Source organism: Gobio gobio (genome assembly GCF_949357685.1).
Source record: "Gobio gobio genome assembly, chromosome: 5".
Taxonomy (NCBI): Eukaryota; Metazoa; Chordata; class Actinopteri; order Cypriniformes; family Gobionidae; genus Gobio; species Gobio gobio.
Window position 1 is genome coordinate 19,218,219 of NC_137101.1, and position 144,179 is coordinate 19,362,397.

Below are 144,179 nucleotides of genomic sequence, written 5' to 3' on the forward strand. Positions count from 1 at the left end.
CAAGGCTCTCTCCATTACTCACACAAAAACAAGCGGGTGTTCAGTGTCTATTTAGTTTCTAACTCCAGGAATAAACTCCTCCATAGAGCAGCAAACAGAGAAGTATTCATCTGCCTTAATAGGCAATGCATAAAGCGGGAGCGCACACACACACTTGCAGGCCTGGCTTTCCAATTCATTTGAGTACCACATGAGATTGAGGTTGTATGAAGGTTGAAGCCAAACCAACTGAGATTACATGGACGGAAAGACCTTTTTAAGGAATCCCCAGGGGAAAAGTGACCTTTTTTAGTAGCACCTAGCAAAAGTGATTCATCCTCCAAAAAGTCAGAAGTCGACGTAGAAGTCAAACCATTGTGGAAATAAAAGCATGATACATAGTCTAGCTCCCATTTCAAGTTACAGGATACAAAACATCACACAAAGCAACAGAAGTAGCGACAGATATTTTCTTTCAGTGCAGTCTCATGCGCATTGGGTGGACTCTTTTTGGTTACATATTTTCCTAATAATCATACATTTTTGTGCACTCACATTGTATGAATTCATTCAAAATCGCCACCTTATAACATAGTTGTGTTTTCCTGTGAGACCAGTTTGTTTGTACAATATTGTGATGCAATATTGTAACAAAAAATAGAGAAGCCTGATGTTTCGTTGTAAGGTAAAATCAAGTTATGATATTTCAATATATAAAAAAAAAAAAAAAACATAAAATGGTGGTCAAAAAGTTTTTTTTTTTTTTTTAATAAGTAGGTAAGCATGATTGAGAGTAAGTGTGACAGCATCTGATCATCATTTAACACTACACAAAAAAAAGAGCAGAGTAAATACTCACGAATAAAATGTTTTTAAACTTTAATTTCAGCATTTTATTTCAGATGTCTCGATATACTTCAGCAGCTTCTGACATACACAAGAAATAATCTTATATTTGCTTGATTGAGCATCAGTGTTTCATTTGTGCTAAAGAGGCGGGCCTCCGTCTCTAAGGGCGTGTCTATTACATATCAGGGCGGGCTAGAGTCATAGGGGTGAGGCCTAGCACTACAGAAGAAAAGATTTAGTTTCCTACAATCAGGTGTTTGTCATCCAGCTCTCAATGTTCAAGTCCAAACATCTGAAAAATGTTCTCCAGACGGAAGCTTGTGTTGTGAAGAGCATTAAAACATTCATTTAGAGAAGAAGACGTGAGAGAAAAAATCAAGCAGAACCTCTGGAGAAGGTGTGCAGGCACTTGCTGGCCGCTGAAGAAAGGGAAAACTAAAAGAGAAAAAACAAGGGCAGGGGAGAGAGCAAAGAACATTTTTGCCATTGTACTTCATCATAATATAGGCCCTTCTCTTTTAAAGCATGAATAAGAAAAGCCAACCGAACATAAATTCCCATAAACGCATCTGTTGAGCTGTTTTCCAACATCCATCTCCGTTTTGATTTTTCTTTGTGCAGAAATGCTGGTAATCAGATCAACAATGTGACAAAGCAAAGGCTATACATTCCGAGTTCAAATTAAACACCTGTAAATGACTAATTCATCTCACAGTTGGCAGTCCAAACGTTCATCTAAAAAGACAAACATGGAATGACACTGTGTGTTTAGTTACAAATACTGAACTGATATCTGCAAACTTCAACATGTATGTGCATATAGTGAGAGAAATCAAGTTGTGCAATGCAAATCCTGTAGTGTGTCCGTGAACATAATTCCAAAAACATATTTTGAGAAGCTAAACATAAGAATGAATAGTACAAATTTTGCACTTATTAACAAAAAACATTCTTGTATATCACAATTGCTTTACATAAACACAAATTTATTAGTTGCTAAATGTTTTTTTTGTGTGTTTTTTTGTTGTTATTGTTAAACAAAAGAGTTCAGAAAAGTGCAAATTAACTTTTTAAGACATTCCTCCAAAGATATGACATTCAACATCACACACCCTGACAGTCAGTGTGCAAGATTGTCCTGGGGTTAAAGGTCAAGGGCGGAATGTGCTCCTACACTGTGTATGAATGGTTAGAGATATAAAGAGTGATAAAGGGTGTTTCTCACCCCTTCACACATTCCCATGATAATTGAAGGGGTGCATCTGCAGGCCTCGTCGACACAAAGAAATGAAGTGAAAGAAATAATAAAAACAGGAAGGGAGCAACAAAACATCAAGAGAGAATGTGAAACGCCATAGGCTGTCCGAAGAGTTTTTTCTGATTCTGAAGCTTTGTGTGTACACTATAGTAAGCAGATGCCACTGATTATGAAGTCTGATTCCCGAGTGAGAGCTCCGTCGCGGCACACATACCACTCTCCTCTCGGCTGCAGAATTTGGGGTTTTTATGGCGCCGGGCCCCTCCAAGCACTCTGCTGCCCCCCTGTGGCAATGTCTGTCCTGTATGCACACACACACATGCACTGCCACTAGCTGTTGCTGCCCCCGCTGGTGAGTTTGAGACTCTTCATTTGATGCTGGAGAGAGTCTTTCTCCATCTGGGCTTCCGCTAGCGCCATCTTGGCTTTGGACAGCTCCAGTTTCAAGCATTCATTCTCCTCCGTGAGCAGCTGTGTGGATGGAAAAGATCATTAGCTTGGCGCACAAAGTGTTTATTGTCGATCAGCCTGGATGCTTTGCTTGAATGATAATTTCTTTTGTATAATTGATGTTAAATGGGTCATGTTTTTATCATTTTATTTCATTTTTCCACTTATAAATATTAGTCAGGGTCTTTTGCACCAACAACTTAATAATAATTTAGTTCCTATGTCCATTTTCTACACTCTCTTTGACCCTCAGAATTCAATTTTTTTTAAAAATTGTTTTTGCTGCTGTGCCTTTGAGACTTTATGTGCTGCATAAGTTGTTAAGATCAGACTACAATGATCTGGCACCTTGTTAGAAATAAACATTTAAGTTTTAGTATATTTTAGGGTAATGCTTCATTTCGATGGTCCACTTTAGACATTTTACTACATTTATATGTCTGCTTAAAGGGATAGTTCACCCAAAAATGAAAATTAGCCCATAATTTACTCGCCCTCAAGTCATCCAAGGTGTATATAACATTCTTCTTTCAGACGAATAAAATCGGAGTTATATTACAAAAGTCCAGGCTAATCCAAGCATTAGAATTGGATTCATAGTTGCTCTGTTTTTGAAGTCCATAAAAAGTGCATCTGCCCATCGAATAACGTGCTCCACTCGGCTCTGGGGTGTTAATAAAGGCCTTCTGAAGCAAATCGATGCGTTTGTGTAAGAAAAATATCCATATTTAAAGCTTTATCAAGTAAACTTTCGGCTGACCGCCTTCCCTGTTCAATTTATGGAAAAATTGTTGAAAGTTCCCCTGCCGATCGAAAGACTAACGCGACCAGGTCCGCCTGCATGACGTCACGTACGCATCTTGAGTTTCACTTTCAACATTCAACACTTTTCCATGTAAGGCGGTGGGCCGATAGTTTACTTGATAAAGTTTTAAATATTAATATTTTTCTTACACAAACGCGTCGATTCGCTTCAGAAGGCCTTTATTAACACCCCAGAGCTGCGTGGAGCACGTTATTTGACGGACAGATGCACTTTTTATGGACTTCAAAAACAGAGCAACTATGAATCAAATACTTATGCTTGGATTAGCCTCGACATTTGTAATATAACTCCGATTTTATTCGTCTGAAAGAAGAATGTCATATACACCTAGGATGACTTGAGGCTGAGTAAATTATGAGCTAATTTTCATTTTTGGGTGAACTATCCCTTTAATATCTGTAAACACTTTATTTTGATGGTCCAGCAACAGCCCTTCTACTGACTATAAGTAACTTTTCACCTATATGTCAATTTATAATTCTACTAACCCGAATCCTAAAATCTACCCCCATCCTAACAGTCTACTAATACTCTACTGAGAGTTCGCTGACATGTAGTTGCAAAGTTACTTATAGTTAGTAGAATGTCTAAAGCGGACCATCGAAATAAAGCGTAACCTGTTTTGGTAACGTTGTAGAGCTGTAGGTGCTAAACTTAACCAGGAATAGCACAAGCTTTTTACTCTTACCATTAGTTATTCAACTGTTTTTAATTTGAAAGGGTTTTGCAAATAATTGTATGCATTCTGACTAGGGCTGAGCGATATGGCCCAAAAAAATCATATCTCAGTATTTTTTGGTTGAATGGCGGTACACGATGGTATTTGGATAATTATTTTTTATTTATTTTAATAATAATTCATTTTATTTAACATCCTGCCCAATGATGTCCTAAAAACAATGTTGATATTGAAGGCTATAAACAAATACAGTGAATGTAATGTAGGCTATGCAATATATTATGTGCAAAAAGCCTACATTTGATTACCCCATTATAATAGTCACTTTCATAAAACTATACTTACTTGTAGGTTTAAAATTCCACATATGGCACATTTATTGTCCAACAACAAATCTTTTAGAAATATGTGTATTTTACTCAGAATTATTGCGTTCCAATTCTATTGCGCTCCGTCTGTTTCAAATCACGGAAGCCTGAATTTCACAGATTCACATGCAGAAGGCTCGTCCTCTCTGGACAGCAAAATGGACATATTTGCATGACTTTCTAACATTTACAGAATATACCTGTGAAATGTAAGTTATGTACTGAGGAAAGCACCACATTTCACACGCATTAAACACTGCAAGTATTTATCTCTTAGAGCATCTGACAGGGCAAGCTGATTTAAACTATACGTGTTAACTATATCTTACCAGTTATTTTGAAGCCCTTAATATAAAGCATGTGTCATGTTGAGGACAAGTTGTATCATGCACTTTCCCTGCATCAGCTCACTCTGTGTACTCTGCTATTTTTCAGATGCGATCGTATCAATCTACTGTATATAGATATAAACGGTATTGCCTCATTCCATATCGTTTCAAAAAAATATATCGATATATTGTACAAACTCGATACACCGCCCAGCCCTAATTCTGACTTATTTACAGTGTTAAAGAGTTGGATTCTCATGCTAAATTTCTGTGCCAAATACACTCCTTCAGGATTCGAACAAAATTCGGAAAGATTTTTTCGAGTATGGCCCTCTATGAGGTCATAAAGGGCCGAATTCCTTGTATAGGCACTTCTCCCAGATGAGCGCATCCGCACATCAACCAGAGCAAGAGCACAGGCTTCGTTCAAGTTACGAGAGCCGTCGGCAGCGCTGTTATTTTGTTTTTAGACCACAAAATCAACTATGTCACAAAAGAAGTGTGTTTCTGGTTGTGAGGGAAAGGTAGCCTTGTTAAGCTTCCCAAATAACCCAACGTTAAGGAAACAGTGGATGCGGTTTGTTTTCCTGGAGCAGCAACAGAGTTCTGCAAGTGTGTTTGTTTGTTCCCAGTCATGAGTTGAAACCGCAGGCGGTGAGTGAAACTGCATCAAATGTGTGCTTTGCTGGCAATCGGCGAGTAAGTGCATATAATGTCAACAACACGAACGTATAGTGAATAGAAAGTTATCCAGGGATAATGCCATGACGTATTGTGTGTGTGCGCTGTGCTCAACTCAGCACAGCCCACTGCACTCCTCCACGAGTTCGGCTGTTTTCGGAAAGACTCGGTACAGCGTATGTCTTTTATAAATATGAGTCATGAGTCATGAGTCAAGATGGCGCCGAGGACGGCCGCAACGTCGCAAGCTCTGCTGAAGCATTGTAGTTTTTTGTTTGTTCTGTTTATAGTTTTTGTGTTTTTTGTCTTGGATGTTGTCTGCCTTACTACGTACGACAGACAGACACTTTTGGACATTGGTTCGGCAATCGCACACCGAAAACCGAACTTTAAATTCATCAACGACGACACGCCGTTTACAAACACAGCAGCGGAACCCTTTGTCTGGGTGGCCCGGCCGCGGAGACGCGGCCGGAGAAGGGGCTGTAGAGCTGGCGTACTCGTCAGATTAAGACGCCGCGCAAACCGACCCCCGCTTCCCAGTATTTTACTGGCAAATGTTCAGTCTCTGGACAATAAACTCTGCGAGCTGAGAGCGCGGATCTCTTTCCAACGAGACACGAGGGACTGCTGCATTATCTGCCTTACAGAAACTTGGATGTCCGCTGAGATTCCAGACTCAGCCATCGAAACCACGGGGTTCTCCGTGCATCGGATGGACAGAGAAAAAGATCTCTCCGGGAAAAGCAAAGGCGGGGGTGTGTGTTTTATGATCAACCGATCCTGGTGTGATCAGAGGAACGTACACTCTATCAAGTCTTTCTGCTCTCCTGATCTGGAATTTCTCATGGTTCTGTGCCGACCATTCTGGCTACCGAGGGAATTCACCGCGGTCATCATCACAGCGGTGTATATTCCCCCACAAGCCGACACAGACCGGGCACTAAAGGAACTGTATAGGTCAGTGAGTGAGCAGGAAAGCGCGCATCCTGAGGCTGCGTTTATTGTGACCGGGGACTTTAACAAAGCCAACTTCAAGCGCATCGCACCCAAATACCACCAACATGTTAGCATCAACACGCGAGGGAACCGTGTTTTAGACCACTGCTACTCCCCCTTCAAGGAGGGTTACAAGTCCCTCCCTCGCCCACCATTCGGCAAATCAGATCACGCGTCCATTCTACTTTTGCCCGCTTACAGGCAGAGACTGAAACAGGAAGCACCCGCCCTCAGAACCATCCAGTGCTGGTCAGACCAATCGGACTCTATGCTACAGGACTGTTTTGATCACGCGGACTGGGAGATGTTCCGGTCGGCCTCTGATGACGACATCGAGGTCTACGCTGATAGCGTAACGTGTTTCATCAGGAAGTGCGTAGATGACGTTGTTCCGACCAAAACAATTCGGCTGTACCCAAACCAGAAGCCGTGGATAAATGGGGATGTTCGCGCGGCACTCAATGCGCGGACCTTCACTTTTAACTCTGGTAATGCGGAGGAGCATAAACAAGCAAGTTATGCCCTCCGGAAAACAATCAAAGCAGCAAAACGCCAGTACAGGGACAAGATTGAAGGACAGTTCAACACCACCGACTCCAGAAGCATGTGGAGGGGAATTAACACCATCACAGACTATAAAGGGAACACAAACTCCACCGTGAACACCGCTGCCTCTCTCCCGGACGAGCTCAACACCTTTTATGCTCGCTTTGAGGGAACAAACACCGCCCTCGCGGAGAGAGAGCTCGCGGCTGAAGATACAGAGGTTAGTGCACTCTCCGTATCTGAAGCGGATGTTACCCGATCCTTCCGGCGGGTGAACGTCCGAAAAGCTGCGGGTCCAGACGGGATTCCCGGCCGCGTCATCAGAGCGTGCGCGCGCCAACTGGCTGGAGTTTTCACGGACATTTTTAACCTGTCCCTCTCCCTGTCTGTGGTCCCCACATGCTTCAAAACGTCCACCATTGTTCCTGTACCTAAGCAGTCAAAAACACTCTGCTTAAACGACTGGCGTCCTGTTGCTCTGACCCCCATCATCAGCAAATGCTTTGAGAAACTAGTCAGAAACCACATCTGCTCTGTTCTCCCCCCCTCACTGGACCCACTGCAGTTTGCATACCGCAAAAACCGCTCCACTGATGATGCCATTTCATCAACAATTCACACTGCTCTCTCCCACCTGGAAAAGAGGAACACATATGTGAGAATGCTGTTTGTAGACTACAGCTCAGCATTCAACACCATTGTGCCCTCCATACTTGACATTAAACTCCGGGCTCTCGGCTTAAACAGCTTGTTATGCAGCTGGATCCTGGACTTCCTGTCAAACAGACGCCAGGTGGTCAGAATGGGCAGTAACATCTCCTCACCACTGACTCTCAACACTGGAGCCCCTCAGGGCTGTGTTCTCAGCCCACTCCTGTACTCTTTGTACACACATGACTGTGTGGCAACCCACAGCTCCAACACCATCATCAAGTTTGCTGACGATACGACGGTGGTAGGTCTCATCACTGACAATGATGAAACGGCCTACAGAGAGGAGGTGCACACTCTGACACGGTGGTGTCAGGAGCACAACCTCTCCCTCAACGTCAGCAAGACCAAGGAGCTGGTGGTCGACTTCAGGAGGAATGAGAGAGAACACCGCCCCATCACCATCGATGGAGCACCGGTGGAGAGAGTCAGCAGCTTCAAGTTCCTCGGTGTCCACATCACAGAGGAACTCTCATGGTCCGTCCACTCCGAGGCCGTTGTGAAGAAGGCTCATCAGCGCCTTTTCTTCCTGCGACGGCTGAGGAGGTTTGGAATGAGCCGCCACATCCTCACACGGTTCTACACCTGCACCATAGAGAGCCTGCTGACTGGCTGCATCACCACCTGGTACGGCAACAGTACCGCCCGCAGCCGCAAAGCCCTGCAAAGGGTAGTGCGCACGGCCAGCTGCATCATCGGAGGTGAGCTTCCCTCCCTCCAGGACATTTATGTCAGGCGGTGTGTGAAGAGAGCTCAGAGGATCATCAGAGACTCTAGCCACCCGAACCATGGGCTGCTCTCACTGCTGCCATCAGGCAGACGGTACCGCAGCATCAGATCACGCACCAGCCGACTCCAGAACAGCTTCTTCCCACAAACAATCAGACTCCTTAACTCTTGACCCATCAGGATCATAACACACACTGGACAGAATATCACTCAGCACAACCCACTGTAGATAAACACACATTATATACACATTTATTTATCATACAGCATCTATTGCACTTTGGATTTCAATTTTTCAATCTGTGAATAATATTTTATACTGTACATTGTATATTATTATTACTATTATAGCGTAATGTATATTGTTTAGTGTATGTTTAGTGTATATTGTTTAAAGTATATGTATATTGTAAGTATGTGTATATTGTTTAAAGCTGTGAGAACTACACTCACATTGTGTAAATTATTTATTGTTTATTGTAGAGTTTACTGTGCTGTGAGTAATTGTGGGCGCATCAGTGTAATCTGATGCTGCTTTAAATGTTGTACATGTCATGTCATGACTACCATGTTGCTCGGAACTGCACCTAAGAATTTCACCTACTGTTGCACTTGTGCATATGTAGAGTGACAAATAAAGTGATTTGATTTGATTTTGATTTGATTTGATAAATATAATAAAAACGAAAGAGATTTGGAGATATGAAGGATGCAATACTACTGTATAGGTACTCAAGTTTAACATGAGATTGGCAGAAACTGTATATGCATTTTATGCAAGTAGTCTGTTTCACTGTTATAAAGATCTCATTGACTTCCATTACAAGCTACCATAATTTCATCCTACTTTTTGGTCATGTAAATATTAGCAACTGCACTAAATTGCATATTTTGCTCAGTTTGGGCCTGTGAATTAAAGTCAGAGTGTTATTCTTTTCTCCTTCTTGAGTATGAGCTTCATATTCTCCTCTATATGAACCATAAAAGCCTGATGTATCAAATATGATACTAAAAAAAAAACTGTCTAAAGGTTCAATAAACTGTTCCATTAAAAAATATATATATATTTTTTTCTGACTATGATTTTATATTACAGGCTTTAGAGGGTTAAAAGAGGCAATCAAGACATGGTAAAAGGCTTACAGACATACATTTGTATATCAACGTTCACATAAAACTGCAATTTTACAAGTCCAGCTTTATGTGGACGTACCCTGTGATGCATTACATCATGCAAAACTGTTCAATCATTTACATATCGCAAATTGTACCTGTTCTCTACTTGAGGGGGTGGGGCTTGTGTGTGACAGAGGTGCAGTCTGAGTGGCTTTCGGCTCACTGGCCACACCTACAGGAACTTCAGGGACAGAGCTGAGCCTGCTGTCATTCACAGGCCCCGCCTTCTGAAGCTTTGGGTCCGGAGCACGCTCAGCTGTCCGAGGGGAGAGAGGGGAGGGATGCATTTAGAACGTGCATTCCTGAGCTTTGATCCTATTTCAAAATAGTTCAAAATGGAGGCAAACTTTAAAGTAAAAGAGAGAGTGCATGCATGTGCCAGAGGGATTTAAAGGGGGGGAAATTATGCTACAAGGAGCAATTATAGTTCAGGAGTGAAGAAGGAAGCAGGAAGAGATAAACAGGAATTAAGGGACATGAATAACCTCCTCCAATGCTGAATGAGCCGTCGTCTTGGCGATGGATAAGCAGATTATGAATATGCACGGCGATGGGCGTGGCCTCGGGCTCTGATGCTTTGTCACGGGGACCATCATCCTGATTTAAACACATATATTAGTACATGCATACTGGTTCTGTTTGAAAACCTGAGCTGTCTTTGCTACATTTTTTTTTTCACTGAAGTTAGATGCATTCTGGGATTGCAGCTGACTAGGTTTTGGAACAGATGGGTTGTGTACAATAACAATGTATGGAGGGATTTAAAGTAAGTAAGTACGTCACAAAATATCGGTACAATAAAACTAATACTTCACGTAGAATAATATTGTAAATCATCTAGCGCCACTAGACAAGGCAGACAAAAGCAAGACCTACACTTTTGAGTACATTTCACTGACCAAAAATAGAGAAAACACAAAATAAATAAAGTGAAAGTTGAATTTGACTGATACCGTTATTTTAATTTCTATAGACATTGCGATAATATTGTTACCTTTAATTCGTTTGGCCATAATAATCGTGTTGTGAAATATGACATCTTGAGTGTTCTGTGTCTTAACGTACCTTGAGGTTCACGTGTGTATCTTTGATGGTGATCTCCATAGGCAGAACCTGGGAGGCAGAGTCATCCCCCAGGAAGAGGGCAAGGTTTCGCAGTGATGTCATGAGGAAGTCGGCACTGAAGGCCTGTAGGCGGCACTGCAGGAAGCCGTTCTGTTCGGCGAGAGGAGAGTGAACCGCAGCCCCCGGGCCGCTTTCCAGCCTCACCTGCACCTCTGGATTTAATAACACCGTGGTGGGGTCGGACCCTGACCCAGAGCCTGCGAGAAAGAAATTAAATTATAAATGTAATGTGAGTAATGTGCTGATGTCATCTTTGCCAGACTTGGATTTAAAAAAAAATGTTTTGTTGGTTTAAAGGTTCTCAGTTTTGAGCCATGAAATGCTTCGTTCACACTGACAAATGCGGCCTTCAAGTGAGGTTGGAAATATCACAATAGTGATTTCCAAGCACATGATTGACCGAGCGAAGTCATATTTACAAGTGAGAAACTAGCTTATACAGGCTGCCGAGTAATGGTGGAAAACTGATCTATAATATTGATGATATCTTATATTATACCAGTAATCCATATACACAGATCAGTGAGCAGGATGCAAGCCTGTAGTTAATAACAATGAACATTTTTGCACATTACTTACTAATGTAATTACAAATTTTACATGCTGTATTTCAGGGGTGTCCAAAATCGGTCCTGGAGGGCCACTGTCCTGCAGAGTTTAGCTCTTACTTGCCTCAACACCTGTCTGGAAGTTTCTAGTATGCCTAATAAGACCTTGATTAGCTGTGCTTGATTGGGGTTGGAGCTAAACTTTGCAGGACAGTGGCCCTCCAGGATCAGGATTGGACACCCCTGCTGTATTTCAATAAATTTAAAGGCACAGTGTGTAAGTTTCACCGCTAGAGGTCGCTTATTCAAAACAAAGGCGTAGCTTTATGACGCCATGAATGAGCGTGGAACCATGGGAGTTGTAGTCTTGACTCTTCACCTCCACAGCCGATGGAAAGAAATCCGACGGACTTGGGCAGAAATCATGTTCATAAACGAGCGAATGTATTAAAGTTTTATTAACATTACAGTGGTATGAAACAGGAAATAGGACGCGCCGAGAGCCGTGGGAGTGAATGCGAATAAGAGAGACCTGCGCAAAACACTGGTCTCAGAGCTTTTATTATGCTTATGCTGCAGTCGGCCACTTCCGCTATGTTCGTTGCGTATGTGGGGTAATGCAGCGCTGTTTTACTTGGTTAAAACAATCATACTAAATACATTTGAGTGTGTTGAAAGTTATGTTATATAACGTTACTCTGTGCGTTCACTCTGTGGCTGCTATGAGATCTGTTGCACTTTGCAGTAATCTAGATCAATATTAGAATATCATATTAATAAAAACAGGATATTGACTGTTTCTAAATGACAAGCAATTCATTTCAAAATATATTGTATGATGGAGAAAGCTTGCTCTGATTACCGTAAATCCTCTAATATAGGCCCGGGCCTTTATTTTACTCAAGCGCATCGCGGTCCAGGCCTTTATTGGAAGGAGGCCAGAATTAGAGGCAGGCCTCAATTTCTATTTGAGCAAATCAAACTACCAGTAGAATGACTAAAAATTTGATTTTGCGTCTATTTCAACCTATAAAATACTAGGTTCATTTATTGAAAACGTACAGTTACCATAACATTATGGTATGCATACAGAACATTAACAACAAATACCGGAAATTCAGGCTAAATTCCAGTGTAGAAATATGGTAACAAAAACGTAGCAAACATAGGCTACCGGTAGTGCATTGTAAACACTTAACCATACACGGTGATAATTAGGTTATTGATTCATAACAAAAGGCAACAGACACCTTACCGCTCCAAAGTTTAACCCTTCCGGTCTCGTTTGGTTTGAAGTTATAAAAAAAAAATCCTCCAATTCTGTTTAATCCTCGTCCTCCTCAGTTTCCTCCTCCTTTTCATCTCTCCCTGTAAACTCCTCATCACTCGCGCCAGCCTCTACAACAAGTTAATTATTGTACAGCTCCTCTTCGTCCTCATGTTCCGCTGCGTGTCTGTTCTCATCCTCGCGCCGTAAACGTTAGCCTACCAGACCCGGTGACTGAAGTCTCACGTGCGAGTCAAGAGCGAGGTGATTGACATGACCAGTACCCTGTGGTACTTGCATGTTACTATCACAAGCATAATGTTGAGGCCTGCCCAGAAAAACGTTGGTTCTAATAATAGCCCCGGCCGCTATTAGAGACCGGCCTTTATTTACCTTCGGTGACAGCGAGACCGGCCAATGTTGGAGACCCGGCCGCTAATGGAATACAGGCCAATATTAGAGGATTTACGGTATGCTACGTTAGCCACTTGACAAAATAGTGTTGTCTCTGAGTCATGGTAAAAACATTACTCGTGGTGAATCAAGAAAACAAGCGATTCAAACAATAAGACTAACCGTGTTGCGCTGTATAACAATGATTCGTTTTCTGTTGATAAATGTAAATCCAAACAGTTGCTCGCCTGTCTAATAAAATACATACTAGCGTCTTTGGCGTTTCTATGGTTTCTAGGTAAATCAAGGGTAGAGCGAATATGACCTGTCGCAAGGTGTGTTCTAGTGATTTGTATATATTCGAAATCAAAAATCTTACATATTGTGCCTTTATGCGAGTCTATTGACAGAAATGCAATGTAAAAACTATGTTTTCAGTGGTGTAAAAAGACCTTACATAATGAACCGTTATGTTTTATTATATTAGAATGAGCCATTTCTATCTGCATACACCACGGGTCCCCTTACAGTGAAGTCGCCATTTTGCGCCATCATGTTTCTACAGTAGCCCTAAACGAACAAACTTTTCTACAGAGCGCTAGCTACTCTCTGCGGTCTCAGACAACGACATCTTAGTCCTGTGTCAATTCGCAACCTCACCGCTAGATTCCGTTAAAATTTACACAGTGCACCTTTAAAGCAGCAACGTACAAAACAGCATATACACAAAATATGTATAATTAGTCACTCAAGTTTCAGGGTGTATAAACAACTGATAGAAATTAATAATTTTCATCATTTTGAATTCAGATGTAGTTTTTTGGGTTTATTATTCAAAATTATTTTGTGTTGTTTAGGCTACTTCCGTGTTGTTTCAAACTTGAATGAGTGACTTGTAAGTGATAATGTTTTCCCACTTATTACACTCCTACTTGGATGACAAATAAATAATTGATTTGAGTTGACATATTTTATTAGCTCAATTAACAAAGCTTCTGCGAAGAAAAACGTGCTTTGAGGCTAAACGAAAGAACGAAGTTTAAACAAAATGACCATTTAAGGGATAATAATATACAGTCATACAAATTTATTATATGTTTTTTCAACATATCAAATAATTACAGGGACGTGAAATATAGATTTTTGAGATACAACGGTTATAAAATCTTATTCATATCCATTTATTAAATTAAAATGTATTAATCCATCAAAACGTACACAACAATCATCCTAGCAGGAAGATGAATGCTACAATGATATTACAGGACTCTTATCAATATAATCGATAACTATAACAGAGACGCAAGATTGAACCAGCTCCTTTTGTATGAAACAAGCTAGAGCGAGTCCGTAGTGTGATACGCATGACACACAAAAGAAGCTCTGGCTTCAGATACAGATGAACGGACTGTTATACAGTACAGCATTGCTATTGACAATGGTCATTATTAGGGAATAACAGACCTCGGAATGTTGCGACTGACCAATCGGAAACAAGCATTTCAGAGAGTGTTGTAATAAGCCATAATAATGAAAGTCCAATGAAAGTCCAGGTGCACTTGAAGGCAGCAAGAGATTTTAGGTCGATAGTAAGTGTTCCTGCAGCTGAATAGCCTGACGTGTCACTTCACATTTGCATAAGGTTAAACTTTTCTCAACTACAGTTCCTATTGCCCTCATTAAAAACTAATGATTCCAGGTCTCTTTGTCGCGACAAATCACTGTCAGAGTGAACTACCCTTAATACCTCAGCATAGATGCCATTACAAAAAATGCACGCAATAATGAAGATCCACATATTGACAACACCATCTACTTTGGTTTCTCCATGCAATGCAATAAGCCTTGGAACTACAAGAACACATGAGTGTGTACACAGTCATGCAGGAAACCAAGGGATCACTAATGAGTGGAAGTCAAGGGCCCGCTGCACACGCTGTGAAACCAGACGGGAAAGCAGGACACGGGAGACAACCACTGGTCTAAAAATAGACAAATCCAAAACATTGAAACGCTGCATTTAAATTATGCATTGAATCCAAAATGTCAGCGCAACAATGCCTGTGGTAATGAATAGAAATCTCATTGAAATTCATGGAAATTTCCTACAGCAGAGGGCAGAAAGGAGACATCAAATGATATCGGAGCTGTGCAGTTCAGCGGTCCCAGAGGGTCTCGTGGCAGAGGAGTCCACGGTTTCTGTCTGATCTATATTGAATTCGTGTACCTCCTTTTCGAGAACCGTCAGCTCTGAAACTAAGACTGCATTAACAATCTCACCTCCTCTGCCCAGAATAGGGAGAAATAGCGCTGATGCTTATTCAGCAGAAGTGTTAAATAAGACATAACAGGAATAAGTCATTTACCAAAATAATATTGTGGTGGTATGATAATTAAAGCAGATGTTACTAGCATAATAAATTGGCAATTGTACCACATTTATATACTGTGATATGCGGTACAACAAAGTACTTGAAGGCACACTATGGTACATGTACAAAAACATGGTATTACCATAGTATTATGTCCCTTTGTAAGTCCCAAAATCACAAAAATACATGCATTAAAAAATATGGGATACCATTCTATATTTAAAACATATTTATAATATTTTTCTGAATAAGGAATTTGACTTGATGAACATTAAAATATTTTTTAAAGAATTATTATAGAATTTCAACCTATGAATTTGCATATTGTAAATGTTTTTTGAATTATATTTGTATTTATTCTTTTAATAATTCAAATAACTATAATAGAATGTAAACTATAACATATTTTTATCTCTTTAATTAATGATAAACAACCAAATATTGCGAGCTTGTAAGATCTAATTTAAAGGGTTAGTTCACCCAAAAATGAAATTTCTTCCATTAATGACTCACCCCAATGTTGTTCCACACCCGTTAGACCTCCGTTCATCCTCGGAACACAGTTTAAGATATTTTAGATTTAGTCCGAGGGCTTTCAGTCCTTTGAATGTAAGTGTATGCACACTTTGCTGTCCACGTCCAGAAAGGTAATGAAAACATTATCAAAGTAGTCCATATGTGACATAATTTGGTTAGTTAGACTCTTTTGAAGCGTCGACAATACATTTTGGTCCAAAAATAACAAAAACTAAGACTTTATTAAGCATTGTCTTCTCTTCCGGTTTTGTTTGAATCCGCATTCACTACGCCACAGTGACGCTGCTGACGTAAGACGCTGTGACGTGTTATCTGGTGCGACAGAGCTTCGTTTGTAGTCTGAGGGAGACGCACGCTGTAAACAAGCTGTTCTACATTGTTTGTTTTGCTATATTTTTTTTTAAAATGGTGCGTAAGTGTGCATGTCCCGGATGCCCTAATCGCCAAAAAAGAACACGACGACGTAAGACTGTGACTGACGTCACTGACGTCACTGTGGCGCCGTGAACGCGGATTCAAACAAAACCATAAGAGAAGACAATGCTTAATAAAGTCTTAGTTTTTGTTATTTTTGGACCAAAATGTATTGTCGACGCTTCAAAAGAGTCTAACTAACCAAATTATGTCACATATGGACTACTTTGATGATGTTTTCATTACCTTTCTGGATGTGGACAGCAAAGTGTGCATACACTTACATTCAAAGGACTGAAAGCCCTCGGATTAAATCTAAAATATCTTAAACTGTGTTCCGAGGATGAACGGAGGTCTAACGGGTGTGGAACAACATTGGGGTGAGTCATTAATGGAAGAAATTGTATTTTTGGGCGAACTAACCCTTTAAGTATTGTAAAAAAAATGGGTTGGCTTTTGTGCATGTGCATGTTTTTTTTTTTTTCTCTAGGACAAATGAGAGTTGCATTTTTGTAATATCAAACGTTAATTTCTTCAATGTCCTCTGTGGAAATAGTGCAGGAAGAAAGGCTCAGACCATCATTACATGAGATAGAAGTGATCATTTCCTGTCCTTCCTAGCTGAACATTTGAATTAATCTTTCAACAGTTGTGAATAAAACAAGCAAACGCAGCACTTTCCATCCCGAGATACTGAAGCACAGCAAAAATGCTGCAAGAGGAAAGCGAATGAGTGAAAATAACAGAAAATAGAGAACATGGGAGAAGGTGAGAGAAAGATACAGAGAAAAAGACTGAAAAAACAGAGGCCAGGAGAATCAGTCCAGAGAAACTGAGCATGGAAAAGCCTAAAGATTAATGCTTGGAGAGGAACGAGGCAGTGCTCTGAAACAGCCTAGATAAGATGAGAGAGAGAGAGAGAGAGAGAGAGAGAGAGAGAGAGAGAGAGAGAGAGAGAGAGAGAGAGAGAGAGAGAGAGTATGTGTGTGTTTGTGTGTGTACAAAGTCTCCTGAACCAGCAGTTCTCGGACTGCAGAACCTAGTGGTCTGTGACAGCAGAGAAACGACAACACAAAACCAGAGCAGCTAAAGAGGAGAGCGTGCGAGAGAGAGAGAGAGAGGGGGGGGGGGGGGATTAAAGAGAAGACCTGGGTCCAGTGGGCGAGAAAAATGCTCCATTAGAATTCACACAACACAAACTTACTATACTACTGCAAAAAAGTCTATTTATTTAAGAGTGTTTGTCCACTGACTGAGGGGCCATTTACATAACACTGTTTTCAACTAAAAACGGAAAAACATTTATTTTAATGCATTTTGGCCTTTCATTTAGACGATAACAGTGATTTGGGGGACTGGAAACGCAAATTGTTGAAAACGGGATTCAAAGTGTAAGTTTTTGAAAGCGATACCGATATAGTCTGTGAATTTGTGAAAACATTGACATCATGCGTATTACATGTTCAGTCAATAGGCGTGATATGTTTCGTTTACAAAGTGACATCTACTACTGACCAACTACTGGCCTGGCAGAATAATAGAGCATTTTAGTCGTTTTCGCAGATCTGTGGGAACGGGGATCGTTTTGACAACGTTTTCATCTGTACACGAAAAGCACAAAAGGAAAAACTTTTCAGTTTTTAGTACATCGTTGTTGTGTAAACATACTGCATCTCTAAAACAGCCCTTTAAAGCACTGTTACTAGAAGCACTAAAGCTAAATATTCGATATTAATATTAAAGAAGCTTCAATTTAGCACCATCACTATAAGCTAAATCCAGTGCTCACAGCAATAAAGTAAAAGAGAATTACTGTTGGACTAAATCAAATGTTAGTACTAATATTGTTTTATTACAAATAATCATTAAGGGTAATTTCTATGAGGACTATGATATTTTCTATGACAGATACTTATCCTATTAGCATCTTTCTCCATTAACAAATACCTGTTTTTGCATTCTACAATAAGGTTTCCTTTAGACCAATTATTTAATCAACCAACTAGCCGTTTATGAAAATATGTACAATCAGTACACTACCAGTCAAAAATTTGGGGTCAGGTCAGTCTTTTTTTTTTTTTTTAATTATACTTTTATTCAGCAAGGATGCATTAAATTTATAAAAAAAATGACAGAAATCTTTTTTTACTATTTCAGACTTTAAAAAAAAACTGTTCTTCTGAACTTTCTTTTCATCAAAGAATCGTGAAAAAAAGCTTCACGGATTCCACAAAAATATTAAGAATAAAAAATGACAATAATAATAAATGTTTCTTGGGCACCAAATCAGCATATTAGAATGATTTCTGAAAGATCATGTGACATTGAAGACTGATGCTGAAAATTCAGCTTTGCATCACAGGAATAAATTGCATTTTAAACTATATTAAAATAGTAAAAAGCAGTTTTAAATTGTCATAACATTTGACAGCATGACTGTTTTCCTGCATTTTTCATCAAATAAATGCAGCCTTGGTGAGTATAAGTGACTTCTGTCAAAGACATTAAAAAACCTAACCGACCCCAAACTGTAATGTATGTGTTCAAACCAAACACAAAAAGTGCTGGGAGAGTGATCACACAACACACACAACTCGTGCAAACTCACAGATAGCATCTACACTTACAAGCGTGTCGTGCGCATAAACACACACACTATGTAAACATATGAAGATACACACTTAAAGTACCTTCACCACTCTGAGCGACTGATGCTGAAGACACTAAACCTGAAGAAACGCAAACAGCAAGTGTTTATCAGGTGCAACATTGACACACATGCACACACAAACAAACAGACGTGTCAATCGGTCTTACCCAGGCTGCGGTTGCTAAGATACTCCCGCAAACTGATGTTGCCGAGCTGATTGGGTTGGATCCGCCCCACCTCGAGAGCTACTGCTGTGTCGTCACCCTTCAGATCCAGGGAACAGCAGACCGAGTGAACCTTCAAAACCAGTACCGACACCTGCAAACACATGCAATACAGGTATTATATACATGGCTCTGGATGCATCATCAATCAGAAAATGTACTTACAATCTCGTTATTTTCATTGAGGATAACAAAAAAAGTGAACTTGGGAAAAGAGGAGAGAGGAAATTACAAGGTCTTTTGTGGGTTCGTCTATGCTCTGCGAGGCAGCGCTGATGGCGTCAGGTGACTGGGCCTCATCTGCCTCCTGAGCGAGACTCACATTAGCCCCTTCATTTAGAGCATCCTTAAAGCCAGAGATCGATACATCATCTATAACAAAACACACATATGCATATTATTTGATTAGAGTGAGAGAGTATAACTGCATATAAAGTAAAACATAAAAATAAATGACGTTTAGCTTGTGCTAAATGGTCAATCGGAATTCATTTCTGGTTATGAAGAAATACAGTCATATTGCTCCATCAATGGAACAAAATAGCCCGAAACCTAAAGATGTTATGATACTGCCCCCTGGTGGTCACAAACATAATACGGCTCTGGTATAAACCCCGGGATACACTGCATGATTTTAGCAATTCTATAAGATTAATACAAAACACACTGGATCTATTAAACTTGAGTGACACCTATTGACTCGTAGGCTACGATGCACGTTTCTATAGACGAATAAAACTTCATCAGCATGCGCTAGTGGTAAACAAAAAGACCATGATGAATCACACTTTGGCAGTTGTAGTTTTTATGTGCTGAAAAAAGAGGAAGTGGCGAAAGAGGAACGGGAAAAGAGCTTGAGGTAAGCATTCATGAGATGAATGCTTACATTTTTATTGGTTGGACGAAGGCCGTAGCAGCAAACACACTGTGCGGTGATCATGCTGAATTTCTGACACTGTCAGAAAATTATCGTAGGCTATCTTTAGTCGCAAGACTGTGGCAATGGCCGTCTTGGAACCCCTCTCGTTAAACGACATAGGACCAGCGATTAGGAGCCACGATCACAGAAATCGCCACAAATGTTTCATGATGCCAATCTTTCGTCTGGGACAGCTGAAAATCATGCAGTGTGTCCCGGGCTTACGAGACAATAATACACATCAGTAAAACATGGTGTTCTCGAGTGCATGCATGTACCTCTCTCCAGCAGGCTGTAGCTGTCACAGTCCTCAAGTGAGTAGCTGTCTATGGAAAGATCATCCAGAGACTGTAGTGAAGGGCTTTTCTTCATGTTCTTAAAGGACACGGAGAAACTTGACTGCGACTTGCCCTGCATCAAACGGCCACTGCAGAGTACATGCACAAAAAGTAGGAAAAAGTGAGTACAGCGAGCGCATGTCCGTACTAATATAAAAGATACTAAAAAGAAGAAAGAAAAAAACACCAAGAATGATACAAAAAAAAAAAGAAGTCGTTTTGGCCAAACTCAAAACACCAAGAGTCAGCAAACTCTGCACACGTCCACGGTGCTAGACACAACAGTACAAGGGACAAGCTAGTGTGATATAATGACCACAATCACAATACCAATACCACGGTTTTGTCCACAAACATTCACGCACACACAGATGGGCACAGAGTCCTACAGAGGGTGTCTTACATGTTGGACATGGAATATAAGGAGGTAGACCTGCTGTGCGTGGAGGTTAAGAGGTCAGAGACCACTGATAAACTGCCTTTCCTTCAGAAAAGAGATTAAACACACAAACACACATCCAGAGATAACATTCAGAGCAAGGAAGCAGTTGTGTATTTGGTTTTACTCCCAAATACACACACATACTCTCATAACATTCAATTATATTAGTTCTGCATCAATCACATCTACATTCAGTTATGAAATAAAGCTACAAAACTCATAATCCCGTAATGAAGACCAGATTCAATTCTATGACAATTGCCGAATAGTGAAAAGGTGTCTCAAAGGTTGACGATCTTACACATACCTCTTATCTTAACTTCATTGAGCCATTAAAACTGATTAGCCTGTCAGGCAAATAGCGGGGCACCTTACATACACTCACCTAAAGGATTATTAGGAACACCATACTAATACTGTGTTTGACCCCCTTTCGCCTTCAGAACTGCCTTAATTCTACGTGGCATTGATTCAACAAGGTGCTGAAAGCATTCTTTAGAAATGTTGGCCCATATTGATAGGATAGCATCTTGCAGTTGATAAAGATTTGTGGGATGCACATCCAGGGCACGAAGCTCCAAGTTCCACCACATCCCAAAGATGCTCTATTGGGTTGAGATCTGGTAACTGTCGGGGCCATTTTAGTACAGTGAACTCATTGTCATGTTCAAGAAACCAATTTGAAATGATTCGAGCTTTGTGACATGGTACATTATTCTGCTGGAAGTAGCCATCAGAGGATGGGTACATGGTGGTCATAAAGGGATGGACATGGTCAGAAACAATGCTCAGGTAGGCCGTGGCATTTAAACGATGCCCAATTGGCACTAAGGGGCCTAAAGTGTGCCAAGAAAACATCCCCCACACCATTACACCACCAGCCTGCACAGTGGTAACAAGGCATGATGGATCCATGTTCTCATTCTGTTTACGCCAAATTCTGACTCTACCATCTGAATGTCTCAACAGAAATCGAGACTCATTCTCCTCTGACCTTTAACATCAACAAGGCATTTTCGTCCACAGGACTGCCGCATACTTGATGTTTTTTCCTTTTCACACCATTCTTTGTAAACCCTAGAAATGGTTGTGCGTGAAAGTCCCAGTAACTGAGCAGATTGTGAAACACTCAGACTGGCCCGTCTGGCACCAACAACCATGCCAGGCTCAAAATTGCTTAAATCACCTTTCTTTCCCATTCTGACATTAGTTTGGAGTTCAGGAGATTGTCTTGACCAGGACCACACCACTAAATCCATTGAAGCAATGTGATTGGTTGATTAGATAATTGCATTAATGAGAAATTGAACAGGTGTTCCTAATAATCCTTTAGGTGAGTGTATATTGTACTTGCAGGAGTCCATATTTAGAGTCTGTAAAGGTTAGATCAACTCTGCACCTCAGTGTCCACTTTACTGCAGAGTTTAGATCTGACCCTAGTCAAACACACCTGAAAAATCCAGTGAATGAAATACACAAATCAAGTACTTGAGTAAAAATATGGGAGTGGAATTGGGGAATTAAAGGTGCACTATGTAAAACATTTTTTAGGCCAGTGTTATATATTTTGTTCAGTACTTCCAACTTTACAACTATTTGTAAATCGTGAGAAATAACAGAGTAACGTCATAACTTCATTTTCAACACACTCAGATGTATCTTAATATGATAAACAGAGCTGCGTTACCTCATACTCATGACCAGAAAAGCGGAAGTGGCGCCAGCGACTGTGTCATAATAAAAGTCCCGCTGCTCGCGAGGCGTGTGTTGCCTTCATCTTATTAACAATCGCTCCAGCGGCCTTGCTCAGCCCCACAACACTAAGTACTGCTCTGCTTCATACTACAGTAACGTTAATAATCGTATCCATGAGTCCTATCCCGATTCTTTTCCACCGGCTGTGAGGTGGAGACGACATGTCCCAAGATTCTGCGCTCAAACGTGGCGTCATCAAGCTACGCCTTTGTTTTGAACAGGCAACCTCTAGTGGACGGAAAAGTTACATAGTGCACCTTTAAAATAATGTACTAGAAACACAGATTATAGGTTACAGCTCAGTCTAACATCATTATGAATTATTTTGAATTGTGAAGTACTCAGTTCTAGTCAATAAGGAAGATTATGCAGACACTTAAAATGTATTGTCCACCAAGTAAGAAATGTTTCATTTCATAACTCGCTCTGACCGGATCATTTGAACCAGCTAGTTGTTGACTCGAGAGCAGATGCAATCAGATCAGTCCAATTCATGAATTAAAAATTCAGTTCGATTTGTATGTTAAAACTATTTAACTTGTTAATTGAAAACAATCAGCTTCCACGAATTGGACACTGCTCTCATATCTTGGAGAGGGTGACGATTTCTTCAGTTCGACATAATGAGGAACATAATGTTTTTATCAAATATACTGGAGTAAAAAGTATGATATTATGCTTTGGAATGTAGTGAAGTAAACGTTTCCCAAAAGAAAAATACATATACTTAATAATAATACTTCATTACAGTCTTTAGGATTGCTTAAAAAATACATGCAGGTGTAAAACTCTGCAGGACAGTGGATCTGGACCCCTAGGTTAGATAGTAACACTGATACTGTGCATTTTATCAGGTGTTGCAGGGTTTAGGGCAGAGGTGCCCTGCTCCTACTTTCCAGTCAACTATCCAATAGTCCACAACATTAGCGCAACATTATGTCACCAAAGTGTATACTCCAAGGTGGACTGTACGTCAGCATTTTGGACAGGGGCATGCAGCTCTACTTCAATTATCAATTTTCAAAAACCAAGCAGGAAAGAAAGGGAAGTTGTGTTCTAAATACATAAACACTGTAATACCTGGACATGGATTGTGGCAGCTTGCCTCCCTGACTCTTTTCGTTCCACTCCCTAGAAGAAGTGTCTGCGATGGGATCTATTATTGCATTTCCACCTTGTGAAGTTTCACTCTGTTGCCCTTTGGTTTCAGTTCTGCTGCCCTCTCCATCAGGAGATCCTTCTCTCAATTCCTTCTCCTCAGACAGCACCCTCCCTCCAGATGCCACACTACTCCTCTCATCCATAGATGCCTTTCTCAGAGCAGGAGACGGGGATGATGAAGGAAGGAGAGGCGATACGTTGATGCCATGCGTGCCTGTAAAGAGGAGCTGATCTACATTTGTTCCCTCTCCTGCAGCCGAGGGTATCTCGTGTCCATCGCCAACCTCACTCCCGGCTTCAAGAGTGGTCCTGCTTTCTGAGGGGGAGACATCAGAGTCCAGGGGGCTGGTGCTTATATCCGGTTGGGGAATAGGCTTTAAGAGTAGTGCAACTTCTGCACTTTTCATGAGCACACCCACACAGGCACTGAAGGGTTGTGTAGGACCCTGGAGCTTGGAGCCGTACTGCTCCAGATCTTGCTGTAAAGTGCGCTGCAGAGATTTCACAGCATGTTGCAGTCTGAGCAGGAACATATACTGCCCATGGCTCACCTGAGCACTCAGGTGCTTCTGAACGTGCACTAGCACCTGCAAGTCTACTTCACTGGACGAGGAATCAAGGGAAAGAGACGAAGAGTCGCCACTGAATAGGCCATCAAGAGAGTGTGGTTTGTGGAGACCATTGCTTGGCATGTTGCTTGGACATGCATCAGTGCTGTAATACTCCTTAAGAAGCTTCTTCCTCTGCAGACGATTGGCAATCTCTCCTGACTCACTGCGAGGCAACCGGCCAGACCCTACGCCTGCCCTGAGCCTCTCGTTGTGCTGTGTATATCGGGCAGGGTGGCATACCCAAAGTGTCAGAGGGAAAGAGTCCACGCAAGGTGTCGGACGACCTCGCCCACTGCGTGAGCCTTCATAGTCCACCCAGAACTGAGAGAAGTGCACGGCCCACAAGTCCGTGGCTGCTGGTGTTTTGAGGGCATTGGTGGAGAGAGATGGTGGAGCGAGGCCCCGATACACATCATGAACACGCGTATCCTGCTCATGAGCATGCCGCTGGAAGGCTGCATGCAGCACAGAGGAGGAGTTTTGGGCATGAGGAAAGGAGGAAGAGAGGGAGGTGAAGAAGGGTTGCTCCTGGAAGGCCTGCAAAAGAGCTTCCAGACTGGACCGAGTGCATCCGGTAGAGTGACGTGTGTTAGTGGCTACCATCTCAGAGGTCTGCACTGACACAGAGCGAGGCTGGCCAAGCTGAGACTTCTCCTGGTCTGCAGGGATCACCAGCTACAAACATTAAAACACAGAGATATATATTAAAATACAAAAAAAGATGGTACAAGACATGAACAGCAAATGTAGGCCTCCTGATCAAACTCACCAACATGTAATTTTGAAAACTACAATAGGGGCTAATTGATCTCAAAACTACAGGGGCTTTCGCACCGGGTAGTTCTAGGAACTTAGTTCTAGGAACTAGCCACCATGGTGGTTGCCTGAGAACTAAATGTTCCCCAGCCAGTAGGAACTCAACTTGTTGTGACTTCTGTTTTGACAGAGTGGTGGACATTTTTTTTGACGCGGCTGAGAGCACACAGCGGTCTTCATTAGTTTACGATCTGTTTAACAGTCCTGTCTAATATGTTATACAAAGAAAGTAGACAGTATATGAAGGCTGAGAGGTCCATCTACCACTGTTTTCCATGTTCATAAAGTTAGTTTGTAGAGTAAATATATAAGCTATAAATCTGTGCGTGTACACAGCACTTTTAAAAATGGTGTTTCACGTGCATTCGGCCAATCAGCGTCCTTTTACGTCACTGGTAGTTCCTATTGTGCTGGGTTAGACCCTACTCTGAAGTAGGAGCTAACTTAGTTCCCCCAAAAGGCGCTCCTATAACTAAAATCGTTCCCATTTCCTGTGGTAATGGGGTAATTCCGCCATTAGTTCTAGGAACTATGAAAAGGTTCCTCCAGTGCGAAAGCCCTTTAAGAAGAAAAGAAAACCTCTTAAATGCCTCTAGGTAATATATAGCATCTAGGAAAGATAGTAGTGATGTTACCTTAAATTTGGGCCAAAATGAGGTACCTTAGCTACCCACAATTTGAGACAGACACTGCAAACCACATTTCACTGGAAGTATGCAAACGTAATTTAATTTCTACCTTCAGCATGAGTCCGTCCACTCTGATATCTACATGTTCCTCAGGTTTCTGCGAGTCATTGAGTTTGTACAGCTCCATGAATTGTTCTAAGCTCTGACGAAGGTCCAGCGCAAACAGATTGAGCCAAACCAGACTGCGTGAGTCAAGCACCAGCTGTAGCGCGTTACACTGCACGTACAGGTTGGGACAAGGGACTGCAGGGAGAAAGTTTATTCATGTCAATTCAGAGAATGCTTGAGTTGAACTGAAAAGTGAATATTTTGTCAGTGTTAATGATGGATGTGGTCACTTTTGTCTTACTGGGATAGTCTTTGCCATCCGGGAAGTAGTACTCTGTGAATTCGGCATGGATGGCCGGCATCTCTTGGGGGAGATAGAGGGTTTTCTTATTGCAGGATATCATGCTTTGAGGACTGGACCGTGGCTGGTCTGCTGTAGACACCTTAAACATATCAGAACAAAAAACTTTAAAAAGGTTTTTCACATTTTGAGCATTCAAGCCGTGTTGCATCTGGTTTGATGTCAATGATGACATCATATTTGAATTAGATTTTAACAAATGGCGTTAAACAGCTTTTGCAGAAGAGAAGATTTTCAGTTTTTTGTTATCTGACTTGGACTATAGCAAGCATATGTGCTCTTGTTTTTTTTACGAATGAGTATGTAGATTGCAGAAAATTGTGTTGTATGTGTGTTTAAGGGATGGACGATTTCAAAATATATCTCGATACTTTCTGGTATTTACTGCAATAGCGATATCAATGACGATATAAATTTAGTACCATTCCCCATGTTTTTGGCTAGAAGTGAGAGCTGCATGCATTCTTGAGAGCCTCAGAAAAACAAACAATGATCTAAAGTAAAATGTACCCATCATCAAATAGACTCCTATAATAAACAAATTACATAAAAGAATACATAAATTCCAAACACCAGCCTTTTCAGAAATGGAAAAATTGCAGATATACATTTCTTCTGTAAAAGTGCAAGTGTTTAAATAGTGCAACTGTGCTGAAAAATATCACATAATACAAATAAAAATAATTCTAATAATAATTCAAATCAATGACAAGTTTGAAATGTAAACACAGATTCTGTATTTATTCATATTCATAACTTTGACTTCCGGGTGACTGGGTACACTGGCGCGTTTGGCTGCCGCTCTGCTCTACGATTTCTTTTATTATTTTAATCCACTTTTAATGAGCGTTTTATATTACTTCGCTGTTTTTCACTACTCCGCATTGTTTTAAGTTTTTGTTGTTGTGATGTGGTGGCATCTATTTATCTACGCAGGATTTTTGGCTTGACTGGTGTTGGCCTGGAGGTTTTCCATATGTTCTTCGGATTTAAATCTTCCTGGGGTCGCTGTGGCTGTGCCTTTATCAAACATAGCTTTACGGTACACCTTCCGTCAGCTTCTGTCGCTAAAGCAAAACTACCATCTGGCTTTAGACGCATATGACTGCTGTGGCAATGCTGGCTTGCTGAGGCCTAAACGTTATTTACATCGGAGCTCAGGTCGCAGCTATGTCTCTTCTTCGTCTCCCTCTGTTTCGATTACTTATTACCGCCGGAAGAACACAAGACTACATCATACTGGTGTTGACACTGGAAATATAACATCACTGCACTCGAATAGTAGCAAAAGCAATAATCCTAACCATGTCTTCAGATTACAAAAAAAAATGCAAATAATGATTTAATGATAGAAGTTAAGTAATTTGAACTAAATCTTGGTAATCATGTGCTAATGAAAATGTATGAATGCATATATGTATATATATATATATATATATAAATATATTTGTCATTTTAACTGAATTGTGGTGGTGCTTAAGAAGTAGATCAAACGTAGTGGTGCTTGTTGGTCATTCATTGTTTTAGTAAAAAAAAAACTAAAAAAAAAAACTAACATTAACCCATAAGAACCCGGACCAATTTATCCTTATAGGAAAATGATGGGGCATATAAAACAGGCTTAATGGACCACTTGTAACATGTTTCTGCAGTTCTGCAGAAGATCTGTAATGTTACACATATGTGACATTGGGCGTTTATGATACATTTTTCTATGTTACATATATGCCACATTGGGCATTTATTTCTCAGTTTAAAAAAAAAAACATTTAATATTTTTTTTGCTAAATAGCAGTTTTTTTTGTTTCTTTTCTTTTCCACAACATTTATCAAAATTATGCATATTATTAAAAAATTATTAACAAAACATATCAAGCCATAGACGGATCTTCCAACACTTATCCCCTGCTTGCTGATTTTAAGAATCATTGTTGTCAGGGAAATGTAGACATGCTAGTAGAGTCTGAAAACAGTTGCGTAACATTTTATCAGCCACCATGGTATGTCATTTTGTCATTTTCCCAAGTAGGCATGATTTCCTGACATTTGGTGCAGATCATGCGCAGATCAATACCAATCAATATTTCAATTAAATTAAACAGTGCTGTTAAAATTTTTCTGAGTCCTAGATTTTATATAAAACATAGAGAAAATATATAACACTAAAAAAATTATTGAATAACATCAAAATTCCACCAACTGTTGTAAGGTTAACAGCCCGATGTGACATATATGTCACCACTGTTTTAAGGTTAACAGCCCGATGTGAACTATATGTCACCACAATATTTTCGTAACTTGTTTTATATCAATTTGTTTAAGAAATGTATTAAAATCAGGTTATGTGTAATCTATGATAAGCTATTAAAATTTTAGAATTGTTGCATGGGTTGAAACGTACCTTTAGTAACAAAAACAAGCGTATTAAAAAATTGCTCACACTGCAACATGTGCTAACCAGACAGGCCACCATTTTGGAGACCACCCGTGTCACTGTGGGTTCTTATGGGTTAATACTGATAAGATGATAATACTACGAATACTACGACTAATAACAATATTAACTGCACTAAGGATTGATGAGCAGCTGGGTTTATGAATATTAAATCACGTTATCTGCGTTTGCTCGAACTGATTTGCGGAAAACAAAACAGGGAAAGTAATAGGTGAGTGCCAGCCAATGATTTTGCCGTTTGCGCATTAGTTTCTTCTTGTTCATAAAGGCTGAATAATTCCAAATGAATACTGTTATTTTACAAGAAAATACAACAAAGATTATTGTTTACATGTAGCACGTCAATTCTGCGTGGTAAGACTCTCTCACGAGTGTGTGAGAAACAAGGAGCACTCTCAGTCGGGTGCCTCACACTATAGTTTACTGTGAGTCAAATACACAGTGAATTCACTGAGATAAACTGAAAGTGTACTTTACGGATCGCTTGACAAAGAGTGAATCTCTCAAGCGCTCAGTGAAAATATATCTGTGTGTACAGGTTCCAAATTGTAGAGTTTGCTCCTCGTTTAGCGATAAACTCCTCCGCAGCTTCAGCCATAGTTGTTTTCGCTCTGCACGTGAGCTGCGAATGAATCATCAACTAGGCTTTATCGTTTTTATCAAGGGAAGACTAATTCCTATCGTGGGGAGAATTTTTACCGTTATATCGCAAGCAATAAGATATCGCCCATCCCTAGTGCGTTTATCCACACAAACCTGATAGATGCTGAAATCTGCCATCCGTAGTACAATTGAGCTGGACATGAGTTGGGTTTTCGGTGCAGATGGAGGCGAGAAGGCAGTGCTGGAGCTGGTGGAGATCTTTCCTGTAGGAAACACACAAACTCAAAAGTCGCAATCACAGTGGACCATCTGCACAAACCGCAGCCATGTGTTTGTGTGGCACCTCAAACGCACACCAGAGGTACCTGTCTCCAGACACCAGCAGCAGTTGGCCGTGGGGGAGAGCGGCCACAAGCCATCTGGGCCTGAGTGCAGCTCCCTAACCATTATCTCTTCACCCTGCGCCTCTAAGACAATCGACTGATGGACTGGGGACACAGAACCCATTACGCAAAAAACCTCTCAAACTAGGACAGGTGTTAGCTGCTATCAGGACACACTTAATGACCACTGCAAAACACACACTCTAAGGACTAATCTAAAGCCATGATTACAATATGCTCATAAACATTAGCCGTACTGCGCTACTGAGCACTTTAGCTAAAGGCCCTTATACAAAGACTCTGCTACACTCTCAGAGGCCACATGGAAAACTTTGACCATAACTGCAACCCATAACTGTGTTGTCGGTGTCATCTAAAAGTGCCCTACAGTCTTTGAGAAGAGCCTTTAAAATAAAGTGTCATACTTTCTTGCTATATTAATAGTGTTTAGATGGGCAGATATCCAGATTTATGCATCTATGAAGAACAGCTGTTAATTAATAACCAGTGTCCAGATCACATTTAAACCAAGAATCCCCCCAAAAAAACAATACATAAATAGTATAAAATGTTGTATTATTTTCATGACAAATACACATTTCGCACCTAAAATCTCATTACCAAAAATGTGTCCAGAAGTTTTTAAGCATTGTAATACCCATTATTATTCTATAGTGGGATTCTCATTACCACAAAACAGTATTTTTAAATGTATTATAACATAATAAAGTAAATCTACCAATGTAAATACTATAAATGTAATACAAATGTACTGCTAAATCAATAATACTATGATGTATAGACACAAAAAATTGTATTACAGTAATATGAGAAAATGTGTTCAATTGTCATGAAAATAATTTCACAATGCAAAAAATATTTATGGTACGAAAACACTTTATTTCTTTCTTTTAACTTTTGATTCAAATATGATCCAGACATAGGATAGGTTGCATGAAACTGAATCCATTTTCAGTTTTTTAGTCACAATGAACCAATCAATGTGTGTTAATGGGCAGGTCGTTCTTACCGTGCTGAGGGGAGCTCTGGGACTGGCCATTGACTACGTTTTTGAGCATATCCACATTAGACTTAAACTCCTCCAGGAGAGAACGGACCCAGGTCTCACGAGACTTTGTGGCCTCGCTGTAATGCATCCAATGCAAACAGCCCTCACCTGAGAGAAAGAAAGGCATTAGTTAATAATCTGAACGTCTTCCTGTTCAACGGGTTATTAAAAGGAAGAATCTATTTTGTTTGAGTTTACCAGCTTTGTGGAAGGGGTAATAGTCCACAGTGATAGAACTGAAAGACAACTGCATTGCGCCACCATCTAATCTCTTATTAATTCCTGCAGAGGGAGAAAAAAAGACACATTTTAGCATAACACCACCAAACTCTCACACTTTGGTGTTAACAGTATTACACGTGGGGGCATGTGGTACCTCTGTCCTTGGTATTGGTGTCATCACAAATATGCAGGTCCAGGTGTGTGATTTGGAGGTGGTGTGAGGTCTCACGAACATCATGGGAGTTGAACAGCCGTTCCATGGAAGCGTTCTGATCTGCTGTGGCTGAAGCCTGCTGTGCGCGCACCTGCTGGGCTGAGGGGGGTGCTGGTGTTACCTAAAAACAACAACACAGTTGAAATATACCATACCAAAATAACACATTACTCAGATAACACATTAAAGACACAAAGACATTTGCGACATTTGATGCCTCACCCACTGCAAAATCTAGGATTGAAAGTTATAACCAGTAGTGGGGCAACAAAATATAACATGGAAAATAGAAGTAAAAATAAAAAAAAGAGGTAGTCTGAAACAGGTGGTGTGGTTGATTGGGGAAGGGATGAGGAAGTGCCCTGAAACACACACCTGTGTGCTATCGGGGGCCATGGTCTTCCTCTGTGCGGCTGATTTCTCCATGGCTTCACTGAGAGACTTAGCATACTGCACCATAGCCTTGAGCTGAGAGTCTGTCAGCACCCACAGCAGGTCATCCAGGATCAGAATTAGCTTTGATGCAACAACATTACAGTCTTTCATCTGGAAAATAAATGGACATACAGCCATGACATACATAATGTGCACATTTCAATTCTTAATTTCTTCATCAAATATATATATACACATACACACTACTGATTTTTTGATGTTTTTAAAAGAATGCTCACCAAGCCTGCATTTATTTGATGAAAAATTGTGAAATCTTTTTACCATTTAAAAAAGCGGAATATATTTTAAAATGTCATTTACTCGTGTGATGCAAAACTCCATCATAACTCCAGTCTTCAGTGCCACATGATCCTTCAGAAATCATTCTATTTGTTACTCAAGAAACATTTCTGATGTTGTGTACCAAGAAGAACAGCATTTATCTGAATTAGAAAGCTTTTGTAACATTATACAACACCGTTCAAAAGTTTGGGGTCAATAAGAATATTTTTGTTTTGGACAGAAATTAAATAAATTAATACTTTTATTCAGCAAGGACACATTAAATTGATCAAAACAAAGTGACAGAAAAGCCATGTATAATGTTACAAAAGCTTTCCATATAACACTAAAGACTGGAGTAATGGAAAAAAAAGCTGAAAATTCAGTTTGACATCACAGGAATAAATAACATTTTAAATATATACAAATAGAAAACCGTTATTTTAAATTGTACTAATATTATTTCCCAATATAGCTGTTTTTGCTATATTTTGGATCAAATAAATGCAGCCTTGGTGAGCAAAAAAGACTTAATTCAAAAACATTATAACTTCTGAACGGTAGTTATTTTATTACAATTATATATACTATATTACATTTTATTTTATACATATACATACACATATATATATATATATATATTTTTTTTTTTTGAAAGTTGTATTGTTTATCTGTTTATTTATTTTTTACAAATCAGAATCTCAAATGTCTTCTGTATTTTACTTCATAATGTTTTTTGGTTGTTGTTTTTTTTACAAATATTTTTAAAAAATTCCAGGTTGGCAAAGGATTTTTAAACCCAAATTTTCTCAAACACCGCTGTATTTCATTTAATCTTACAAGATTTGAGCGTACTAATGCACAGAGTTTTGTTTGTGTGTGTAGCTGAATGCTACCAAGACAAAACCCTCTTATCAGCTGCCAATACTCAGACTACCAACAGAAAAATGGATTCCGGCTGCCCTGACTGATCCATAGAAGAATGAGTACTACACACATTCTCATAAATACACACGCTAGTACATAATGATCCAAAAATCGACAGTTTGGATCTAATTCTGTGCATAACCGTATGTTACTGTTTGAAGGTCTTGTAGGTCTAATGAATGTGTATGGATCCTTACCCTCCTCTTTAACGTGACTCTGATCTTTGATTGGTTAGTAATGAGGCGTATGGGGGCTCTGAGGACCTCATGTTCTGTGTTCTGAATGGCATCTGCTTCAATCCGGATCATCTGCCAGCTCACTTCCTTAAACGTTAGGATCTAGAATGCATCATAGTGTTAGCAGAGAAACATGCCTCATGGCCTCAACATAACACCAGAGAGATCTACGTTGTCACCTCTCCACGTATTGGGTCCAGGATGCGTGTGTATCGCAGGTCACCAGTGGTCCAGCTGGTGTTGACGCTTAAGACCTGGAGCTGCGAGAGCTCGAAGGAGGCATTAAAGGCTTTGGCGCTGATGCGTATCACTATGGAGTTCACAGAGAGTGAGATGCCCTCCACCACTTTCTCCGCAAAACCATATTCACTGGCAAAATGAGAAAAAGATAACAAAATAAACCCACAAATAAACATATAATATCATAATACACGTTTTATACTACAAAAAAATCACCAAAAAATAATATCTAGCCCAGAAAACAAACAAACAATATTTTCTAAGGCTTTTCATAACAGAGGGAACTATGAAAACAGGAAGCAGCAGAGGAGAGATATGAATCAAGGCAGAGTCGATCAACTGAAACTGACCTTTGACCCGAGGCTGTTGCAATAGGTGAAGGACCGTTGGGAGGGCGAGGTTCGTCACAGGTGCTCATCTCCATGACAACTTTATCCAAAGACTGAAAGAAATGATTTACAGCCTCAATAATTTAGCTGCAGAAAATGTAACTACCTTTAATCAGAGCAGTGATTTGAAAAGAAACAAAAATGAAATGAACAAAAAACAAATAAATAAATAAATACACAAAACAAAATTAAACAAAAAGATGTAATATATACACATGTTAATTAATTGAAAAAAATTACTACAATGTTATTACCAGAGTGATTGGATGAGTCTTCAGCTTGGTCCATGGGATCTAGGGCACACAAATATAAAAATAAAATATATTTACAGTTTATGCAACAGGATCCCTTGTAATTAAAGTACACAGCCTGTAATTAGGCACTGTTTGCACTGCAGAACCTTCGCTGAGATATGATGCGTGTAGTCATGTCTATGATGCTGTGCAATAATAATATTGCTGCAAGCCTCTAGATATACTGTATATAATTAGTATTACAAATTTAAATTATTATTATTAATAATATAATGTTACATTGTTATCACTATTATTACAGTAATAATAATAAGTATTAATGCTAACAATAATAATAATACTATAATTATATGAATACATTATTATTATTAGAAAGTATGTTCATTATTATTATCAAGTTATGTTAGATTGATATGATTCATGTTAAATTTAAATATAATTTGTTAAAATAAAAGGCTAGAAAATAAACTATTTTAAACACTACACATGAATTTATAATGTACAATTATGAAACATGTTTATTTATTATGATACTTGCTAAAGATTACATGTGATCTTTATTATAATTTTCACTATTATAATCAATATTAATAATAATTTTGCATTATTATTATAGTAATAATATATTGGCCAATGTTAATTTTAAAATATAAAATATAAAATATATATATATATATATATTTAAAATGTATTAATAAAAATTAACTATTTTCAACACTACAACATTATCTAGATATAGATATAATGATATAATCGTATAATGATATCTATAACTAGATAATGTTGTAGTGTTTAAAATAGTTAATTTTTATTAATACATTTTAAATAAATATATATATATATATATATATATATATATATATATATATATATATTTTTTTTTTTTTTTTTTTTTTTTTTTAATAATAATTTATTTAACATTTTCAAAAATGTCATAGGACTTTTGCTTAAGATATTATTAAATTATTAATTGTTATTAAATTGTAACTTTTTAAAGGGGTGATGAATTGAGAAATCAACTTTCCCTTGAGCTTTTGATATATAAAAGGTCATGGTAATATAAGAATATCCTGTAAGTTTCAGAGCTGAAAACTTCCTTGTTAGTCAAAGAAAAGCTTTTATAGACACCAGGCCCAGCAAACGATCAATCTCAGAATGTGCCCAGCTATAACATCAGAGTGTAGTGAAGCACCGCCTCAACAGAAGAAGAATGTCTGATTCTGTAGCCCCGCCCACCAACTCATAACACAGGCCTACATGGAGCTAAACCGCATCGAATTTCTAAACATACCGCATAAGCTTCATTCTGATCCCAATATTATGAATGCATGGATGAACTTTATTTTTAATGAATATCCAGCTCACATGGGGAAGACATTGCGCGTCTGTTCTTTCATTTCACTGGATTCATTTGTAAACAAGAGACTGGATTTGCAGACAGGATGAGATTAACCACACTTATGTGAGTAAAACTGTTTTTTATATTTGACAGTATTGCATTGTTACAGATCGTTTGATATCTATTGATTATGTGTACGTGTCTAACTGAACATTAGCACACTGTCAAAGGCCGAAGAATCCTTTATTTGTGGTGTTGTTGGTTTATTGCGAATCGGGATCAGACTCGGACATGTATTGGCCAGGGCTCGCAAAGCCCAACGTCCCGGGGCTATTTGTTTTCCAGACGGGCTACCAAAACATTAGCCCAAAACAGGCCATCTTAAATAGTTAAATAACATTCCTTTCTTGATGTGCGTTCACTCTCTTGACTTGATATTTGAAGGAAAAATACAATCGCGGAAGTTTTGATCATGCAGTCTACAACGTCCTTGGTGTGTGTGTGTGTGTGTGTGTGTGTGTGTGTGTGTGTGTGTGTGTGATGCACGGTTCGCGGTTATATCCACCGATCGGGCGTGCCAAGTAATAAAAAAGTAACATTCCAATCAATCGCGGGTGGATGAGAGATAAATCATTGTGTTTGTTTGATAAATAGATGTTGCGAGGCTTGTGGGACGAATCATTTAGTTTGCCGTTTCTCACAGGCTTTCAAAACAGGGGAGCTGAAGCTCATTAAATATGCAAAACTGTTATCCAATCCTAGCCGTGGGCGTTTACTTCCAAGTCTTCAGTGCGGCACGCCCATAAAAACCCAGTGTTTCTTGAGAGAGCCTCAAAACCAGGGTAGAAAATAGCCCATTACTTATTAATTATTATGTTTTTGAATGTAAAAACGACACGGACGTCATAAGTTGACCTCAGACAACAGTATGAAACATTTTTAAAAGCCTGTTCATGACCCCTTTAAAGATTAACTTTACATGACAGCAAAGATAATCTAAAACGTAAAAATAAGGGAAAGCAGCATACACAATTAAATAAACAATATTATCCGAAACTATGCATAAATGAGAAAAACTCTACAAACTGTTTGATAAACGATATGGTACATACAACATAGAACATGGACATTAGGCAACTTTCAATGCAGCCCAACAGTGTAAATCTAGAGGGTTGAGCTTAATCAGCAGAGCTATTCCCAGCAGATCCTATGATTATAGTGTCAGAGGGACTCATAGTGATGATGTGATCAAGAAACCATGGCATCTCATACCCGGATGGCGGCCTTGTTGCAGAAGACTTTATTAATGGCGAGCCAGGTGGGCAGATCCAACATGTTCTGCAAAACCTCCTCATCCAGCTCCAGGTTGGTAAGCTGGCCCTCCCCTTTCAGAGTGCTCAGATTAATCTTATCTGGGGAGAGGTTCTTAGCAAACCTGCAGAAAAGAGAAAGAGAAAGAGGAACAGGAAGAAATGAGGGAATAAAATCAGTAAGATGAATGAAGAGAATGAGGGGAGGGACAAAAAACAACATTGCAGTTTTCCATTATGGTTTAATGGCTCTTTCTCTTGACTGTAATTACAGCTTTACAAGCAAGCAGTCATGCTGTTACCACCCACCACTGAGCTGTGAGATTTCGAGTGTGTGTGTGTGTGTGTGTGTGTGTGTGTGTGTGTGTGTGTACGCTTTCACACATTAATAAAGTTCAATAATGACAGTTCACCGATTAAAGTACACAATATGATCACATATTAGATTATGTGCTTTTCACTGATTACAAAAAAAAAACCCTGACTGGAAGTTATTGATCTTCAATGGAGGGCCGCATTGACTTCAGATCAATAAATAAAAAATGATTTTAAAAAATTGTGTGCTATATAGCACCAATTTTGGTGCTTCAGTGGTTCTTCAGAGGTTCTTCACTGGTTCTTTGACTAAGGTGATATATAGCGCCTCTGAAGAACCGCTGAAGAACCACTGAAGCACCAAAATTGGTGCTATATAGCACTAAAAAAGGTTCCCCTATGATTACGAGCCAAGAACCATTTTTGGTGCCATATAGAACCTTTTTTTTAGAGTGTAGATGGTTAATCAATAAAAGAGTCAGAAAAATGTATTTACGTCATTTAACACCGTAGCCTTGGGTAATCCAAAACTATTGCTGGTCATTTGTCTTACATGGGAAGCTATTCCTTCATTATTCATCGATCCAACCATTAATTGGACAGTAAATGATCCCATTGTTGCGCTCTTTTACTAAAGAGGCAAAAAAATATCTGATGGGTGAAAATGCGGCTCCATTAACAATTGAAATTAATACAACTGCCAACAGGGGAAAGTTAGTACATTTGCATTTTGGAGATCGCAGACAAGCTAAGTTTTTCATATAATGTACTGCTGACATGCCATGCACAATGAAATCAATAGATTAAGAGCGTTCTCTGAAGCTAAGCTTGAACGTATAGCAACTTTGAGGATCTAAATGCGCAACAGTGACCAGGAGAACGTAAGCAGAGCTCTGAATGGCGTGACCTTCTGTTTCTACGCTGATTGATTTTTCAGTTAATGTTTAAGAGTGTTCCCGCAAGAGCAATGTTCTCGGCACGGCTCTCAACACAGAGGTTGATAACACAACTCATTTGTTATCATTTCCTTTAGTTGTTTTCGCTCGGCGGGCTAATGGCACAAACAGGTCAGGGTGTGGAAAAACCGGTCAATCAAAGCCTATGATGTGGCCAAGGTCAATGCTAGTCTGGGCAAATTTTTTTTTTGTTGTGTCATGAATAGCTTGAAGATGTTGGATGGCCTGTTTATTTGACTTTCAGTCCAGTTTAAAAGCACTAACACACAGAGTCGCTTAAGTCTCTCTGACACAAATTAAACCGAAAGCTAGACTTAAAATGATGGCTCCTTTGAGAGTCACCGTTAAATGTGTAATTAGGTCCCAGACTAGGTGTAATCTGTGTTTGAGCGAACAGCCTTAGATGGCCGGTTAATCCGGTTTCACTCCAACAGAATCAAATAAAGAGCTCTATATAAAGGACTACAAGTAGATTATTAAAGCTTATTTACTGAGTGACAAAACAATAATAACTCCTTCAATAACTTCAATGCTTCTCAAATAGAGGCAACTAAGAGTTTAAAAAAACTGTCCAGAGGTAACCACTGACCTGGAAACCTAGAAACAACTGTACTTTAGTTCATGTAAGGATAGATGATTAAGTTCACAGTGTCTGTGTTTCCAAAGACTGAATAAGGATGATAGTATCTAAAGGTCGGAAAGCATCGGAAAAAAAAGCTCTCTTTATAGTCCTGTTTAATGCAATGGAAAATATATAATTAAAAAATTAATTATGTAAAATTAAAAATCAAATATAAATAAATTAAACATTAAACAATAGAAAAGAAAAGCAATACAATATAATTACACCATAAATTAAATTAAATAGAATAGAATAAAAAATATTTAAAAAGTGCATAAAAAAGAAACAATAAAATAAATAAATGTAATTAAACAAAAAAAATTATTAAATAGAAAAAATAAATAAAAACACAAAACAAAACTTGTATAAAAGGTGGGAAAGCATGGCACTCAAAGAGTCTCTCTTTACAGTCCTCCTTAATGCAATGGAAAATATTAAATAAAATAAAACATAACAAAATAATAAAATAAAATGAAATGAAATAAAATAAAAAAGGAATGTAAACTAAAAATAAAATAATAAATAATACATTAAACAATAAAAACATAATTACATCATAAAGTAAACTAAATAGTTATATGAATAAAATATATATTAGATGAATAAATAAATGTAATTAAACAAACAAAAAATGAATTAAACAAAACAAAACTTATATAAAACTTACTGTTATTATTTTTGTAATGAAAATGCAAGTGTTGAGGAGGGGGAAAAAAAGTGAAAGGGTGGAATCGTGATGAGGCAGAGAAGTTTCCTTTTCTGAGTTTCCACAGGACTGTGCTGTGGTGTGAATCACTAAACCGCTGCTGTGTGGGCTTGTTCATTACGGGACGAAAAGTGTGAAACCATGCAAACTTTCATAGACATGCCAGTTCAAAATGAAACGTGAACAGTCTGGCCTCCGCATTACGTAGCTGCGTTCTGGGAACGGTTAAATATTCATTCAGACACGGCCTACCTTCAGTCCCTGATATATCAGATATCGGGTCAGAACGCTCCACCACTACAGTGAAGAGATCGGACACGTGCCACGGTGCCGGCCATGTGACATTAGGTGGGCTCAGCTCAACTACACCTGGGTAATCCAGCAAATCTGAGGTAAATTAATCTTTATTCAGTGAACTTATTACTTCAATGTTGAAAACACAAGGAGGGTCTGAAGATCAAAACCAGTGGGAAGGACAAGTCAATTGAGTATTACAAGTTCACACATTTTTACAATTGCATGTTGTATATCGCCATACTGCCCCATCCTAGATGACAAGAAGGTCATTGAAAGACTATAAAATCAACCTCCTACAAAAACGAACAGTGTTATAACAGTCAACACATTCTGTCCCAGTGATACCAGCACTGCTGAACTGATGTGAGGGTGGTGTCGGGTCTAAACAACACAAGACGGCACTGTCACATGGACAGACCCTCATTCATACCAATCAACTGTCACATAATATGCACAAAGCCCCATAGACTGAAATCACATAAAAGAACGAGTAGACTCACAGCATCTGCATAGTTTTTATATATTCTTTCAGCACTTCATTTATGGCCTGAATTTTGCAGAACACATTCAAAGCTGCAGTCTGTACGTTTTGCCTCTTTGTCGCCATCTCTGTTTGAAACCTGCAATTGCAGTTATTTGCAGAATTATCGTCAGCGTGGGTGAATTTTATGTTTTGAGGAGTTTGTGTGGCTGGCTGTCAGTCACGGCACCGGTGTGGATACTGTACTTCGGAATCACAGATTCTAGGTCTTGTACGACCAAAATTTTCACCGGAAAATGTCATCTGAACAAGTAACATGTCTACCACTTTAGTTCTGATCAACTGAGAAAAAAAGGCATTACAATAAACCGTGCTACCAACAGTGATTAAATCTAACGATCGCTTAGCTCACATCACATCAAACCGTGCAAATTATTATTATTTATAACTTGTTCTCAAATTGTTCATGTTAACAACATCAGCATTGAGTTACTATGTGTATTTAGTTACCTGTAGAAGTGTAGATTTACATTTCTGTACAGTCTAATCCTTTGCTTTTGACAGCAATGATCAATTTAATTATTCCAGCTGCTGTGAGAAAAGGCAATAAATGATCCGCCACCTGCATCATCCTCGCATGCGATATTACTACTAGCCGGACTCCTTCTTTATGTATGGATACATGTTTATGCTCGAATTTCCAGCGGAAAGCTACCGGTACCACTCAAATGATATTATTACAAGCTTACCGTTGTGAATCGGGCCAAGGTAAGGAGATAGTTTTGAACACTGGCTGGTTATGTACTTGCTCAAAAATTTATTTTGGATCATTTTTAACCAAAAAAAAAAGTTATGGACTGCAAGCTTTAAATATGACCAAATATGTTAAACGGAGTAGAAAATACTGTTTAGGCAGCTGAAAGCATAAACTATTATAAAACTATTATACCGTTTCAACTTGATAATGGTGGATGAGGCACATTCAAATTTACTGTAAAATAGCGATAAACTACTGATTGCCAAATTCTGATTAGAATGTCACAATTGGTCTATTATACAATCGCTGCTGCTGCTACTATTTCCTAAAGGGAGTAAGTCACTCCAGTCATGCTTTACAGTAAATTCACCATACAGTAATTAAGTGTGTTTATCATGGTGGCCACTCTGTCTATACTGCCAAGAAATTAGATATCAAGCTGGAATAATGTCATCATTTGCATTTTGGCATCACTGTGGGAAGTAAGCTCACAGATACAGCTTCTTCTGTTACACTGTGATAAGACGCCCCACTACTGTAGGCATCATAAGTGTATTTGAAATTTTGAAGTATACACTTAGCTCTTGTCTGTGAACATAGGAAGCCATTTAAAGTCAACATGAAACAACTTTTATGTAATTTTACATCCATAAATGTAACTTTTTCTTCGAGTGAAACAGGCATTTAAAAAGAAAAACAAATATAGGGTTGGACTTCATTTTATTGAGAATTGAGTGAATTGAGACCAACTCCACTCCTGAAACCACGACCTGTAACCATTGGTTGAAACTTATGTGGCCTTGAAGTCACTTGATACAGAATGTGGTTTTCAGAGGCGGAGCAAACTGAAATGACAGAATTACAAAATGTTAAAGCTACACTGTGTTATATTTTCCCCCATCTAGCGGTTAAAAGGTATATGACCATCCAGTGAATATTAGTTTCTGTTCCTCTCAATTCCGATTTCCTTCCACCTACGGTGGCCGATTTAATCCAAGATTAACATGGCTTCCAGCTCGACCTCGTCCACATTCGACACAGTGCCATCGAGTGTTAAAACGCGAAAGGCGAAGCTTGAATTTACCGGTATGTTCCTCTTTGGCTAATGTACTTTCAAGATGGAGCATATTATAAACTTACGAGAATACTTTATTACTTGAAAGAAGTAAATATACATTAATGAGCACATATATTTTTGAAAGAACTAAGTGTTTTTAGCTAAGAATAAACTAAAAAAGTTACATAGTGTAGCTTTAACATTTTTTCCTTTAAAGGAATAATGTGCACTGGTTGTGCAGAATAATAAGAAGGATCCATTTGAAATTTTAATGTTTCTATTCAACTTATCAAGTGACAAATTCTCAGTATTTTGTCGACCATACCTAACTCAATAGCAGCTTGGATCCCTGCACTCACTGGATGAATTTCAAAGTGTGGGCATCTCTTGAATGAGATGCTTGAAAGAGATTATGCCCCAGTTATGGTGACTTATTATTAATCTAATGCTTTACGCCAAGGACACAGAAGGAGAGCTCTGAATAGCCCAAACGCAGCAGTTATTCACAGGATGACAGAAGCCCTCATAGACCCTTTGCAAATGTCACAGTGATACACACACAAACAAACAAGTGCAATGTGAGTGTATGTAGCCTCATAGAGCCGTCCTCAGCACAGGGTTTTAGACAAGCCCAAGAGGTGCATGATAGGCAGGAAAAAAAATCAGCATCCAATGGGAGTCGTTAGAGAACAACAGCTGAGGGACAGAACCCAAGGAAGGTCGGCATGGCGATAACATTGACAGAAGCAAGGATGAACAGCACAGCGGTAAAAAAGAACAGACGGTTACTTTACTAAGGGCTTTCCTCCAGACAGAAGACATTACTGCTCTTTTTTTATGGCCTACAAATACTGATCAACCCACGCTATGGTCAAGAACTGAACCACTTGCTATATAAACATAGACCTACTAAACATATAAACCCAATAAACATTTTTAATTAACTTCTCAGAGGACACAACACTCACTAGAAAAAGTGATCAGTTGACTTAATTTAAAAAAAAGTGAGGAAAACCAGTGACTTCAAAATATTAAGTAAATAAACTTCACGTGTATTGAAAAATAATAAGTAAAATACGTGAACTTGACAGTTCAACATAACTTATTTTTTTCAATTACGTATGAGGATTTTTTTACTTAATTTAAAGGCAACCAGTTTCCTCACTTTTTAATTCAACTGATCACGTTTTACAGTGCGCAACTGATCCGCGGTTGTATACCACAAACACAGCATTTAATTAAAATTTTTTTATTTCAAATCCAAAAGTTGTTACTGAACATGGCTTGTCAGAATTGCAATTCTCTTTGTTTACACTTTCATAGATGTCACGTTTTAACGTAGTACATTTAAACAACGTTTTATTCAATTAATTACTTTATATTTATATAGCCTATACTTTAGATTTAGCTCACACAAGTGGCAAACATTTAAATATAACTTATAGCCTATAAACATTTTAAATTAGAAACTTACAATACGCTATATACAAAAACAGCCGACTCTCGTCTTTTCTTTCGTCTTTAAACCCTTTTAAAAGCAGGTCATAAAGACCTTTGTTTTCCCCCCTCCAGGAACGTACGTGCTCTCCATTATTTCATTTTTTTTAACCTAAATGCCAGGTAAGGTGTCGTTTCCTTGCTTTATCCGAGAAAAAAAAGCCATGTGTTGACTTTGAAACAGAGTATATTTTAAATTATATGCATCTGTGGTAAAATTACTAGATTTTCGCGTCAGTACATGTTTATTTTAAAGCGAACAATGTGCTGTCACTTTAATTCCGCAGTGCAGCACAGCAAAAAATAGACTCGGTACGGAAACGATCGCCGCACTGCTGCAGACGCACCGCACCTGGAACGGACTGACGGACAGCATCCGCGTGCAGTGTGAAAGCTGTAATCCGTTAACATGGGTACGGAAAAAAATACGCACCGCATACGCACTGCAAACGGAGTATGTGTGAAACGGGCATTAAAGAGTCTGATTCTTAGGCCGCATGTCCACCAAAGCATTTTTAGCCGGCTGAAAACACTAGGCGTTCTGCTGAAAACGCAGCGTTTTTTTCAGTTGAGACTCTTTGCTTGTTATGATACGGAATATCCACGGAAGTGTTACTAGTATCTCATTTCACAGATAGTTTGTTTCTGTATGGATTCAATATAAAAATGCTGATACAATGTAAAGTATTTGCTCTGGCTCTTGTTTTAAATTATTTTGTTCAGTTATTATACTGCTTGTTTTCAACTGTTGGCATTGTACGGTGTGTGGCGGTTGGTCGGTGTTGTATTTGTCCCGCCCCTCCTCCATTGTGATTGGACGGCTGGGTGAAAAGTGACAGTGATGAGCACTGCGTTTTACTCAAAGTTGAACATTCTTCAACTCTCGGCGACCAGTAAAAAAATGCTGAGCGCTCAGCACTTGAGCGTGAAATACTCGCTCAGCGCCTCATTACGCTCATGGCGTTCTAAAAACGCATGCAGTGCTCCCATTGAAAACAATTGAATACGCCAGCCAGCCGCGTGAAAAAACACTTTGGTGGACACGCAGCCTTTTGCTAAACATGGCCAAAATTTTAAAAAACGAGTTGGACGTATGTAGGGGTGTGCATATATCGTCTGAGATAATTGTTGTGTTAACAACTTTTTAATCAACATTCAATACTGATTCATGTCAAATCAGTTTCATTACACTGTCACTGACCCTTCTTAAGACTAGTCTTTCAAAACACAACCCATCAGCTCAATTTCAAAACATATCTAGGCCTAGATCTACATTTCCTTATTTCTAAGACTGTGAAGCTAAAAAGCTAAAGTCTAACTACCAAAGAATCAAGGGGAAACTCCACAAGCAGCCATTTGCTGTGGTTCTCTGAGTCTGTGTGGGTGTGCAGTTGAGATCAGACAACCTCCTTTTGGATAAATTAAAAGGTGCTTTAAGTTTCACTTCAGTTCACACTAAAGTGAAACCTCGGCCTCAATAGTAACCCATATCAACATAATCGACCAAAGCTGCTAAAAAGCAACATGTTGCTTTTCAGGTCTATTGCAATAAACCTGATCGATGCTAAAACTGTAGAAGTGCTGTTGAAAATGCACCTGGGAATGCATCTGTTCAATTGTGTCAGTCAGACCGCTGCCTCTTTCCTGTGTGGGTGTTGATTTTTTTACAGTCTTCCACTTTAAAACATTTTATTCCTCCTTGTGAAAAAACATTTGAAGCGTACAATGAGTATTGTGTTACTTTAATTTAATAAAGTAACCAAAATCAAGTCACACAAAGATTAAGTCAAAAATGATTAACTCTACTGTACTCACCCTCAGGTCTTTAGAAACCTGTATGACATTCTTTCTTCCATGGAGAACAAAAGGAGAAGTTTAGCAGGATGTTCAGGCTGCTCTTTTCCATACAGTGAACTTGAATAGTGACTGGTCTCCACCCAATTTCATTATATGAAAAACAGCAGCTCTTTCAGGTTTGGAACAACTCTGATGTGAGTAAATAATGACTTTTGTGGGTGAACTATCCCTTTGGATCAACCGTGGTCGTAAGAATAACACTGATTTTCTGATGGAAATAATATTCTCAGTCTGGCTTGGAGCTCATGCAGTATCTGAAAAACTAGTTCTGAGAGGGCAAACAGCCTCATTGACCACCACATGAGTTTTACCCTGGTTTTACAATGAATAACCATGAGCACACACTAACAGAATGTAGGACTGTGTTATTTATTTCACCTTTTAAAATGGGGGCCACCGACTAGAAATACAAGCCAGGCATGTTTCATTCCACTAATGCCTAGCTTCAAATCAGACCTCTTCAGGGCATCTTCTCATTTTCACAGACCCTCGAAAAACATTATAAATTATGTAATATAAATAATATGTATATATTATAATGTAATATACTTAAAATAATATAATAGTAATTTTCATATTATGCGTACCCGAAGTACCAAAAAAGTTATTTCTACCAAAAGACTACTACAGACTGAAAAAGTGCTGCTGCAAGATCTAAACTTGATTTTGTGTAGGTCAAAGTCTGGGCGATAGTCTCTCAGTGGCAAATTAATTCTACACAACGTCATAAACAATAAGTCAAGGTCCATAGAGTGCATTTTTAGAAGGCCTTGAGCGCCACTATTCCTCCAGAAAATGCAGAGTTCGCAACTAACATATACAAGCCCCAAACCTATTCACCCTGAATGTAGGGCATGGCCGAAAGTTACGACCCTTATGAGATGCCATCCCACACATCTTTATTTTATCACGCTGACTGGTCAACATCGTGGAACTGAGCTTTCGCTTATCAAATGAGACAACATTTCACCATTTTACCAAATGCCCTTGTGTCATTTTGAATGAATAGGTGTAGTATTGTATTTCATCTGGATTCGCTCCACTGAGGGAATAAATAATGCAGGTAGGTTGGACTCAAGAACTGACACTACAATGGCACACAATAGTGAAACCATTTGGCACAATGTGCACTCGGCCGCAAAGGCGAAACATTGTTTCTATTGAACCCAGGCCTCATTCTAACAAATCCACCCAGACTTAATTCAAGTTTCCACAACAAACTGAACACATTAGAAGTTAAGAGACACGACTCTATCACCCTGCGCAACTTAAGGGTCGACTGTCTTAGGGGCCATTCACACCATGGACAATATCTATAAAGTTGTAATAATAATGATTATAATACTAAAACAATATGCAAGTCCATGCCACAAGTGAGGAACGGTCTCACTCGACTTGCTTTTAGAATTCTTTATTTCTATCTGGTACAATAAAATCATTGACAGCCAATCAGAATCCATCCAACTTTTAAAGAGCTTGTGTATTTTATGCAGAAAATGATATATGTGAATGAAGATGCGAGAACACAATGTTGTTGATTGTATGGAAGCTAATATAGTTATTTTTATAGTTATCATTTTTGGTGTGAATAGGCCTTAAAAGTCCTGCGGATTTCTTTCAACACAACTGGAATGCATTTTCAGAAAGTTTTACATATCTCCTGAACATCCTTTTTTTGTCTATTAAAGAGATAGTTCACCCAAAAATAAACAATTTAGGTAACATAAAAAAGGTACGTTTTTCACTTTACTAAAGCATAAAAATATCATAATATGCTTGCCGATATGTAAGAAAACATGCTAAATTCACCTAGGCCTACTTGTTTCTCAGAAAAACAATGCTACAGCCAGTTTGAAATGTGTGTTCCGTGTCAGAATATCCGTTTTTGTTTTGGTCTGAGTGAAACCGCACGCTGACGGTTTACCCAATAGTATTTTGACACCCCAGGCCAGTTGGCATACCGCTGCTTTGGAAGCCAGCAAACAAACTGGGTCAGAAATCGCAGATTCTACCCAACCTAAAAAGCCTCAGCATCCATCTAAAAATCTCTATGAACGAGAGCATTAAAACGCATATAAATCAACTCATCAACTTACAATGTGGCTTTCATTGTCAATTGCGCTCACTCCTGTTGCGTGTCCTCAAGCTGGCAACCCACGCGTGAGCATCGAGTCTGAGGAGGAGGGGGCGGGGAAAACAACGATCTCCAATATTTTGAATTTGGACTGTAGTACCCATTTCAACCACTATTTGTCAATCCTACATTCCGCACCTTTAAGTCATAATTGCTCGTGTTTTTTCTGTCAATAAAATGAAAAGTCAATGGGGTTCAATGTTGTTTTAGACCTCAAAATGCCCCACAAAAGAAAGTCACACAAATTTGTTAAAAAAAAAAAATCGATTCACCTAACTATCGCGATATTTTTGTTCACGATTTTAAAATCCAGAATCGATATTAATTCAAATTAAATTGCTTTATTTTAGCCCTTGATTGTAGACAAGGTAGACAGAAGTTACCCGCTTTTCTTCCAACAGAGGGTGAAATGTGTCATTATCTATGAGTGTTAAGTGATCTAATATCTCTTTCAAGTGGACGCGTGTAAGTGATGTGAGACTGAATGCACTGAAAAGACCTTGCGCTACTTCATATGCTGAAAGAGAGATAAGACAGTAGAGCTGCACGATTAATCTGTAAAAGATTGGGATCTCAATTCAAACACCTACGCGATCTTATTCCATTTCGTCTGTTTATTAAACCTTTGACAAAATCATATCGCAACATTCAAATCTGTGTTGGCGCTGCCGCTCATCCAGAGAGAGTTATGTATGAAACAGCTTCACAAACAGTCTTTTCAACCTCATAGTATCATTCTTTCTGTGATACAATAGTTCAAATGATCAAATCATAGAAGTACTGGGATATAAGTTTATAAATCAAATATAAACACTGATGTCTACGGTAGCGATCATATCACCTTTTCAAATAATGACTATCTATTACATCGTTTACAAACGACAAACGACTGTTAAATAATTTTTATTTGTTACTGAATCGCTTATTCAAGAGAATGTAGTACTGTATGATGCTTCTGAAATAAAACTGTGATGAATTTTTTTTGTAAATATGACTAAACTTATACATCATGTATAGTCTGTTTAAGTGTATGATTTTACTTTTCCCCATGGTCCAATGTTAAAAAAACATGGACATTTTTTTTAAATTCCCAATACATATTGTATCGGCACCCAAGTATCGTGATAGTATTGATTCGAGAATAAGGTGTATCGCCCCAGACATACAAATTTGGAATGAAGACAGATTTTTAATTTTTGAGTGAACTATCCCTCTAAAAAACTTGGCTAATTTGATTTTGTAGACCTCTCAGCTCTTTTACCATGTATTTCCACTGAAATTCTGCAGATATTGTCCTAATATTAGCACAAAATGTCCAAATTTGTACATCACACCCAAAATTACCGCAGACACTCAAGGGGACAAGTCACCTACCCAGTATTACGATTTAAAGTCACGATGAACGAAAGATCTGTTCCTCCATAATTTGATGTACTTCCAAGTGTAACAGCTTATCGAGAAAAAAACACAGGGTGGAGACTTGGTTTTATGCATTGGATGTTGATTGGATTTTGAGATGGGGCTGTTGCTTTTAAAAATGGAGGCAGATGAAGGCGAGCTTGAAGGGGTGGGGCTTAAATCAGGGGTATCCAATCATGCTCCTGAAAGGCCACTGTCCTTCAGAGTTTAGCATCAACCAATTAAACACTGGAACCGGCTACTCAAGCTCTTACTAGAAACTTCCAGGCAGGTGTGTTGAGGCAAGTTGGAGCTAAACTCTACAGGACAGTGGCCCTCCAGGATTGAGTTTGGACACCCCTGATTTAAGTGGACTAAATGATTGGAGCAGTCCTGTATACGTCACCAGGGGAAAATCTGTTATTTTCACTACAACAGTGGTTCCCAACCCTGGTCCTGGTCTCCCTAAACAAACACATAATTAAACTCATCAGCTTGGGTGTGTCAGATCAAAGAAACATCAAAAATGTGCAGTGTTGTGGCTACTCCATGACCAGGATTGGGAACAAGACGATCTAGTTATGCAAGACGCAAGACGATCTAGTTATGACATCTTGGTTAAAAATGTATTTAAAAAAATGAAAAACATGCATGGATTTTTCATTTCATGCTGATTTTAAGATCTATAAACATGGGGTTTTCACATTCAGACTATTAAACCTGACACTTATCTCTCATAATCATAAATATCTGGATAAATCATTGGGTTACATCCTCTAAGCATCCTACTAGACTACTTGATAACAAACTGACCTTTAAGTGTCAATTAAATACAACATTAGGCTGGAAATGGGGTCAGGCTGTCATGCCAATAATAAGTGAATCCACTTATTACCCAAGATTTAACCTCTCTGAAAGGGATGAGGGGTGGCTTCAGAAGCAGAAGACATCTAGAAATGGATTTAGCCAGCTCTGTCACACTGACCCATAAAAACACATTAAGATTAGAGCAGACAGACTAGTTTAGCTGGAGACATGACACCCAAAGCATGTTTTGACATCAACCCAGTGGAACAGCATTTTCTCTGGCAAACTGTCAAATCCCAGTTATGACCCATCGGCATGTGTCATCCAGCACAGCCACATCAGCAGGACTCATCCCAGCCTACGAGTCACGGTTAAAATGTATCAGGCATCGACATGTATGTAAAGTGTGTCAGTAAGGGATCAGCTCTAACCTGGAGAGATGTTTCAGGATCTGTTTCTTGATCAATCCAGCCATGACCGGTATCTCATCAATCACTTATCCAAGGACGCGCGGTAGATTTTGGAAGCTATACATTTTAGGTTTCCACTCCGGAGTCAACCGGAGTGCTTTCTTCTAAATAACGAAGTGTCGTAATGAGCGAATATAAACATGACTCGTAGAGGCGTCTGTCGCTACCGCTTTACCGTCGGGTCCATGTTGAATGCGCAGTGACGCGTCGGTGGCCAAGCGCGCATGCGCAGGAGCACCCCACGAAAATGAGGCTCGCCCAACTCCGTTGAGCCAATAGGAATCCGGCTTGAATTTTGCGTCACATCATAGCTATATTCTTGTTTTATTCATTTTGAAAATGAGGTACTGTTGTTTAAATTCTGATTAAAAAATTAATAAATAAAAAATAAACATATTTTGGCATTGAGCACCTTCTGTAAGAATGAAAATGAAGACATCTGTCATTTGTGTTTCTCTTGTAATGTATGTATCATCAATTTTCTGGACTGATTTGAGCTCTTATTGTTTTTCTAAAGTGAACTGTAATCTACACATTAAGAATGCCATTTGTCTTTTTGAAAACCCAAACCTGTTAACTTCCTTATCCTTGTGGCAAAGTTTTATTTTCACAAACAAAGTTTTCTGAAGAAAATTCCTACTTTTAAAGATTTCTTATGTGAAGTAGTGCCTATATTTAATCAAAACACTAAGAATAATTGATAAAAATGTACTTCTATTTTGAAGAAATGTGATGAGATCTTTCATGTACCATGATTAATATCTGTTTGCTTTTTTCTTCTATTTCATTATTTCCATTTTTGTTCTATGATTGTGGAATAATGATTTGACTTGTTTAATATGTACATTGTTAGAAATGTTATATATTTCTAAGAGATGCATGTTTGTAATTTGTTTTTTCTTGAATTAAAAAAATATATATTTTGGCATTGCGCTCATGTAAGGAAAATTTGGAAAGATTTGACTAGATTTGTAATTGATATCATTGACCCCCACTTTTTCTTTGTGTTTAGAAAACGTTATATTTGGTTTTGCTAATATCCCCACAAATAGACAGAAAGAATGCTATATTATACATTTTATTTAATTGTTTGCTAAATTTCATATACATAAATTTATCTACAGTAAAACCCAACATTTGTTTTTGGTTCTTGAAAAAGAAAGTAAAATATGTATCAAAAATAAGAAAGCAATTATTAAAACTGTTGTGAGTCCATATGGGAGTCCTTTATATTTATATAATGTTTAGCCTATAACGTTTGTTTGAAGTTTAGCCTAATAAAAATATATATTAATATTCAATTGGTAAATGAGGTCAAAGAGATTTCTTTTAAACTTATTCATTGCTGCTGCTGCTGCTGTGTGTGTGTGTGTGTGTGTGTGTGTGTGTGTGTGTGTGTGTGTGTGTGTGTGTGTGTGTGTGTGTGTGTGTGTGTGTGTGTGTGTGTGTGTGTGTGTGTGTGTGTGTGTGTGTGTGTGTGTGTGTGTGTGTGTGTGTGTGTGTGTGTGTGTGTGTGTGTGTGTGTGTGTGTGTGTGTGTGTGTGTGTGTGTGTGTGTGTGTGTGTGTGTGTTTTAGTGTGTGTGTGTGTCTGTGTGTGTGTTGGTATTGCTCATTAAGATAAACACCATGATAAACCTTGTCCTGAATATTGATACATTATTGGATATGTTTCATTTTATGTTTTTATTCTTTCTTCTTTAATATTTTATATATTTTTTTTGGTGTATTCTATTTTTCTAGAAATGGAATAAACACTGATCAAACTACGACAGTTATAATTAATCTATTTATTATTGATTGGAAAAGCCATACTCCTAAACAGAAATGGGCAAATAGTAAATCGAACAACAGCCATTGTGACAGGCAAATGCACCCCAAAAATAATTGAATAGTTTCTACATATTTTTATTGTTCTGCATAGCAATTAATCAATACATATTTTATGCTCTGGAAAAAAAAACAGTACCGAACTTGTACCCAAAGGGAGGCAGAAAGCCATCCTAGGTGTATATGACATTCTTCTTTCAGACGAATACAATCTGAGTTATATTAATAAATGTCATGGCTCTTCCAAGCTTTATAATGGTAAATGGCAGCCCAAAATTTGAAGCCCAAAAAAGTGCATCCATCCATTATAAAAGGGCTCCACATAGCTTTGGGGGTTAATAAAGGCCTTTTGAAGTTTCTGGATTACTTTTATAATGGATGCACTTTTTTAGGCTTCAAATTTTGGGCTGCCAATCACTCCCATTATAATGCTTGCTAGACAGGAGTTTTTTTTAAATATAACTCTGATTGTATTAAGAAGAATGTCATATATGCTACACATAGCTTGAGGGTGAGTAATGGTGTAATTTTCATTTTTGGGTGAACAATCCCTTTAAAGGATTAGTTCACTTTAAAATGAAAATTTCCTGATAATTTACTCACCCCCATCTCATCCAATATGTTAGTGTCTTTCTTTCTTCAGTCGAAAAGAAATTACGTTTTTTGAGAAAACATTTCAGGATTTTTCTCCACCCAATGGACTTCCATGGCAACCAAAATGTTGAAGGTCCAAATCAATGCAGTTTCAAAGAGCTTCAGGCGCTCTGCGCAATCCCAGTTGAGGAATAGAGTCTTATCTAGCGAAACCATCGGCCATTTTCAAGAATAAATAAACATTTAAATACTTTTTAACCTAAATTGCTCATCTTGTGCTGCTCTGCGACGTGCCACGGATTGCAGAATCATGTCAGAAAGGTCACGCTAGACATAGGCGGAAGTACCGCCCCAAGCAAACGTGCGAAGACTAATACAAACACCCTTTACAAAAAAATACTCCATGTCCAATTTCAAAATCGTCCGACATCATTGTTAAACCTTTTTTTTAAAGGATGTTTGCATTAGTCTTCGTATGTACGTTTTGTAAACACAGGGGCGATACTTCTGCCTACGTCTAGCGTGACCTTTCCGTGATTGCGCAATCCGTGGTGTGTTGCAGAGCAGCGCAAGATGAGCAATTTAGGTTAAAAAGTATATACATGTTTCTTTTTTTTAGAAAATGACCGATGGTTTTGCTAGATAAGACCCTATTCCTCAGCTGGGATCGTGCAGAACCTCTCTCTGAAGCCCTTCGAAGCCCTTTGAAACTTGACCATTGATTTGGACCTTCAACATTTTGGTTGTCATTGAAGTCCATAGTGTGGAGAAAAATCCTGAAATGTTTTCCTCAAAAAACAAAATTTCTTTTCGACTGAAGAAAGAAAAACATGAACATTTTGGATGACATGGGGGTGAGTAAAATATCAGGAAATGTTCATTTTGAAGTGAACTAATCCTTTAATAACTTAACATAATAACTAGTGTGACCAATAGAGGGCGACAAAAGAACACAGATTAACGGTGATCACACTTGTGCATGTAACATTGGTTTAAAATAAAACTACACACATTGTATTAGTATAGTGCAGACCAGGACAGCAAAATGCCCCCCTAAAAGTTTGATCTATTTTCAAAAGTAATGTACAAAATGTATACCTTGTAGTAAAAGAATACATGATTAAGAAAGCAGGAACAAAATCGAATTAAACCATATTAATCAAGTTTTGCATTGCTTTGCTTTACCAAGTCATATGGCTGAGATACATTGTATAGACAGCTCAGTGTTAGTCCAATATAAGCTCAGTGATAAGCTTCTCTAAAACCCTAGTTCATCAATATACATTACATTCACTTGGTCCCTACAGTGTCCAATAGACAGAGGTGAATCCGTCTTTCCTATTATAATGCTGATGACAATGGCAGTATCTATGAGTGAGACGCTTCCAGTTTAATGACCATCTTAAAAAAAACAGTGTGAATACCCATTTGAATAACAATATCTGGAATTTCAGCTCCAACCACCTCGTTTCATGCTGTCAAAAAGCTCCTTTACTTTGTGCATGTCCTCTTTCAGCCTAGCAGGGGCGTCTGTCTGTTCCAGTTTCTGAGAAACCTGTAGAGACCGAGAATTAAAAAGAAAAAGTTATTCTATTGTACTCCACAATCTGAATCTGAATTGTGACCACCCAACCGTCAAATGATTTCTATGGGAACATACAGTATCAAGTCTCATTTCAAAACAGGTTTTGAACATCCTGAAGTAAAACAGGATGTGAAAGTGTTGTCACATTTCATTAAAGTGGCAAAATGGGTTTCCTTTATAGAATTTCTGTGGCTTCAAAATGCCTGAAAATCCTGTGAAACTGTCCTGTGAAACTGCCACGAATGCACGAAAGAGTACATGAGCGATGATAACAAAAGATTCGTACCTCACTGAAGTAGCGGACCATGTATTTGTAAAGTTCACGCAGAGCTGCAGATTCATTGAACTCGTTTTGATGTTTCTGATGAAGAAGGGAAATGAACATATTTAACCATATTTTCATCAAGATGCTTCATTAAATCTCTAGGTAGTATTTGACAAATTGTACCTTTGACTCATCTTGAAGAAACATTTTAAACTCTTGGCTGCTGATAGTAGGCTGGTCCTTCACTAACTTGTAGTACGATTTCACTTCCTGTTTGTACTGAGGGATATCTTTGGCATAGAGTAGCTTATTGGTTGGAGAATACTGCAGGAGAATATGAGAGTCATCAATCTCTGTGATATTCACAGTTTTCCATGTGAGGTGTCAGTGGTTACCTTGTCTAAGTGTTGCTCGGCTAGTGAGAAGGAGTCCATGAAAGCCTGAGCGATGACGGACAGACAGCCATCCAGGTGAGGCGTCTTTTCCATGTCACTGAACACAAAGTCCGGGTTCTTCAGGATATTCACCCAGAAACGAAGCGGAAGGCTGATAGCATATAACATATAAAAGATATTAAATCATTTGAGGCATTTGATAGTCAGCGATTAATGCAGCGCAAAGAGTACTTCAATGGAGGTGTGTTCTCCAGCACCTGTTTGTTTTCCAGATGTGGAGAACATCTGGATCTGAGATTTTTTTTCTCTCTGCTTGTGCATCCAGGAAGTCGAAAAAGTACTTGACAGCAAATGGGGCCCTGTTGTTGGGCAATCCCCAGATACTCTTGAAAAGGGTCTCGACAAAAGAATGGACTGCCACCTGTTGGACACATCGAGAACATGTTTCATTCATATTTAACACAAACACACTATAGATTCTATAGACATATATTTTTTTATACTGTACAAACTGTATATTCTATAATAACACTACCCCCAAATCTACCCATCATAGAAAACTTTTTGCATTTTTACATTTTCAAAAAACATAATTTAATATGATTTATAAGCTGTTTTCGACCAAAAATTTGTCTGGTATTTCTGGTATTGCCAGACTGTCAGACATGTACAGTTGTGGTCAGAATTATTGGCAACCCTGGTAAATATGATCAAAGATAAAAAAAAATCTGCGTTGTTTATTCTTTTGATCTTTCATTCATAAACTTTGCAAAAATCAAACCTTTCATTGAAGGTCGAGGCGAAATCACATTATGAAATAAATGCTTTTCTCCAAAACACATTGGTCATAATAATTGGCACCCTTTTATTAAATACTTTTTGCAATCTCCGTTTGGAGAACACCTGACAAGAGATCAGAGACCATTCCTCCATACAGAATCTCTCCAGATCCTCCAGATTACCAGCTCCATGTTGGTGCTTCTCCTCTTCAGTTCACCCCACTCATTTTCAATGGGTTCATGGGGACTGGGATGGCCATAGCAGAATCTTCATTTTGTGCTCAGTGACACATTTTTGTGTTGATTTTGATGTGTGTTTTGGATCATTGTCCTGATGGAAAATCCAAACCACGGCCAATTATAAGATTTCTAGCAGAAGCCGCCAGGTTTTACAACCCCAAATCAGAAAAAGTTGGGACAGTATGGAAAACGCAAATAAAAAACAAAAGAAGTGATTTCTAAATTTACTTTGACTTGTATTTCATTGCAGACAATATGAACACAAAATATTTCATGTTTTGTCTGGTCAACTTCATGTCATTTGTAAATATGCATCCTTTCCTGTCATTCAGACCTGCAACACATTTCAAAAAAAGTTGTGACAGGAGCCATTTAGGGCTAGTAATGAGGTAAAATGGTTAAATAATGATGTGATTTGAAACAGGTGATGTCAACAGGTGATTGTAATTATGATTTGGTACAAAAGCAGCATCCAAGAAAGGTCTAATCCTTTAGGAGCAAAGATGGGCAGAGGATCGCCAGTTTGCCGACAAATACGTGAGAAAATTATTGAAATGTTTAAAAACAATGTTCCTCAAAGAAAGATAGGAAGAGATTTGGATATTTCACATTCAACAGTGCATAACATAATTAAAAGATTCAAGGAATCTGGAGGAATTTCAGTGCGTAAAGGACAAGGGCGCAAGCCTAAGCTGAACAACCGTGATCTCCGATCCCTCAGGCGGCACTGCATCAAGAATCGTCATTCATCTATAAGCGATATCACCACATGGGCTCAGGACTACTTTGGTAAACCTTTGTCAAGTACCACAATACGTAGTTACATCCACAAATGCCAGTTAAAACTGTACTGTGCCAAAAGGAAGCCCTATGTTAACAGTGTCCAGAAGCGCCGTCGACTTCTTTGGGCTCGGAGGCATCTGGGATGGACCATCACACAGTGGAAACGTGTACTGTGGTCTGATGAATCAGTATTTCAGGTATTTTTTGGGAGGAATGGACGCTGTGTGCTCCGGACCAAAGAAGAAAAGGATCATCCAGACTGTTACCAGCAACAAGTCCAAAAGCCAGGGTCTGTCATGGTATGGGGTTGTGTCAGTGCCCTTGGCAAAGGTAACTTGCACTTCTGTGAAGGCACCATTAATGCTGAAAAGTACATAGAGATTTTGGAGCATAATATGCTGCCTTCAAGAAGACATCTTTTCCAGGGACATCCATGCATATTTCAACAAGACAATGCAAAACCACATTCTGCACACATTACAAAGTCCTGGCTGCGGAGGAAGAGGGTACGGGTACTTGACTGGCCTGCCTGCAGTCCCGACCTGTCTCCAATAGAGAATGTGTGGCACATTTTGAAGCGCAAAATGCGACAACGAAGACCCCATACTGTTGCCCACCTTAAGACTTGTTTGCAGGAAGAATGGGACAAAATTACACCTGAAACACTTCATCACTTGGTGTCTTCAGTCCCTAAAGTGTTGTGAAAAGGAATGGCAACATTACAAAGTGGTTATGCTTTACTGTCCCAACTTTTTTTGAAATGTGTTGCAGGTCTGAATGACAGGAAAGGATGCATATTTACAAATGACATGAAGTTGACCAGACAAAACATGAAATATTTTGTGTTCATATTGTCTGCAATGAAATACAAGTCAAAGTAAATTTAGAAATCACTTCTTTTTTTTTTATTTGCGTTTTCCATACTGTCCCAACTTTTTCTGATTTGGGGTTGTATTTTGTAGCTGTCGGTATTTGCTAGAATCTATGATTCCATGTATCTGAACAAGATGTTCAGGGCCTACAGCTAAAAAATAGGCCTACAACATTAAAGATCCAGGGGTATATTTAACCTTGGGCATTGGATACTTTTTTATCCTTGTTTGCACCAGACCCATTAGTTTCATCTGACCATAGAATCCGGTCCCTTTTGACTGGATATTAATTAATCAACTGAATATGCTGGAGTTTGTTTTTGGATGAGCGAAGAGGATTTTTCTTGAAACCCTCGCAAAACAACATGTGGTGATCAGAGGCGGTTTCTTCATAATTAGGTCAATAGGGCAACGCTCCACCAAAGTGTGAAAGGGAGGGAGTTATGATAACTGTCACTATTCTAGACTGTTCTGCCTCTGGATGGCCAAGAATCGCCCAGACTGTTCTCATAGACCTCCATACAGTGTACATACACCAACAGTAAAGTAAAAAAAATATATATATTTCTATATCTAGAATGGCTTTAAGGTATTTAGTCTATAAACATATAAATACAAATGCACAAAACTGCAAGTTTATGACAAAAATAGTCTGCAATTTGGCCTTTATTACTCTATTACTAGTGTTGTTGATTAAGTCAGCGCTGTTTAACTGGCTTTAAATTAAATCAAATCACAGAGAGATTCGCAGCTCGTACCAGAGAGGAGAGCTCTGCGCCGAACTCGAACATTTCTCACACGGGCTGTTTAGTGGGCGCGTGATCGAGACACTCAGCAGATAAACACATTTGTTCAGAGTCAGAGCTTGCGAGTTGCGCAGAGCACAAGTAGCGTTGTTTCGTTCCGCTTTGGGCGCTGTTTCCCTGGCCTAAAATCTAGTACTGCCACCTTGCGTTTGACTTTGTGAAACTGCACGATTTGTAAATTATCCGTGGCGGGCCACATATAATATATTTTAATAGACACAACATACGTAGTGAGAGGCGAATGTGCTTGCGCGGTTTGTCCAACTCTCTGGCATTATGCTTGGAGCCCTGAGAACGAGAGGCCTTGGCCGTCAAGCTCAGATCAATCGCCTGCATTGTCACGGTCGAACTGGTGGGCGAGTCCCAGGGCCCAGTCTCTGCGAGGGAGTTCCATAAGTGATAGCTCGCCTTGCTGTATCTCACAGGAGCACTGAGAGGAAGAGTGTGAATGAGCTGGAGGTGGTTATCTGTTCAACCTCTCTGTTCAACCTCTTACCACAGTAGTCACAGACCCTCCAGATAGACTTTCTGTATAAAAATGGGGCTCTCTAACAAAGAAGACTCATATTTCTCTGTGATGTCAGTGAGATAAGCCAAAGGTGGCGATCTACTGACACCATTCTCGCCATGGCCTGCCTAATGTGCGGGTGATGTGCTTGGTAGCTCTCAGCGCCAAGTTAGTAGCTCTTCTGAGCTTCTTACAGCCTCAGGAGTATACATTTTAATGATCCTATACGATTTGGAAGGCAGCAGGGGTCGTGGCTCCACAATGAAGCCAAAGTAGGCACGAGATGGGCCGTGAGAGTCCCTTCAACAGCTGGCATCATAGCATAACAAGGAAAAATTGATATTGAACAACTCTTGTTGTAATCTCTCCGGGTTGCACATCACGCTCCAAGCGGGGCGCAAACCCGGGTCTTTATGCATGGGAGTCGAACACTCAAACAAGGAGGCTAATGCCAGATCATATTTGAAAACAGTGGTGAAATCCATGCCACTTATGTAACACACACCAGAAATGGCTGCTTGCAAGACCTCGAAACCTTGTGGTGGAGGTCTTGAAAGAAGAATGAAGCCCACGGGACTGGGTGGGGCACTTCTGTGTGAATAAATCAATCGTCCAGCTTCGGCTGGGACGGTTTTGCGCGGCCTCGCAGTCCCATTCCAGCTCAAGCTTATCTCAGCGCGAGTGCATATCGTCATGGACGAATAAACAGGGTCGTTGCTGTCGCGGTTTCGAACGCGCGGACGCGACCGGAGGAGAGAGAGAGAGAGAGAGAGAGAGAGAGAGAGAAAGGGGGAAATCCATCTGCTCACTCTCCAAGTGCTCGCCGACGTCACCCCAAGTGGAAACTGAATAAGCGGAGAGGCGGGGGGTTAGACGAGCGGTCTCTTAATCATATCAAAAAGGGGCCACGACCAAAAGAATCGGATACGAGCTTCTAGGTAGTCCGTGTTTCGTCATGGACGAATAAACAGTAGTCGCTGTCGTGGTTTAAAATGCGCGGGTGCGACCGGGGAAGATTTTTTATTTATTGTTTATTGTAGAGTTTACTGTGCTGTGAGTAATTGTGGGCGCATCAGTGTAATCTGATGCTGCTCTAAATGTTGTACATGTCATGTCGTGACTACTATGTTGCTCGGAACTGCACCAAGAATTTCACCTGCTGTTGCACTTGTGTACATGGCTGTGTGACAATAAAGTGATTTGATTTGATTTGATTTGAAGAGAGAGAGAAAGGGAGATATCTGTCTGCTCATTCTCCGTGTGCTCGGCACGCTGACGTCACCCCAAGCGTCCATCTCGTGCGGTGCCTCGGTAGCCGTAGTAATGAAGAGGCGGGGGTTAGACGCGGCCTATCTTACGAGATCAAAAACCACTGACAAAGAATCGAATCACAAGCTTCTGGTGTGGTCAGCGTTTCGTCATGGACGAATAGACAGTTGTCACTGTCGCGGTTTCAAAGTGCGGGTGCAACCGGGGGAAGAGAGAGAGAAAGGATATACCCGTCTACTCACTCTCCGTGTGCTCGGCTCGCTGATGTCACCCCAAGCGTCCATCTCGTGCGGCGCCTCGGCAGCCGTAGTAATTGAGAGGCAGGGGTTAAATGCGGCCTATCTTACGATCTTAAGAATCACGGACAAAGAATCGAATCATGAGCTTCTGTTGTGGTCAGTGTTTCGCCATGGACGAATAGACAGTTGTCGCGGTTTCAAAGCGCGGGTGCAACCGGGGAAGAGAGAGAGAAAGGAGATATCCATCTGCTCACTCTCCGTGTGCTCGGCTCGCTGATGTCACCCCAAGCGTCCATCTCGTGCGCCGCCTCGGCAGCCGTAGTAACGGAGAGGTGGGGGTTAAATGCGGCCTATCTTACGATCTCAAAAACCACAGACAAAGAATCGAATCAAGAGCTTCTGGTGTGGTCAGAGTTTCGTCATGGACGAATAGACCGCTGTCGCGGTTTCAAAGCGCGGGTACGACCGGGGAAGAGAGAGAGAAAGGAGATATCCATCTGCTCACTCTCCGTGTGCTCGGCACGCTGACGTCACCCCAAGCGTCCATCTTGTGCGGCGCCTCAGCAGCCGTAGTAATGGAGAGACGGGGGTTAGACGCGGCCTATCTTACGATCTTAAAAACAACGGACAAAGAATCGAATCAAGAGCTTCTGGTGTGGTCAGTGTTTCGCCATGTACGAATAGACAGTTGTCGCGGTTTCAAAGCGCGGGTGCGACCGGGGAAGAGAGAGAGAAAGGAGATATCCGTCTGCTCACTCTCTGTGTGCTCGGCTCGCTGATGTCACCCCAAGCGTCCATCTCGTGCGGCGCCTCGGCAGCTGTAGAAATGGAGAGGTGGGGGTTAAATGCGGCCTATCTTACGATCTCAAAAACCACAGACAAAGAATCGAATCAAGAGCTTCTGGTGTGGTCAGAGTTTCGTCATGGACGAATAGACCGCTGTCGCGGTTTCAAAGCGCGGGTACGACCGGGGAAGAGAGAGAGAAAGGAGATATCCATCTGCTCACTCTCCGTGTGCTCGGCACGCTGACGTCACCCCAAGCGTCCATCTTGTGCGGCGCCTCAGCAGCCGTAGTAATGGAGAGACGGGGGTTAGACGCGGCCTATCTTACGATCTTAAAAACAACGGACAAAGAATCGAATCAAGAGCTTCTGGTGTGGTCAGTGTTTCGCCATGTACGAATAGACAGTTGTCGCGGTTTCAAAGCGCGGGTGCGACCGGGGAAGAGAGAGAGAAAGGAGATATCCGTCTGCTCACTCTCTGTGTGCTCGGCTCGCTGATGTCACCCCAAGCGTCCATCTCGTGCGGCGCCTCGGCAGCTGTAGAAATGGAGAGGTGGGGGTTAAATGCGGCCTATCTTACGATCTCAAAAACCACAGACAAAGAATCGAATCAAGAGCTTCTGGTGTGGTCAGAGTTTCGTCATGGACGAATAGACCGCTGTCGCGGTTTCAAAGCGCGGGTACGACCGGGGAAGAGAGAGAGAAAGGAGATATCCATCTGCTCACTCTCCGTGTGCTCGGCACGCTGACGTCACCCCAAGCGTCCATCTTGTGCGGCGCCTCAGCAGCCGTAGTAATGGAGAGACGGGGGTTAGACGCGGCCTATCTTACGATCTTAAAAACAACGGACAAAGAATCGAATCAAGAGCTTCTGGTGTGGTCAGTGTTTCGCCATGTACGAATAGACAGTTGTCGCGGTTTCAAAGCGCGGGTGCGACCGGGGAAGAGAGAGAGAAAGGAGATATCCGTCTGCTCACTCTCTGTGTGCTCGGCTCGCTGATGTCACCCCAAGCGTCCATCTCGTGCGGCGCCTCGGCAGCTGTAGAAATGGAGAGGTGGGGGTTAAATGCGGCCTATCTTACGATCTCAAAAACCACAGACAAAGAATCGAATCAAGAGCTTCTGGTGTGGTCAGCGTTTCGTCATGGACAAATACACAGTTGTCGCTGTCGCGGTTTCAAAGCGCGGGTACGACCGGGGAAGAGAGAGAGAAAGGGAGATATCCGCGGCCCAGCCAAGCTGGTTGTTTCCTTTGAAGATTGACGCGCTCCACGACATGGCCGGCGGTGCGCTCCATCAGAGCGAACCTTCTTAGCTTAGGACGCATACCTTGTCTGCAAAGATCTGCTAGATCGTTTTGAGCCACTACTAGACTTCAAACAGCTAAAGATTTGGGCTCAAGTGCGAGAACCTCTGCCTCTCCAGCCACCCAGATCACCTGAGCCAGACTGTCAGGTCACAGATGTCACAGGAAATCTTGCAGGCTAGCCTACTTGCCTCACAGACATGAGAAATATGTGTATAGAAAGCTTGAAATGTCCACTTTTAAATGAAACAATTCGAAACGAATAGAAACAGTCAAGCAAAGCGCGCGCACGTTCACGTGAGCAGCTCATGATACTCGTTTCTGTTCAAAATGATGTACGCTCCGTGAGTTTAACCTGCATCTTTAGATTACTCCTGACTCCTGAGTATTTAATTTAAGTTACATACATTTTGTTCTTGCACTAATGTGTAGCCATTTTGTACTTTGTTAGTCAGGATAGTTTACAAAATTAAATTATTCTGACAGTTTTTGCCATTGAAATGACTGGGGGAAAAGTGTCTCAATAAACCTACACCTGAATTCACCCCATACTATTTGAAATCATAATTACATTGCATTATGTTGCTTAAAACCCTAAATAGTATAACATTCTTCATTAACAATTTATTTGTTACAATGTCATTGTAAAAAAATAATAATAAAATATGTAGCTAGCTACTTTTTGATAGTAACTTGTAGTGTAGCTAACTACTTTTTCAAAAAGGTAGCTTGAATGTAACAACTACTTTAACTTACAAGTAGCTTTCAGCTTGCAAAGCTACAGTTTCAGAGTAGCTTGCCCAACACTGCTCAGCACCAGAGCAAAGTTCAAGTTCGCTACTCTGCACTTTTCAACTCACCATAGACTCTGACTTTTACTGCCCCAAGGTCATGACCGACCTCCAGCTGAATGATGTAACAACTACAGACATCATACTCGCACTATGGGCAGACAACTCAGCCATCAGTCTAGCACTGTTCAAAGCCCTCATGGAAGTAACATCCAACCTTCCATCTGCAAGCAAGCGCACCCGCTACCCGTTGGACTCCGGCCTAACAATCATGCTAACTGTCAAGGGCACCTGCGCTTTGAACTTGAAATGGAACGATCGGTGCCTCACACACTACTTCCTGGTCCTTCCAGATCCACTGCATAATGTCTACATAGAAGCAGACCACTTGATTCACCTCAAGGCTCATGTGGACTTTATCAAGGAGGTAGTGTGAGCCCCACTGACATCACAGCCCCCTATGGTTCCTGCCAAGCCTGAAAACCAAGCCGGACCATTCCAGGAGTCTGTACTTTAATCAACGAACAGGATACTGCAGTACCAGCTTACACCAAAGGGGTCGCAACATGCGATGTGGTCACACACTAAACCACACGCTGGGCTTCTTCCAACCACCCTTGATGGGGCTGCGATAACCTGCAGCAAACAAACTATTCCTGCGACGATTCCAACATCACAGCCGCTTACGCTGGCTCCACAATTTCCATCAATGACAAAGCTGACATGCAAGCCTCTGACACTGCCATGCAAGCAATCAGTAACCACCTCTCAGACCCCTCCAACCACCCTGTCCCAACGTCTGACTTCACTGCTACCACAGGCATCAAATACATGCTTCGTGCGAAAGTCAACATTCTGTGGTATGCCTCTGATGACCTCACAGTGCAGATGTGGTGGCCTACCACGACAGCGACACACAGCTGTACCTGGCCCCAAGCCTGTGCGGGTGTACTTTGACTAAGGACATTCACTACCTCTGCCGTAGCAAGCCATTCCTCTGGTGCAACACCAAAGGAACCTGCGGTTTACAGCCCATGAGAAGCGACACCCAATACCCTGCCGAGGCCACGCCTCACATCCAAGTCATCGAAACTCAAGCGGAGATGGTGGCCTAGTGGGTTAAACCACTGGATACCACAGTACCAGAGCCACAAGACACAGAAACAAGTGGCATATTGGCCTGGCATGGAGCAAGTCGTGTCAGAGTATGTCAGAGAGTGTCTGGTTTGCTGACAATTCTAACCGGCAAACCCAAACCCCAGAGCCACTGCAACGCAGAGGAGTCACAGTCCCGTGGTCAAATCTCCAAACAGACTGGGCAGGATCCCTACCCAGATCGACGAGGGACAACAAGTACTTCCTCACAGTTGAATGCCAGTTCTACAAGTGAGTAGAATGTCTTCCAGCACCCAACGACACCAAGTTGAATGAACCAATCGCATGCTGAGAAAGTTTGTGCCTGCCAACCAGAAAGACTGGGATGTGAAACTTCTGTTGGTGCTCATGGCCATCAGAGCCACCCCGCATGAATCAACTCATGTGTCTAACTTTGAACTTGTGACTGGGTGGCAGATGACCCTGCCGCTGCACCTGCTGTATCAAACAAGAGACTCTAGCTTTGTCAGAACCTACACCGCTCACCAGCACATTGACAAACTACACCTGAAAACAACACCTACAGACTCATGGTCACCGTCGATGTTGGGCATTGGCGAGGTAATGCCCAGATCAAGGTACACACCCCAGATGTGGTGGCCACCCATGACAGCGACACACAGCTGTACCTGGCCCCAAGCCTGTGCAGGTGTACTTTGACTAAAGACATTCACTACCTCTGCCGTAGCAAGCCATTCCTCTGGTGCAACACCGAAGGAACCTGCGGTTTACAGCCCATGAGAAGCGACACCCAATATCCTGCCGAGGCCACGCCTCACATCCAAGTCATCGAAACTCAAGCGGAGATGGTGGCCTAGTGGGTTAAACCACTGAACTGATGAACAGAGGCTAAAACAACCTCACACAGCAGATCACAAAGACCAGAAGGAGCAGACACATGCTCAAAGCCTCACCAACCAGGTAGAGATTGAGGCTTAAACCAGAAACAAAGACTTGAAATGGCTCAGACAGCTGTTTAAACATGAGAGCAGCTGGACAGAGAAAGCACAGGACCTGTGCAGAACTGTCACTACGGCAAACGCCAGGTACCACACAAGCCACTGAACAAAGCCATGGAAGACAGTACGCCCAACCTGCGCACACCACAGAATGTCCCACAGCCGTCGACAACAACGTCCTCCGCCAAACCCTTCACACAGGTGTCGAGTGGAGGCTGCACAAGGACAGCTGGACACGACTATCTCAGGGTTTTAGGAGCTGCTGACACCTTCCAACTCCTTGCCCCACACAGCTCAGGCAAGCTCACAACAGCACTGCCACAAAAGCAGAGCAGAACTCCAATCCTTCAGACTTATCGTGGCTGAGTGGCTAACAACTACCTGCTGCCCTCCTGTCACCCGCACTAGGTCAGTCTGAAACCCTCTTCAGGCCACACAGACCCCTAACCACTTCAGGAGACCACAAGCAGAAACCCGCGCCACACAAATAGACTTCAGGATGACAGGTGACGCACTGTCAGGGCACCTGCTGCCTCGACACCTGTTGCACAAGGTCAGAGACCTGAACTTGGCTACTGCCTGCCTTATCTGCCGTGGAGCGACCATCACTCCAGGGGACACAAACAACCAGCGTATGTGGATTCAAGTACCAAAGGGTGCCATCCTCCACCTCAATGATCTGGCATTGCACCACCTCCCAAGTCAAGAGTACTGGTCAGAGCTGGAAACCCCATCCTTCTTCAAGAATTACAACTTCACTCTAGATCCAGAACCAGTGATGGGAATAACGGCGTTACAGATAAACGGCGTTACTAACGGAATTATTTTTTTCAGTAACGAGTAATCAAACGAATGACTGTTCCTCCCGTTACAACGCCGTTAGCGTTACTGAGGGAAAAAAAAGCGGCGTTAGTCGCGTTACTATAATTGAGCTCACTGAAGCGCTTTTCATCCGAACAGGCTCTCTGTCAGTCGGACCTGCAACGTGTGTGTGTGTGCGCGCGCACCAGCCATGCGTGTTGGGGGTGGGTGCGGTGGTGCACATAACTGATGATGATTGGTGGGTGGGAGACAAGGTTGAAGTTGATAGGTTGAGTTCACACCTATTTTTTTCACGGTCTATGGTTCACACACACACACACACACACACACACCAATGACGCACACACATATGCACATTCAGCGATGGTCCAACGACTTCAAAGGTAGCTTTCGCAAACTGGAAGTATAAGCGCTACTTTTCCCTCGTTGAGGTGAAAGGTAAGAATATTTATGTAACATGCAACTTATGCCCAGGAAGAAAGAGTCTCTCCACGCCGGTGGCAAGTGATTCTGAAGCGCCTCACATCATCATATGCCACAAAATTAGTGGCTAAAAACCCAGGTGATAACGTGAGCTCCACTACCAAAGGAAAGTATAATACTGATAATATTTACACAATATTTACACTATAGTAGGCCTACTGATAATATTTACAATAATGCATTGAATTTGATAGGTGTCTCTTACATTGTCCCACAGCAACATTACAATAGTGTACATTAATGTACAATGTTTTATAATAATAATTTATTCTATTTAGTGTCCAATTCATTCATTTAACATATCTAATATTGGGGGCATCCAAGTTATTTGACATATTTGAACATTTGAAAAAAAAAAAAAAAAAAAGTAACGCAGTTATTACTTTCCCTGGTAATTAGTTACTTTTATAATGATGTAACTCAGTTACTAACTCAGTTACTATTTGTAAGAAGTAACTAGTAACTATAACTAATTACTTTTTTAAAGTAACGTGCCCAACACTGTCCAGAACTGGAACTGAGGATTGAGGAGGGGGGGTTCTAGCTAATTGACATGACTCCATTAAAACCATTGTATCCACGTTTTGATTGTCATTGTTGTTGCTCACAAAACACGAGTCCCTTTAATGTCACATCTAAGCTACAAGCTCTTATAAGTATCATTGAATGCTTTAATTAATACCATAGCTCGGAAATTTGTCCTTTGTGGCCAGAGGGATAAATCCACTCCTAAGAGGTTATTTGGTGATTATTTAATATAGGTATATAGTTAATTGCAATAAATTGTTGTTAACTAATATATATATATATATATATATATATATATATATATATATATATATATATATATATATATATATATATATATATATATATATATATATATATATATATATATATATATATATATATATATACATATATCGGAGCTTCACATGTCACATGTATTAGAGTCATTTCTTCATTGTGCATATGTTGCATAAATACATAGGTTAGGTATCATAAACTGCAACTCCAAAATTGATATGAATATCCCACATTTCTGCCACAGTAGGCTACCATGCGGTGCAGTTAGTGTTACTACAGTTAATCATGGTAAATTAAGGATAAGATCGAAAAACCTTCTGACTGTATCATTGCACACAGTGTTTCTGCTGTTTGTCAGTGCTGTTTTGTCTGGCTTTAAAATAGTTTAAATCACCGAGACATTTGTGTTTCATGTTGTGTTGACATTTGTGTTGATATTTTTGTTGAATGCATGCGCTTCTCACTGGTTCTCACAGCACTGTTTAGTGTTCGTGTGACCGATCAGAGTAAACGGATCTCTTCTAGTGAGCTTGCGCTGCGCTGCCTTTTGGTCTTTGACCCGAGCCGTCTGTGTGAGGCGGTTCAAATGAGTAACAATTAGTGCTACCTTTTATCAACAAATTCGTCGTCTTTGTTCGTCTAGCCTCCGTTACACTAGCGTAGTTCTACCTGGAAGACTCCAATGTCACGTCATTCACTAATTATCTATCTAGCCAATCGTTATTCGTTATTCGTCTTCTGTAGTATATAAGTTATCTTCCAACCCATTACTACGTTCGCAGATACTGATGCATTCACCCCCATCCTCCCCACCACCACCACCACCAGGTCGGTCCCTGTCCATACATCGGTAGGCTCCGCCCCTGCCTTCATCTTCAGGCAGGAACTGCAAGCATCTGCTACCCTCCGGATTCGGACTATGGACGGATCATTTCATATAATCAATACTCATTGTATAAAAACTGTATATAAATCTTATCCAAATGTTTTTCTCGCCTCCTGAGTCTTTCGGGTAGGACTGGAGGTGATGTAGGGGTTGTTTTATTTTCTTTTTAGGCTTTCTGATCCAAAGACTCAACTAATCTCTGCAATTCTCCATCTGTGATCCGTGGAGAGTTTTTGACCACTCAAACTTTCCTCCTAACCATGCATTTCGGACGATATAGACACACCCTCTTCCAGGCAGATTCATAACATTTTTAGTTGATTGGAACTTCTTTATTATTGCTCTGATGGTGGAAACGGGGATTTTCAATGCCTAAGCTATTTTCTTACAGCCACTTTCTATTTTGTGAAGCTCAACAATCTTTTGCTGCAAATCAGAAGTATATTCTTTGGTTTTACTCTGGTTTTGGAATGTGAAACAAGAATTTGTGGCTAGACAATTTCATGTTCCTAGTCACCATGGTGTGCTAAAACATGTAAATATCATTAAGTGTGGCCAATGTGAAAAACTTTTATTTCATAATGTGAGTTTCCCCCCACTTTACTTTACTTCAATGAAAGGTTCGATTTTTGCGAATTTATTTGAGTGAAAGATCAAAAGGATAAACCATGCATATTTCAAAGGGATGCCAATCATTCAGACCACAACTGTACGTCTATCTGTATCTATATCTCTGTCTGTTCGTTCGCCCATATGTCTATACATCTATCTATACAATATACAATAAAATGCTTCCATGCGTCAGTGATTCTCACCTTGGTGGAGAGCAGCTTGGTGAGGTACATCTCTTTGAATTTTACAGCTTTTTTCTCTGGATGATTGCTCAGGTCTGTGTCACTATCTGGATCAACCTAGACCAACCAAAATGTCCAGGTTACTAGGTTTATTTGTTGAAATTGTCTATGCATACCACAACGTTTTCTTATGTGTACCAATAGTGTTTGTAATATAAATGTTTAAGCTATTACGTCTTTTATTATAGGAAGAGGCAAAATGCTTGGTGTCTGTACAATACAAACTGCACTAAAATCCGTATATGTTCATATTTACTTAAAAGCACTTCCTCTCATTTGAACAGGAAGACAATGGCAAAACCGAAAGTATCACACGCCAACGCTTGTTTCACTGCAGTGTCAAAGTGATGCCAACTATATAACTCAACCCTCAATAATAACCCGTGCATAGAAACACAACACAGTCATTACTTCACATATTATTAGGTGTGTCAGTACAGTATATAGAGAAGGACACAACAAAACAGACGTTATACAGTACAGAAGTATGATTGGCTACTCACCATATGGAAGTACTTGATAGAGAAGTTCTCATCATCTGTGCAACAAAACACCATGACGATTAGTAAATAAATAAGCAAAGTCAAGCTGGTATTGTCCCAACATTTATGTATCACTGGCTTTACTTAGAAGTTTTTCATGTATTGAATCTCTAATGTGGTCATAGTGGGTTTGAGTGTGAACTAGAAATGCCCACATGTCTACACCCAAACCTGCACAATGCACTCAAACAATTTAGAATAACAATATAGTTGCAACACACATGCAACACATCAGTGTTCATACAGACAAATCAAAATGTTGGAACTTGATTTATGTTTAAAAAAACATTATTACATCATATGATGATGAACAGATCATTTATGTTCAAACTGATTTGTCATTGATTCATGTATATGTATATGTACAGCAATTACTGATCTGTAGTAGACTTAATGAAAGTTATTATAAAGCACTATCAGAAATAACATGCTGTCAATAAAAGAAACACTGACAGATGAAGGACGTGGTATAAAAACTGAGACAACCACTTCCTGTACACAAGGCCATATTTAAACCTTATGCCTTGTGGCAAGACGCACAGATATAAATGTTGTCTGAGCAGTTTTAGCTCATAGTTCTAGGTCAGATCTCTTTTAAAGGGACAGTTCTCCCCGAAACGGTAATATTCTCATTATTTACTCATCCTCGAGTTATTCCAAACCCAAACCAAATACAGATGTTTATAGACTATTGACACCGCTCTCTTCCATATAACAAAAGTGGGTGGAACCCAGAAGATTTCAAGCTCCAAAAGCACCATAAACCACCATTACGGATGTGACTCACCCTTTACACTGGTCTGAGACCTCAGAGGGGCTTGCACTCTTGTTGTGATTACTTTAATGCATGCTCCATCCCCAACCTGAATGAAAATACATATTTTAAAGCACATAAACTCTGAAAATCGCAGAAAAACCGCTGTGCAGCTGTAGACTATGTATGTATTATGGGTTTACACAACAGTTTAGCTTAATCTGGGTTTATTTGGCCTTGTGATACAAGCTTTGCAAGTGAAAGGTCAATCTCAAACACCTAGAATAAAGCCAACAGCCACTCTTGAGAACATAAAAATACTGTGTAAAACGGTTTCAAACAAACATATTTTGTGGTCTTTCATTTTTAAATTGTTCTATAGAGAAATTCTTTATATGTCTATATTTTTAAATTTTCCGAAGAATGTTTTTTGGGTGTTTCTGTGTAGCTGCTGTTTTTTTTGGGGGGTGGTTGAGAGGGCATTGCTAGGGGTTGCTTGGGTGTTTAGTGTGGTTACTTAAAGGTGCAGTGTGTAGTATTTATGAGGATCTATTGACAGAAATTAAATTTAATATACATAACTATGTTTTCAGTGGTGTGCAAAGACCTTACATAATGAACCGTTATGTTTTTATTACCTTAGAAAGGGCCATTTCTATCTACATCCACCACGGGTCCCCTTACAGTGAAATCGCCATTTTGCACCGCCATGATTCTACAGTAGCCCTAATCGGACAAACTGCTAGTCACAACAGAGCGCTAGTCACTCTCCGATCTCTCTTCAGTTTAATTTCTTCAGTTCAGTCTGTCGAGGTCAGATGTCCACAGAACATGAACACTGCATAGCTAATTTATAGTAGAAGTTCTAATTCAAACTGAAAGTTCACCGTGAGTTTTTTTGCTAGCTTTAAAGCAATCTACTGTATAGAGTACTACATAAATAAATTGACTGGAGTGCCAAATTGCAGAGCTCTTGCAAACATCTACATCCCTATGATCTGATGCTTTCTGAACTGCTGTTTTCACACTTCTGCCATTTTTGTTGAGTGTTTAATTTGATATTGAGAGAAAAGCAAACAGAACATATCTACATGTCGCTCCCAACAGTGGGGGGCGTCAGTATGTTGGCTTCTTTTTACCCTTAAGTGAAGAATGAAAAATAACTTCTTTATGATATTCTGGTCTCTAGATATGGCTCAGGTCCCATCTTCAATGTGGGTATATGGGGTTTATTCAGTTGTCTGATTGCTTACAATATAGTACCATTTTACCATTTTTGGTTCTCATGCACTCACCTGATAATGTTTTAGAGTGTTTAACATGGTAACATGCCCTCGGATCTCTGAGGTCTCATCGACTTCCTGTAGCATGAGAAACTTTCCTTCCTTCTCATATTCTGTGAGTGCACAACAAAAAACAGAGACATCAAACAGGAATTAGTTCTGCATTTAGTGTGACTGGCAACAGAAACAACAGTTTGTTAACAACACAAATAGGCCCCATCAGCTTTAAACCTAAGAAAGTTCATGAAATATTATGATAATCAACACTGAAATAGGCTAGTAATAAACAGGGAGCCTACTAACCGATTTCTATATCCCTGAACTGCTGTGTGTAGGGGAAACCAAACTTGCGCTGGAAGGTCTGTAAAATTTTCTCCTTGACCTGCTGTACTGTGTCACAGGACAGTGCGTTGACCTCTAAGGGTTCACTGACTTCTCCTCCAGTCCCCACAGCAAACACCACCTTCAGCTTCTACAGGGGGAGAAAACATGAACAAAACGATTTAACTGCTAAAGAACTACCCATTATAAATGTGCACATGAATATCTTAACAGTTCTTCTTTTAATGATAATGAATAGAGAATGAAACAATTTAGAGGACAAACCATATATGTTCCCTTATTTTTTCACAATATTTTAAAGCAAGAATGAATGTATATTATTAATATCACACGTGTGGTTGTATCAAGGAAGCGCACAACGAAGGAGTAGTCAAAATGAATAATCAAAGAGAACACACAGGAGAATTAGCGTAACAACTGCTAAGCACAAACATTGACGACACGGAACAAAGAACAGAATGAACTGAGGGCTTATTTACATGCAGAGTATAACAGATATTGTTAATGTTAAGAAACACTTGCATTGCTTCATCAATGACTATGGAAACAAACCAGCACAGGAAACAGGCAATCAGCCATATATATATATATATATATATATATATATATATATATGGTAACACTTTACAATAAGGTTGTATTAGCTAACATTAGTATAAAATAACCATGAACAACCCCTCTGTTCAGTATTAGTTAACTAATGTTAACTTATGAACCGTATTGTAAAGTGTTACTATATATATATTTGTGCTGGGCATCGATTAACTTTTTTTTTTACTAATTCATCGCATTTTTTTTCTGTAATTAATCGTGATTAATCGCAAGTTTTTAATATTTTAAGTTTTTAATATTTTGATATTGTAATAACTTCAGTTACTCTCCAAATTAATGTATAAACAATTTAAAGACTTTGTGGGATGCACATCCAAGGCACGAAGCTCCCATTCCACCACATCCCAAAGATGCTCTATTGGGTTGAGATCTGGTGACTGTGGGGGCCATTTTAATACAGTGACCTCATTGTCATGCTCAAGAAACCAATTTGAGATGATTCGAGCTTTGTGACATGGTGCATTATCCTGCTGGAAGTAGCCATCAGAGGATGGGAACATGGTGGTCATAAAGGGATGGACATGGTCAGAAACAATGCTCAGGTAGGCCCTGGCATTTAAACAATGCCCAATTGGCACTAAGGGGCCTAAAGTGTGCCAAGAAAACATCCCCCACACCATTACACCACCACCACCAGCCTGCACAGTGGTAACAAGGCATGATGGATCCATGTTCTCATTCTGTTTACGCCAAATTCTGACTCTACCATCTGAATGTCTCAACAGAAATCGAGACTCATCAGACCAGGCAACATTTTTCCAGTCTTCAACTGTCTAATTTTGGTGAGCTTGTGCAAATTGTAGCCTCTTTTTCCTATTTGTAGTGGAGATGAGTGGTACCCGGTGGGGTCTTCTGCTGTTGTAGCCCACTCGCCTCAAGGTTGTGCGTGTTGTGGCTTCACAAATGCTTTGCTGCATACCTCGGTTGTAACGAGTGGTTATTTCAGTCAAAGTTGCTCTTCTATCAGCTTGAATCAGTCGGCCCATTCTCCTCTGACCTCTAGCATCAACAAGGCATTTTCGCCCACAGGACTGCCGCATACTGGATGTTTTTCCCTTTTCACACCATTCTTTGTAAACCCTAGAAAAGGTTGTGCGTGAAAATCCCAGTAACTGAGCAGATTGTGAAATACTCAGACCGGCACGTCTGGCACCAGCAACCATGCCACGCTCAAAATTGCTTAAATCACCTTTCTTTCCCATTCTGACATTCAGTTTGGAGTTCAGGAGATTGTCTTGACCAGGAGCACACCCCTGAATGCATTGAAGCAACTGCCATGTGATTGGTTGATAAGATAATTGCATTAATGAGAAATTGAACAGGTGTTCCTAATAATCCTTTAGGTGAGTGTATTTATATATATATATATATATATATATATATATATATATATATATATATATATATATATATATATATATATATATATATATATATATATATATATATATTTTTTTTTTTTTTTTTTTTTTTTTTATATATATATAAAGTCAGTTTAAAGTAAAAAAAAAAAAGCTGTATCAACCAAAAAGAAATCCTTTTTAGGACCTGTTGAAAAATGCACTGTTGCATAAGATTCCCGGCTATGATGACTTCTTCTTTAAAGACTTCCTCTTTTTTTTCACTGTAATTTCCACTGTAATAAAGTGGCAGAATACAATTTCAAACTATGAGTTGGATCATCTTCTGACATATGTACCTTTGGATGAATGCCAGTTACTTGCTTGGCAATACAGGTACAGTCCAGTTTTGTGAGAGGAAGGCTTGTGCAAATCTGATATCCTTTGCAGAAGGCAAAATGCAGAAGCACAATGGTAACCATGAAAGGCTGCAGGTGATTTTTGGTCACATGATTCTGTCCGCACACTGTAATAAATCTTTCCTCATTTCTTGCTTATTCAAATGTCTATGAGCAGCTAGACAACAACCATCCAACCCCAGTCATTATGAAAAGCACAGGTCACGAAAGAATCAGGAACAGAAAATGTCAGGAACCAAATGAATGCTGTAATAAAAATCTCTATGGCCTGCAATAAACAATTAATACAAAGTGTAAGAAGTATGCATGTAGGAAAGCAACACAACAGTCGGAAAATTATGCCCAAAGCACTTGAGCAAGAAATGTTGAGCAACGAAGAGAAGTTACAGGAATTTACAGGATGTCTTGGTGGCGGTAACAAAAAAAAAGCAGAAATGATGAGCAAACTTGAGAGGTTTAAAATGTACACAGCTAGCAAGAAACCTGATTGACGAAATATCTGAAATTAAGAGACTTTAAAACTTTTAAAAAATGTATCAACCCAAAACTTTTGAACGATAGTGTATATAATATATAATTTGGGAAAGGAAATATGTGGTGCTTCTTTTTAAATTAATTAAAAGGGGGAACTACTAAAACGTCTTTGTGGCTATTGACGTCTAAAATATTTTTGAAGTTAGTACTTTCTATAACTGTTTAATTTTGCAAACAGTTCCTCATTTGGATAAAAATACAGTAAAAGAAGAAAATACTGACCAGGGCCTCAAAGTCCTGTGCTTGGCAGAGAAGCCAGTCCTCGCTAAGGGTGTACAGAGCTTTCTCCGTCACTGAATCCACCGGCCCTTTAGAGATCTGCTGAGTCAGAGCTGACACCAACAGGAAGAGAGACTGTCCTACTGATTCCTATGAAGGAAACACACACATTTTGTGCATAAACATGCGAGTAAACATGAGTAGTGTAAGAGAATATGCGCTTTATAAATCCCAGATAAACTGGATGTATGGACAGACCCTGAGAAAGCCGTACAGACAGATGGACATCCAGTTGGTAAGAAGCTTCTCCACTATGGACTCTGTGCGGCGCAGGAGAAGTTTTGGATTTGCATTACTGGACTGGTCCATCAGACTCTGCAGAAGGTCCTCCATTATCTCTGTGAGATAAAGCAGGTCTCCATGGAGAGCCAGAGTCAACAGAGATGCCACAGTACATCTGAGAGAGAGATAGAGGAACAGAAAGAGAGATATAAAGAGAGGAACAAAAACACAAGGTGTAAAGAACAGAAAAAGACGAGTAGCTAAAAGGTCAGACATCTGTCACACATACTTTTATAATTAAAAAGCAACCCCGGCTCTGATCTCGATAGTATAATAATCTTAGGATCCAATTTAAGGTTTCGGTAGCAACCTGTGTGTTTCAAGAGAGCAACCATACATTTGTGTTGTGTTTTATCTTCTTCATTTTGTTTAATTATCATTTTTGTTTTTTATATCATGCATCATTTGATCATTTATGTCATTGTTTTTTTATATTTTATATTACTTATGATTTTCCTCACTCTTGCCATTGTTGTTTAATCTTATGATTGTGGGTTTTTATGTAATATTTGTCCTCACGAATAAGAGATAAGATGTAATGTCTCCATTTCAAGGTTGTATGAGATGTTGTTGTGAAGCTATTTGATATAACACTTGGTGGATTTGTGCTGGTCCAACAAAGTCTATGCATTGGAAATATGCAACTAAGATTATTCAATAAACCCCTCTTAATTTTTTTTTTATCATCATAACTTCATCTCCTGCTTCCTGCTTTTGCCTGGCTTCCTCTGTCAACCTCTGAGGCTGAGAGAAGATTTTTAGGTAATTCTAGTTTGAGTAGCCGCCAAAATACAGTGTTAATGGTTTTAGATATGAGACGAAACTCTGCTGACAGTTTTTGGATAAAACAGATATATTCTGACAGGATCTGGATAAGAGGATGGATCCAAACTTCCTGCCATGGTTCAATCTAACACCATCAGATCAATAAAAAAAATACTATGAAACTGAAACTAAAAAGATTGAGAACATTAAATAATTGATTGATTGATTTTTAATGATTTATTTTTCATTTAAGTGCAATATGTTCAGCAATAAAAGTCTTGCCGGTGTATATTGAAATTATTTGTATTAATATGTTTTTGTTGTAATTGTTTTTAATCTTTATGCTTTGGCAATATTTATACAAACCGAGTAGACACTTGGAAACTTCTGAGTTCCCTCACAGAGACAGAAGTGCTATTCTTATAATGCCAGAAAACATTATCTCTGTTTACAATGCTAAGCAACGGAAACCAAATCAGAGCCTCAAAATAGCCATAAAGACAAGTCATATTTAAACAGAGGCGAGATGTGTTCAAAGAGTCAAAGCATCTTCAACTCACTTGTCTTTTATGTTGAAGTTTTTCTGTTCCTCTAATGTATGCACAAAACAACTGAGAAACTGCTTATCTCTGATCAGCGCAGCAAAAGCCTGACATTTTTCATCAACAGTTGTCGGCTCAGAGTCCTGACCACAAAAAAATGACAGAGTAATAGTTAAAAAATCTATTTTTACAGTGTGATATGTTTATACTTTATAAAGTATACTGCTAAAGATACAGCAGTATCTTACCTGCCCAATGTCTTTAATCATGACCCCTGCCAGAGGACCAGCCTAGAAAAATAAGAAAATATATAATATACAAACAAGCAAGCACATATGGTAAATCAATAAAGGTATGCCCAAATATGAATAAAAAATGATAAAGCTCCTAAACCTCAGGAAAGAAGATTTTTGAGGCAAAGTGCTTGTAATCCAGGAAAGGTATTGCCCCAACATTGTCAATCAAGTCGGATTTTTCTGTTTGCAAGTCAACAAAGCCTGTCAAAAACAAACATAAATGCATAATGTAATCCCATATAACTAGACATCAAATAAGAAGTAACATGACAACAATATGAGCATTGAAAGGTTTAACATTTTATGTTTTCAGCAAAACATACGGTATAATTGGTGTTTGCCTGAAAATGTGCCACTTGTTTGCCAAGGTGTTGCTATGCTATTTTGTTCTCTTGAACACGTGATTTATTCGCAAATGTTTTATGTTTTATCTAATTCATATCATGTTTCCGTAGCACAAAGGTGCAGGACGAGTTATGTACCAAAGTTTAATACTGTATTTTGGATTTCGTATGAGCAATAGTAACAGTGACACTTGCCTTTGCAAACATCTAACAACAAAGACCAGCATTCCAAAAATGACCAACCTTGTCGTATATCCCTTCTGATGTTGCTTTCCAGCATTTCCAGTTGGTTGTTCATTCTCTCATTCATTAGTCTCTGGCTCTTACGGTGAACAATGGTTCCAACTAGACAGATGAGCAAAACCACATTTTTAATCCCCGCAGGATTACTGTTAAAATATGTGACGTAAATCTGAAATCACTTACCAACAGCACCTAGAATTACGAGCAGAATCAATGCGACAAGGACGTATAAGTACCATATACTACTTTGAGTCTCAAGGTTTTTAATAAAATTCCCAACTTTTATCTGAAAATTATAGTAAAAGAAAAAATATATATATGCAAGGGTCAATAATTAATACCAAGAAATTTCACATAAATACATATTTATTTAAAATGTAATATTTAAACTCACATCAAGTGAGTCCACTGCTGTGACGGCTCCTGATTCTCCTTTAATCTTACAGATGATGGCATTGGACTCAATCTTCTCCAAAACACACTGATACTGCCGATCTCCCTGTTGACCCGTCACGTTCACCTCACTCATACTCAAATTCAATTCATCTGCCTTTTTCTGAGAAACATAGAGTGTAGGATTGTGTGGAGGTTGTGAAATTCACATGCTGATGCGCAAAAACAATGACTGCTCAAAATAATAATATTTTCCGAGAGGTTTTAAGAAACCTGGTAAAAATAGGCATGCATTCCAAAACATGCAGACTGTACATTGATCTTGAACTCACTGTAATACTAAACTCACCATAATGTTCACCAGTAGATCATTGGCCATCTGTAAGGTAGTGAAAACAGTGAATTCTGGATCAGGTTTGTAGGAGAAATAATCCACACAGTCCAGAGTGGAGTTCCCAACTTTCAATGACAAGTTGAACAGACCACTGCCATCATAACGGGGGGAGTGAAACCACATGTCCTGAGAAAAGAGAGACAATGAAGATATCACTCTAATACACGTGACATGTGAAGCTCCGATATATGTATATATATATATATATATATATATATATATATATATATATATATATATATATATATATATATATATATATATATATATATATATATATATATATATATATATATATATATATATATATATATATATATATACTTGTTATGCTGATCAGGCATAACATTATGACCACTGACATGACAGGTGAAGTGAATAACACTGATTATCTATTCATCACCTGTTAGTGGGTGGGATATATTAGGCTGCAAGTGAAAATTTTGTCCTTAAAGTTGATGTGTTAGAAGCAGAAAAAGTTACCAAGCATAAGGATTTGAGCGAGTTTGACAAGGGCCAAATTGTGATGGCTAGACGACTGGGTCAGAGCATCTCCAAAACTGCAGCTCTTGTGGGGTCTGCAGTGGTCAGTATCTATTAAAAGTGGTCTAAGGAAGGAACAGTGGTGAACCGGCAATAGGATCATGGGTGGCCAAGGCTCATTGATGCACGTCGGGAGTGAAGGCTGACCCATGTGGTCCATTCACACAGACGAGCTACTGTAGCTCAAATTGCTTAAGAAGTTAATGCTGGTTCTGATAGAAAGGTGTTCGAATACACAGTGCATCGCAGTTTGTTGCTTATTGGGCTGTATAGCCACAGACCAGTCAGGGTGCCCATGCTGACCCCTGTCCACAGCCGAAAGCGCCAACAGTGGGCACGTGAGCATCAGAACTGGACCACAGAGCAATGTAAGAAGGTGGCCTGGTCTGATGAATCACATTTTCTTTTACATTAAGTGGCTGCAAAACTTACTTAAGATATATAGTATATATATATATATATATATATATATATATATATATATATATATATATATATATATATATATATATATATATATATATATATATATATATATAAGACCTCATGCACTACATGTGTGAATCTGACTCACTGAGCTCTGATAAAGTGCTGATCAGATAAAGTGCTGTGTGTTACTGCAGGAATAATAAAAACACATCTTACCCTTGAGCTTCTGTTGTATTGTGTTTGAAGCTCTTCATTAGAGGGACAGAAAATAACTGATTCCACAGTTTCCATTTTGCTCCCCTGAACATGAATCTTCCTTCCGCCACTGAATGAAGAAATATTAAAATATAAATTCAAATATTTACTATAGAGATATTAAGCATTTCAGCCATTAATACAAAATATTAAGAACGGCCATGCTGTCAGCAAGCAGGTTACTCTTTATAAAACAGCTTAAAAAGACTAGTCTAAGGTCACATGTGAGTTGGTAAACTGCATAGTTATGAAACATGCAGGAAATTACTTAATGACTCTCACTTCTGATTTAATTTTCTTTCAATCGCACATATGTGTTTTTTCATCTGTTCTAACAGTATCTCAGCAGATTATTATTTTGCAAACCTTCATTTTCCACATAAACATCATTCCTGAATATTTCATGATTAAAATGCCATTAGATTACCATAAGCATTATTTTTTTTTTCATCTTAAGGCACTGATGTGATAGGGAAGCTGATCTGCCAGTGGTCTGAATTGCTCTAACCTGCTCCAGGAGACTGTGGGATGTATTCCTGTACAGCTGGGCTGGGAACTGTAAGTGATGGTGCTGTCACCATGACAACGGTTGTCAAAAGTAACAACACACACTTTCACTGTTCCTTTAGTTCCACTGGGAGGAATGTGGAACCTTAAAGTGTCACTGGAACGATCAAACACTGGAGCTCTGAAGGGAAACATTCATGCACAGAAATACAGTATCATTTATCTCAATCTACACACATTCATAAATACAACTAAACACATGCACACAGAGTCTCACTCTTTAGGAATACAGTTCAGATCCCCTTGAATATGGATTTTAGTGACAGATAGCAGGTTCCTTCCTCTTAGTAAAATGTTGTTTTTGCCATGGAAAGAAACTTTGTTGGGCTCCAGAGAGAGAATCTCTGGCTCCTACAGGACACAAAGGGTTACACATAAAGGCCATAAAGGAAAAAAATCAATTTCCACTCAATATGACCACATCAGTTTTAATGAAACAACAAATGTTAAAAGTAATTTTCTAATATAAATGATATAATTAGATATAATAAAATATACATGTAAATATAAATAACAGCATATGTGACTAATTGATTTCTGCTGATATGATGAACAAGAAAACAAAAGTTTTTTAAAGGTGCAGTGTGTAAATTTTAGCGTCATCTAACGGTGTGTTTGTTAATTGCAATCACCCACTGCTCACCCCTCCCTTTCGAAGCACATAGGGGCATTTCTGTCAATAGATCCTCATAAATACACTGCATCTTTAAAGAAGTTTATAAGCAAATTGTTCCTAAGAAAAAGTAAAACAAAAACCTCTAACTCTAATGTATATTTATTTGAAATAGGAACATACTGAAAAAACAACATCCCCATTCTGTGATGTTGAGTTCATAATCAGTAACACTTACTCTGTAGTCCATGTCAGAGAAAAGATCTTTACATTCATCCTAAAAAGAAGAGAAAGAGAGAGAATTTACTTTCTGGGTTTTCTTTGGACAATGCAATGATATTTCAGCTTTGAATTAATGAACTAATTAATGAATTGATGTCATTTTGAATCTTCATAAAGGTTACACTATTTCCCAATACGCATTTACAGTAATGAAGCATTGGATTGAATTCATTATGTCTCACCTGTATGTGTAACTGTTGCCCAGGTCCATGTGTCCAATCACAACGCTGAGAGGAACGGGACCACTGACACCCAGATGAGATACACTGCACACACCTTAATAAATGCATGTATATGATGTGTTAATATCTGTTATCATTTCTGCACTATGACATTTTTCACACTGCATTTTATTTTCTCACTTTGTATAAGAAGCATTTGGTGAATTATCTGTGATACTGGAGCAGTTCCTCAGCGTCAGCGTCTCTGTGATCTTCTGATCCTCAACAGTAACTGTAGCAGAGACTTTTAAACCTGAAAAATTTTATGATTAGAAAAAATATAATATTCTGACAACATAAATCACTATAATAATCGCTCATACACAACTTAACTGAAAGAAAACCAACCTTTGGTAGACAATAGCTCATCGGGAAATCTACAGGAACATTTTGGGAAAACTGCAGCCGGATCAGACCCATCACACAGATTCATACTTCCTTTGGTGAAGGAACATGAGAAGGCGGGATTGCCTGTGCTCTCCAGATTCAAGGCAATATGTAATGTAATCTATGAGGAGAGGATAATGGTTGGTAAAAAGCAGTCTTGTAAATAAATTCTAAACGATAATAAGCAAATACATTTATATATGTCTACCTTCCTAGAAGATTTCTCTGTCATCTGAAAAGAAAGCAGCTGCGTCTGAAGAGAGTCTTTTGGGATGGACACCCATGAGGTATTTGAGCATTCATCTTGAGTAGAACATCTAGATAAAAAACACCATCAACCTATATATGACTTACAGATCTGTTTGGCACTGATCATCATGTCATGATAAGGAGTTAACACACTGTTCTACAATGAACCATTAGGCATGTGATGATGCATCCAAGATCATTTGTGATGTGTGAAAAGTCACATGTGATAAAGGCAAGCTGACCTCTGTGCATTCACACACCAGCCGCAGAGAGGATCCAGAGCAGCTCTGCAGTCTTTCAGAGAGCTGTATTTTGCACACTGAACCACAGAAACTCTTCTTAACTACATGAGCAGAAAGAGACAAGTATGACGATTCAGTGTAACACACAAACAGAGTATCTGACTGCCAATGGTTTGCACATTTCTAAACCTCACCTCTTTCCCCAGAGCAATGTAGATATGCTTGAAATCTGGATCAAAGTGCATTCTGGGAAGCACTGCTCGTTCATCATCAGATCTGTACAGCACTATTGGACAGCCTGGTGTGAATTTCTCATCCAAAACCAGCTAGAAAAACAAACAGAGACACAAATCATAAATTGTGATTGTTTCAAATGCAGATGCAAACAACAGATTAAATGGAGGCCAGGAATTTAGAAATGAAAACTTATAGAGAGGTGAAGGAGACCTTTATCAGTTGACCATCACTGGTTCCTATGAACAGCTCAATCCAGGATCCACTTCTAACTGCTGCCACTGATGACATTGAGCTGGACTTGAACACCACAGAGAGCGGCTGAAGGTTACTACCAGTCTGCAACACAAAAATACAATTATGACTTTAGTGAATAATGAAATTAGGTCTTGTCATGCAACGCAGCCTATTAGCTAGCCTATATATTCTACTACAATTATCATATTAAAATCAATAGAAGTAAGCTACTTAACATTTGTAAAAAAAAAAATAATAATAATAATAAAAAAAAAAAAATTAAATTACATTTAAAGTTATGTAGGCTATATTGAGCACATGAATGCTGATTTTCCAACCTCAGAATCGCATTTTTCACCAGAAGCGCAGAAACCCTTCACTTTGCCTTGAACTGTACTGATGTCGTACAGAGCCAGCGCGGTGTCTGGATCCTGCTGGTCCGCACTGAACACACCTGCCCAAATAACGGCGCTCACTGAGGGAATAACGGTGGAGGCGACGAGCACTGGACGAGCTTTATCACTGCAGCACTGTATCGTCGCAGCCTGTAGGGATTTGAAGATGTCTGTCTTTTTTCTTTTAGAGCTGTCCATCCACAGGACGTGCACTTTCCTCTCCGAGTCAGTCTTTGCAAATGCGTTGACAAATAAGTACAACTCTGAGGGAGAAACTCTCTGGAATCCGTCAACAAACTCCACATATCTAGCGGTGCTCTGGATGAAGGCGTCTGCCCCGTCCCCTATTTTAGAGAAAATCCCACCATCTTGAGAATGTAAAGTGTTCCACAAGTAAACAACAGGATACAGAGCTTTTCCATCATCGTCCTTTTTCCCAACCAAAATGTACCTACTGGTACCCGTAGCTGTTATGAACGCAACAGATGTCTTATTCTGTCTCGGTCCTACCGATATACCACTTTCATAGTAAATACTCTTTGTAATGTCATTGAGGTCAAGAACTTCACAGTATCCATCTCTAAAGGTCCCACAGGTTATCAGGGTGTCGTTGTCGTCAAAAGGCACCAGAATCTTGACTGTATTTTGATGAGTGGCATTAGTGATGTCCTTCCTCTTCTCCTTATAAAGATCGAGTCTCATCTGATGAAGTCGATGGTCAGTAAGAACGAACAACTTATTTTTACCAACTACAAAGTCCTTGATGTCTCCATCAAAGTTCACCACATCACCACAAATGCAATGTTTCAAATGTAGGCCTACAAGTATTCCAAGTAAGTATCCTCTCATCTTGCATATCTGAGCGAGCAGTTTAAGTTTAGAGACTTTACCACAGCGCTCAACTGCGCTCAGATGCGTGAACGGGTGAAGTGGATGGAAGTGAAAGCAGCTGCTCTGAAGATGCCAGATGACTTCCGCGCAACACACCAACAAATCTGCAGCCTTGATTTCGACATTTAGGTGTTTTGTAAGTTATACCATTTCCTGATTAAACACGTTTCATGATCTTACACAAAATACGAGACAGGAACAAGTATGTATAGTCTACTCTCTGTTAAATTAATTTTATTGACAGCAGACTTTATTTAATATTATTAATTTTGCTACGTTCTGCAATCATTTGGTTACTGCTGCACCCTTGTGGTGTAAAACAGCTTCATATTTAGAATAGAATAGAATAGAAATGATTGCCATAGATGAAATTGAGAGATTTGATGAGCTTTAGTGAAACCTCTATATTCTATATTGTCACAACTGGTTCAATTTCCTTGAACTGGAGTTTAACAGATGGCAAGTTTATTTATGTAGCACATTTCATACACAATGCTAGCCTAATCAAAGTGCTTTACATAGAAGGAATTGAAGTAATTAAAATAAATAAAAATAACAATAAAAGGTGAGAATAAAAATGATATAGAATACATTAAAACAGTTTAGAATAAAAAGGAGGATGCAAAAATAAAATACAGTGCATAGAGTCAGACCTATCCTTTATTAATAAAACATTTCTGGCAGCCAAAAACATTCGCTTAAGACATTTTTAAAGGGGTCATATGATGCTATAATTAGTTCATAATTTTGTTATGGGTGTAATAAAAATATGTTAACATATTTTTATAATTATGTTATAATATGTTAACATATTTCACATATTATTATTATTCACATAATGTTCATTATTTATTGAACACGCATATTTCTACAAATCCCCTGCTCTGAAAAGCCTCTGCTCCTTCTCCTGTGTTTACATAATGATGCATTTAAAAGTTAACGACCAAGTTTCCTAGGTATGTCTCAGCAACTGACTTCTCCATCTGACAACATTAGCTGATGAGCTGTTCCCTCCACAATAAGAGCAGCTGTCTCACACTTTGCCAGCTTGGATGCTGCCTCCTTACTCCCCCAGACCTTGAGCATTAACTGACAGAGCTGCCGCTTGTTCTTCTCATTGCCCAGAAAGAGCTTAAAGTCCTGGGGTTTCCTGGTGGCCGTGCCCTGCACTATAAACCTCTCAGATAAGCCATGCCCCAGTCTCTTCTGCGCCTTGATGGAGTCAGTGGAGAAGAGAAAAGTGTTTCTTGGCCACCATCTGGTTCAGGACCTGCTGGGAGATTGCACCGAATGTATGAGGCAGGTTGAATTGAATGAATTCAAATGAACCAACTGCTTAATCCACACGTTGGTCGAATCCTTGATCCCAGTCCTTACCAGTGTCATTCCACTGGTAAGGTATTTTTAGCCTTAAGTAACAAACAGTAGAAAGCGTTGAGTTTAATTGTATGGATAAGAGCAGGGGTTTGGCAACCCTGAGTGTGATAGATTAATATTATTATGCCCATAAAGCCTACTGTATAATATTTGATATGCTAATTTCGAAGGCCTCTAAATGATCAACATGATCAAAACTTTGCTGAAAAAACATTTGCAAACAATCTACTGTCGTCTGATCGATAGTTTGATTATACATACATCATTTCGATCATAATTGTATTGCATTGCATTATATGTCTTGCCCCCTTTAATAAAAAACTACAGAGCGTTGATAATAAAAGCATTTAAATATAGTCTTACTAAGACATTATTGGGAAATGAAACCCGTTCAAACTATAGCCAAAATATCTTTATATTAATTGTGGATCGCCAGACAAAAAAAATCATAAAATGAGTTTAATGACACTCTTTAGGAAATGTACAAATAAAAAGTTGCATTAAAATAATTGCAATGTTACCTATTTATATCTACAGAAAATTCATAGTAAATATATAATATATCATCCTTATTGCAAGAGCTGTCCAGTCCATACTGTGAATTATTTAATCACATTACAATCTTATCTATATTAGTGGAGAGCGGGGCACAACCTTACGGGGGGTTAGTTGTAACACACATGGTTTAACACTTTCCACACATGCCAGGATGACGGAACTTAATGCATTTACTATGTTATTATCTGTAAGATTAAAGGAGAATCAGGAGCCGTCACAGCAGTGGACTCAATAACTGTACGTCTGTTCTTGATATTTTCAATTCTTTGCTAAATCTATAGACGTGGAAGTTCATAATTTAACTAGATAATTGCTGCAAACAGTTTTATGTAAATCTGAATGCTGTTAAGTTTAATGTAAATCTTACTCAACTTTATGAGATGAAAAGACATTGCTTTCATTTTCATTTCAGATCACGATTGTGAATTATGTTATCGAGATGGGAAATACAAAGGATTTGTTCTGCCTCAGGCCACAAAACACGCCTGGCCAAGTATGAAAGAGCAAAGAAAACACTCACAGAAAAAGAAATTCTCAAATGAACTTTTAAATTGTTTAGCTTTTAATAATAAAATTATGTTTTGGCATTCAACAACTTCTGTGAGAGCAATCCTGAGACTGAACAGGAGGTGGCGCTATATACTCATTTATTATTCACAAAGCAACCAATTCAAAGTTCCTGCAGAGGACTGGTCTCATATTTAGTACTACAGTTCAGTTATTTTGTAGGAGAATGCTTTCATTTTATCTTTTTCATCGAACACCCACAAAATGTTTGTTATTAATCTGATTTATGTTATCAGTATACTGCCCTAAAACTCATACTTATTAATAAGCATATAAAACCCATTGAAAAGAGTCTGGTCTGATTTAAATGAACAAGCACACATGAACTCACACTAACATGCATTTAGTTCTGCAAGACACCAGCATATATATATATATATATATATATATACCTTGAATATCTTAAGGACACTAAAAGTTCTTCTAAACACAGATCTGAATTGTTCGATATGTGTCATCATCACATGTCCATGTTGTTTACTATGGAGATGTCACATTTTTACCAAACATAGAATGCATACAACTATGTCACATTTTTACCAAACATTGAATGCAGTGGCTGCTGTGAATATAATTGTAATATTTCATAATAGTGCCATTATATTTCATAACTTTTCATTCAATAACACATACAAAAGTGTGCAAATATCATCTTAGTTCAGCTGAGAAAATACAACATAGGCTTATACACCAAAACCACCTGTGTGCCATTGTATCAGTGCACGCCTCTAAACTTTAAAATAAGGAGGAACAATGGCAAAAAACATTCTTTAGCAACAATAACATAATGGTTTAGACCCATTCCCAGAAGACACTTGAACTGATTATGTGTTCTTTTTTTATTTAACTAATCGCTTTGAATAAAATCTGCTGCCAAATACATATATTTAAATTGAATAACACAAACTTACAAAAACTTACAAAAACAAATCTATGGACTGAGAGACTGCTATCACTATTATCACTAGACAGTTTTTGTTTTGTTGTTATTATTGACATCATCATTATTATGCCAGACTGCGTTGCATGAACTGATGAGTTAAATGATAATGATTTTCAATTTAAAGAAGTTGTAGAATGTCCTAAAACTAGTCATCATCTAGGCTATATAGCCCACTTTCTTTCTACATATAGGCTACAAATAGGCCTGCTTTTCTATCATCTGTGAAGTGTGTGATATTTGTGTCGGGTATGATATTTGTAGGCCTATTATATTGATTTTCAAGAGCCTTACATAGTCAGGAGTCATAACACTAATATGAATATTAAACAAGTTGTTTAAACCCATCCTCTTGACAACATCAGACAATTTCTAAAGCATTTAGGCCTATTCTACTTTTTAACTTTATGCTTTGGTATACAAATGAACGCAGAGAGTTTTTTTCACTCAAGTAACTTTTTGGAGAGTTAATAAACGTTTCAGAAAGTAGGCTACAATTTCTCTGTAGCATTTAGACCCCAGCCCTCCTCTCTCAGCACTTCTTTCACTTCCACTCACTTCACCAGCGGACGCATCTGAGCGCAGTTGATCACTGTGACTAGATCTCACAACAGAAGGCCTGTCCAACTGCTCATTCAGATATTTAAGATGAGAGGATACTTACTTGGAATACTTGTACTTTTGAAACATTGCATTTGCGATGATGTGGTGAACTTTGATGGAGACATCAAGGACTTTGTAGTTGGTAAAAGTAAGTTGTTCGTTCTTACTGACCAGAGACTTCATCAGATGAGACTCGATCTTTCTGAGGAGAAGAGGAAGGACATCACTAATGCAACTCATCAAAATACAGTCAACATTCTGGTGCCTTTTGACGACAACGACACCCTGATAACCTGTGGGACCTTTACAGATGGATATTGTGAAGTTCTTGACCTCAATGACATTACAAACAGTATTTACTATGAAAGTGGTTTACCGGTAGGACCGAGACAGAATGAGAAATCTATTGCGTTCATAACAGGTACAAGCACCAGTAGGTACATTTTGGTTGGGAAAAAGGACGATGATGGAAACCCTCCGTATCCTGTTGTTAACTTGTGGAACACTTTACAGTCTCAAAAGGGTGGGATTTTCTCTAACATGGATGAAACATCAACCCCCTTCATACAGAGCACCACTAGAGATGTGGAGTTTATTGATGGATTCCAGAGAGTTTCTCCCTCAGAGTTGTACTTATTTGTCAACGCAAAGACTGACTCGGAGAGGAAAGTGCACGTCCTGTGGATGGACAGCTCTAAAGATAAAAAGACAGACATCTTCAAATCCCTACAGACTGCGACGATACAGTGCTGCAGTGATAAAGCTCGCCCAGTGCTCGTCGCCTCCACCGTTATTCCCTCAGTCAGTGCCGTTATTTGGGCAGGTGTGTTCAGTGCGCAGGACCAGCAGGATCCAGAGAACACCGCGCTGGCTCTGTACGACATCAGTACAGTTCAAGGCAAAGTGAAGGGTTTCTGCGCTTCTGGTGAAAAATGCGATTCTGAGGTTGGAAAATCAGCATTCATGTGATCAATAAACATATTGATTTTTTGTTGTTGTTTTTTTTACAAATATTAAGTTGCCTACTTCTATTGATTTGAGCATGATAATTGTAGTAGAATAGATAGCTAGCTAATAGGCTACGTTGAATGACACGATCTAATTTCACTATTCACTAAAGTCATAATTGTATTTTTGTGTTGCAGACTGGTAGTAACCTTCAGCCGCTCTCTGTGGTGTTCAAGTCCAGCTCAATGTCATCAGTGGCAGCAGTTAGAAGTGGATCCTGGATTGTGCTGTTCATAGGAATCAGTGATGGTCAACTGATAAAGGTCTGCCTCACCTCTCTATAATTTTCATTTGTAAATTCCTGGCCTCCATTTAATCTGCTGTTTGCCTCTGCATTTGAAACACTAATCACAATTTATGATTTGTATTTCTGTTTGTTTTTCTAGTTGGTTTTGGATGAAAAATTCACACCAGGCTGTCCAATAGTGCTGTACAAATCTGATGAAGAACGAGCAATGCTTTCCAGAATGCACTTTGATCCAGTAGATTTCAAGCATATCTACATTGCTTTAAGGAAAGAGGTGAGGTTTAGAAATTTGCAAACCATTGGCAGTATGTCAGATACTCTGTTTTTGTTACACTGAATCGCCATACTTGTCTCTTTCTGCTCACGTTGTTCATGTAGTTAAGAAGAGTGTCTGTGGTTCAGTGTGCAAAATACAGCTCTCTGAAAGACTGCAGAGCTGCTCTGGATCCTCTCTGCGGCTGGTGTGTGAATGCACAGAGGTCAGCTTGCCATTATCACATGTGACTTTTCACACATCACACATGAGCTCTTGGCTGCATCATCACATGCCTAATGGTTCATTGTAGAACAGTGTGTTAACTCCTTATCATAACATGATGGACATGATGAGCAGTGTCAAACAGATCTGTATGTCAAAATTTGGTTGAGGGGTTGCACGACTACTGATTTCTGCTAGTCGATTTCTTATCAAAACAATACTCGAGTTACTTGACTACTCGTGGTTCATGCTACTGTAAATTAAAAGTAATGAAATAGTCATACAGAAATAAATGAAAAAGACATGAAATGTTTATTAATTCATAACTTAATGCAACAATTACAGTACATAAGTAAACTCTCAATAGCCTACATTATAATTAAGACATTATATTTAAATATTCATGTAACAGAGTAAAGCCAAATAATACGTACATCCAGAGTAGCATTCGATGGAACGGTGTAACTGGGTTCAAAGAAGCTGATAATTCCCCCCTCTCCTGAAACTGCAGAGAGTGGTCTTATCCTTCACTATAAATATTAAGCTCTGAATTTTCACGCCCAAGCGTCGGGCCAGTTTTCACGTCATACCTCACATGCGGGCCGGTGTCATGAGAAATCGTGTCCTACTGTGGAATAGTATCCGCTTAGGTGATTACAATTCTTACAAAATCACGTTTTGATTTGTATTGTTTAAATTGTGTTAAAATAGTCTTTAACGTCTTGCAAAGCATGTTTCATATACTAGTATATAACCAAAGCTATAAGTTGTGAAATCAAGCACATCTCGTTCTTAATGCTAGTGTTACAGGTACCGGCTGGTACCACATAAACAGCTTATATGCTCTCTCTGGAAACAGGAGAAATAAGTGAGACAGGGCAAACTCAGCATCTGTTTTTCATCTCGCTCAGCAGAAAAAGGGCAGAGAGGATTTATTAGACATTCACCATTTAAACCCTCCTCTGATACAAACACTCAATGTTCACTATGAAACAAACATAACTTCAAAATAAAATACAAGTTGTCCCTTTTTTTCCCCAGGTTTCAGCAAATACTGAATTATACATTTTGGGTGATTACATAAATCAAAATGACAATAACCAATTGTCATAACCAATGTTACTCTGTAAGTTGTCTCTTTCCAACTCAAAATATAACATGGCTTAATTTAACAATTACATATAGTTCTCAAATGCATTTTCCATTTCCAGCTAAAGTCATTTCTTTTCCTCTTCCCCAAAGTGCATGAGCTGACAGAATTTTAACTTATTTTTAACCACTTTGTAAAATACATCACATTTGTATTTAACCTTACTTTTTAACCATTATGCAAACTCAGTTTTTAATATTCGCTGATAACATTTTACATCAACATCATACATTTCAAACGTATCGAGACTTTACAAGAATGTTCAAGGAGCTAAAAATAAAACTCTCTCTGACGTGACTTTGGCAGCAACAGGTGGCGTTAACCGGCGCGAAAATGCGGCTACTGCCATATTTACATATATGTCCACATATCCATAAAACAGCCTTATTAGCGGACATTTAAACATTCAGTGACATGTCAGCATATTCCACTTCAGGTATTTAGCTTAATTTACTATCCCACCAACCTGGAAACAGGAGAAATAAGTGAGACAGGGCAAACTCAGCATCTGTTTTTCATCTCGCTCAGCAGAAAGAGGGCAACCGCAAAGCGGACCAAACTGACGTAACGCTCCCCTGAAGCACCATAAGCGCTACTCTACCCCCTGCTGGCGAACTCCACAATTTCTCCTGCCCTATATATAAAATAATTTTGTGAAAGAATGGTGGTGGAAACAGGTTCATTACCCCTGACCAATTATTTAAAATATTAATTATAAAATTACAGAAAACTACCACAAATGTGATAACACTTTAGTGGGCATCACACTAGCATAGCATACAGCTACCCGATTAGCTTAGTTTATACCATAGACAGTAAAAGATTAGGCTTGTTTGAGATGAGCGAAATCTGCGCAGAACCGATCACCGGTGATCAGCGCGAGATGCATGCCGGTTAGAAAAGTGTCCGAGGGCGGTCCGCCTTGCTCTGATGTCATGCCGACGTATGTCAAAAAACTCTCGCGAGCGAAAGGCGGATGTGTCGGATTTTGCAGTCGAGCGCAGTTGCTCTCCACCGACTGCGCGGAGCAAAAGCATGATGGGAAACGACTTGCTGACGACACAGCTTAATGCTTATTGGTTTAAACAACCGTGATGTATGGTTCTTTTTTTAAATGTTTGATTTTAAAACTCTGATATCATGTTTTTATGTGTGAATATTCCCAAACTCTCTAACAAAGGCGATCTCTCTGTGGGTTATGTGATTGTTGTCATATTTATAACAAAATATATATATATAAAAACATGTAGGCCTATGTAGGCCTAATTAAAGTAAAAATTATTGATAAACACGTCTTTCGAATGGAAATAAATAACAAAAACTTTGGGTGTCTTGTTCATAATATTTTATTTTCATATAAAAGTAACAGAACGTAAATTACATCCAGTTTATCAGCAACAAAGCGCACGAGTGTGAATCCCGCGATATCCGCCTTTGATCTCGCAGGTGTCTGATCCACTACGAGAAGAGAGAACTGTCCGGCTTGCCTGCACTTTTTTCACTCCTCCCCTCACTGCAGCCGCCTAGTCTCGGCTGAATTTCAGGCGAGGCGAGGCGCATCTCAAACAAGCCTTATTTCTCATGACACTGGGCTTCGGACCTGTTTATGGGCTGGATTTCCTGAAACCTTCTTAACTCTACGTCATTCTTAAGTTATACCTTAAGGTGTATCTTAACGTTAGTACACGTTCTTTGTTAAGAATACCTTCTGTAAGTCATACTAAGGTTGGTCTGGACCACTCTTAGCTATACAATATCACTATTGACAGTTCATTCCGATTGTAGCCACCACTGTTTCTTTACATATCAGCCTATACGAATATAATTCTGATAATTGAATGCAAATAATTGTCATTAAACTGATGGTTGTTACACGGGCCTGAGCGTCTCTGGCCCGTGTAGGGCTTTACTATGAAATCCACAAGTTATTGTCCACCTGTTATTACCTGTCTCTCTGTAATCCGGCGTTTACGGAATTCACCAATGCTCGTTTGCTTCGTGGTGTGCGTCTCACTAGCATTTGCCTTTGTTGTTGGATGTTTCAATCTTAGATGGTTGAGCAGAGCTGTCGTACTTCTGTTGTACTTTAAAGTATTCTTCCAGAGTTGGCAAATTACGATATTTTTGTCATCCTTGATGAATTACTTTGTGTCTGTTGGTGACGTTCGCTATTTTGAATTAATTTAATGCACGCTCGAGTAGTCGATTGTTCCCGACAGCGCCGACTAGTGGTTGAAGTAGTGGATCTCTCGACTACTCTATGCAAGCCCTTGATGCTGCTTTTTATCTAGATGTTCTACTCAAGATGAATGCTTAAATACTTCATGGGTGTCCATTCCAAAAGACTCTCTTCAGACGCAGCTGCTTTCTTTTCAGATGACAGAGAAATCTTCTAGAAAGGTAGACATTGTTATCTAAATGTATTTGCTTATTATTGTTTAGAATTTATTTACAAGACTGTTTTTTACCAACCATTATCCTCTCCTCATAGATTACATTACATATTGCCTTAAGTCTGGAGAGCACAGGGAATCCCGCCTTCTCATGTTCCTTCACCACAGGAAGTGTGAATCTGTGTGACGGGTCTGATCCGGCTGCAGTTTTCCCAAAATGCTCCTGTAGATTTCCTGATGAGCTGCTGTCTAATAAAGGTTGGTTTTCTTTCAGTTAAGTTTTGTATGTGCTATTCTTATACAGCACATTTATGTATTTAGAATATATAATCATAAACATTTGTTAATAAACTGTTCAGGTTTAAAAGTCTCTGCTACAGTTACTGTTGAGGATCAGAAGATCACAGAGATGCTGACGCTGAGGAACTGCTCCAGTATCACAGATAATTCACCAAAAGCTTCTTATACACAGTGAGAAAATGAAATGCAGTGTGAAAAATGTCATAGTGCAGAAATTATAACAGATATTAACACATCATATACATGCATTTATTAAGGTGTGTGCAGTGTATCTCATCTGGGTGTCAGTGGTCCCGTTCCTCTCAGCGTTGTGATTGGACACATGGACCTGGGCAACAGTTACACATACAGGTGAGACATAATGAATTCAATCCAATGCTTCTTTACTGTAAATGCGTATTGGGAAATAGTGTAACCTTTGGTAACGCTTTAGATTACAGCCCGGAAAGTACTGCGCAAGTAAAGCGAATTTACAGTGTAAATTTAGGTAATTATAGTGTAACTATAAAGTAAGTACGTGTAGCTATAAGGGAACCATATAAAATATTTGGGGAATAAATGGGAACTATCAAATGACCAAATTTATACTGTAAGTATTTTTAAATTAAAGGGTAATTATCCGTGTAGTTATGGGGTAAGTGTGAATCTACAAGCTGTAAATTAAAGTGGTGTTTGTTCCCCTCTTGTTTCATGTAGTTACAGGGTAAGCACAATACAAAACATGTGCAAAATCTGACATCACTCAGAAACATGTATTTGAAAAACAACTTTCAAAACAAATTTATTGTCTTCTTATTCATTTATTCATTTTTTAAAATAAACTTTTCATTTAAAATTAATAACGTCCTGACAGAAAGAGACACATTTTGCCCTTTTTTGTTTCTCTTGGTTTCTCCTCCTCTTGTTCCTCTTCTTATTTTTCATTATTTCCACTGATGAATCTTAAGAGGAGTCCCATGTCTTTTGATATTCTGTAGTACAATTTTTTTTTAAAAGAGACCCAGAAATGCTCTCATAATTTACTAATAATTTACTAATCTTAAAGTAAATCTAATCTGAAGAGTAAAGAAGCGTCTAGCTATTATGACGTTCTATAAGAACTGGCATCTCTGTCTTCTAGTCTTGTTTGTTTCTCATTGCTATTATCATATATTATGTTATTGTTTTTATACTGTTGTGAGCATTACTTCTAAAATATATATATATATTAAATAAAAATGTAATTTCTCGGCGCGCTTACATCGCGCTTCAAATTACACGCGTGAACTTAACTCTCTCATGCGTGTACAGATGACTGTTGGTCGGAAGCGAAAGTCAATTTAAAATATTGTTATTTTTCGTACAAACACTTATAGTTTCACTTCAGAATACATTGATTCATCCATTGGGGTCGTATGGATTACTGTAGTTATTGCTGTACGTGTTATTTAATGCTTCAACTTTTAGGAACCCAAATTAGTTTTCTTTAGATTATTTATTTTTCTGTGTTCATCTGAAGAAAGAAAGTTGTATACATCTTGGATGGCATGAGGGTAAAAAATGAGTAAACGCAAGGACCTTTCCGGGTGTTTTGTATTTTCTTTTAATATATAATACAGAATAGCTAGAGACATAGAACAAACACCACTTTAATTTACAGCCTGTAGATTCACACTTACCCTGTAACTACATTAAACAAGATTGTTATGTCCGTTCGGGACGGATGAATCTCGTTTGGTGATGCCTTGCTGCATGTGTAGTATGCAGCTGTTTTGGTCTGAAATAGTTCATTCTGGTTTTCTGAAAGTAAAGTGAGTTGCGTGCATAAACCTCTTGTCCAGCGTCCTTTTTATATTCAACAAAAAGGGTAACAAACACCACTTTAATTTACAACCCGCAGATTCATACTTTTCGGGCTGTAATCTAAAGCTTTACTGTAACTTTTATAAAGATTCAAGCTTATATTAATTCATTGTTGATAGCTGAAATATCATTGCATTGTCTAAAGAAAACTTGGAAAGTAAATTCTCTTTTCTCTACTTTTTAGGATGAATGTAAAGATCTATTCTCTGACATGGACTACAGAGTAAGTGTTACTGATTATGTGTTAAACATCACAGAATAGGGATGTTGTTTTTTCAGTATGTTCCTATTTCAAATGAATATATATTAGAGTTAGAGGGGGTTTTTTACTTGTTTTCTTGTACATCATATCAGCAAAAAACAATTGGTCACAATCATCATGTTTTTTAAATTATGTAAACAGTTATATTTTATAGTTATCTAATAATATCATTTTTATTATAAAAGTTACTTTTAACCTCTGCTGTTCATTAAACCTGCTGTGGTCATATTGAGTGGACATGGATTTTTTTCTTCTCCTTTATGGCCTTTCTTTTTCTATGTGCAACCCTTTGTGTCCTGTAGAAGCCAGAGATTCTCTCTCTAGAGCCCAACAAAGTTTCTTTCCATGGCAGAAACAACATTTTACTAAGAGGAAGAAACCTGGAATCTGTCACTAAAATCCATTTTCAAGGGGAACTGGACTGTATTCCTAAAGAGTGAGACTCTGTGTGTTTGAATTTAGTATTTCGCCGAATGTGCATAGATTGTGATAAATGATACTGTATATCCTGGCATGAATGTTTCCCTTCAGAGCTCCAGTGTTTAATCGCTCCAGTGACACTTTAAGGTTCCACATTCCCCCCAGTGGAACTAAAGGAACAGTGAAAGTGTGTGTTGTTACTCCTGACGACCGTTGTCACGGTAACAGCATCATCACTTACAGTTCCCAGCCCAGCTGTACAGGAATACATCCCACAGTCTCCTGGAGCAGGTTAGAGCATTTCAGACCACTGGCAGATCAGCTCCCCTATCCCAACAGTGCCTTAAGATGAAAACAGCACATTTTAATTAGTTAATCTAATGTCATACAGCCCATTTTAGTCACAGAATTTGCAAGAATGATGTTAATGTGGGAAAATAAGATTTGCAATGTACAGATGAAAAAACACTCATAAAGACATCAAGAAATAAAAGCAGAAGTGAGGGTCGGGTCATTTCCTGCATGTTTTGTCTTAATGTTAGTTCTGAGAGCTGTGGTTTACTGACTCGTGTGTCACGAGACTAGTCTTTAGTTTAGTAAGAGCAAACTGCTTCCTGACAGTTTCCTGTTTGTGTATGTGAAAGTTACATGCAGGAAAGTTAGTGGGTGGAATTAAAATGTTAATACTCTACTTTAATATTGTTTCTTATGTATTATTAACTGGAATTGGTTTTAATGTCTTCATTCAGTGGCGGAAGGAAGATTCATGTTCAGGGGAGCAATATGGAAACTGTGGAATCAGTTATTGTCCGTCCCTTTAATAAAGAGCTTCAAACACAATACAGCAGAAGCTCAGGGGTAAGACGTGTGTTTAGTACTCCTGCAGTAACACACAGCACTTTATCTGATACAGAGCTCAGTTATTTATACCTTCAGTGAGTTTTCAAACAGCCCAGATTCACACATGTAGTGCATGAGGTCTTATTTGGAAGAATTTGTCATTTATCTGCTCATAAAATTGTTAAATTAACTTTAGTGACTCTAAATATGCAATAGATTTTTTTAAATGGTGACAACATGCATTTTATATTATATAAATGTGTTCCTTGAGGTTCACTTACAAATATTAACAAATATTAACAGTGTGACGTCACATTGAGGAGGAAGTCGAAAATCAGCAAATGCGAATTTCCTAGTGAATTTCTGAGATCAGAAACTTGTAGTATGACAAACTCTTGTATGTATGTATTAGTATGTAAAAACTCTTATGTCAAAGGATCAAGGAACAAACATTTAATAAAAGTCATATTACAGTCATATCTTCATTGTCTCTCTTTTCTCAGGACGTGTGGTTTCACTCCCCCCGTTATGATGGCAGTGGTCTGTTTAGCTTGTTAATGAAAGTTGGAAACTCCACTGTGGATTGTGGGTATTATTTATCCTACAAACCTGATCCAGAATTCACTGTATTTACCACCTTCCAGGTGGCCAACTATCTACTGGTGAACATTCAGGTAAAGAATGATTAAACTGAGCAAGATCTACTCTTTAGAATTTGAATTAACACAAATGAATCTTATGGATCTGTTTCTCAGAAAAAGGCAGATGCATTGAATTTGAGTATGAGTGAGGTGAACGTGATGGGTTATCAGGGAGATCGGCAGTATCAGTGTGTTTTGGAGATGCTTGAGTACAATGCCATTATCTGTAAGATTAAAGGAGAATCAAGAGCCGTCACAGCAGTGGACTCAATAACTGTACGTATGTTCTTGATATTTTCAATTCTTTGCTAAATCTATAGACATGGAAGTTCATAATTTAACTTTAGCTGCAAACACAGCTGTGTTAAGTTCAATGTAAATCTCACTCAACTTTATGAGATGAAAAGACATTGCTCTCATTTTCATTTCAGATCACGATTGGGAATTATGTTCTCGGGATGGGAAATAAAAAGGATTTGTTCTGCCTCAGGCCACAGAACACGCCTGGCCAAGTATGAAAGAGCAAAGAAATTCTCAAAAGAACCCCATCATTATTTTCTATTCCTAAGACTAGAGACTCGTATACTTTTTATGTCTGTGTATTTCTATGGAATTTTATACATTTATGTAGTTTGTTCATTTTATTTTATATTCTTCTTTATATATATTGTACATAATACAATTATGTTTTGGCATATGCTTTGACTGTTCAACAACTTCTGTGAGAGAAATCCTGAGACTGAACAGCAGGTGGCGCTATATACTCATTTATTAATCACAAAGCAATCAATTTAAAGTTACTGCAGAGGACTGGTCTCATATTTAGTACTGCAGTTCAGTTATTTTGTAGGAGAATGCTTTCATTTTATCTTTTTCATCGAACACCCACAAAATGTTATTAATCTGATGTATGTTATCAGTATAGGCCTACTGCTTTACAACTCGTACTTAATATAAACATATAAAACCCATTAAAAAGATTCTGGTCTGATTTAAATGAACAAGCACACATTAACTTACACTAACATGCTTTTAGTTCTGCAAGTCACCAGCACACATTTCAGAGCACACAGTACAGTTATACTATAAAATATAATATAATATAACATACTTTATGTCTATATATGTCTAACATGATATATACCTTAAAAGGTCTTCTAAACACAGATCTGAATTGTTCGATATGTGTCATCATCACATGTCCATGTTGTTTACTATGGAGATTCCACATTTAACAAACATTGAATGCAGTGGCGGCTGTGATTATAATTGTAATATTTCATAGTAGTGCCATTATATTTCCTAACTTTTCATTCAATAACACATACAAAAGTGTGCAAATATCAGCTTAGTTCAGCTGAGAAAATACAACATAGGCCTATACACCACAACTGCCCGTGCTATTTTATCAGTGCCTCTGATAAATTTAAACTTGAAAATGAGGAGGAACGATTGCCAAAAACATTCTTTAGCTCAAACATAGCACTATAGCAACCCTAACATAATATCGACCCATTCCCAGAGGAAACTTGAACTGAGTAAGTGTGTTTTAAGCAATTTAACTAATCGCTTTGAATAAAATCCATTGACAAATACATATATTTAAATTGAATAACACAAAAACTAAAATTGATTTGATCTGTTTTTGTTATTATTGACATCATCATTATAATGCCAGACTGTGTTGCATGAACTGATGAGTTAAATTATAATGATTTTCAATTTAAAGAAGTTGTAGTATGTCCTAAAACTAGTCATCATCTATAGGCTATATAGCCCACTTTCTTGCATATATACTGAAGGCTACAAATGTAGGCCTGCTTTTTCTATCATCTGTGAAGTGTGTGATATTTGTGTCCAGTACGATATTTGTAGGCCTATTATATTTATTTTCAAGAGCCTTAGGTGTCATAACACTAATATGAATATTAAACAAGTTGTTTTACAAACTCTGTAGGGGGAAAAAACATTCCTCTTGATGTCATCTTACAATTTCTAAAGCATTTAGGTCTATTCTACTTTTTAACTTTATGCTTTGGTATACAAATGAAAGCAGATAGTTTTTTTCACTCAAGTACTTTTTGGAGAGTTAATAAACGTTTCAGAAAGTAGGCTACAATTTCTCTGTAGCATTTAGACCCCAGCCCTCCTCTCACAGCACTTCTTTCACTTCCACTCACTTCACCAGCGGACGCATCTGAGCGCAGTTGATCACTGTGACTAGATCTCACAACAGAAGGCCTGTCCAACTGCTCATTCAGATATTTAAGATGAGAGGATACTTACTTGGAATACTTGTACTTTTGAAACATTGCATTTGCGATGATGTGGTGAACTTTGATGGAGATGTCAAGGACTTTGTAGTTGGTAAAAGTAAGTTGTTCGTTCTTACTGACCAGAGACTTCATCAGATGAGACTCGATCTTTCTGAGGAGAAGAGGAAGGACATCACTAATGCCACTCATCAAAATACAGTCAACATTCTGGTGCCTTTTGACGACAACGACACCCTGATAACCTGTGGGACCTTTACAGATGGATACTGTGAAGTTCTTGACCTCAATGACATTACAAACAGTATTTACTATGAAAGTTATTTATCGGTAGGACTGAGACAGAATGAGAAATCTGTTGCGTTCATAACAGGTACAAGCACCAGTAGGTACATTTTGGTTGGGAAAAAGGACGATGATGGAAACTCTCCGTATCCTGTTGTTAACTTGTGGAACACTTTACAGTCTCAAGTTGGAGGGATTTTCTCTACCATAGAGGACGGACCAACCTCCTCCATCCAGAGCACCGCGAGAGATGTGGAGTTTATTGATGGATTCCAGAGAGTTTCTCCCTCAGAGTTGTACTTATTTGTCAATGCAAAGACTAACTCTGAGAGGAAAGTGCACCTCCTGTGGATGGACAACTCTAAAAGAAAAAAGACAGGCATCTTCAAATCCCTACAGGCTGCGACGATACAGTGCTGCAGTGATAAAGCTCGTCCAGTGCTCGTCGCCTCCACCGTTATTCCCTCAGTCAGTGCCGTTATTTGGGCAGGTGTGTTCAGTGCGCAGGACCAGCAGGATCCAGAGAACACCGCGCTGGCTCTGTACAACATCAGTACAGTTCAAGGCAAAGTGAAGGGTTTCTGCGCTTCTGGTGAAAAATGTGATTCTGAGGTTGGAAAATCAGCATTCATGTGCTCAATATACATGTTTTTTTTACAAATGTTAAGTATTTTATTGATTTGAGTTAGCTATATATAATAATTGTAGTACATACAGTAGCCTATAATATGCTGCATGACAAAACCTAATTTCACTATTCACTAAAGTTATAATTGTATTTTTGTGTTGCAGACTGGTAGTAACCTTCAGCCGCTCTCTGTGGTGTTCAAGTCCAGCTCAATGTCATCAGTGGCAGCAGTTAGAAGTGGATCCTGGATTGGGCTGTTCATAGGAACCAGTGATGGTCAACTGATAAAGGTCTGCCTCATATCTTACTTTTAACAAAGTTTTGACCTACCCTCCTCTGTAGATAGAATAAGGCTGTAAGTAAGTAAACAAGTTTCTTGTTATTGCAATCCTGGCCTGTGTGTTTGTGGGGCTTTATTCACGTGGTCATGAAAATGAACTCTAGAGGAGGAAAAATTGTCATGACATTAATATGATAGGCCTATAACTACTGCAAACACAACAAGTGGTTTCTTACCCAAACTTACTGTTGAGAGAGAAAAAATATATTATTTCTGTGGATTTGGCCATTCACATATTCCATAATGAAATGTCTTTAGCAGCATTTAGCTGATAGCAACACTAATCTCTACAATAGTAACTTGATAACACCTTGATAAATTTGGTAACAGATAAACACATTGTGGCGGTTTCCCGGACAGAGATTAAGCCTAGTCCTGAATAAAATGGCCCTTTAAACCAGATTAACAGAAATCTGCTTTCTCTGTCATGGTTTAAAATAGTCCTGTACTTATAGTCCAGAGTTTAATAAACTGATTTCCTGGAGGAAGACTAGAGATACTCCAGGACTAAATTGAGGCTTAAATTAAACCTACCAGACAGGTTTAACTTCAGATTAACGTTGTTTCAAAGAAGACACATGTATTTGATTTGAATTAAGTTTGGATAATGATGCTGTTTGTATTTCTAGTTGGTTTTGGATGAGAAATTCACACCAGGCTGTCCAATAGTGCTGTACAAATCTGATGAAGAACGAGCAATGCTTTCCAGAATGCACTTTGATCCAGTAGATTTCAAGCATATCTACATTGCTCTGGGGAAAGAGGTGAGGTTTAGAAATTTGCAAACCATTGGCAGTATGTCAGATACTCTGTTTTTGTTACACTGAATCGTCATACTTGTCTCTTTCTGCTCACGTTGTTCATGTAGTTAAGAAGAGTTTCTGTGGTTCAGTGTGCAAAATACAGCTCTCTGAAAGACTGCAGAGCTGCTCTGGATCCTCTCTGCGGCTGGTGTGTGAATGCACAGAGGTCAGCTTGCCTTTACCACATGTGACTTTTCACACATCACACATGAGCTCTTGGCTGCATCATCACATGCCTAATGGTTCATTGTAGAACAGTGTGTTAACTCCTTATCATAACATGATGGACATGATGAGCAGTGTCAAACAGATCTGTATGTCAAAATTTGGTTGAGGGGTTGCACGACTACTGATTTCTGCTAGTCGATTTCTTATCAAAACAATACTCGAGTTACTTGACTACTCGTGGTTCATGCTACTGTAAATTAAAAGTAATGAAATAGTCATACAGAAATAAATGAAAAAGACATGAAATGTTTATTAATTCATAACTTAATGCAACAATTACAGTACATAAGTAAACTCTCAATAGCCTACATTATAATTAAGACATTATATTTAAATATTCATGTAACAGAGTAAAGCCAAATAATACGTACATCCAGAGTAGCATTCGATGGAACAGTGTAACTGGGTTCAAAGAAGCTGATAATTCCCCCCTCTCCTGAAACTGCAGAGAGTGGTCTTATCCTTCACTATAAATATTAAGCTCTGAATTTTCACGCCCGAGCGTCGGGCCAGTTTTCACGTCATACCTCACATGCGGGCCGGTGTCATGAGAAATCGTGTCCTACTGTGGAATAGTATCCGCTTAGGACCCCAGAGCGATTCTATTGACTGAAAGAACTTTTAATGGGTAATCTGTTCAGAGCCTGATTACAATTCTTACAAAATCACGTTTTGATTTGTATTGTTTAAATTGTGTTAAAATAGTCTTTAACGTCTTGCAAAGCATGTTTCATATACTAGTATATAACCAAAGCTATAAGTTGTGAAATCAAGCACATCTCGTTCTTAATACTAGTGTTACAGGTACCGGCTGGTACCACATAAACAGCTTATATGCTCTCTCTGGAAACAGGAGAAATAAGTGAGACAGGGCAAACTCAGCATCTGTTTTTCATCTCGCTCAGCAGAAAAAGGGCAGAGAGGATTTATTAGACATTCACCATTTAAATCCTCCTCTGATACAAACACTCAATGTTCACTATGAAACAAACATAACTTCAAAATAAAATACAAGTTGTCCCTTTTTTTCCCCAGGTTTCAGCAAATACTGAATTATACATTTTGGGTGATTACATAAATCAAAATGACAATAACCAATTGTCATAACCAATGTTACTCTGTAAGTTGTCTCTTTCCAACTCAAAATATAACATGGCTTAATTTAACAATTACATATAGTTCTCAAATGCATTTTCCATTTCCAGCTAAAGTCATTTCTTTTCCTCTTCCCCAAAGTGCATGAGCTGACAGAATTTTAACTTATTTTTAACCACTTTGTAAAATACATCACATTTGTATTTAACCTTACTTTTTAACCATTATGCAAACTCAGTTTTTAATATTCGCTGATAACATTTTACATCAACATCATACATTTCAAACGTATCGAGACTTTACAAGAATGTTCAAGGAGCTAAAAATAAAACTCTCTCTGACGTGACTTTGGCAGCAACAGGTGGCGTTAACCGGCGCGAAAATGCGGCTACTGCCATATTTACATATATGTCCACATATCCATAAAACAGCCTTATTAGCGGACATTTAAACATTCAGTGACATGTCAGCATATTCCACTTCAGGTATTTAGCTTAATTTACTATCCCACCAACCTGGAAACAGGAGAAATAAGTGAGACAGGGCAAACTCAGCATCTGTTTTTCATCTCGCTCAGCAGAAAGAGGGCAACCGCAAAGCGGACCAAACTGACGTAACGCTCCCCTGAAGCACCATAAGCGCTACTCTACCCCCTGCTGGCGAACTCCACAACTTCTCCTGCCCTATATATAAAATAATTTTGTGAAAGAATGGTGGTGGAAACAGGTTCATTACCCCTGACCAATTATTTAAAATATTAATTATAAAATTACAGAAAACTACCACAAATGTGATAACACTTTAGTGGGCATCACACGCTCCCTGACAGAGAAGAATGGCTCCCGACATTTCCAAAAATCATTCCCAAACAGTTTAACTTTTCTAACTCTTAACTTTGATTCTCAAATCACTGTTCAACAAACAAGCATGGTAGGTGAAATGTATGTGGCTGGTGCTTGGTAAGGGTATGGCATGCACGGTGTGTGGGAGTAAAGGAGTGGGCGTGAATATGGCATACCAAAAGGCGGGATGTATGGAAAGTGTGAGTGTGCAGGTATAGTGTGTTGAGATGCTTCTATGACAGGTATATAGGGTGCTGTGTATCCGGTCACTGAGTTAACTGTGGCGTGCGTCTGGACTGATGGCTCACCTAATGACTCGTATGTGAGAAAACGGCGTGGCCTTTTCTCACGAACAGGCCGTCTCACGTCTGACTGAGTGTACTCTACAGGAGGGGTCAAAGGGCGAGCTTCTTGATCAGAGTCTTGGTGTCCATTGTTTTCCTCCCCTTCCACAGGACCAGTGGGTAAAGGTAGGTTTTCATCTGCTTGGTGTCTCTTCTCAGTCGGATTTGATAAGTGTTCAGGTACAGTATGACTTTCTCCCCTTACAGGTGCTGGTTTCAACCCCTGAATCTCTGGATACCTGGTGAGTTGCTCCTGGTAGGTAACAGGTCTTCCCTCTATAGTTTCGGTTAGTCTCCTTAACCAGTATCCCGAGCCAGAATCATCATCTGAATCATTTTCACTGTCATCACTTGTGTCTGCTTGTCTTTGAGTGTCTGTCATCCTCTCTTGGTTTTGTCTGTTATGTGTTTTCTTCTCAGAAATCGATCTGGTGTCAGGGGGAGTGACATCGATAGGTAAGTCGTTCACCAGCAACAGGAGATTACGGTGCAGCGTCCTGCTTTTCTGTTTGTCTCCCGTTTCAGGGCAAACAACGTACACTGGATTCTCAGCAAGTTGACATTTGACTATGTATATAGTCTTCTCCCAGTATGCCCTAAATTTTCCGGGCCCTCCACGTTCACTGAGGTTCCGGACCAGAACTCTGTCCCCTGGTTGCAGTACAACCCCTCTTGCTTTCTTATCATATGTCACTTTTCCCCTTGCGCTGGACTTTTTGCTATTCTCGCCAGCAATGTGGTAGGCTTCTGACATCTTTTTAGCCCATTTTTCTGCAAATCCTCTAGGTGAGTATGGTTCCCTTTCTCCAACCAATCCAAACAGCAGGTCGACGGGGAGATGCGGGTGACGGCCGTAAAGGAGAAAAAACGGTGAGTAGCCAGTTGATTCATGTCTGGTGCAATTGTATGCGTGTATAATGTGCGGGAGGTGATCCTTCCACCGTCGTTTCTCACTATCAGTCAATGTTCTTAACATCTGGAGGATGGTGCGGTTCAACCGCTCAGCTGGGTTGCCTTGTGGGTGATAGGGCGACGTCCGCGAGTGGCCAACCCCTGACAACCGCTGTAATGATTGGAACAGTTTGTTCTCAAATTCACGACCCTGGTCATGATGTAGCTTGGATGGATATCCGAACCGAGGTATGAAATCACTGAAGATGCGCTCAGCAGCTGTTTTCCCGCTTTTGTTCTTCGTGGGATATGCCTGGGCAAATCTAGTGAAGTGATCAAGTACTACTAGAATATATTCATATCCCCCACAACTGGTTTCCAGATGCAAATAGTCAATACACACAAGTTCTAAAGGGAAGTTAGATGTGATGCTGCCCATAGGAGCTCTCGTGTGGGTCGTGGGTTTCTTAGACCTGATACAGGGACATTTTCGGGTGACATAGTCTTCAATTTCTTTAGCCATAAAGGGCCAGTAAAATCTTTCACGAGCAAGATGGAGCACTCTTTCTGTGCCTACATGACCCATCTCATTGTGTAGGTACTTCAGAGCAATCGGCCTGAGTTTCTGAGGGAGGACTAACTGCTTTTGCTGGTTTGTCCTTCTGTAAAGGAGGCCGTCTTCAAGTTGCAACTTACTCCACTCATGCAACAGTTTTCGGGTGGCTCCACTTAGAGTTTGGCGTATGTCATCTGTTAGCTTGGTGTTTGACTCCTTCAATTCAATAACCTTGCCTATGGCTTGATCCTCTCTTTGAGCCTGTACAAGATCATCATGGCTGATAACTGGTAGGTGATAATGAGGTTGTGGTGGAGGATCCGGGGAACACATGTTAAGTGCAGCAACCCAGGCCACATCCTTCCGTTCTGCTGCCTGACTCCCATCCCATGTAGTATGCACTGCCTCATCCGAGAACTCCTCTGTACACGCCACCTCATATTTCTCCATGTCCAAGGGAAGCCGAGACAGTGTGTCTGCATCCACGTTTGATTTTCCAGGCCTATACCTGATGTCGAACTGGAAATCTGAGAGTTCCCCCACCCACCGGTGTCCAACAGCATTGAGTTTTGCTGTACTCATGATATAGGTCAGGGGGTTGTTGTCCGTGTACACTGTGAAATGGGGAGCATAATACAGGTAGTCCCGGAACTTTTCACACACAGCCCATTTCAATGCGAGGAACTCCAGTTTTCCACTGTGCAGGTGGTAGTTACGTTCGGCAGGTGTCAAAGTCCTCGAACCATAGCCAATGACTCTCAGCTTTCCATTCTGGCGCTGATAGAGGACAGCCCCCAGGCCCTGGTCTGAGGCGTCTGTATGCAGTGTGAACGGTAGGTTGAAATCAGGATACGCTAAGACGGGTGGGGTTATAAGGAGAGTGACCAGTTGCTCTAAAGCTTCCTGATGTTGAGTGGTCCAGTCAACAGGCTGTCGGGAAGGCAGCTGTGGCCGTTTGGTGGTTTTCCCGGACTTAGTTTGGAGAAGCTCATAGATTGGCTTTGCGATTCTGGAAAAATCCTGGATGTAGGAGCGATAATATCCCAAAAAGCCGGTCAGCTTCCTTACTTCACCAACTGTCTGTGGTGTCTTGCTTGTCAAGGTTTTGACTGCCTCAAGGTCACGTGGGTCTATCTTGACACCGTCAGCTGATACAAGGCGCCCCACATACCTGACTTCTTGTCTGAAGAGCTCACATTTCTCAGGTCGCAGTTTTACTCCGTGCTGTTGAAGAGCCTGGAGCACTTTGCGGAGGGCCTCCACATGTTCATCGAATGATCTCGCGTAACAGAGCACGTCATCCAGATAAGGGATGCAGCATTCATCCCTGAGGGTGCCTAGCACCTCCTCCATGCTCCGCTGAAATGCTGCTGGGGCATTTGAGAGTCCGAATGGGATACGGACCCATTCATAGAGGCCCCACGGGGTGACGAAGGCTGTTAGGTGACGTGACCCCTCTGCGATGAAACCCTGATGGTAGGCTTTTCCCTGGTCCAGGATGCTAAACCAGGTGTAGCCCCCCAATGTGTCTGTCAGGTCTTGTATTCTGGGCAGTGGATGTCGATCAGGCACAGTCTTTTTGTTCAGGAGGCGATAATCGATACAAAGACGTAGGCTGCCATCCTTCTTCCTAACACAGACAACTGGGGCAGCATAGGGGGACTTGGATTTAACAATCCAGCCTCTCATCAGCAGCTCCTGCACGTACTCCTTTATCTCTTTAAACAGTGGCTTCGGGACTGCTGAGTATGCTCTCTGTACAGGGATTTCATCTGTGAGGGCGATCGACATTTGTAAGCTTGTTATGCATCCAATATCATCACTGTCATGTGCGAAAGCCCCGGCTTCTTCACACAGCATTTTGTTGACTTTTTCCCTTTGTTTATCATCAAGGTGTCTGAGGTCGATGGGAGGTTGCCATGACGAGGGGCGGGCACCAACAGGTGTTGATACCACACTGTTGACGGTCACTGTGGGCTCGGGTGCTTCCAGTGGGTCTGTTGCGATCACCTTTTCAACACTGTGGATGCCGCCCAGTGCTGTCTTCCTTGGCAGAGTTACTGCATGTTTAGTGTTGTTACCCACAGGTACAGCTACATAAGGTTTTCTTGGATTTTGTACCTCCAACAGACCTTCACCTACGTCCAGTTCATTCAACTGCACATTGTTGTCATCAGGCTCAAATAGAAAGACTACGTCAGATGTACTCATGTGGGGAGGAACTTGGCACTTGACCCAGGTTACCTGACCAGCTGGGATAACCATGTCCTGTCTGCCCGTCCGTAGGCGCCCAACCTGCACGGAGGGTTTGCTGGCTTGGATGAAGCTCACCATTAGCTCTGCCTTCTCTGCTGGTATACACAAGGCATTACAAAGTAGGACAACGAGGGTTGAAATCAGCTTTTCAGGTCGTTCTTGTATCATCTCTTCCAGCACGTTGAAACCCAACAGTGGTCTCTCCAGAACAAGACTGCTGACAAGAAAAGGCACAGTGATTGACAGATTAGGGTCCTCATTCCCCATCAAATTGACTGTAAGGGCAACCCAGCCATCAAATGGGAGGACATCACCGTTCACTGCATACACCCTTAACTCGTCTTCGTCACCTATAAGGTCACTAAGTGGCCTAACAGGAGTGTCAGGTAGATATTTACTCTTCCAGTCTCTATCAATCATACTGACTTGAGCCCCAGTGTCTAGCAGAGCACTGACTGCTAATCCATTCAGGTTACAATGGGTGAGAGCTCTCCTTCCAATGAGTTTGGCTAGACGTTCCCTTTTGCTGTGAGGTAAGTCATAAGTTAATGGATTTGTTGTCTTGTTTGATTGTTTCCGTTTCTTTTCCATTATCTTGTCTTTTTTCAGTCTTTCAATTCCAGGTTGATCAGTATGACATGTGTCAGGTTGGGACGATCGCTGAGACCCGGTCACTGTTTGTCCCCCGGCAGGGACCGGCTCCAATTTCCCTGACGTGTGGGTCTCTTTAGACAGCCCACTGCCCGGTGGCCTTCTTCACCACAGTGGAAACAGTGAGAGCAGTCGGGACGATTTTGCTCCACGCACTTGTCACAGCCATATGGTTTCTCTCTCCTGCGTTCTCCTCTACCTTTCCCATTGTGGTTGAACTGTCCTGCCACCTGTATCTGCATTGACTGTCTCATGAGCTCAACTGTACTTGTAAGCTGTTCAAGTCTTTCAGTTAACTGCTGGATCACATCTGTTTTTGGCGCCTTCTCCTTTACACCGGAACACTGCGCAGCCTTGACTTCAGACTGAGCACTGTGCACATTGGTTAGTCTTTGGCGGGTGGCAGGACCTAGCCTTCGCTGCCTTTCACTTTCATCACACATCACTTTCTTCATCTGTTTTAAGATCGCCTCATCCGATACTCTGGTGTCCACAAGCAATGGCTTCAGCTCTCTGCGGACATCATCATGTTTATGACCTAGGCCCTGATACACGGTGTGAAGGAACACATCCTGCACTGTGCTTGCACTGTACTTGACATCTGTGTCAGCGTGTTTAGAGGCCAGCATAATCTTCTGCTTAAGTCCTATGACTCTGTATAGGAACTGTTGGGGTGTCTCATTGTCTTTCTGTTTGGTGCACATGAGTTCCTGGAACAGCTCAGTGTTACTTTGCTCACCCATGTGGGAGTGGAGGAAGGCTTTTAGCTCTTCTACAGTCAGATCATCCTTATTCATCAACATGTCTTTAAACGTTCCTGGCTTGATGACTTTGAGGACGGCTCTTACAACCTCTGCATCACTGAACTGCTCCTTTAAACCGTCTTCCATCTGCCGACAGACACTGTTATAGCTGAGATCTGACCCCTGGTCCCCAATCTGACCCCCCTGGATCTTCAGTTCCCTGCGATGAAGGTAAGACAACTCTCTTAAGGAGAGCAACTTGTCATGTGTTATTGGTGTAGAGTGTTCACTTAAACCTCTGGTGCCTGCTTCGTTACTACTCTGTGTGGTGCGTTCTATCTTTATAGATGACTGAGGTACGGACTGTGGAGTGGGTGTTTGTTTGTACTGCATAATTTTCTTACTCAGCTCCTCATAGCTAGTAACTATTTTCTGCAGCTCTGTGTCATGTGTGTCACTAGCAGTAGATAGTGCCATGTGGGTTGTATTAGTCATCCCAATATTGGTAGCATCACTATCATCAGTTGGGTTAACATTATCGTTAGCATGACTTACATCCCCCCTGCCCGATCCCTCAATTACTACAAAAACTTGTGAAGCACGACCCTGAATGACTATGTCAATCAACTCCCTTAAGTTCAATAAATGTGCCATCCCAGAATCCTCTAACTCCAGTAAAGGCTCACTGGACATGAAACTGCAAATGTACTCGAAACAATCCTCCTCATCTGTCGACTTGACGTGAGACTCGTCCATTCCTGGCACTGGACCCACTGACTTGGCAATCTGGAACAGTTCATCTACAGACAGAGTGAGAAGGGTCTTTTTGATGGCCCACACCAACCTTTTCCTCTCACCATCCGCCATACTGCTTCCCAATTCCTCGCACTTGGCCACAAGAGTCCAGGATCACAATTCACACGCTGTTCTTGATGAGTGGTGATTTCAGCACGGCACAGTCATTATTCTTTATTCATTACAGGTAACCTCTACATCCGTAGTCAGCATCGATGGTATCTGGAGATCTTTTTCACTGGCTGCAGCTCGCTGGTTGCATCAGGTCACTTTTGGTCCAAGGTTGCAATATCACTGGATCAGCCTCCGGCCACAAGGTGGAAGTGATCCCGGACCGAGCCCCCAATAAACTGTTACAGGTACCGGCTGGTACCACATAAACAGCTTATATGCTCTCTCTGGAAACAGGAGAAATAAGTGAGACAGGGCAAACTCAGCATCTGTTTTTCATCTCGCTCAGCAGAAAAAGGGCAGAGAGGATTTATTAGACATTCACCATTTAAATCCTCCTCTGATACAAACACTCAATGTTCACTATGAAACAAACATAACTTCAAAATAAAATACAAGTTGTCCCTTTTTTTCCCCAGGTTTCAGCAAATACTGAATTATACATTTTGGGTGATTACATAAATCAAAATGACAATAACCAATTGTCATAACCAATGTTACTCTGTAAGTTGTCTCTTTCCAACTCAAAATATAACATGGCTTAATTTAACAATTACATATAGTTCTCAAATGCATTTTCCATTTCCAGCTAAAGTCATTTCTTTTCCTCTTCCCCAAAGTGCATGAGCTGACAGAATTTTAACTTATTTTTAACCACTTTGTAAAATACATCACATTTGTATTTAACCTTACTTTTTAACCATTATGCAAACTCAGTTTTTAATATTCGCTGATAACATTTTACATCAACATCATACATTTCAAACGTATCGAGACTTTACAAGAATGTTCAAGGAGCTAAAAATAAAACTCTCTCTGACGTGACTTTGGCAGCAACAGGTGGCGTTAACCGGCGCGAAAATGCGGCTACTGCCATATTTACATATATGTCCACATATCCATAAAACAGCCTTATTAGCGGACATTTAAACATTCAGTGACATGTCAGCATATTCCACTTCAGGTATTTAGCTTAATTTACTATCCCACCAACCTGGAAACAGGAGAAATAAGTGAGACAGGGCAAACTCAGCATCTGTTTTTCATCTCGCTCAGCAGAAAGAGGGCAACCGCAAAGCGGACCAAACTGACGTAACGCTCCCCTGAAGCACCATAAGCGCTACTCTACCCCCTGCTGGCGAACTCCACAATTTCTCCTGCCCTATATATAAAATAATTTTGTGAAAGAATGGTGGTGGAAACAGGTTCATTACCCCTGACCAATTATTTAAAATATTAATTATAAAATTACAGAAAACTACCACAAATGTGATAACACTTTAGTGGGCATCACACTAGCATAGCATACAGCTACCCGATTAGCTTAGTTTATACCATAGACAGTAAAAGAAATGGACAGAGCGACTCCATTGACTTCAACGGGGAGAATTGAAGTCAGATAGAAGCACTCACTTCCTTTAGTTCCTGATGGCTGAGCGTACTGCGCAGCCTCAGACTGAGCTTGACGACGTAGATGTGACGTGATCAGCCTGTCCGACAGTGGCAAGTCTTCTAGTAGTTGTGCAAAGTGAAATCTGAATCACCGAATCTTGCAGAGACAGAGAGGGTGAGCAGGAGCAACTTTTGACGAATGAAGCAGGATCTACAACATCTCTATCTGCGTTTATGCCTCCACGTCCCCCCAATTGCCTCATAGACAGTAAAAGATTAGGCTTGTTTGAGATGAGCGAAATCTGCGCACAACCGATCACCGGTGATCAGCGCGAGATGCATGCCGGTTAGAAAAGTGTCCGAGGGCGGTCCGCCTTGCTCTGATGTCATGCCGACGTATGTCAAAAAACTCTCGCGAGCGAAAGGCGGATGTGTCGGATTTTGCAGTCGAGCGCAGTTGCTCTCCACCGACTGCGCGGAGCAAAAGCATGATGGGAAACGACTTGCTGACGACACAGCTTAATGCTTATTGGTTTAAACAACCGTGATGTATGGTTCTTTTTTTAAATGTTTGATTTTAAAACTCTGATATCATGTTTTTATGTGTGAATATTCCCAAACTCTCTAACAAAGGCGATCTCTCTGTGGGTTATGTGATTGTTGTCATATTTATAACAAAATATATATATATAAAAACATGTAGGCCTATGTAGGCCTAATTAAAGTAAAAATTATTGATAAACACGTCTTTCGAATGGAAATAAATAACAAAAACTTTGGGTGTCTTGTTCATAATATTTTATTTTCATATAAAAGTAACAGAACGTAAATTACATCCAGTTTATCAGCAACAAAGCGCACGAGTGTGAATCCCGCGATATCCGCCTTTGATCTCGCAGGTGTCTGATCCACTACGAGAAGAGAGAACTGTCCGGCTTGCCTGCACTTTTTTCACTCCTCCCCTCACTGCAGCCGCCTAGTCTCGGCTGAATTTCAGGCGAGGCGAGGCGCATCTCAAACAAGCCTTATTTCTCATGACACTGGGCTTCGGACCTGTTTATGGGCTGGATTTCCTGAAACCTTCTTAACTCTACGTCATTCTTAAGTTATACCTTAAGGTGTATCTTAACGTTAGTACACGTTCTTTGTTAAGAATACCTTCTGTAAGTCATACTAAGGTTGGTCTGGACCACTCTTAGCTATACAATATCACTATTGACAGTTCATTCCGATTGTAGCCACCACTGTTTCTTTACATATCAGCTTATACGAATATAATTCTGATAATTGAATGCAAATAATTGTCATTAAACTGATGGTTGTTACACGGGCCTGAGCGTCTCTGGCCCGTGTAGGGCTTTACTATGAAATCCACAAGTTATTGTCCACCTGTTATTACCTGTCTCTCTGTAATCCGGCGTTTACGGAATTCACCAATGCTCGTTTGCTTCGTGGTGTGCGTCTCACTAGCATTTGCCTTTGTTGTTGGATGTTTCAATCTTAGATGGTTGAGCAGAGCTGTCGTACTGCTGTTGTACTTTAAAGTATTCTTCCAGAGTTGGCAAATTACGATATTTTTGTCATCCTTGATGAATTACTTTGTGTCTGTTGGTGACGTTCGCTATTTTGAATTAATTTAATGCACGCTCGAGTAGTCGATTGTTCCCGACAGCGCCGACTAGTGGTTGAAGTAGTGGATCTCTCGACTACTCTATGCAAGCCCTTGATGCTGCTTTTTATCTAGATGTTCTACTCAAGATGAATGCTTAAATACTTCATGGGTGTCCATTCCAAAAGACTCTTCAGACGCAGCTGCTTTCTTTTCAGATGACAGAGAAATCTTCTAGAAAGGTAGACATTGTTATCTAAATGTATTTGCTTATTATTGTTTAGAATTTATTTACAAGACTGTTTTTTACCAACCATTATCCTCTCCTCATAGATTACATTACATATTGCCTTAAGTCTGGAGAGCACAGGGAATCCCGCCTTCTCATGTTCCTTCACCACAGGAAGTGTGAATCTGTGTGACGGGTCTGATCCGGCTGCAGTTTTCCCAAAATGCTCCTGTAGATTTCCTGATGAGCTGCTGTCTACTAAAGGTTGGTTTTCTTTCAGTTAAGTTTTGTATGTGCTATTCTTATACAGCACATTTATGTATTTAGAATATATAATCATAAACATTTGTTAATAATCTGTTCAGGTTTAAAAGTCTCTGCTACAGTTACCTTTGAGGATCAGAAGATCACAGAGACGCTGACGCTGAGGAACTGCTCCAGTATCACAGATAATTCACCAAAAGCTTCTTATACACAGTGAGAAAATGAAATGCAGTGTGAAAAATGTCATAGTGCAGAAATTATAACAGATATTAACACATCATATACATGCATTTATTAAGGTGTGTGCAGTGTATCTCATCTGGGTGTCAGTGGTCCCGTTCCTCTCAGCGTTGTGATTGGACACATGGACCTGGGCAACAGTTAAACATACAGGTGAGACATAATGAATTCAATCCAATGCTTCTTTACTGCAAATGCGTATTGGGAAATAGTGTAACCTTTGGTAACGCTTTAGATTACAGCCCGGAAAGTACTGCGCAAGTAAAGCGAATTTACAGTGTAAATTTAGGTAATTATAGTGTAACTATAAAGTAAGTACATGTAGCTATAAGGGAACCATATAAAATATTTGGGGAATAAATGGGTAACTATCAAATGACCAAATTTATACTGTAAGTATTTTTAAATTAAAGGGTAATTATCCGTGTAGTTATGGGGTAAGTGTGAATCTACAAGCTGTAAATTAAAGTGGTGTTTGTTCCCCTCTTGTTTCATGTAGTTACAGGGTAAGCACAATACAAAACATGTGCAAAATCTGACATCACTCAGAAACATGTATTTGAAAAACAACTTTCAAAACAAATTTATTGTCTTCTTATTCATTTATTCATTTTTTAAAATAAACTTTTCATTTAAAATTAATAACGTCCTGACAGAAAGAGACACATTTTGCCCTTTTTTGTTTCTCTTGGTTTCTCCTCCTCTTGTTCCTCTTCTTATTTTTCATTATTTCCACTGATGAATCTTAAGAGGAGTCCCATGTCTTTTGATATTCTGTAGTACAATTTTTTTTTAAAAGAGACCCAGAAATGCTCTCATAATTTACTAATAATTTACTAATCTTAAAGTAAATCTAATCTGAAGAGTAAAGAAGCGTCTAGCTATTATGACGTTCTATAAGAACTGGCATCTCTGTCTTCTAGTCTTGTTTGTTTCTCATTGCTATTATCATATATTATGTTATTGTTTTTATACTGTTGTGAGCATTACTTATAAAATATATATATATATTAAATAAAAATGTAATTTCTCGGCGCGCTTACATCGCGCTTCAAATTACACGCGTGAACTTAACTCTCTCATGCGTGTACAGATGACTGTTGGTCGGAAGCGAAAGTCAATTTAAAATATTGTTATTTTTCGTACAAACACTTATAGTTTCACTTCAGAATACATTGATTCATCCATTGGGGTCGTATGGATTACTGTAGTTATTGCTGTACGTGTTATTTAATGCTTCAACTTTTAGGAACCCAAATTAGTTTTCTTTAGATTATTTATTTTTCTGTGTTCATCTGAAGAAAGAAAGTTGTATACATCTTGGATGGCATGAGGGTAAAAAATGAGTAAACGCAAGGACCTTTCCGGGTGTTTTGTATTTTCTTTTAATATATAATACAGAATAGCTAGAGACATAGAACAAACACCACTTTAATTTACAGCCTGTAGATTCACACTTACCCTGTAACTACATTAAACAAGATTGTTATGTCCGTTCGGGACGGATGAATCTCGTTTGGTGATGCCTTGCTGCATGTGTAGTATGCAGCTGTTTTGGTCTGAAATAGTTCATTCTGGTTTTCTGAAAGTAAAGTGAGTTGCGTGCATAAACCTCTTGTCCAGCGTCCTTTTTATATTCAACAAAAAGGGTAACAAACACCACTTTAATTTACAACCCGCAGATTCACACTTTTCGTATTCACTCACATACTTTTCGGGCTGTAATCTAAAGCTTTACTGTAACTTTTATAAAGATTCAAGCTTATATTAATTCATTGTTGATAGCTGAAATATCATTGCATTGTCTAAAGAAAACTCGGAAAGTAAATTCTCTTTTCTCTACTTTTTAGGATGAATGTAAAGATCTATTCTCTGACATGGACTACAGAGTAAGTGTTACTGATTATGTGTTAAACATCACAGAATAGGGATGTTGTTTTTTCAGTATGTTCCTATTTCAAATGAATATATATTAGAGTTAGAGGGGGTTTTTTACTTGTTTTCTTGTACATCATATCAGCAAAAAACAATTGGTCACAATCATCATGTTTTTTAAATTATGTAAACAGTTATATTTTATAGTTATCTAATAATATCATTTTTATTATAAAAGTTACTTTTAACCTCTGCTGTTCATTAAACCTGCTGTGGTCATATTGAGTGGACATGGATTTTTTTCTTCTCCTTTATGGCCTTTCTTTTTCTATGTGCAACCCTTTGTGTCCTGTAGAAGCCAGAGATTCTCTCTCTAGAGCCCAACAAAGTTTCTTTCCATGGCAGAAACAACATTTTACTAAGAGGAAGAAACCTGGAATCTGTCACTAAAATCCATTTTCAAGGGGAACTGGACTGTATTCCTAAAGAGTGAGACTCTGTGTGTTTGAATTTAGTATTTCGCCGAATGTGCATAGATTGTGATAAATGATACTGTATATCCTGGCATGAATGTTTCCCTTCAGAGCTCCAGTGTTTAATCGCTCCAGTGACACTTTAAGGTTCCACATTCCTCCCAGTGGAACTAAAGGAACAGTGAAAGTGTGTGTTGTTACTCCTGACGACCGTTGTCACGGTAACAGCATCATCACTTACAGTTCCCAGCCCAGCTGTACAGGAATACATCCCACAGTCTCCTGGAGCAGGTTAGAGCATTTCAGACCACTGGCAGATCAGCTTCCCTATCCCAACAGTGCCTTAAGATTTTAATTAGTTACACATTTTAATTAGTTAATCTAATGTCATACAGCCCATTTTAGTCACAGAATTTGCAAGAATGATGTTAATGTGGGAAAATAAGATTTGCAATGTAAAGATCTGCAGAGTTACTGTTAGAACAGATGAAAAAACAATCATATGCAAGACAGCAAGAAATAATAGCAGAAGTGAGGGTCGGGTCATTTCCTGCATGTTTTGTCTTAACGTTAGTTCTGAGAGCTGTGGTTTACTGACTCGTGTGTCACGAGACTAGTCTTTAGTTTAGTAAGAGCAAACTGCTTCCTGACAGTTTCCTGTTTGTGTATGTCAAAGTTACATGCAGGAAAGTTAGTGTGAGGAATTAAAATGTTAATAGTGTACTTTAATATTGTTTCTTATGTATTATTAACTGGAATTGGTTTTAATGTCTTCATTCAGTGGCGGAAGGAAGATTCATGTTCAGGGGAGCAATATACAAACTGTGGAATCAGTTATTGTCCATCCCTCTAATAAAGAGCTTCAAACACAATACAGCAGAAGCTCAGGGGTAAGACGTGTGTTTAGTACTCCTGCAGTAACACACAGCACTTTATCTGATACAGAGCTCAGCCATTTATAACTTCAGTGAGTTTTCAAACAGCCCAGATTCACACATGTAGTGCATGAGGTCTTATTTGGAAGAATTTGTCATTTATCTGCTCATAAAATTGTTAAATTAACTTTAGTGACTCTATATATGCAATAGATTTTTTTAAATGGTGACAACATGCATTTTATATTATATAAATGTGTTCCTTGAGGTTCACTTACAAATATTAACAAATATTAACAGTGTGACGTCACATTGAGGAGGAAGTCGAAAATCAGCAAATGCGAATTTCCTAGTGAATTTCTGAGATCAGAAACTTGTAGTATGACAAACTCTTGTATGTATGTATTAGTATGTAAAAACTCTTATGTCAAAGGATCAAGGAACAAACATTTAATAAAAGTCATATTATAGTCATATCTTCATTGTCTCTCTTTTCTCAGGACGTGTGGTTTCACTCCCCCCGTTATGATGGCAGTGGTCTGATTAGCTTGTTAATGAAAGTTGGAAACTCCACTGTGGATTGTAGGTATTATTTATCATACAAACCTGATCCAGAATTCACTGTATTTACCACCTTCCAGGTGGCCAACTATCTACTGGTGAACATTCAGGTAAAGAATGACTAAAAAACTGAGCAAGATCTACTCTTTAGAATTTGAATTAACACAAATGAATCTTATGGATCTGTTTCTCAGAAAAAGGCAGATGCATTGAATTTGAGTAAGAGTGAGGTGAACGTGATGGGTTATCAGGGAGATCGGCAGTATCAGTGTGTTTTGGAGATGCTTGAGTACAATGCCATTATCTGTAAGATTAAAGGAGAATCAAGAGCCGTCACAGCAGTGGACTCAATAACTGTACGTATGTTCTTGATATTTTCAATTCTTTGCTAAATCTATAGACATGGAAGTTCATAATTTAACTTTAGCTGCAAACACAGCTGTGTTAAGTTCAATGTAAATCTCACTCAACTTTATGAGATGAAAAGACATTGCTCTCATTTTCATTTCAGATCACGATTGGGAATTATGTTCTCGGGATGGGAAATAAAAAGGATTTGTTCTGCCTCAGGCCACAGAACACGCCTGGCCAAGTATGAAAGAGCAAAGAAATTCTCAAATGAACCCCATCATTATTTTCTATTCCTAAGACTAGAGACTCATATACTTTTTATGTCTGTGTATTTCTATGGAATTTTATACATTTATGTAGTTTGTTCATTATATTTTATATTCTTCTTTATATATATTGTACATAATACAATTATGTTTTGGCATATGCTATTCAACAACTTCTGTGAGAGAAATCCTGAGACTGAACAGCAGGTGGCGCTATATACTCATTTATTAATCACAAAGCAATCAATTTAAAGTTACTGCAGAGGACTGGTCTCATATTTAGTACTGCAGTTCAGTTATTTTGTAGGAGAATGCTTTCATTTTATCTTTTTCATCGAACACCCACAAAATGTTATTAATCTGATGTATGTTATCAGTATAGGCCTACTGCTTTACAACTCGTACTTAATATAAACATATAAAACCCATTAAAAAGATTCTGGTCTGGTTTAAATGAACAAGCACACATTAACTTACACTAACATGCTTTTAGTTCTGCAAGTCACCAACACACATTTCAGAGCACACAGTACAGTTATACTATAAAATATAATATAATATAACATACTTTATGTCTATATATGTCTAACATGATATATACCTTAAAAGGTCTTCTAAACACAGATCTGAATTGTTCGATATGTGTCATCATCACATGTCCATGTTGTTTACTATGGAGATTCCACATTTAACAAACATTGAATGCAGTGGCGGCTGTGATTATAATTGTAATATTTCATAGTAGTGCCATTATATTTCCTAACTTTTCATTCAATAACACATACAAAAGTGTGCAAATATCAGCTTAGTTCAGCTGAGAAAATACAACATAGGCCTATACACCACAACTGCCCGTGCTATTTTATCAGTGCCTCTGATAAATTTAAACTTGAAAATGAGGAGGAACGATTGCCAAAAACATTCTTTAGCTCAAACATAGCACTATAGCAACCCTAACATAATATCGACCCATTCCCAGAGGAAACTTGAACTGAGTAAGTGTGTTTTAAGCAATTTAACTAATCGCTTTGAATAAAATCCTCTGACAAATACATATATTTAAATTGAATAACACAAAAACTAAAATTGATTTGATCTGTTTTTGTTATTATTGACATCATCTTTATAATGCCAGACTGTGTTGCATGAACTGATGAGTTAAATTATAATGATTTTCAATTTAAAGAAGTTGTAGTATGTCCTAAAACTAGTCATCATCTATAGGCTATATAGCCCACTTTCTTGCATATATACTGAAGGCTACAAATGTAGGCCTGCTTTTTCTATCATCTGTGAAGTGTGTGATATTTGTGTCCAGTACGATATTTGTAGGCCTATTATATTTATTTTCAAGAGCCTTAGGTGTCATAACACTAATATGAATATTAAACAAGTTGTTTTACAAACTCTGTAGGGGGAAAAAACATTCCTCTTGATGTCATCTTACAATTTCTAAAACATTTATGTCTATTCTACTTTTTAACTTTATGCTTTGGTATACAAATGAAAGCAGATAGTTTTTTTCACTCAAGTACTTTTTGGAGAGTTAATAAACGTTTCAGAAAGTAGCCTACAATTTCTCTGTAGCATTTAGACCCCAGCCCTCCTCTCACAGCACTTCTTTCACTTCCACTCACTTCACCAGCGGACGCATCTGAGCGCAGTTGATCACAGTGACTAGATCTCACAATAGAAGGCCTGTCCAACTGCTCATTCAGATATTTAAGATGAGAGGATACTTACTTGGAATACTTGTACTTTTGAAACATTGCATTTGCGATGATGTGGTGAACTTTGATGGAGACATCAAGGACTTTGTAGTTGGTAAAAGTAAGTTGTTCGTTCTTACTGACCAGAGACTTCATCAGATGAGACTCGATCTTTCTGAGGAGAAGAGGAAGGACATCACTAATGCAACTCATCAAAATACAGTCAACATTCTGGTGCCTTTTGACGACAACGACACCCTGATAACCTGTGGGACCTTTAGAGATGGATACTGTGAAGTTCTTGACCTCAATGACATTACAAAGAGTATTTACTATGAAAGTGGTATATCGGTAGGACCGAGACAGAATGAGAAATCTGTTGCGTTCATAGCAGGTACAAGCACCAGTAGGTACATTTTGGTTGGGAAAAAGGACGATGATGGAAGACCTCCGTATCCTGTTGTTAACTTGTGGAACACTTTACAGTCTCAAGTTGGAGGGATTTTCTCTACCATAGAGGACGGACCAACCTCCTCCATCCAGAGCACCGCGAGAGATGTGGAGTTTATTGATGGATTCCAGAGAGTTTCTCCGTCAGAGTTGTACTTATTTGTCAATGCAAAGACTAACTCGGAGAGGAAAGTGCACGTCCTGTGGATGGACAGCTCTAAAGATAAAAAGACAGGCATCTTCAAATCCCTACAGGCTGCGACGATACAGTGCTGCAGTGATAAAGCTCGTCCAGTGCTCGTCGCCTCCACCGTTATTCCCTCAGTCAGTGCCGTTATTTGGGCAGGTGTGTTCAGTGCGCAGGACCAGCAGGATCCAGAGAACACCGCGCTGGCTCTGTACGACATCAGTACAGTTCAAGGCAAAGTGAAGGGTTTCTGCGCTTCTGGTGAAAAATGTGATTCTGAGGTTGGAAAATCAGCATTCATGTGCTCAATATACATGTTTTTTTTACAAATGTTAAGTATTTTATTGATTTGAGTTAGCTATATATAATAATTGTAGTACATAGAGTAGCCTATAATATGCTGCATGACAAAACCTAATTTCACTATTCACTAAAGTTATAATTGTATTTTTGTGTTGCAGACTGGTAGTAACCTTCAGCCGCTCTCTGTGGTGTTCAAGTCCAGCTCAATGTCATCAGTGGCAGCAGTTAGAAGTGGATCCTGGATTGGGCTGTTCATAGGAACCAGTGATGGTCAACTGATAAAGGTCTGCCTCATATCTTACTTTTAACAAAGTTTTGAACTACCCTCCTCTGTAGATAGAATAAGGCTGTAAGTAAGTAAACAAGTTTCTTGTTATTGCAATCCTGGCCTGTGTGTTTGTGGGGGCTTAATTGACGTGGTCATGAAAATGGACTCTAGAGGAGGAAAAATTGTCATGACATTAATATGATAGGCCTATAACTACTGCAAACACAACAAGTGGTTTCTTCCCCAAACTTACTGTTGAGAGAGAAAAAATATATTATTTCTGTGGATTTGGCCATTCACATATTCCATAATGAAATGTCTTTAGCAGCATTTAGCTGATAGCAACACTAATCTCTACAATAGTAACTTGATAACACCTTGATAAATTTGGTAACAGATAAACACATTGTGGCGGTTTCCCGGACAGAGATTAAGCCTAGTCCTGAATAAAATGGCCCTTTAAACCAGATTAACAGAAATCTGCTTTCTCTGTCATGGTTTAAAATAGTCCTGTACTTATAGTCCAGAGTTTAATAAACTGATTTCCTGGAGGAAGACTAGAGATACTCCAGGACTAAATTGAGGCTTAAATTAAACCTACCAGACAGGTTTAACTTCAGATTAACGTTGTTTCAAAGAAGACACATGTATTTGATTTGAATTAAGTTTGGATAATGATGCTGTTTGTATTTCTAGTTGGTTTTGGATGAGAAATTCACACCAGGCTGTCCAATAGTGCTGTACAGATCTGAAGATGGACGAGCAGTGCTTCCCAGAATGCACTTTGATCCAGTAGATTTCAAACATATCTACATTGCTCTGAAGAAAGAGGTGAGGTTTAGAAATGTGCAGTTGATAAAAAGTAGTACTCAACTTTTTTTAATTTGTTGTTTGTTCATGCAAAATTTCTGAAGCATATAAAATATTTTTTTTTCAAATGTAATGTAGCTATATTTATCACCATACCTAACCTTATATATTATCCTGACATTAAATTAAGAAACTAACACTGCTGCAATGGGTTTTTACTAGAGCTGCTGAAAGAACGACTGTATGTTTGACAACTTTATTTCTTCTGACTGCTGTAATCTGTTTTTTTGTTGTTGTTTTTTTCTTATTTTGAAAAGTCGTGGGAATGCAATTATGCTAAGTACAAATACATTTACATATTTATGTACTTAATATAAATACCCTGCAATTGTTCTGCAAAATTGGAACAACAAAATTTAGTTTTTGGTATTTTGGTATTTAATGCACTTCAGTTATCCAGAAGTAGTGCTGAGGTCCAACTAAATATATAAAAAAGGTCCAAATAAGTTTATTTGATTGTGCTAAAATAGAACTACTTGCAAGGTACACTTTAAATATCTTGCATTTAAAGGCTGATATTATACAGTGATGATACGATCCTTACTAACAGTAATATTAAAACAAAGGCTTAGTTAAGAAATTAAGAAATATGCATTGTGCAGTAAATAAATAGGCCTACTCCAAATAAAGGTTAATTGTAATATATAAGTCTCAAGCGATTTGTCAGTAAATATGTTAATGGTTTTGTAATAGTGTGAAAGAAATGTATTTTAAATGCATCTTGGTATAGGTTTTTTCTTCACTAGGGTGCTCATGTTTTTGATGTAGCTCAGAAGAGTGTCTGTGGTTCAGTGTGCTGAATTCAGCACTCTGAAAATCTGCAGAGCTTCTCTGGATCCTCTCTGCGGCTGGTGTGTGAACACACAGAGGTCAGATTCATATCTTTTGCACTTATATTTAATATGCTAGCCACTGAAAAAAAAAACAGTAACATGGCCAACATGATGCAACCTAACAACTCTAAATGATATATTTCAGCTCGTCTAGATGCTCCACCCAAGATGAATGTTCAAAATCTTCATGGATGTCCACCCCAAAAGACTCACTTCAGGAACCTCTGGTTTCTTTTCAGGCTTCGGCTGACAGACCGTCCAGAAAGGTATTATTATATTTGAATGAAATATAACCATTTTTCATTGCTTTAACAACATACTAGTAATTCCTATTGACATATACCCTCTCATAGATTACTCTACATCTTGCCTTGAGTCTGGAGAGCACAGAAAATCCCGCCTTCTCATGTTCCTTCACCACAGGAAGTGTGAATCTGTGTGATGGGGCTGATCTGACTGCAGATTTCCCAAAATGCTCCTGTACTTTTTCTGACCACCTACTTTATACTGAAGGTTGGTTCTTTGTAAGTGCATTGGTGATGGTGTCCTGTCAATTGGCTTCTATCACTACCTCAAACCACACTTGAGCACCAGGTTTTTAGCATCTATACTCTCTCTCACCACCCTTCTTAGGTGTACATTGGTCGACACAGGATCATTAAAGGTGCAATATGTTAAATTTTTGCCACTAGGCCAGTGTTATATATTTTGTTCAGATAAGTACTTAAAATATCCCAAATGTTTCCAACTATTTGAATCTGAATCTAACCAAGACGTTGAAACATGCAAACTTTCTTTTAATCTTGTTTGGCCCAACTAGGCATTGTTAGGCGGAGCTAATGTGAATAGCACTTGCCAACAAGGCACGCTATTTGCATTTGGTGTGACGGACATCCCGTTAAAAATGCAAACTTAAGTTCTATAACCACAGCTCGCCGCACATGAGCTTCAGATAACCACACATCTGATTTCCAAGAGTTATTTCCTCTCACTTTCTCAGCAACCGTAACCATGTTAGTAAGCCGCATGACACCTCTGAAGCAGCAAACAAATCTAAAAATAACTACAAGCTAAACAAATTAGACAAATGTGAGATAGTAAAATATAGTATATCTATAGATGTAAGCCACTTTGGATTAAAAAAAAAGGCAAATGCATACAGCAAATATCAATGTGAGAAATCCTGTTTATTTTTGGGATAATGACTAACTATATCCAGTCATGTAATAAACATTTTTAAAATCTCATTCTGATTATTATTTTTTGTAATCCATTCAGATTTAAAAGTCTCTGCTATAGTTTCTGTTAAGGAACAGAAGGTCACAGAGACGCTGACGCTGAGGAACTGCTTGAATATCTCTAATAATTCACCAAATCCTTCATATACACAGTAAGAACTGCACAGCCTAAAAGAGATTCTTCATTTAAAAATGCCATAAAGTGTTTTACGCATTTCAGTCACATGTAACATGAATTAATGCAGGTGTGTGCAGTGTATCTCCTCAGGGTGTCAGTGGTCCTCTTCCTCTCAGAGTTGTGATTGGACACATGGACCTGGGCTGCAGTTACACATACAGGTGAGACAATGTTTAACCTACAATCCAATGCTTCATTATATGCTTATTGAGAAATTACAATCTTCATAAAGAGTCAAGATGATTCATTTATGCCAGCGGCTATTTGCACAAATGATAATAGCAGTGTTTTCTTTGAATTAAGTGTAAATAGTAGTTCGATGCTAATTATACTAATAGTTCAAATAGTGGCAGATACTTGATTTCCTGATTTTTATTTCAAATAAATGCCTCTTTGAGCTGACATGCGATGGGAACAGGAAGAAGAATGAGTTCAGAAAAAGACGCCACTACTTCTGTTATCAGCACAATTTCTTTTGTAATTCTGTCTAGCTCGACCAGAAAACATCCGGAGTTAGAGTAAACAGGCTATTTACACTAAATTTATTGTTGAGGGCAAAAATATCATTTTGTTGCCTGAAGCGAAGCCAGGAAGTAAATTAACCGCTCTCTTTTCTACTTTTTAGGATGCATGTGTAGATCTATTCTCAGACATGGGGTATAAAGTAAGTGTCTGAGTACTGAATATTTAGTTTTTTATAATATCCTTTAATATACTTTGTTGCATCTCATAACAAAATGTTCAATCACTTATATACTGCGCTATGTCATATAGTGTGTTTTGTTGTGTCTTTGTCTGTATGATGTTTTCAATGAGCCCAACATTTGTGTCCTGTAGGAGCCAGAGATCCTCTCTCTGGAGCCCAACAAAGTTTCTTTTCATGGCAGAAACAACGTTTTACTGAGAGGAAAGAACCTGGAATCTGTCACTAAAATTCGCATTCAAGGGAATATGAACTGTATTCCTAAAGAGTGAGACTCTGTGTGCATGTGTTTAGTTGTATTTATGAATGTGTGTAGATTGAGATAAATTATACTCTATATCTGGGCATGAATGTTTCCCCTCAGAGCTCCAGTGTTTAATCGCTCCAGTGACACTTTAAGGTTCCACATTCCTCCCAGTGGAACTAAAGGAACAGTGAAAGTGTGTGTTGTTACTTTTGACAACCGTTGTCATGGTAACAGCACCATCACTTACAGTTCCCAGCCCAGCTGTAAAGGAATACATCCCACAGTCTCCTGGAGCAGGTTAGAGCATTTCAGACCACTGGCAGATCAGCTCCCCTATCACATCAGTGCCTTAAGATGAAAACTGCACATTTTAATTAGTTCATCTAATGTCATACAGAAAATAGGACAATAAGATTTGCAATGTATATTAAAAATGGTGTGAGAATTTCCTGCATGCTTGGTCTTAGTTCTGAGAGCAGCAGTTCTGACTCACGCGTGACCGAGACTAGTCTTTAGTTTAGTAAGAGCAACCTGCTTCCTGGCAGACTTTTCAGGAAGACTTTTCAATGTTTTTGGCAGGTTTATCTTCCATTGGTTGCTGAAATATCTTGTATTGTGTTTCTGTAGGTTTGTGTATGCCAAAGTTACATGCAGGAAAGTTAGTGGGTGGAATTAAAATGTTAATAGTGTACTTTAATATTGTTTCTTATGTATTATTGACTGGGATTGGTTTTAATGTTTCTTTATTCAGTGGCGGAAGGAAGATTCATGTTCAGGGGAGCAATATGGAAACTGTGGAATCAGTTATTGTCCATCCCTCTAATAAAGAGCTTCAAACACAATACAGCAGAAGCTCAGGGGTAAGACGTGTGTTTAGTACTCCTGCAGTAACACACAGCACTTTATCTGATACAGAGCTCAGTCATTTATAACTTCAGTGAGTTTTCAAACAGCCCAGATTCACACATGTAGTGCATGAGGTCTTATTTGGAAGAATTTGTCATTTATCTGCTCATATAATTGTTAAATTAACTTTAGTGACTCTATATATGCAATAGATTTTTTTTTTTAATGGTGACAACATGCATTTTATATTATATTAATATGTTCCTTGAGGTTCACTTACAAATATTAACTACAGTGTGACGTCACATTGAGGAGGAAGTCAAAAATTGAGATCAGAAAATTGTAGTATGACATGTAAAAACTCTTATGTCAAAGGATCAAGGAACAAACATTTAATAAAAGTCATATTAGAGTCATATCTTCATTGTCTCTCTTTTCTCAGGACGTGTGGTTTCACTCCCCCCGTTATGATGGCAGTGGTCTGTTTAGCTTGTTAATGAAAGTTGGAAACTCCACTGTGGATTGTAGGTATTTGTCTTACCTGCCTTGTCCAGAATTCACTGTATTCACCACCTTACAGGTGGCCAATGATCTACTGGTGAACATTCAGGTAAAGAATGACTAAAAAACTGAGCAAGATCTACTCTTTAGAATTTGAATGAACACAAATGAATCTTGTGGATCTCTGTTTCTCAGAAAAAGGCAGATGCATTGAATTTGAGTATGAGTGAGGTGAACGTGATGGGTTATCAGGGAGATCGGCAGTATCAGTGTGTTTTGGAGATGTTTGAGTCCAATACCATTATCTGTAAGATTAAAGGAGAACCAGGAGCCGTCACAGCAGTGGACTCAATAACTGTACGTCTGTTCTTGATATTTTCAATTCAATTATTTTCAATATGCTAAATCTATAGACATGGAAGTTCATAATTTAACTTGATAATTGCTGCAAACACAGCTGTGTTAAGTTCAATGTAAACTTTATGAGATGAAAAGACATTGCTTTAATTTTCATTTCAGATCACGATTGGGAATTATGTTCTCGGGATGGGAAATAAAAAGGATTTGTTCTGCCTCAGGCCACAGAACACGCCTGGCCAAGTATGAAAGAGCAAAGAAATTCTCAAATGAACCCCATCATTATTTTCTATTCCTAAGATTAGAGACTCCATTTGAGTAGTTTGCTCATTTTATTTTATATTCTTCTTTATATATATTGTACATAATACAATTATGTTTTGGCATATGCTTTAATTATTCAACAACTTCTGTGAGCGCAATCCTGAGACTGAACAGGAGGTGGCGCTATATACTCATTTATTAATCACAAAGCAATCAATTTAAAGTTTGTATCTAAAGTTTGCATTGTATCTTTTTCATCGAACAGCCACAAAATGTTTGTTATTAATCTGATTTATGTTATCAGAATACTGCTTTACAACTCATACTTATTAATAAACATATAAAACCCATTGAAAAGAGTCTGGTCTGGTTTAAATGAACAAGCACACATTAACTTACACTAACATGCTTTTAGTTCTGCAAGCCACCAGCACACAGTGCGGTTACTATAAAATATAACATAATATAAAATACTTTATGTCTATATATGTCTAATATAAAATATACCTTAAATATCTTAAGGACACTAAAAGTTCTTCTAAAGACAGATCTGAATTGTTCGATGTGTCAACATCACATGTCCATGTTGTTTACTATGGAGATTCCACATTTAACAAACATAGATTACTTACCAGTGGCTGCTGTGAATATGATTGTAAGATTTCATAATAGTGCCATTATATTTCAAAATTTCATTCAATAAAACATATACAAAATTCTCCAAATATCAGCTTAGTTCAGCTGAGAAAATACAACATAGGCCTATACACCAAAACCGTCTGTGCTATTTTATCAGTGCCTCTAAACTTGAAAATGAGCAACGATTGCAAAAACATTCTTTAGCTCAAACATAGCACTATAGCAAGCCTTACATAATATCGACCCATTCCCAGAGGAAACTTGAACTGATTAAGTGTTTTTTAGCAATTTAACTAATCGCTTTGAATAAAATCCTCTGACAAATACATATATTTAAATTGAATAACACAAAAACTAAAATGTATTTGATCGGTTTTTTTTTGTTGTTATTATTGACATCATCATTATTATGCCAGACTGTGTTGCATGAACTGATGAGTTAAATGATAATGATTTTCAATTTAAAGAAGTTGTAGTATGTCCTAAAACTAGTCATCATCTAGGCTATATAGCCCACTTTCTTGCATATATACTGAAGGCTACAAATGTAGGCCTGCTTTTTCTATCATCTGTGAAGTGTGTGATATTTGTGTCCGGTACAATATTTGTAGGCCTATTATATTTATTTTCAAGAGCCTTACATAGTCAGGAGTCATAACACTAATATGAATATTAAACAAGTTGTTTTACAAACTCTGTGGGGGGAAAAAAACATTCCTCTTGATGTCATCAAACAATTTCTAAAACATTTAGGTCTATTCTACTTTTTAACTTTATGCTTTGGTATTCAAATGAAAGCAGATCGTTTTTTTCACTCAAGTACTTTTTGGAGAGTTAATAAACGTTTCAGAAAGTAGGCTACAATTTCTCTGTAGCATTTAGACCCCAGCCCTCCTCTCACAGCACTTCTTTCACTTCCACTCACTTCACCAGCGGACGCATCTGAGCGCAGTTGATCACTGTGACTAGATCTCACAATAGAAGGGCTGTCCAACTGCTCATTCAAATATTTAAGATGAGAGGATACTTACTTGGAATACTTGTACTTTTGAAACATTGCATTTGTGGTGATGTGGTGAACTTTGATGGAGACATCAAGGACTTTGTAGTTGGTAAAAGTAAGTTGTTCGTTCTTACTGACCATCAACTTCATCAGATGAGACTCGATCTTTCTGAGGAGAAGAGGAAGGACATCACTAATGCAACTCATCAAAATACAGTCAACATTCTGGTGCCTTTTGACGACAACAACACCCTGATAACCTGTGGGACCTTTAGAGATGGATACTGTGAAGTTCTTGACCTCAATGACATTACAAACAGTATTTACTATGAAAGTGGTTTAACGGTAGGACCGAGACAGAATGAGAAATCTGTTGAGTTCATAACAGGTACAAGCACCAGTAGGTACCTTTTGGTTGGGAAAAAGGACGATGATGGAAACTCTCCGTATCCTGTTGTTAACTTGTGGAACACTTTACATTCTCAATATCATGGGATTTTCAATAACATAGAGGACGGGGCAGACGCCTTCATCCAGAGCACCGCTAGAGATGTGGAGTTTGTTGATGGATTCCAGAGAGTTTCTCCCTCAGAGTTGTACTTATTTGTCAATGCAAAGACTAACTCGGAGAGTAAAGTGCACGTCCTGTGGATGGACAGCTCTAAAGATAAAAAGACAGGCATCTTCAAATCCCTACAGGCTGCGACGATACAGTGCTGCAGTGATAAAGCTCGTCCAGTGCTCGTCGCCTCCACCGTTATTCCCTCAGTCAGTGCCGTTATTTGGGCAGGTGTGTTCAGTGCGCAGGACCAGCAGGATCCAGAGAACACCGCGCTGGCTCTGTACGACATCAGTACAGTTCAAGGCAAAGTGAAGGGTTTCTGCACTTCTGGTGAAAAATGTGATTCTGAGGTTGGAAAATCAGCATTCATGTGCTCAATATACATGTTTTTTACAAATGTTAAGTAGTTTTATTGATTTGAGTTAGCTATATATAATAATTGTAGTACATACAGTAGCCTATAATATGCTGCATGACAAAACCTAATTTCACTATTCACTAAAGTTATAATTGTATTTTTGTGTTGCAGACTGGTAGGAACCTTCAGCCGCTCTCTGTGGTGTTCAAGTCCAGCTCAATGTCATCAGTGGCAGCAGTTAGAAGTGGATCCTGGATTGGGCTGTTCATAGGAACCAGTGATGGTCAACTGATAAAGGTCTGCCTCATATCTTACTTTTAACAAAGTTTTGAACTACCCTCCTCTGTAGATAGAATAAGGCTGTAAGTAAGTAAACAAGTTTCTTGTTATTGCAATCCTGGCCTGTGTGTTTGTGGGGCTTTATTCACGTGGTCATGAAAATGAACTCTAGAGGAGGAAAAATTGTCATGACATTAATATGATAGGCCTATAACTACTGCAAACACAACAAGTGGTTTCTTCCCCAAACTTACTGTTGAGAGAGAAAAAATATATTATTTCTGTGGATTTGGCCATTCACATATTCCATAATGAAATGTCTTTTGCAGCATTTAGCTGATAGGAACACTAATCTCTACAATAGTAACTTGAGAACACCTTAGTAACTTGGTAACAGATAAACACATTATCTTCAGAAATATTAATCAGTTTTGGAAAACTCATATTTAACGCATTATTTTTCAAAATGGAACATAATTAATATAATTATTATATTAATAATTACCCTCCCCCATTCTATATGTTCTGGTGACGGTACTGGTGATTAATATGACATCATAAAACAACATGTATAAAATATTTTATATAGAATTAGATAAATAGTGCTTTAAATTTCAACTACCCATTAAACCTTTGTTTAGTTGCAATAAAATCAACGTAAACAAAACAACGTCAGTGAAAATTATGTATCTATGTGGAAGAAATGATCAATAAAATGTTAGTATTTAAATAGGTCCTACACATAGAAACCTGGAAAAATAAATTAATATAAACAAGTACTTCGTAAATTGCTCATATTTTCACTTCTTTTTCTTTTTTGGTCTTTATGTTAACAGTCTGGTCTCAAGATAACATTATATGCCTTATGCATTATAAAGTTGGCTATTGTTAAAAACAGTAAGTGTCTCAAATAGCCACAACCCTAACTTATTTTCTTGAGCACTTTTGTGGAATATGTGAATAATCATACAGTGATATGTATTCGATATCTTAGCAATGACCAGTGACATGAATAAATTACATGAATAAAACATGACAATCATATAATGATTTGATTTGATTTAAGTTTGGATAATGATGCTGTTTGTTTTTCTAGCTGCTTTTGGATGAGAAATTCACACCAGGCTGTCCAATAGTGCTGTACAAATCTGATGATGAACGAGCAGTGCTTCCCAGAATGCACTTTGATCCAGTAGATTTGAAACATATCTACATTGCTCTGGGGAAAGAGGTGAGGTTTAGAAATGTGCAGTTGATAAAAAGTGGTACTCAACATATACATATACATATATATATATATATATATATATATATATATATATATATATATATATATATATATATATATATATATATATATATATATATATATATATATATATATATATTATATATATATATATATATATATATATATATATATATATATATAAAAAAATTTCATGCAAAATTTCGGAAGCATATAGCATATAGACACAGCTTTTTACATGATGCTGCATTTACATAATTGTTAACTGTAAATACAGCCAATAATTTCATTTTTTGTAATGTAATGTACTGTATATTTATATCACCATACCTAACGTTATATATTATCCTGACATTAAATTAAGAAACTAACTAACACTGCTGCAATGGGTTTTTACTAGAGCTGCTGAAAGAACGACTGTACGTTTGACAACTTGATTTCTTCTGACTGCTGTAATCTGTTTTTTTGTTTTTATTTTGAAAAGTCGTTGGAATGCAATAGTGGACGTTTTATTGCTTTCTACCATAGTGAAAAATAAATATACCAAAAGGTATTTGGAATACATTTATTTTATGCCAAGTATACTACAAATACATTTACATATTTAATTACGTAATATAAATACCCTGCAATTGTTCTGCTAAATTGGAGCAACTAATTTTAGTTTTTGGTATTTTGGTATTTAATGCACTTTAGTTATCCAAAAGTAGTGCTGAGGTCCAACTTAATATATAAAAAAGGTAATAAGTATATTTGATTGTGCTAAAATGAACTATTGCAAGGTACACTTTATATATCTTGCATTTAAAGGCTGATATTATACAGTGATGATGCAATCTTTACTAATAGTAATATTAAAACACAGGCTTAGTATTAAAAAAAATATGCATTGTGCAGTAAGTAAGTAGTCCTACTCCAAATAAAGTTTAATTGTAATATTTATATCAGTACGTCTCAAGCGATTTGTCAGTAAATATGTTAATGGTTTTGTACATAAATGTATTTTAAATGCATCTTGGTATAGGTTTTTTCTTCACTAGGGTGCTCATGTTTTTGATGTAGCTCAGAAGAGTGTCTGTGGTTCAGTGTGCTGAATTCAGCTCTCTGAAAAACTGCAGAGCTTCTCTGGATCCTCTCTGCGGCTGGTGTGTGAACACACAGAGGTCAGATTCATATCTTTTGCACTTATATTTAATATGCTAGCTACTAAAACAGTAACATGGCCAACATGATGCAACCTAACAACTATAAATGATATATTTCTGCTCGTCTAGATGCTCCACCCAAGATGAATGTTCAAAATCTTCATGGATGTCCATCCCAAAAGACTCCCTTCAGGAACCTCTGGTTTCTTTTCAGGCTTGGGCTGACAAACCGTCCAGAAAGGTATTATTATATTTGAATGAAATATAATAATTTGTCATTGCTTTGACAACATACTAGCAATATTGACATATCAATACCCTCTTCTACATAGATTACTCTACATCTTGCCTTGAGTCTGGAGAGCACAGAAAATCCCGCCTTCTCATGTTCCTTCACCACAGGAAGTGTGAATCTGTGTGATGGGGCTGATCTGACTGCAGTTTTCCAAAAATGCTCCTGTACTTTTTCTGACCACCTACTTTATACTGAAGGTTGGTTCTTTGTCAGTGCATTGGATTGGTGTAGTTGTTTGCTTAATTGTATTGAATGTGCACTTGTAGTGTACTTCATATTTCAAAAGTATATTTTACATATGTATTAACGAGAGTACACTTTGTTGTGACATTTTCACTACAGACTGACTATACAAACAACTTCCAGTTCTTAATACAGTATAATGCAATTATATATCTCTAGGTAATTCCCTTCCCGAACACTTACAATACAATAATTCAGGGTAATTACCCTCCCGAAGTATGGTGACGCGTCCCGTCAATTGACTACTATCACTACCTCAAACCACACGTGAGCACCAGGTCTTTAGCACCGCCCTTCTCAGGTGTCTGCTGGTCCGATACATTAATACTAACAATGAGTATTACAGCCTCACCCCGAGGTCAGATCTAGTCTTCCAACATTATCACTGTCTCTGCTGTGGTCCTCTGAGCGAATCTTATTCTATTCTGCAGCATTTACCAGACACGACTCCAAAGTTGCTCTATGCAGGAATAAAGTTTTATTCATGGGTCACAACAACCAAGAGAGACTCTCTGAACAGAAAGATGCATGTAAATGTATTCCAGTTGAGTAAATCTTCTTCACTGTAATTGGTGATTAATGATCTAAGCAAATCACAAGACTGTTAGTTCTGCTGTGTTAAGCACTTTTTGGGTGTCTAGATCTTTGATCATGAGATGTATACATGGTCTTTGACCTGTGCAATGGTCAGGAACATAACGGCACCTTCAAACTAGTCCAAATGAGGTGCGTAGACAAAAAAATTCCAAATAGTAAAACATTTCAAGAGAGTCTGCACACTCTACCAAAGAAGAGGTCTTTAAATGCGATAAAATCAATCCTTTACTGAAAAAAGGGCAAACGTTTCTGTCACATGTGACCTTTGGCAATGCCAAGCTTACAATCGTTGACCTGAGCATCCTTAGGCACTTTAAATTGTACTTATTTTTCACAAGGGTTTATAGAGAGTCTGTATCAATCTTTTTTTAAAATGTGGAATTAAGCTGTTTTCTATGAATATGAGAAATTTCCGATTCATTAGCTACTATAGGAAATGGTCAAACTATTCATGCAACACACCAGTGTTTACAATAATAAATTAGAATAATATAATAACAAATACCAGTTTGCAATATCAAGCAGCAGAAATAACTGGAAGCATGACACCACCAGAAGCCTTGCAAATTCAATGTTAAAAATGGCCATTTCTGCTATATTAAAATAAGGTGGATAAAAGGGACTTAGCACAAATAACAAATCAAGAAAGTGTATACACAACATCAGACACAGAAATCAGCAATACATAACCTATGATGAAAAACATAAAATGTGCTGTATTCCAAAACTGCCTGCACTACTGATGCAGTAATTCACAATCAGAGTTTTATCCTACTCGTTTTTTCAGACACAGGGACTTAAACTCAGAGACTTTGATTCATATATATGTGTGTGTTTGTCTGTTCTGTTGTAGGGAGGAAATTAAAGGGTTAGTTCACCCAAAAATGAAAATAATGTATTTTATTACTCACCCTCATGCCGTTTCATCTTCGGAACAAAAATTAAGATATTTTTGTTGAAATCCGAAGGCTCGGTGAGGCCTGCATAGCCAGCAAAGACATTTCCTCTCTCAAGATCCATGAATGTACTAAAAACACATTTAAATCAGTTCATGTGAGTAAAAGTAAAGCGACAAGAATATTTTTGGTGCGGCAAAAAAATAACGACTTATATAGTGATAACCGATTACAAAACATGAAGCCTCGGAGCATTAATCAGTGGTTCGGAGCGGCAAAGTCACAAGATTGCATTAGTTTGGCGGTTTGACACGCAATCCGAATCATGATTCGATACGCTGATTCATAACGCTCCGAAGCGTTTTAAACTGATTTAATTATGTTTTTAGTAACGTTACATTAATGGATCTAGATAGAGGAAATGTCATTGCTGGCTATGCAGGCCTCACTGAGCCATCGGATTTCAACAAAAATATCTTAATTTGTGTTCCGAAGATGAACGGAGGTCTTACAGGTGTGGAACGGCATGAGGGTGAGTAATAAATGACATTATTTTCATTTTTGGGTGAACTAACCCTTTAAGTTAGGTTACACTTTATTTTAAGGTGATGTAGTTACATTGTACTTACTCAAATAAGTACTGAGTAACATTAATTAATTACATGTACTTATGGTTAGAGTTTGGTTTAAGGTTAGTTACTTGTAATTATACATAATTTACATAATTTACTTACTATAGTCATTTCATGTAGTAACGTGTAACTATCTTTAAAATAAAGTGTTAGCTGAAGTTCTATGACCACAGCTCGCCGCACATGAGCTTCAGATAACCACACATCTGATTTCCAAGAGTTATTTCCTCTCACTTTCTCAGCAACCGTAACCATGTTAGTAAGCCGCATGACACCTCTGAAGCAGCAAACAAATCTAAAAAGAAATACAAGCTAAACAAATTAGACAAATGTGAGATAATAAAATATAGTATATCTATAGATGTAAGCCACTTTGGATAAAAATAGCAAATGCATAGTGTAAGAAATCCTGTGTTTATTTTTTGTGATAATGACTAACTATATCCAGCCAAAATCTCATTCGGATTATTTTTTTGTAATCCATTCAGATTTAAAAGTCTCTGCTATAGTTTCTGTTAAGGAACAGAAGGTCACAGAGACGCTGACGCTGAGGAACTGCTTGAATATCTCTAATAATTCACCAAATCCTTCATATACACAGTAAGAACTGCACAGCCTAAAATAGATTCTTCATTTAAAAATGCCATAAAGTGTTTTACACATTTCAGTCACATGTAACATGAATTAATGCAGATGTGTGCAGTGTATCTCCTCAGGGTGTCAGTGGTCCTCTTCCTCTCAGAGTTGTGATTGGACACATGGACCTGGGCTGCAGTTACACATACAGGTGAGACAATGTTTAACCTACAATCCAATGCTTCATTATATGCTTATTGAGAAATTACAATCTTCATAAAGAGTCAAGATTATTCATTTATGCCAGCGGCTATTTGCACAAATGATAATAGCACTGTTTTCTTTGAATTAAGTGTAAATAGTAGTTAGATGCTAATTATACTTATAGTTAAAATAGTGGCAGATACTTGATTTCCTGATTTTTATTTCAAATAAATGCCTCTTTGAGCTGACATGCGATGGGAACAGGAAGAAGAATTTGTTAGAGAAATTAATTGTTGATAGCAAAAATATAATTTTGTTGCCTGAAGCGAAGCCAGGAAGTAAATTAACCGCTCTCTTTTCTACTTTTTAGGATGCATGTGTAGATCTATTCTCAGACATGGGGTATAAAGTAAGTGTCTGAGTACAGAATATTTTGTTTTTTATAATATCCTTTAATATACTTTGTTGCATCTCATAACAAAATGTTCAATCACTTATATACTGTGCTATGTCATATAGTGTGTTTTGTTGTGTCTTTGTCTGTATGATGTTTTCAATGAGCCCAACATTTGTGTCCTGTAGGAGCCAGAGATCCTCTCTCTGGAGCCCAACAAAGTTTATTTTCATGGCAGAAACAACGTTTTACTGAGAGGAAGAAACCTGGAATCTGTCACTAAAATCCGCATTCAAGGGAATATGAACTGTATTCCTAAAGAGTGAGACTCTGTGTGCATGTGTTTAGTTGTATTTATGAATGTGTGTAGATTGAGATAAATGATACTGTATTTCTGGGCATGAATGTTTCCCCTCAGAGCTCCAGTGTTTAATCGCTCCAGTGACACTTTAAGGTTCCACATTCCTCCCAGTGGAACTAAAGGAACAGTGAAAGTGTGTGTTGTTACTCCTGACGACCGTTGTCATGGTAACAGCATCATCACTTACAGTTCCCAGCCCAGCTGTACAGGAATACATCCCACAGTCGCCTGGAGAAGGTTAGAGCATTTCAGACCACTGGCAGATCAGCTTCCATAAATATGTTTGTTTTTCTGTCATTGTAGGACTTTTTATTGACTTTATTCATTTTATAATCAGGGCTTAAATTGGGGGATCCATGCTGAGTCCAGGGAGTTAATTTCAAGGGGGAATGGTGTTCCAGTTTATCTACGTAATAGCCTCCAAATGCTGTGCAAATTTCATACATATAGCATTTTCTGCATATGGTTTAAAAGTATACCCCAAGTCCCCAAAGGGTCACATCAGTGAATCACGGGTATTTCCTGATTCAAATTGTTTGAGTTATTCAGATATTTTCTGTCCCATTTCCCTCACAGAAAATGTTTAGTATAATTATTATGTAAATATTTGTTTTAATATCTTCATGAGTATATTTGGTCTCCACAATGTAGGCCTACACTTTTTCATATAAATATTATATATTATTTTATATATTATTTAATATCCATGTTATTATACTTTATAATGTATATTTGAATTATTTATATTGTATTATTTTATTCATACATTAGAGTTTCCCCTTCCCTGAATATGATTAACTTGATTTAAATATGTCTTCATTCAGTGGTGGACGGAAGATTAATGTTCAGGGGAGCAATATGGAATTTGTGGAATCAGTTATTTTTTTCAGTAAGTCTGAAGTGCTCCAAACCCAATACAACCTGAGCTCAGGGGTAAGACATTTGTTTGACTTTTTTTTTTTGATTGAGTGTTTTATTTGAACATGTTAAAAAAAAATTAGAAATAAGAATAACAGGAAGAGAATATGTATGTACCTAAATCATACATTCCTACATACTTACAATATAATTAAAAATACCAAATAAAAAAGAACATACACTTCTCTATACACACTTCCAAAATTATTATAAAGAATTAAGTACTTCAAATAGAAAAAACAAAAAAATTTCCCATGTTCAAAAAGGAGTAGGAAGAAGTTCAAAAAACTTTTCTAGTCCTACCCCCCCCATCTCTATTTTTCCCTTAATTAACACAAATAGAATCGTTGCTTTACATATTTACATAAACATACACTATATATCTACTTCCAGTGCTTATATTCACATATTACACAGATGCATACATTCATAACTACAGTACGTATACACATTTCCATAATCTTCTTTTCCATTTATCTATATTACACCCAATAAAACCCAACCAAACTGGACTTTTTATATAATCCCAAAAACATACGGTCAGTATACGATACTAACATCTCAATTCCTTTTCATATCCCATCAATATTTTCATTTTAAATATTCTCTTAAAATTACTCATTGTTGTACATGTTTTCATCTCTTCACTACAGTTATTCCATAAATGAACTGTTTTGCTTATTACTCTTGCTTAAAGCACTTAATCTTACATATGGAGATCAACACCCTTAACAAAAAATAAGTACACTTTAAGTATACTTAATAAAGTTAACGATTTTTAAGTATACTCTATGTTGTAAGTACACTAAGATCATTGTACTCATAGTATACTTGAAAGTTTATTATTTCAATACAACTTGGTTGGGACTAAATTGGCCCACTTTTTAGTGTATAAAAGTATAATTTTGAGTATTCTTTAAGTGTTTTTAAGTTTTTCGTTTGTACTGCAACTATACTACAAGTGAACTTATAGGTATACTGCTATTTTACTAGTTAAATACTTGTAGCACATTTTTTAGTTAATGAAAGTACATTTTGAAGTATACTCTACTTCTATGTTAAACTACTAGTTTAGTAGTTTTATACTGCAAGTATATTTCTTTAAGTATAATTGCTTTAAGTGAACTTAACATCATACTTATAGTTTACTATTCATATATTATATTTGCCCTTTGGGTATACTACTATGTTCCTATTTAGGTATTAATTTTTATACTTATATTAATTAGTATACTTTTTTTACTTTAGATTTGAAGTAAATTCCTATGTACACTAGTGGACTACAAAAAAATGGACATACTCAGAATTAGGAACATATCTGTTTTGTTTATGAATCAATATTTTCAAACAATGCTAGCTGTTATAAGACAGTATGTAAAAAAAGTATTTAATAGGCTACTCAACCAAAAGAGTGAACACAACTGCAAGCCAAGTATAATTCGAATACTTGATTATACTTTTAAGTATATCTTGATCAAAAGATTGAGTACAAGTATAGGCCAAATATACTTAGACTTTTCTGTCAGTATAAGTCATGTATACTTTATTATGTATGTATCATGTATACTATTATTTATCATATTCACAGCTCACATGTAGCTCTGTTTAGTCATATTTTCATTGTCTGTCTTTCTCAGGACATGTGGTTTCACTCACCATATCATCGATATGGAAGTGTTTCATTTAGCTTGAATGTTGGAAACTCCACTGTGGACTGTGAGAGTTTGTCCTACGAGTATGGACCAACATTCACTGCATTCACCACCTTAGAGGTGGCCAATGATCTACAGGTGATGATTAAGGTGAGTTTAGTGATACAGTGAGTTTAACATCAGCGTATAGTCTGCATCTTTTGGCATGTGCTCCTACATTTACTACATTTGTTTCTGCACATCAGCATGTGAATTTCACAATCTCCACACCATCCCTCTCTCTTTCTCAGAGAACAGCAGATAAGTTCAATTTGGGTATGAGTGAGGTGAATGTGATTGGTTATCTGGGAGATCAGCAGTATCAGTGTGTTTTGGAGAAGATTGAGTCCAATGCCATCATCTGTAAGATTAAAGGAGAACCAGTTGCCGTCAAAGCAGTGGACAAAATCAATGTAAGTCTGTTTTTGATATTTTCATGCATATGGGGGGAGAATCTTATAGTTTGACTATTCACATTTTTGTTAAGTTTAATAACACTTGATGCTAAGTCAACCTCATGAGATGTTTTATGAGTAGATCATTTCTGTCATTGTCATTTCAGATCAGCATTGGGAATTTTTACCATATCATGACGAGAAAACGTCCAGAATATTTGGTGTTTTTTTCTATAGTATTTTCTTTAATATTCTTATTTTTTATTCTTATCTTTTGCATTTTGTTATCAATTTTTCGGGTGTGACAATATCCAATCTGTTTTTCCTATTCAATGGCCACTGCAATTCTGATACACACAAACATACAGCCTTTATAAGTAAAATTATGCTGTAAAAGTGCTGTTTATAGTGATCACCACAGTAATATTTCACTTATTTCTGTGCCATAGTTATTATATTGATTAATAATAGATTGTTAGCTAATCTGTGTGCTTTGTATATGTGCACTTTTGAAATGCATAACGTACAAATCTATTTAAATTGTAATGTAGACGCATGCATTTTCTGTGAAGCTGCTTTGAAACGATATGTATGGTGAAAAGCGCTATACAAATAAATTTGAATTTAATTGAATTAATATTATCCTTATCTCATATCTTCTGATCTTGTCAGATCCATACTGTGGAGCGGTTCTCCAGACAGCAGGTGGCGCTTTATACTCACTTATTTTAATCCACTGTAAAAACAGTTATTCAAAGTTCCTACAGAGGGCAAGTCTCCTATTCAGTACTTTAGTACAATTATTTAGCAGAAGGCTTCGAGTGTATATTTTTCATTGTATACCTACACAATTCCATTGTTCTCTTATTCATCTTTTTAATGTTAGATGTAATCAGTATTCTGCAAAACAGTATAATTACAAATAAACATTTTACAATGCTTTTCTATCCAGTCCTTTTCAGATTATTATACAGTTATATGACATATCTCAGCTATTAACTGCAATATAAATATACTTTATTTCTAAATATTAAGTAATACATACAGAAATATGTGCCAAAATAACTCAATGCCTATCTTCAAAAACTTCACAAAATGGAAAGATTCCTACTAAGAGGTGACAAAAGAACACAAAATGAGGGAAGGAACCAAGAAAAACACCAAAACTCAATGTTTGCTCTAAATCTTACGATGCCGTATTTGATGTTGGACACAGTTTCTCTATTATTCTGCTAATAGAGTCACTTCAAATGACCTTTGTAAAGAACAACTGCTTCAAAGAACTCAATTTACCATAATTATTCTGGCAGAAAATCTTCAGCACTGATGATGGAGCCCACAAATTCGCAGAGATACACACTCGTACAATTACAGCTTGCTTTGAGACACAATCCATCAGACAGTGATAAATATAAAAGGTATGGAGAGACTGCTATCGCTATAGCAACAAGACAAGCCGCACTCCTTTGTTTTTTCGGTTGTAGAAGGATCAATAGTATTATCAATAGTAACAACCGTATTTAGGTTATGTGTATTTTATTTATACAGATCATATAGAGTTAGATGGAGGGTCTGAGGGGGTACGTTTTTGTTAATTCACCCCTTACATATATATAATGGCCAAAAGTGGTCCGGAGGGGATGTTTGTTTTTTTAATGACTCTACAAATTTGATTAAACCATCAAAATATGGGTCAAATATTTTATATTTTCTTTAAATATTTTAAATATGAGGGAAGAACAAAACACTAAACTTGGTTAAGGTATTTATCTGACAAACCTATATGGCAAAAAAGCAAGCTACAGATTTTATTTTACTTTGCAAAACAATCAAAAAAGCAATCAGTTATTAATATTCAGTTGGTTTGGTTCTCTCTTGTTCATCATTTCTTTGTATGAAACCCTAACAAATAAAACAAGACTCCAAGCACAACTGTGCAATATGCTTACAAAATCTTTACCAAATTTTGATAATGTTTGAATAAAGGGGGAAGATGCCAATTTTCCTAGCCTGGACATCACTTTTGGCCACTACTATGATTACATGAATTCGTAAACTGATTCATGTTTCACATCAGCAAGAGAAACGCATCAGCAAGCCCTTCAAGGAACTGGAGCATCATTCACAGAACAGCACAGTGCTCGCGCTCACACACACACACACATGAATGATCCCTGGATCACAGCAGAGAAAGACACAGCCCTGAACTCTCGGAAATTAACCCTACTGAGTTTTTTTGGGAAAAGGGCATCTGCTTCCAATAAGCCCTGGTTAATACTTGTTATCTGCGCATTCAGGGGTATGGAGATTTCTCAGAATCCTCGCCCCTCACAGATCCGACTCGCAGACGGAGCACCACAGGCTGTCACCACGTCCCTGAGGAGACCCAAAGAGATTTATGTGCAGGAATGAATAGAAATATGGAAATGTTTATGTAACTGAAAATAAATAAGCGTAAATATGTTTTATGAACCAGACCAAATAGCACGGCAGAGGACAGGGTGTTCTGTTTTTGTTGGGAGGACTGCGCGTGTTTTAATGAGCTTGTTGAAGAAAGAGTAGCCTAATACATTTTCTCATTACTTCCATTCATTTCTTTCATTTTTTATACTGAAACCTGTCACATAAACCTTCCTGCGTTTTTGCTGGGGAACTCCACACAATGTAGTTTTTTTGTAGGGATATTTGGTCCCTATAATATCGACAAACCCTAAGCCACACACACACAAACTCATCATTTAACTTCTCCTGTTTGTGCGTGTGTGTGAGAGAGCGCAAGAGAGAAGGGTTATAGCTAAAACCTTACAGCCTAAACAGTTCACACAGGTGGCCTATTCACCCTCTGGCTAACACGTCAGGTGACACCTCTGTGCAAAGGTATTCTGTTCAACTCTTTATAGAGCCATTAAACAATCTGTGAGCAAACATTCTTGGAATTACCATTAGATATGAAAAACTATTTGTGAGGTAATTTCCACAAATTAGATTGAACCATATTGCAGTGTGATTCAGTTAGGCCCAGTTCAGTGTTTATAGTCGATTCCCTCTGCCTGACTAAATAAAAGTGCCAAACGCATGTGAAGACAGTAATCAGAGAGAGACTAAACTGCAAGGCAAACAAACCGGCTTTCCCAACACTAATTTAATCTCAGTAAATCTCATGTGACAAGGTGAGCTGAAGTGAAAGACCGAAAGCAAGCAAGAAAGACAGAGCGGAAGAAACAGTTCAAACAGCTTCTTTGAGAAAAAAAAGTATTAGAAGTGTATGAAATAAATACAATAATAAAACAAAATCATTTATGAAAAAAATGCTTCACGTTCATTAACAATTTGCTAATCAGTCTCTTTCAATACAAATATGAAATAAAATAATAAAACAATAAAATCTCCTGCAGCCATGAATGATGGAAAAATTAAATGCGTCACATTAATTATCAATTTAAAAATGATTAGTCTCTTTTCATAAAATAAGATTTTAAAACATTTATATTCCAGCCATGATTTAGAAAAAAATGCCTCGCCTTAATTGAAATTTGATATTACTGTCCTTTTAAATAAATAAATAAATTCTGCTCTAGCTATGAATGAGAGAAAAAATGCTTCACATTCATTCAAATGTGATGATTATTGCTGTCCCTTTCCAGTTATTATTATTATTTTTAAATAAAATCTGCTCCAGCCATGAATGAGAAAATAATGCTTCACATTCATGATCAATTTGAAAATTATACAGTCTCTTTAAAGATAAAACTATGAATATAACAACTGAAAAAGGTGGAATAGCAGTGTGATACAGTAGATATCCCGCTGGGCACAGCGCACGCACATACACATATATAACACACACACACACTTACCACGCTGTTCTCCCCTCCCTCTGTTTGGTTGTCAGCAGAGCGGGTGCACACGCAGCTGATAGCCCATGGACAGTTTTACACACTACATGCTCCATTTCCCTGCAATAGTTGTTTCCCGATCACACATAGTACATCACAAACATGTTTGTCCCGTTTATGTTTTGTGGGTTTTGTGCGTTGTTTGTAGTTTGTCCCGAGTGTTTGGTCAGGACTGGCTGATGGCACTGACGAAGCCGAGTGATTGAGCGGCGCCGGCTTATGACGTCACTGTTAGCGCCATACCTGCGCAGGTTGCGCAAGTCCGGTGAAACCATGTGTGTTGTTTAGGGGGGGGGGACTGACAAATTAAGAAGATGTCAGTAATGTGTTATTTTGTTATGATATTGTTT

At 38.6% G+C, this 144,179-nt stretch overlaps 6 protein-coding genes across 12 annotated transcripts; 4 read left to right on the top strand and 2 right to left on the bottom strand.

Annotated features, from left to right (window-relative positions):
• Positions 1-834: 834 nt before the first annotated feature.
• On the bottom strand, positions 835-50,211 carry bltp3b (bridge-like lipid transfer protein family member 3B). 6 transcript variants are annotated; one of them, XM_079816582.1, is made up of 23 exons: positions 49,924-50,171; positions 36,571-36,733; positions 33,960-33,998; positions 33,667-33,758; positions 33,256-33,445; positions 33,038-33,178; positions 31,572-31,742; positions 31,137-31,317; positions 30,959-31,042; positions 30,722-30,868; positions 29,674-29,796; positions 29,462-29,571; positions 26,191-26,332; positions 25,891-26,084; positions 23,645-25,011; positions 20,308-20,456; positions 19,343-19,482; positions 19,054-19,204; positions 18,927-18,965; positions 10,646-10,902; positions 10,066-10,177; positions 9,676-9,836; positions 835-2,557 (listed from the first exon to the last, which is right to left on the bottom strand). In XM_079816582.1, the coding sequence occupies exons 1-23, from the start codon at positions 49,965-49,967 to the stop codon at positions 2,417-2,419; spliced, it is 4,338 nt and encodes a 1,445-aa protein (XP_079672708.1). In that variant the 5' UTR covers positions 49,968-50,171; the 3' UTR covers positions 835-2,416. The 6 variants fall into 6 exon arrangements, with proteins under 6 accessions (XP_079672708.1, XP_079672707.1, XP_079672711.1 ...); XM_079816581.1 differs by having other exon boundaries at positions 18,918-18,965; positions 49,924-50,163; XM_079816585.1 differs by lacking the exon at positions 29,674-29,796 and having other exon boundaries at positions 49,924-50,211.
• Positions 50,212-51,853: 1,642 nt separating this feature from the next.
• On the bottom strand, positions 51,854-83,914 carry plxnc1 (plexin C1). The gene is made up of 31 exons (XM_079817841.1): positions 82,933-83,914; positions 82,571-82,696; positions 82,318-82,449; positions 82,124-82,224; positions 81,841-81,949; positions 81,594-81,753; positions 81,387-81,498; positions 81,207-81,300; positions 80,981-81,019; positions 80,347-80,480; positions 80,071-80,250; positions 79,524-79,632; positions 78,291-78,461; positions 77,943-78,104; positions 77,732-77,834; positions 77,549-77,650; positions 77,059-77,162; positions 76,914-76,955; positions 76,684-76,808; positions 75,275-75,473; positions 75,020-75,166; positions 71,854-72,022; positions 71,563-71,663; positions 70,301-70,376; positions 69,475-69,509; positions 68,933-69,028; positions 54,887-55,050; positions 54,630-54,780; positions 54,418-54,558; positions 54,256-54,330; positions 51,854-53,939 (listed from the first exon to the last, which is right to left on the bottom strand). The coding sequence occupies exons 1-31, from the start codon at positions 83,836-83,838 to the stop codon at positions 53,835-53,837; spliced, it is 4,470 nt and encodes a 1,489-aa protein (XP_079673967.1). The 5' UTR covers positions 83,839-83,914; the 3' UTR covers positions 51,854-53,834.
• Positions 83,915-87,869: 3,955 nt separating this feature from the next.
• On the top strand, positions 87,870-98,479 carry LOC307126953 (plexin-C1-like). Its single transcript, XM_079817843.1, has 15 exons — positions 87,870-88,870; positions 89,071-89,196; positions 89,320-89,454; positions 89,559-89,659; positions 93,100-93,208; positions 93,300-93,459; positions 93,561-93,672; positions 93,759-93,852; positions 95,528-95,566; positions 95,908-96,041; positions 96,137-96,316; positions 96,775-96,883; positions 97,369-97,539; positions 97,621-97,782; positions 97,938-98,479. Exons 1-15 carry the CDS (start codon positions 87,971-87,973, stop codon positions 98,022-98,024), a joined length of 2,619 nt encoding a protein of 872 aa, XP_079673969.1. The 5' UTR covers positions 87,870-87,970; the 3' UTR covers positions 98,025-98,479.
• Positions 98,471-118,712, top strand: LOC307126956 (plexin-C1-like). The gene is given in 16 exon segments (XM_079817847.1): positions 98,471-100,676; positions 100,857-100,982; positions 101,662-101,796; positions 101,901-102,001; positions 113,544-113,597; positions 113,599-113,650; positions 113,742-113,901; positions 114,003-114,114; positions 114,201-114,294; positions 115,992-116,030; positions 116,372-116,505; positions 116,601-116,780; positions 117,271-117,379; positions 117,865-118,035; positions 118,120-118,281; positions 118,437-118,712. Coding segments are annotated over 16 exon segments (2,616 nt in total). The 5' UTR covers positions 98,471-99,776; the 3' UTR covers positions 118,524-118,712.
• Positions 118,713-118,964: 252 nt separating this feature from the next.
• LOC307126954 (plexin-C1-like) lies at positions 118,965-127,849 on the top strand. Of its 2 annotated transcripts, none has more exons than XM_079817844.1 (15): positions 118,965-121,169; positions 121,350-121,475; positions 122,156-122,290; positions 123,098-123,198; positions 123,308-123,428; positions 123,516-123,675; positions 124,441-124,552; positions 124,646-124,739; positions 125,204-125,242; positions 125,416-125,549; positions 125,646-125,825; positions 126,280-126,388; positions 126,817-126,984; positions 127,071-127,232; positions 127,395-127,849. In XM_079817844.1, the coding sequence occupies exons 1-15, from the start codon at positions 120,270-120,272 to the stop codon at positions 127,479-127,481; spliced, it is 2,628 nt and encodes an 875-aa protein (XP_079673970.1). In that variant the 5' UTR covers positions 118,965-120,269; the 3' UTR covers positions 127,482-127,849. The 2 variants fall into 2 exon arrangements, with proteins under 2 accessions (XP_079673970.1, XP_079673971.1); XM_079817845.1 differs by having other exon boundaries at positions 123,317-123,428.
• Positions 127,850-129,025: 1,176 nt separating this feature from the next.
• On the top strand, positions 129,026-142,196 carry LOC307126952 (plexin-C1-like). The gene is made up of 15 exons (XM_079817842.1): positions 129,026-130,050; positions 130,230-130,355; positions 131,434-131,568; positions 132,649-132,749; positions 132,861-132,972; positions 133,064-133,223; positions 135,883-135,994; positions 136,088-136,181; positions 136,545-136,583; positions 136,757-136,890; positions 136,987-137,166; positions 137,754-137,862; positions 139,485-139,649; positions 139,790-139,951; positions 140,101-142,196. The coding sequence occupies exons 1-15, from the start codon at positions 129,151-129,153 to the stop codon at positions 140,236-140,238; spliced, it is 2,667 nt and encodes an 888-aa protein (XP_079673968.1). The 5' UTR covers positions 129,026-129,150; the 3' UTR covers positions 140,239-142,196.
• Positions 142,197-144,179: the final 1,983 nt, after the last annotated feature.

Coding starts and splice junctions, on each gene's coding strand:
- plxnc1 (XM_079817841.1), bottom strand. CDS start 83,838: ATGAGAGGATACTTACTTGGAATACTTGTAGGCCTACATTTGAAACAT. Junction 77,835..77,942: donor CAGCAGTGGACTCACTTGAT/GTGAGTTTAAAT, acceptor TATAATTTTCAG/ATAAAAGTTGGGAATTTTAT. Junction 69,510..70,300: donor GTCTCAGACCAGTGTAAAGG/GTGAGTCACATC, acceptor TTTGTTGCACAG/ATGATGAGAACTTCTCTATC.
- LOC307126952 (XM_079817842.1), top strand. CDS start 129,151: ATGAGAGGATACTTACTTGGAATACTTGTACTTTTGAAACATTGCATT. Junction 130,051..130,229: donor GTGAAAAATGTGATTCTGAG/GTTGGAAAATCA, acceptor TTTGTGTTGCAG/ACTGGTAGGAACCTTCAGCC. Junction 139,952..140,100: donor AAGCAGTGGACAAAATCAAT/GTAAGTCTGTTT, acceptor TTGTCATTTCAG/ATCAGCATTGGGAATTTTTA.
- bltp3b (XM_079816581.1), bottom strand. CDS start 49,967: ATGGCTGGATTGATCAAGAAACAGATCCTGAAACATCTCTCCAG. Junction 33,999..36,570: donor GCAACAAGGCCGCCATCCGG/GTATGAGATGCC, acceptor TGTGTGCCCTAG/ATCCCATGGACCAAGCTGAA. Junction 29,797..30,721: donor CCAGAGCTCCCCTCAGCACG/GTAAGAACGACC, acceptor CTGTGTCCCCAG/TCCATCAGTCGATTGTCTTA.
- LOC307126953 (XM_079817843.1), top strand. CDS start 87,971: ATGAGAGGATACTTACTTGGAATACTTGTACTTTTGAAACATTGCATT. Junction 88,871..89,070: donor GTGAAAAATGCGATTCTGAG/GTTGGAAAATCA, acceptor TTTGTGTTGCAG/ACTGGTAGTAACCTTCAGCC. Junction 89,197..89,319: donor GTGATGGTCAACTGATAAAG/GTCTGCCTCACC, acceptor TTGTTTTTCTAG/TTGGTTTTGGATGAAAAATT.
- LOC307126954 (XM_079817844.1), top strand. CDS start 120,270: ATGAGAGGATACTTACTTGGAATACTTGTACTTTTGAAACATTGCATT. Junction 125,826..126,279: donor CCCACAGTCTCCTGGAGCAG/GTTAGAGCATTT, acceptor TTCTTTATTCAG/TGGCGGAAGGAAGATTCATG. Junction 127,233..127,394: donor CAGCAGTGGACTCAATAACT/GTACGTCTGTTC, acceptor TTTTCATTTCAG/ATCACGATTGGGAATTATGT.